Source organism: Sphaerodactylus townsendi, linkage group LG05 (assembly GCF_021028975.2).
Source record: "Sphaerodactylus townsendi isolate TG3544 linkage group LG05, MPM_Stown_v2.3, whole genome shotgun sequence".
In the NCBI taxonomy this organism is placed as follows: Eukaryota; Metazoa; Chordata; class Lepidosauria; order Squamata; family Sphaerodactylidae; genus Sphaerodactylus; species Sphaerodactylus townsendi.
Window position 1 is genome coordinate 132,029,463 of NC_059429.1, and position 131,258 is coordinate 132,160,720.

Here is a 131,258-nt window from a genome sequence, read left to right on the forward strand (position 1 = left end):
GGGTTGGAGCAGCAGTGGTGTAGGAGGTTAAGAGCTCGTGTATCTAATCTGGAGGAACCGGGTTTGATTCCCAGCTCTGCAGCCTGAGCTGTGGAGGCTTATCTGGGGAATTCAGACTAGCCTGTGCACTCCCACACACGCCAGCTGGGTGACCTTGGGCTAGTCACAGCTTCTCGGAGCTCTCTCAGCCCCACCTACCTCACAGGGTGTTTGTGTGAGGGGGGAAGGGCAAGGAGATTGTCAGCCCCTTTGAGTCTCCTGCAGGAGAGAAAGGGGGGGGTATATAAATCCAAACTCTTCTTCTTCTTCTTATTTTGCAGTGGATGCAAAAAGATTGCCTATTCTGGCAGAGAAAATGAGACATCAAGGAAAATGTTTGTCACCTGATTGTCTTGCTGCCCGCTTGTCTTTTTACCAGAGGGTTTTTTGTACCGAATAACCCTCCCTGCATTATAAAGAAGTTTGGCCCGATAGCAGATGGATCATCTCTGTGAAAACAAGTATTTACGCATGGAAAAATCTATGCAGAAGCATATTTTGGCTTAGCTCAAACACAGCACTTGGCTCGGATTAAGATCCTACAAGGCACAGGGAAGCTAGTAGTTTAGTTTGGAGATATAAACCCTGTTACTGGAGGGGGTGCATAGGAGCAAGAGATTGGATATCAAGATTCTGTTTACCTGTTTCTAGCAGGTGTGCCTTTAACGTAAGGTTGCATCTATCCATTGTGGAACATTTCCCTGTCTTGGGATAGGAAATTTTTGGAAATTTGGAAATCTTGGAGGGGGGCTGGGGGTTTTTTTAATGGAGGGTGGGACGCCAGACATTTTGCAAAAAAACAAAATGAAACATATACACCTGTTATGCATCTCAAACCTGTTCTGTGGCTTTGCATCATAACCTGCATCTTTCATAGCTTAGTTAACATTGAAAAAATTGTATGAATTGGCATATTTACAGAGCTTCAAAGCGTGAATGTCTTACAAGCAAAATGGCAAATATATCTAGTGGCCGCGAGAGTGCTGCAAATGATCTGAAACACATTTTTTTCACGCCGTGCATTTAAAATTGCTAAACCTTGGTAAAAGCACTTCCCTCGTCCCAAAGAAAGAATGTTCTGTAACCCGAATAGCCCATCGGAAAAATGGAGAAGAAATTCTACCCTCCCCCCCCTTATTTTCTGCTTTCTCCCCCTGGGTTTCCGCATCTCTAGCAGTAAGGTGGTTATTTGCAGCTGGATCATGTGCTGCACGCAGGACAATCCAGCTGTGAATTATTGCTGCAGCACAACGGGTAGAGTAGCATCCCATGATAGGCGGAGGTAGGCTGAATGAATGGCACAGGTGGCTTGCAGATAATCCTCAAGCAGAGCACAAATCTTGTGTGTCCGATGGACAGATTTGCACAGCAAGAAGTCACTGTTGATCTTAGCTGTTCAGCTATTGCACGGTGACATATGTCAGTGGGCCTAAACCCTTGCATTGCATGAATAGAATCCCACTCTGTGAGGAGTGAAAGCTTGAACGAACGATGCTGGGATGCTAACAGCCCAAGGCAGAAAGTGAACCTGAGATAGATAGATATTTACAAAGAAACAATCCCTTTAGGCATTTGTTTAAACTCACAAGGTCCAGCGTGGTGTAGTGGTTAAGAGCAACGACTCTAATCTGGAGATCTGTGTTTGATTCTCCACTCCCCCGCCTGAGTGGCGGACTCTTATCTGGTGAACTGCGTTTGTCTCCTTGCTCTTGCACTTGAAGCCTGCTGGGTGACCTTCAGTTTAAGGTCACCCAGCAGGCTTCATGTGCAAGAGCAGGGAGACAAATGCAGTTCTCTCAGAACTCTCTCAGCCCCACCTACCTCTCAAGGTGCCTGTTGTGGGGAGGGGAAGGCGATTGTAAGCTGCTTTAAGATTCCTTGGGGTTGAGACAAGCGGTGCATACCCTGAAATTCCTCTTCTTCTTCTTCCTCCACATGAGCAGCTGACTCTAATCTGGAGAACTGAGTTCAGTTCCCCACTCCTCCACATAAGCAGTGGACTCTAATCTGGTGAAACTGGTTTGTTTCCTCGCTCTTCCACATGAAGCCTGCTGGGTGACCTTAGGTTAGTCACAGTTCTTTCCAAACTCTCAGCCCCGCTTACCTCACAAATTATCCTTTGTGAGGAGGGGAAAGGAAGGGGATTTGTAAACTGTTTGGAGACTCCTTAAAGGGTTGAGAAAATGGGGTATAAAAACCAAAAGCAGTATAAAAGCAGTGGCGTAGGAGGTTAAGAGCTCATGTATCTAATCTGGAGGAACCGGGTTTGATTCCCCGCTCTGCCGCCTGAGCTGTGGAGGCTTATCTGGGGAATTCAGATTAGCCTGTGCGCTCCCACACAGGCCAGCTGGGTGACCTTGGGCTAGTCACAGCTTCTCGGAGCTCTCTCAGCCCCACCCACCTCACAGGGTGTTTGTTGTGAGGGGGGGAAGGGCAAGGAGATTGTAAGTCCCTTTGAGTCTCCTGCAGGAGAGAAAGGGGGGATATAAATCCAAACTCCTCCTCCTCCTCCTCCTCCTTCTTCTCCTCCTCCTCCTTCTTCTTCTTCTTCTACTTCTTCTTCTTCTTCTTCTCATTTTACTCTGGGGTTTCTCTCAGGGAATCCTGGGAGTTGTGGGGGTTATCAGGGGCATATGACCTTCCCACAAAGCATCACCTGTACAAAAGCACAGAATTGCCAGAATGCCTCAGAGAGAACTTTACAGGTGAAGCCAACCCCTGGAGTTCGTCCATAGGATACCTGTCTTGGGCCTCAGGCAGTTAGCACGTTCACAAAAAACCGGTACGGATAGAATGCCCCGTAACCTCCACATGATGTACATGGTTTGTGTAGAGTTTCTGTGCACAGTGACAGGTGATGCGTAGACTGGACATCCATTACGTCCATTCAGTTTGTGCGAGTCCGTTGTCTGTGAGTTGGCTTGTATGTTTTTTAAATTTTCCATTGTTAGTGGAAGTGCAAACAATCCAGGTTTGTAAGTAGCCACTCGACTGAGGCCAACAAGAATCCCGTCTGAGCGGTTCTTTTTCTTTCCAGAGAAATGGGTCTGAAACTACAGATCTTTTCCTCTAACAGGGGCACTTTTCTCCAGTGCGAAAACCTTTGCCACATCCTCGCAGTAGAGGAAGGCGCTGCCAGTCGCGGAAACAGATCGAACGTTTCCAGCCCAATGCAGACTGTGGGCAGATGAGCCAGTCACTTTTATGCCTATAGGCAAGGTTAGAGCAGTCGGCATCTATAAGAAGGTTTTGTTATGGGATCATGAGCCAAAGCACAAAAGAAAGTGGTGGGAGGAAGAGAAACACAGAGGGGAGTTATCTGGTTTCATCTGGGTTTTGCAGAAGCATCATAGTTATGCAGGAAATTACCCACAGAGTCCAGTGTTTCTTCTCCCAAGGGGAAATTCTCTCAAGCAGTGGCGTAGGAGGTTAAGAGCTCGTGTATCTAATCTGGAGGAACCGGGTTTGATTCCCAGCTCTGCCGCCTGAGCTGTGGAGGCTTCTCTGGGGAATTCAGATTAGCCTGTGCACTCCCACACACGCCAGCTGGGTGACCTTGGGCTAGTCACAGCTTCTCGGAGCTCTCTCAGCCCCACCCACCTCACAGGGTGTTTGTTGTGAGGGGGGAAGGGCAAGGAGATTGTGAGCCCCTTTGAGTCTCCTGCAGGAGAGAAAGGGGGGATATAAATCCAAAACTCTTCTTCTTCTTCTTCTCCCCCTCATGGAGAAATAGCTTTGTTCTCTCCCTGCTTTAGAAATGGAAGCACATTTTTAATAAGTTGAGAGATACAGGTTTGTTCGAGGGTTTAGCCTTGTGGATAAGCCAGACAATGCCTGGATATCAAGCACAGGCCACCACCAGCTGTTTGTTCGAGGGGTTAGCCTTTTCTGTGTGGATAAGCCAGACAATCCTGGATATCAAGCACAGGCCACAACCAGCTGCTTGTTCAAGGGGTTAGCCTTTTCTATATGGATAAGCCAGACAATGTCTGGATATCAACCACAGACCACCACCAGCTGTGTGTTCAAGGGGTTAGCCTTTTCCGTGTGGATAAGCCAGACAATGCCTGGATATCAAGCACAGGCCACCGCCAGCTATTTGTTCAAGGGGTTAGCCTTTTCTGTGTGGATAAGCCAGACAATGCCTGGATATCAAGCGCAGTCCACCACCAGCTATTTGTTCGAGGGGTTTGCCTTTTTCATGTGGATAAGCCAGACAATGCCTGGATATCAAGCACAGGCCACCACCAGCTGTTTGTTCGAGGGGTTAGCCTTTTCTGTGTGGATAAGCCAGACAGTGCCTGGATATCAAGCATAGGCCACCACCAGCTGTTTGTTCGAGGGGTTAGCCTTTTTCATGTGGATAAGCCAGACAATGCCTGGATATCAAGCACACTCCACCACCAGCTGTTTGTTCGAGGGGTTAGCCTTTTCTGTGTGGATAAGCCAGACAATGCACAGTCCACCACCAGTTGTTTGTTCGAGGGGTTAGCCTTTTCCGTGTGGATAAGCCAGACAATGCCTGGATATCAATCACAGGCCACCATTAGCTGTTTGTTCGAGGGGTTAGCCTTTTCTATGTGGATAAGCCAGACAATGTCTGGATATCAAGCACAGTCCACCACCAGCTGTTTGTTCAAGGGGTTAGCCTTTTCTATGTGGATAAGCCAGACAATGCCTGGATATCAAGCACAGGCCACCACCAGCTGTGTGTTCGAGGGGTTAGCCTTTTCCGTGTGGATAAGCCAGACAATGCCTGAATATCAAGCACAGGCCATCACCAGCTGTTTGTTTAAGGGGTTAGCCTTTTCTATGTGGATAAGCCAGACAATGCCTGAATATCAAGCACAGGCCACCACCAGCTGTTTGTTCGAGGGGTTAGCCTTTTCTGTGTGGATAAGCCACACAATGCCTGGATATCAAGCACAATCCACCACCCGCATGTTTGGCGCTCTGCAGCCACCTGTTCATGTGGTCTTTTTGCATAAGGAAGAGCATGGCCGTGCAAGTGTCGGCTTCATGACGTCACATGCTGAAGAAGCCGCTGTCGGAAAATTTGTCGCCGTTGTCATTGCTGTTTCAAACTGAATGTCAGGCAGTTTGCAGATAGTTGTAAGCCATTTTCAGATCAGCCGTTGTTAAGCTTGGCTGTACCAGCAGCTGCCGAACTGCTTTGATTCTGTGGCTTGCCTCTTTAGCAATGTCGGCATTGGTTTGTTATATTCACTTTGCTTTCAGGAACGGCTTGGACCTGCCCAATGTGTCCGTAACGGTCCCCAAACCATTGTTCGAGGAACAGAGAGCTTCATAGTACCACGTGTTGAAAACGAAAAAGCGGCAGGAAATTCTTCTGAGATTTCCCCCTATTTTTGCTTTCAGTTAAATTTGATTCAAGGATAGATGGCTTGAAATTATTGCACAGAATTGGTATTGTCTGGTTAGGAGAGAAACGGTCAGGTGCAGGGTGCTGTTCTGTAGGCTGTCCCCCAAAATATTTTGGGACAAACTGCACTGCTCTTGCATTGCTCATTGCATCTGGGACTCTTTTGTTTGGAGAGGAGACTTCTGAGGGGGGATATAATTGAAGTCTACAAAATTATGCAGGGGGTAGAAAATGTGGACAGAGAGAAATTTTTCTCTCTTTCTCACAATACTAGAACCAGGGGGCATTCATTGAAAATGCTGGGGGGAAGAATTAGGACTAATAAAAGGAAACACTTCTTCTCGCAACGTGTGATTGGTGTTTGGAATATGCTGCCCCAGGAGGTGGTGATGGCCACTAACCTGGATAGCTTTCAAAGGGGCTTGGACAGATTGATGGAGGAGAAGTCGGTCTATGGCTACCAATCTTGATCCTCCTTGATCTCAGATTGCAAATGCCTTAGCAGACCAGGTGCTCGGGAGCAGCAGCAGCAGCAGCAGGCCACTGCTTTCACCTCCTGCAGGTGAGCTCCCAAAGGCACCTGCTGGGCCACTGCGAGTAGCAGAGTGCTGGACTAGATGGACTCTGGTCTGATCCAGCTGGCTCGTTCTTATGTTCTTATTGAGCGCAGGGGAGCAGATATGAAGCCAGGGCAAACTGGAGCAGCTTTTCCAGATTAATTGAATTGGTGGTCCATACAGAAAGGCTGCATCTACTAGCCAAGGTGGGATGCATGGCAGTATCTGCTCTGCATTTCAAAAGATGAGACTGTCTCTGGATAAGTGCAGTAGCTTCTGGCCCAATTATGAGCAATTTCTCCTACGCATATGTATTAAAGCAAGCGGGACTCGGGTCCTGAGATCCCACTACACAGATGGAAAAGACTTCTACCATTTGTGAGTAGAATTGCTGATTCTCTCTCCGTGTGAGCAGCAGTGGCGTAGGAGGTTAAGAGCTCGTGTATCTAATCTGGAGGAACTGGGTTTGATTCCCAGCTCTGCCGCCTGAGCTGTGGGGGCTGATCTGGGGAATTCAGATCAGCCTGTACGCTCCCACACACGCCAGCTGGGTGACCTTGGGTTAGTCACAGCTTCTCGGAGCTCTCTCAGCCCCACCTACCTCACAGGGTGTTTGTTGTGAGGGGGGAAGGGCAAGGAGATTGTCAGCCCCTTTGAGTCTCCTGCAGGAGAGAAAGGGGGGATATAAATCCAAACTCTTCTCTTCTTCTTCTTCTTCTCTGTGTTATCCAACCAAGAAGCTATTCTTGAGCAACCCCTTACCTCTTGTAGCCATGTTGTGAGGGGCATATACAATCAGCCGCCCCTCCCTACTCTCCCCATTTAAGCAGAAACTCCTTCCACGCAGGGTCTTTGGATCCAAGTCAGTGTCTTCTGCATCTTGTTGACGTCAACAAGTATTGCACAGGAGATGTTTCTAGCGCTGTGTATCCGCTATATTTATCTTTTGACCTTGGGGCCAGTCTCAAGAGTGATCTCCGACCAGAGACAAACAAAAGTTGTTTTTCCAGAAACTTGAAAGTGGCATGATCCACTGAAATCACAGTGGGGGGATTTGAAACCTCACAAGACCCGTTTCATCCCGAATGATAGCCAAGACAAAAGAACAACACAAAACCTTAAAGTCTTTTGAAAACTATTCCCCTTGTTCCACGTTTGCTCCTAGATTTGAGACCAACAAGATGTTTGAGGTATAAGCTTTTGAGAATCTCTAGGGCAGGGGTGTCTGACTCCGGCGCTTCAGATGTTCATGGACTACAACTCCCATCAGCCCCTGCTGGCATCAGCCCTTGATGATGGGAATTGTAGTCCATGAACAACTGAAGCGCCAGAGTTGGACACCTCTGCTCTAGGGCAGTGGTGGCGAACCTTTGGCACTCCAGATGTTATGGACTACAATCCCCATCAGCCCATGCCAGCATGACCAATTGGCCATGCTGGCAGGGGCTGATGGGAATTGTAGTCCATAACATCTGGGGTGCCAAAGGTTTGCCACCACGGCTCTAGGGTATCTAATCTGGAGGAACCGCGTTTGATTCCCAGCTCTGCCGCCTGAGCTGTGGAGGCATATCTGGGGAATTCAGATTAGCCTGTGCACTCCCACACACGCCAGCTGGGTGACCTTGGGCTAGTCACAGCTTCTCGGAGCTCTCTCAGCCCCACCTGCCTCACAGGGTGTTTGTTGTGAGGGGGGAAGGGCAAGGAGATTGTAAGCCCCTTTGAGTCTCCTGCAGGAGAGAAAGGGGGGATATAAATCCAAACTCTTCTACTTCTTCTTCTTCCTAGGGTGTTACTGGACTCAAATGTGCTTGTTCAACTGCAGAGCAACATGGCAACTTTCTGAAACGATCTCCAAATTTGGACACTTTAAACATTCGTTTTAATGTGCTGAACATAGGGCAGTGGTGGCGAACCTATGGCACGGGTGCCAGAGGTGGCACTCAGAGCCCTCCCTGTGGGCACACGCAAACAGAGTGCCCTCCCCACACATATATCTAGACTGGCCTGGGCCACTAGGCTCAATTATTAGCATTAAACCTAAGATCTAGTTTTGGGGAAGCAGAATAAATAACCCTGTTAAGCGCTGTTAAACCCCACTGAATTTCATGCGAAGAACTAAAGCGCGATCCTTTACCTGGGAGTAAGCTCAATCGCTGGCAATGGGGCTTGCTTCTGAGTAAACCCTCCTAGGGTCGTGATTCACCCGTTGGAAGAGTTGCATGGTTGCTTCAAAGCAAAGCCACCGTCTGCCACCAAGCTTACTCCTGAGTAATGCACACCTCTGAGCCAACCATTTTTTCTAACCAAAACCTCAGTAATCAGGTTAAATTGCCATGTTGGCACTTTGCGATAAATAAGTGGGTTTTGGGTTGCAATTTGGGCCCTCGGTCTCGAAAAGGTTCGCCATCACTGGCATAGGGAAATCTCTGAGGAAATGGACCCCCCTCCCCCAGAGATAATAAGGCCAAGTAATTCCACCCATCCCTTCTCAATAAAAAGACTTTAAATTTTAGGAGGAGGGGAAAAAATCTATCTCTTTTTTAAAAAATTAATTAAGCTGCCAGTTCTTTTCACACAACGATTTGGCACCCTTTGCCAATTTATAGTCTGTTCTTCACGCACGGAGGAGCCCATTCAGCAGCACGAAAGAAAAATCCCTCTGGTGAGATGCATTATTAGTGAGATGCAAAGAAGGGTCAAGTTACTTCTTGTCAGGTTGAGTCTCTGGAGATGTCTTGAGCAGCCGCGGCAGCCAACAGATCTTGGCAGCGGAATTAAGAAAACCCACACATTTCTGCTGTGCCACGGAGCTACCCAGGAAGGTCAGTTAAACTCACTCCTGGGGAAAAGAAGAAGAAGAGTGTGGATTTATATTCCCCCTTTCTCTCCTGCAAGAGACTCAAAGGGGCTGACAATCTCCTTGCCCTTCCCCCCTCACAACAAACACCCTGTGAGGTGGGTGGGGCTGAGAGAGCTCCAAGGAACTGTGACTAGCCCAAGGTCACCCAGCTGGCGTGTGTGAGAGTGTATTATATTATTATATTTATTATTTAATTCTATATGCACTTCTTATTAAGAAGAAGGAGGAGGAGGAGGAGTTTGGATTCATATCCCCCTTTCTCTCCTGTAGGAGACTCAAAGGGGCTGACAATCTCCTTGCCCTTCCCCCCTCACAACAAGCACCCTGTGAGGTGGGTGGGGCTGAGAGAGCTCCGAGGAGCTGTGACTAGCCCAAGGTCACCCAGCTGGTGTGTGTGGGAGTGTATTATATTATTATATTTATTATTTAATTCTATATGCACTTCTTATTAAGAAGGAGGAGGAGGAGTTTGGATTCATATCCCCCCTTTCTCTCCTGTAGGAGACTCAAAGGGGCTGACAATCTCCTTGCCCTTCCCCCCTCACAACAAACACCCTGTGAGGTAGGTGGGGCTGAGAGAGCTCCGAGGAGCTGTGACTAGCCCAAGGTCACCCAGCTGGTGTGTGTGGGAGTGTATTATATTATTATATTTATTATTTAATTCTATATGCACTGCTTATTAAGAAGGAGGAGGAGGAGTTTGGATTCATATCCCCCCCTTTCTCTCCTGCAGGAGACTCAAAGGGGCTTACAATCTCCTTGCCCTTCCCCCCTCACAACAAACACCCTGTGAGGTAGGTGGGGCTGAGAGAGCTCCCAGAAGCTGTGACTAGCCCAAGGTCACCCAGCTGGCGTGTGTGGGAGTGTACAGGCTAATCTGAATTCCCCAGATAAGCCTCCACAGCTCAGGCGGCAGAGCTGGGAATCGAACCCAGTTCCTCCAGATTAGATACACGAGCTCTTAACCTCCTACGCCACTGCTGCTCCTAGATCGCGGCAAGGCTGAAAACCTGGCTCTCCTCATCACACAAGGACTTTTGCAGCCTTGGTCCTGGAAGAGCAGTCTAGAAATCACAAGCCTGCCGCTCTCCAAACTTCCAGCTGACCCCGTTTTCTTGGGGTGGTTTGCAAAAGAGAGGTGGTTGTGGAGGTTGAGAAAAGGACCGTTTGGCAATGACCCGGCGGCAAACCTGAATTCACTACAGTGTGTACGCTCTAAAGGGAATCCGAGTCGGGCCTGGCTCTGAAGAAAGTACAGTACACAGATCTGCGAGCACTTTGCGACACCTTTATCGGCGGACATGAAATGTCCACCTGTGTAATGTTGGAAGTGGCATTTAGATGCTACGTTGGCCCGTTCGGTTTCAAAGGCCGATTATGGATCGGGGAGCTTACCTCCTCTCTGCCCCGCTACGGCACCACGGGTACAAGTGCTCTGAGGGCGATTCCGCACATGAGTAAAATAGGTTCGACCCAGTTCCCTGAGAAGGGTACTGACCTAGGTCGAAGCCATTGTTGTTCCCCACTGCAACCAGCTTGAACCCAGCTCGGAGGGCGGGATCATCCTGTGCCTCTTCGCCGCTCCATTCCGATTGGCTACTATTCTACGGCCATGTTCCGTCTATGCCCACACAGGAATGGAGGGACGAAGGTGGCGTTTTTTGATTGGCCAGCTGTACGCATGCCCGAAACCAGCTGTGATTGGCTGAATGGGGGACTCCTGGCACCAGAGATTCCGCACTTTACTGGAATCGAGCTGAGTTCGAGCATGGTTTCCTGGAAAAGTAGTCGTTCCCAACTGGAGTCGGAAATTTGACTGTTACACGGGGCGAAGCTGGTACAAAACCACGTCGATCCCAGTGGTTGTGCAGAGCACTTAGGTCGAACGCAGCTTGAACTTAGGTCGATAACGCAAGTGCGGAATCGACCTGAAGTGCTCTGGCTTTCCACGGCCGTACACCACTTCTGCTCCGCACGCGCAGCAACTCCCTTGTTTGTCGTGCCAGGGTTCAGTTGCTGTGCCGTGTGGCAGAGCCGTAGCAAGGTGGAACTGCACCTAGGGCACATGTGTGCCCTGCGCCCCTGCCACGTCCTTGCCCACCCCCAGAATCCCACGCCCCCGCGCTGGCATGTGTCCAGTGCAAGATGCCCCACCCCTATCCTCTGGGCGCTAAGCCACTTCATGATAGCCTCCTGCGTAATTGACCGGAAGGCAGCCGCATTGTGCTAAGAGGCGCCAGTGGAGTGACTCTACTGCGTAGGTGTCAAACTCACGGCCCTCCAGAAGTTATGGATTACAGTTCCCATCATCTGGCAGGGGATGATGGGAACTGTAGTCCATGATATCTGGAGGGCCGCGAGTTTGACACCTTTGCTCTACTGGATCTAACCCATTATATGGAGATCCACGCAGAGGAAACAAGACAATGCCCTTGCTAACTTCTTTGCCCAGAAGTACAGCAAGACTTGCTTTGAATGGAATAATTCCATCTGAACTACCCTGTTTCCCTGAATATAAGACATCCCCTAAAAATAAGACATAGTAGAGGTTTTGCTGAAGTGCGAAATATAAGGCATCCCCCGAAAGTAAGACATAGCAAAGTTTTTGTTTGGAAGCATGCCTGACGAACAGAACACAGAAAAATAAGACATCCCATGAAAATAAGACATAGCACATCTTTGGGAGCAAAAATATAAGACACTGTCTTATATTCGGGGAAACACGGTACTAAGAGATGCCCTGGATATTTTCCGCTTTGCGGCTCAAAGCCATGAAATATGTTCCATGTCACTTTATATATATTTGCCGTCTGTGGCTTTAACAACTGTTAGAAAAGCAAAACGTGTTGCTCTTGTTTGTCGCACTTTTTAAGGCTTGACGAAGCCGAGGCCGCCCGGGAAATTCTAGCATCGGAGGCGGAAAACTCCAAACGTCCCCACCAGTTTTATGGTGAAAAGGTCACAAAGAAAATAATTGTCAGTTTGCTATCTAGAGTTGGACATTCACAAACAAAAGAACAGAATGAAAGATGGTACACTGTTTTTTTTCTTTTTAAAAAAAATCATGAAGAGAACAGAAGAATGAAAATGGGTTCAAAACAGTAACCATTAGTTCCAAAGACGAAGGCTCATTCTGCACATGCGGAATAATGCACTTTCAAACTGCTTTCAGCATTCTTTGAAGCTGTGCGGAATAGCAACATCTACTTGCAAACCGTTGTGAAAGTGGTTTGAAAACATATTATTTTGCGTGTGCGGAAGGGGACTCAGGGAGAAAAATGCAGCTGTACCTATAATATTATCTAAACACCGATAAAAATACTATCATGGTTATTATTAACAGTGAATGAAATGATAGTAACCATTAAATGATGCTTATTGTGGTAACCTAATAGTAAAATCATAAAATCCTTGTCTGATTAACTGGCAGTGATGTTGCACCAGGCTATAATATACATTCAGGTAATCTAAAACAGGTGAAACAAAACTACAGGATGGTTACAGCAGTGGCGTAGGGGGTTAAGAGCTCGTGTATCTAATCTGGAGGAACCGGGTTTCATTTCCAGCTCTGCCGCCTGACCTGTGGAGGCTTATCTGGGGAATTCAGTTTAGCCTGTGCACTCCCACACACGCCAGCTGGGTGATCTTGGGCTTGTCACAGCTTCTCGGAGCTCTCTCAGCCCCACCTACCTCACAGGGTGTTTGTTGTGAGGGGGGAAGGGCAAGGAGATTGTAAGCTCCTTTGAGTCTCCTGCAGGAGAGAAAGGAGGGAATATAAATCCAAACTCCTCCTCCTCCTCCTCCTCCTCCTCCTCCTCCTCTTCTTCTTCTTCTTCTTCTTCTTCTTCTTCTTCTTCTTCTCCTTCTTCAATAATTAATTTAATTAATTAATAATTAATAATTTCTCTGTTACTGTAAAAAAACTCTTACTGTAAAAAAAAAAGTTCCTAATTTTCAGCTGGTATCTTTCTGTCCATAATTTAAACTCATTATAGCAAGTCCTATCGTCTACTGCCAACAGAAACAACGACTTCTCCTCTAATTGACTGCCTGTCAAATACTTAATACTTTCAAATACTTAATTTTGTTTCTAGAAATCAAAAGCAGGATACTTTCCTTAAACAAGGAACTTTACCATATTTCTAAAACATGTTTTTAAAACAGCCCAACGGGGAGAATGATCCCGTTTTCTACCTTCACTAACCAGCCACACAGGAAACAACAGGACTTTATGATTTTTGGACCTAATGGGATGTCTAACGGAAAAGCGGACCCAATTAGTAACCCCCTCTCGGCACACACAAATAATTAGTAACCCACTCTCGGGAACTGGTGAGAACCTGCTGGGCACATTCAAAGTTTATGTCCAGGAGCTGATAGTTTGGTATCATTTTTCTCACTTCCTTCAAACATCAGACCTCCGATGGCATGTCGTAGTTGCTGTTCCATTGCTTTCCCAGATGATTAGATGATCAAAAACTCCAGGCAGAAAATGTCAGACACTTGTAATATCTGGAATTCTCCTGGTTAGCTGTGCTGAATTTTTGGTGAAGCTTTTCTTTTCTCCTTTCACGCTGGACAAAGGGGAGAGGTCGCGGGGCGGGGGGCAGTTTGCCAGCGCCTTTTCTGGGTGCATTTGCAAGGTTGCCTTTCTCATTTCACGGGTTCCAGGGCTGTGCAATCTTCAGACGTTAATGCTTGACCTGATACTGCACTATTCCTAAATACTCGAGCACTTTGCCTGTCTTACACAGCCAGTGTGATTTCGTAGTTAAAGGGTTAGATTAGGATCCAGGAGACCTGTGTTTAGAGCAGTGGTGGCGAACCTTTGGCACTCCAGATGTTATGGACTACAATTCCCATCGTTTTCTCACTGCTTGGAGACACCATGGTAACTTCTCCTCTCCTGAGACACAAGTGACATCTTGTTGGTTTTCCCTGGGTCCGAAAACCAAGCCAGCGAGGGTTGGCTTTCGCCTTTTCTTCTTTGTGTTCAGGAGACATGCAGATGGGAAACCCTTCCTTGGGTTTTTGCAAGTTGTCCAAGTTTATGGGAATTGTAGTCCATAACATCTGGAGTGCCAAAGGTTCGCCACCACGGGTTTAGAGCCTCCCTTCCTCAAAGTCCTCTGGGGCGTTCAGTTCCTCTCTGCCTGATCTACCATGCAGGGTTGTCGTTAGGAACATATGTTTCATTGACTATAGCAGCCTATTAAATTTGGAAATAACGTAATCATTTAAATACTAATACCCTCATTTATCTAGTTCAGGAGGTTTCTAATCTTTTTGAACCTGTGGGTACCTTTGGAAGTTTGCCACAGCGCGATGGGCGCAGCCACAAAATGCCAATCAAATCTTCAGTGGCCAATCAGAAGCCTTGCTGGGTAAAAGGCACACCTGGTCCCCTCCCTTTCTAAAAGCGCTTTGCAGGAACTAGGAAAGGTATCAGGTGGCGCCATGACACCCACGGGCACCCCGTTGGGGACCCCTGAACTAGCTCACACTATTTTTTTTATGTGTTCACTTCTGTTGATGATTTTTATTATGGAGGAGAGGTCAATCTATGGCTACTAATCTTGATCCTCCTTGATCTGAGATTGCAAATGCCTTAGCAGACCAGGTGCTCGGGAGCAGCAGCAGCAGCAGGAGGCCATTGCTTTCACATCCTGTACTTGAGCTCCCGAAGGCACCTGGTGGGCCACTGCGAGTAGCAGAGTGCTGGACTAGATGGACTCTGGTCTGATCTAGCAGGCTCATTCTTATGTTCTTATTAGGAAAAATTAACACAAAGGAACTCCAGGGTCAGACTTGAGCACAGGTGATTTTCAGTAAGGCCAATATTATAAAACATGAGTTTGGATCCAGAAAAAATAAGGCAATTTCTACCAATCCAGAAAAAATAAGGCAATTTCTACCTGTGGCGTAGGAGGTTAAGAGCCCGTGTATCTAATCTGGAGGAACCGGGTTTGATTCCCAGCTCTGCCACCTGAGCTGTGGAGGCTTATCTGGGGAATTCAGATTAGCCTGTGCACTCCCACACATGCCAGCTGGGGGACCTTGGGCTAGTCACAGCTTCTCGGAGGTCTCTCAGTCCCACCTACCTCACAGGGTGTTTGTTGTGGGGGCGGGGGGGAAGGGCAAGGAGATTGTCAGCCCCTTTGAGTCTCCTGCAGGAGAGAAAGGGGGGGAAAAAATCCAAACTTCTCCTCCTCCTCCTCCTCCTCCAATCCTACCTTTTTGTATGTCATCCTTCAGGGCTCCCGTGTTTCCAGAGCACCCATTTATCGTGATCAGTGGGCAACTATGGAGGGGAGAGGCAGGAAACTTCCATCCTGCCCTTGTAAAATTTAATCTGGAGCTAATCCAGATCCTCAAGCATGGATGATCCTGAAATGTACAGGATCACTTTTGTCAACTTTCCAGGCCTTCGAGAACGTTTAAGCTTTTCCATCAGAATGTGAACATGGTAAACAAATGTGGGCAATTTAATCTCGTACACATGTAATGTCTCGTGTTTCCAATTGTTGTGAGGCTTAAAGGGGAAAGGGGAAACCATGTAAACTGCCTTGAGTTTTTTGGAGGATAGGTGGGACAAAAATGTACTAGACAGCTACTACATAATACCCTACCTCAGAGGGTTGTTGTGAAGTTAAAATAGGAGGGCAGAGACCCATGTGTGCTGCCCGACGCTCCTTGAAGGGAAGGGTGGAGTAAACAACGGGGCAAACAGATGGCGTTTGCTCTTACGGTGACTGCCTTAACTACCCTCATGACAGAAGGCTAAGAGACAATGGCGTCTGTAAAGGAGCCGGCCAGTGCGTTCACTGGCTGCGCCGAGATTTGAATTGGGCACCTGTCTCTCGTCACTCCTTCGCTTAACCACTAGCGCTCTCCTCAGAGGGCATCGTTTTCTCACTGCTTGGAGACACCATGGTAACTTCTCCTCTCCTGAGACACAAGTGACATCTTGTTGGTTTTCCCTGGGTCCGAAAACCAAGCCAGCGAGGGTTGGCTTTCGCCTTTTCTTCTTTGTGTTCAGGAGACATGCAGATGGGAAACCCTTCCTTGGGTTTTTGCAAGTTGTCCTAGGACAGTAAAGCGGAGCCCTTATTTATTTGCAGTTCTGGTCTGAAACTTGGTACCGATTGTCGGTAAGATCGTAGAAGTGTCCCGTTAGGACAGTGGTGGCGAACCTATGGCACGGGTGCCAGAGGTGGCACTCAGAGCCCTCTCTGTGGGCACTCGCAAGCAGAGTGCCCCCCCCCCACATCTAGGCTGGCCTGGGCCACTGGGCTCGATTATTAGCATTATACCTAAGACCTAGTTTTGGGGAAGCTGTGTAGGTAACCCTGCTAAGCGCTGTTAAACCCCACTGATTTTCATGTGAACTAAAGCGCGATCCTTTACCTGGGAGTAAGCTCAGTTGCTGGCAATGGCCCTTGCTTCTGAGTAAACCCTCCTAGGTTGGAAGCGTTGCACAGTTGCTTCAAAGCAACCAACTACCACCGAGCTTACTCCTGAGTAATGCACGCCTCGGAGCCTACCGTTTTTTCTAAACTAAAGCCTCAGTATTCAGGTTAAATTGCCGTGTTGGCACTTGGCGATAAATAAGTGGGTTTTGGGTTGCAATTTGGGCACTCGGTCTCGAAAAGGTTCGCCATCACTGCGTTAGGAGAAGGAAACAAAGGTTGGATGCCGTGGGTAGCAGAATCTCCAAGTGCTGGGCAGAGAACAACACAGCAAAGTAGACACCGCTTTAATTTGTGCCACAGCTAGGTTGGTAGACGTGGAATAAGTTTAGCCCCACAGAAGTCAACTAGTAGAAACTGAATTCAGGGCTCCCATCCTCCAGGTGGGCAAAAAGGAAAAACAAAGATAACCAGCTGGGTATACAAACTGAAATGCACGATGGTTACGAACGTATATACACTTTGCTAGGCAATTCATTCACAGTACAAATGACCACAGTTCCACTCCGTGTACTCAGCAATTGCATCTAGCGTAACAGAACATCCAGCTTGTAAGTTTAGCGACCAATTACAGCCTCTATTCAGCCAGTCACAAACAAATGATGAAACACGTAAGTGCCTGTTTTCCACGTGGAAGAATTCCAAACGCTCCGAAACGGGCTGCCGACCGAACCTCCCATTTCGCGGTCCGCTCGCTTTTTCAGTCTCTTCCACCTGGATGTCGAGAATCGTACAATTCTTCATAAAGAGGGACATCTTGTCAGCCATTAAATTATTTCCGTTTTGTTAGCAATTCCGTTTTGTTGCGGTTGCCGAGTGTACGTGACGGAATTGCGATTGGTTTTCCCGTGACTGAACAGCTGGAGAGTATATATTTTTGGAATGATCGTGCATTTCAGTTTGTACACACAGTTGGTTATCTTTGTTTTTTTATTTTCTTGGAACTGTGTTCCCTTTAGCTTGTCCTCCACGTTAAGGCCTGGAGATCTCTTGGAATGACCACCTCGTGGGAATTCCATTGCGTAAGATAATCCTTTAATGAATGATCATATTTCTCCAAGGCCAAGGACGGAGGGGGGCACTTGGCGAGGAGATCTCAACACCTTATCTGTTGGCGTGTGAAGTCCCACATCGGAGATTCTCTCTTTAGCATCTGTAGACATCCTTCACCCAGCGGGTCACGAATTTCGGGCTGGGTTGTCATCAGCATGTAGAAGACACCCAGCTGTATCTGTTAATGGACAGCTGGCTGGATACCATCCCGGAAAATCTGACTACATGCTTGGAGGCTGTGATAAAAATGGTTAAAACAGAGCCATCTGAAATTGAGCCCATGGAAGATGGAGCACCAGCATAGTATAGTGCAGGGGTGGGCAATTATTTTTTCCATGGGGCCGCATAAGAAACACAAAATATTGTGGAGGGCCGGGCCAAAAGGCAGGGGGGCGAGGCGCTTTTGAAAGCCCCGCAGAAGCCGGCAGCCAAGGCAACCGGCTTCTGTGGGGCTTTCAAAGGTGCCTCGCTCCCCAGCATGGCGGGGGGACCAGTCAGGGTCATCCGGTGGGCCAGATGTGGCCCGCGGGCCGTATAATGCCCAGGTCTGGTATAGTGGCTAAGAGTGGCAGACTCTAACCTGGGGGCTTTCCGCACTGACAGAGTTGTGCTGGTTTCTATCTAGGTTCACCTCAGTGTATCCGCACTGCAACTGAGCTCAACGTTGTTTTGTCTCAGTTCCCCCCCCCCTCAGAACTGCGACATCCCTGTCGCAGTTATGAACTGTGCCTTTCTGCTGGAACAAGGTCGATACCGCTTCGAAGCTTCGAAGTGCGGACGCATCGAAACGACACCTCATCCGTTCAACCAACCAGGAGCCGCTTTTGTGGCATGCGCAGAACGGGAGAGTCGTGGCAGGCATGTAACTGTAAACTGTAAACTGTAAAAACTATAAAAAAAAGAACGCTCCCGTTTCCCATGGTAACACAAGCTCCAATCACGATTGAGGAGCAAAACAGGCACCAAGATGATCCTGCCCACTTAGCTCGGTTCCAGGGGGCCAACTCAGTTGCTGTGCGGACAGCCTGGAATCGCCCCCCCACTGAAGGGAACCGAGTCGACCTTAGCTCCCTTCTGTAGTGCGGAAAGCCCCCTGGAGAACTAGGTTTGATTCCCCACTCCTCTACCTGAGCGTTATCTGGTGAACTGGACTTGTTTTCCCCCTCTTACGTTACTGCTGGGTGACCTGGGGCCAGTCACAGTTCTCTCAGAACTCTCTCATCCTCACGGACCTCACAAGATGTCTGTTGTGGAGAGAGGAAGGGTGGGTTAGCTGCTTTGAGACTCCTTACAGCGTTGCTGCTCAGTCGTAGCCTGGCCTTAGCCAGACTCAAGCCTTTGCCACTTTGAGCTCCATGTGGGGATTGGGGGTGGCCGAGCCCTGCTCTCAAAATAATAAATCGTTGCTCATCTCTACCTCTGCCCCCTAATGATGTGGGACTGTAAAGTTTAAAAACAGCCTTTTGGACTGATCCCAGAAACACAGAGGTAACTGTGGAACGATCATGGAAAAGGAACTAGCGATACTGTCACACCCGTTGGCTCAGCTGACTCCAGGGCCGATTTTTGGGAGCATTCAAGCCAGTTCAAAAGATTCCACTGATTCCAGAAGTAGAAAAAGAAGAAGAGTTATACCCCGCTTTTCTCTCCAGTAAGGAGATTCAAGCTCCTTTCCCTTCATCTCCCCACGACAGACACCTGGTGAGGCAGGTAGGGCTGAGAGAGTTCTGAGAGAACTGTGACTGGCCCAAGGTCACCCAGCAGGAATGTAGGAGTGCGGAAACAAATCTGGTTCACCAGATAAGCCTCTGCCACTCAAGTGGAGGAGTGGGGAATCAAACCCGGTTCTCCAGATTAGAATCCACCTGCTCTTAGCCACTACACCACGCTAGCTCTTCTACTGAAGAAATGTGGGGAGACCCCACTGTCGAGCAAAGAGCCTTGGGGTAAGTACAGCAAGCATTAAGGGCTTAAGTGTTTCCCTTCTCTGCCTCTTAACATATTCAAGTATCTTACACCATTTGGAACAACATTAAGAGTTTAGAACAGTGGTGGCGAACCTATGGCACGGGTGCCAGAGGTGGTACTCAGAGCCCTCTCTGTGGGCATGCACAAACAGAGTCCCCCCTACCCACACACACATCTAGGCTGGCCTGTGCCTCTGGGCTCGATTACTAGCATTAAACCTAAGACCTAGTTTTGGGGAGGCAGTATAGGTAACCCTGTTAAGCAGCAGTGGTGTAGGAGCAGCAGTGGCGTAAGAGGTTAAGAGCTCGTGTATCTAATCTGGAGGAACCGGGTTTGATTCCCAGCTCTGCCGCTTGAGTTGTGGAAGCTTATCTGGGGAATTCAGATTAGCCTGTACACTCCCACACACGCCAGCTGGGTGACCTTGGGCTAGTCACAGCTTCTCGGAGCTCTCTCAGTCCCCCCTACCTCACAGGGTGTTTGTTGTGAGGGGGGAAGGGCAAGGAGATTGTAAACCCCTTTGAGTCTCCTACAGGAGAGAAAGGGGGGATATAAATCCAAACTCCTCCTCCTCCTCTTCTTCTTCTTCTTCTTCTTCTTCTTCTTCTTCTCCTCCTCCTCCTCCTCCTCCTCTTCTTCTTCTTCTTCTTTTTCTTCTTCTTTGCGCTGTTAAACCCCACTGATTTTCATGTGAAGAACTAAGGTGCAATGCTTTACCTGGGAGTAAGCTCGGTTCCTGTCAATGGGGCTTGCTTCTGAGTAAACCCTCCTAGGGTCGTGATTCACCCGTTGGAAGAGTTGCACGGTTGCTTCAAAGCAAAGCCACCGTCTACGACCAAGCTTACTCCCGAGCAACGCACGGCTCAGAGCCAACCGTTTTTTCTAAACTAAAACCTCAGTATTCAGGTTCAATTGCCGTGTTGGCACTTTGCGATGAATAAGTGGGTTTTGGGTTGCAATTTGGGCACTCGGTCTCGAAAAGGTTCGCCATCACCGGTTTAGAACATTAGAATCAGAGGCTGATTCCGCACGGGCCAAAAACAGCAGTGTGAAAACGGTGTAAAACAGTGTAAAAGGATTTATACTGTTTTCACTCCGTTTTCACACTGCTGTTTTTGGCCCATGCGGAATCAGCCAGAGAGAGGTTTCAGCTGACTCATTGCTCCTGCGAGTAAAGGGATCCGGTGTGCCAAGAACTACTTTGAAGCTAGAGAGAAGTAATTTGTGGCTATACGGGCAGGAGTTCAGCCGTCCTTCTTCACGTCTTCATGCAACGTGTGATTGGTGTTTAGAAGATGCTGCCACAGGAGGTGGTGATGGCCACTCACCTGGATAGCTTTAAAAGGGGCTTGGACAGATTTATGGAGGAGAAGTCGATTTATGGCTACCAATCTTGATCCTCCTTGATCTGAGATTGCAAATGCCTTAGCAGACCAGGTGATCGGGAGCAGCAGCAGCCGCAGAAGGCCATTGCTTTCACCTCCTGCACGTGAGCTCCCAAAGGCACCTGGTGGGCCACTGCGAGTAGCAGAGAGCTGGACTAGATGGACTCTGGTCTGATCCAGCTGGCTTGTTCTTATGTTCTTACGTTCTTATCCAGTTCAAGTGAGTCCCGACTAAGCAACATGCATACGGAAAGAGCGGGAAATACGCTAAGAAACTGAAGGGAAGCCGGCCAAGGGCCATCAAGTCCAACTCCCTGCCATGCAATCAATCGCTGCAAATGGTTGCATTGGTTTATAAGCCATAGCAAACGACGCATGCGAGTACCAAAAAAAACGAAAATACAAACAACTAAATCTCAAATGCAAAATCGACACTAAAATCCGCCGCACGGATTATCTTGCCAAATCCCTCAAATGGCTCGGTTTCGTAGGAATCTCCCAAAATGCAGTCTAATAGTAGAAAATGAGGTCGAGAAAGAAAGGTTTGTGTTGATTTGTGGTTTCTGGGCTGTATGGCCGAGTTCTAGCAGCATTCTCTCCTGACGTTTCGCCTGCATCTGTGGCTGGCATCTTCAGAGGATCTGATGTTGGGAAAGCAAGTGGAGTATATATACCTGTTGGAGTGTCCAGGGTGGGTGAAGAAACATAGTCTGTGAGTAACAAAGAAGACAACCAGGTCAATAGTGGAGGGCATCTGAATAGAAGTATGAGTAACAATGAAGTCTATAGCATAGGGAAAGTGTTCTTACCATACATCAAGGATGCTATAGACTTCATTGTTACTCATACTTCTATTCAGATGCCCTCAACTATTGACCTGGTTGTCTTCTTGGTTACTCACAATGTTTCTTCACCCACCCTGGACACTCCAACAGGTATATATACTCCACTTCGTCTGAACATCGGAGAGAATACTGCTAAAACGCCACACAGCTCTAGGCTCCACAGCACCCAAGTGATTCCGGCCGGGAAAGCCTTCGACAATACGTTTGTGTTGATCTTTTCCCATTGGTGGCCCCATTTGGTGAATGAAAGCCCTTTCCCCGTGGCATTCCCATTTTGAAATCCCCCTCTCGAACTCTTTTGGCATCGAGGAAACGGTTGCTTGAATCCCAGCACACGTTATCAGCTACTTTGGGATTCCATTTCCCTGCAGTCTTCGGGTACCTTCGCCCGAATGGTCTTTGGGTCCATTTGCAGCTTGTGCAAACGGTGTGTCTGATTATGCCCCCCAAAAACAATCCTGTGCAAAGCCAGCTTGCCTTTGCCCACTGAACACAACCGGCTTTGGCAGCCTTAAATCTTCAGAGGCTCAAACTATCAGGTGCATTTTTAAAAACCTGGCTTTCTAGTGGCTGGGGTGCTGTGTGGTTTCCGGGCTGTATGGCCGTGTTCTAGCAGCATTCTCTCCTGACGTTTCGCCTGCATCTGTGGCTGGCATCTTCAGAGGATCTGATAGTAGGAATGGAAAGCAAGTGGAGTATATATACTGTGAGGTCAAAAGGTGAGGCCCTCTGAATAGAGTAGCCTGGCATGTGAGTCACAAAGAAGTCTGTAGCCTGGGAGTAACAATGAAGATAGCATTCACCTATTGACCTTGCTATCTTCATTGTTACTCCCAGGCTACAGACCTTTTGACCTCACAGTATATACACTCCACTTGCTTTCCATTCCTACTATCAGATCCTCTGAAGATGCCAGCCACAGATGCAGGCGAAACGTCAGGAGAGAATGCTGCTAGAACACGGCCATACAGCCCGGAAACCACACAGCACCCCAGTGATTCCGGCCGTGAAAGCCTTCGACAATACATTTTCTAGTGGCTGTTTGCATAGTGCACTTAAAAGGGCTATGGAGGGGGAAACAAGAGCCGCGTGCATCAGTCACAATGCACAAGAATGCTCTTGAGTCTCAAAGTAGCGTGCCCGGTTTTAGATGTCAACATCTTTGACGATGCTTTTTAAGTTGAAGACGAGACTGCCGTAAACCTGTGTGTAGAAATGCAGCAACATTTTTATAGTTCAATGCAGGGAACATAATCACGTCGCTACCAAAAGTTCTCCATACTTGGCTTTCTGGAATGAGCATTCAGCACGGCCCTGATTGAGAACCCCGTGTGTATGTGGGGCTCCTCTTCCATTGAGATGAATGGGTAGATAGGAGCAGCAGTGGCATAGTGGTTAAGAGCAGGTGCATTCTAATCTGGAGGAACCAGGTTTGATCCCCTGCTCTGCCGCCTGAGCTGTGGAGGCTTATCTGGGGAATTCAGTTTAGCCTGTACACTCCCACACATGCCAGCTGGGTGACCATGGGCTAGTCACAGTTCTTCTGAGCTCTCTCAGCCCCACCTACCTCACAGGGTGTTTGTTGTGAGGGGGGGAAGGGAAAGGAGATTGTCAGCCCCTTTGAGTCTCCTTACAGGAGAGAAAGGGGGGATATAAATCCAACTCTTCTTCTTCTAGATTTATGGATCAGGGTGTTAGAGGGCTACAGCCCACCAGTCGCTGTGTTCTGATGCAACTCCTGTTCATTTCCATGTGCACAGTCAACGTTTCCTTCACTATAAACTTGCACGCATCTCTGCAAATTCCTTTTTTTGGGGTCCCTTTTTTTTTCTTGTGGGGTGGAGGGGTAACGCTCCGGGGTCATCTCCAAATGTCGTCATTGTTGTTCTTAATTTTGGTGTTCTGTTCATTTGTGTCCCGACGCCAGACATTCATGCATAAGTGTATTTTGGAAGGGGGGGGGAAGAAGATTTTCAATTTTATCACTTGTAACCATATATAAATTATATATAAAATATATTAAAAAGTGTTTATTTGCAACAACAAAAAAAAGCAAACAAAAAATTAAAATGTTTTAACTGTACACTATCTTATAAGCTCCTGATTTGTGACTATCTTGTTCTTTTGGTAATCATTGACAAAATAATTCCTCAGCTTGAGTACTGTAATAATATGAATTTCAAGCGCCACTCAAACCCTTGAAGGGACAAATCTATGTACTGTATGTATTAAAAATGAAACCCCCCACAGCTGTATCAAATAAATGTTTATTGCCTTTTTTCATAATTCATGGTTTGAGTAGCTTTGTTGGCAAAATAAGCATATGCCTGTGTGGTGTAGTGGTTAAGAACAGCCTGTTTTTTTTAAATAATCCCTTATACCAGGGGTCCCCAAACTACGGCCCGGGGGCCAAATGTGGCCCCCTGAAGGCATTTATCCGGCCCGCCAGGCATGGCGGCGATGGCTCCATTCATGTGCAGTGGGGGCTCGAGGGAGAGGAGGAACCGGCCCCAACGGCTGTTGATTGCAGTTACATGATGGCACCCCCAAATCTCCATGCATTTTCTGACCCAGAGTTGGAAACCTTAAACATGGCAACTCCTGCTCCACCCTTCCCTCTCGGCTACTCCATGTGTTGCTCTCAGGCTTTCTGTTCCGCCTCACTCCCATTGGCATCAGCCAGGCTGGTGAATCGCTCGCTGGCTGCTAGGGAGGAAAGAACCCAGGAAGATACCTGATCCTGGGTTAGATGGAATGCTTCATTGGGAAAGTTCTGCTTTTTTTTTTTACAGGGGAAGGTATTCCACAGCCTCCCCAACAATATTTGGAGCCCACCCTGCACTTGACATACTTTGGTCACTGTTCTAAAAATAGACCATGACAAAAAGGTTGAAAGGTGAAATCAAACATTTTACAATCATTTGTGCATAGGAATTTGTTCATAGTTTTTTTTAGTCCGGCCCTCCAACAGTCTGAGGGACAGTGAACTGGCCCCCTGTTTAAAAAGTTTGGGGACCCCTGCCTTATACATTGTAGACATTTTTTTCGGTGTTATGTACCATCTGTACATCATACAGTAATTTTTTTTCAAGTTATAACAACAAGTTGTAAATTTCAGATCTCTTTTCCATAATCTCTCCCATTGTTCCATTTTATGCCTCTCCCCACATTATTAGCCCATTTTACCATCACCGATTTTATTCCCTCTTCTTCAGTGTCCCACTTTAATAACATCTTATAGGCTGTTTCCGCACAGGTGGAATACAGCGCCCCAGGGACGGCAAAAACGCCGTCCCTGGGGAGGCATTCACACAGCAGCACCGTGCTCGTGCCGCCCAAACGGCGTAGAAACACCACTTTTGAACCTCGCTCCACGAGCGAGGTTTTTGGAAAGTGGCGCCTTCCAGCCGCTGCCGTGCGAACTTACCTTCTCCTGCTGGCTTCCGTCTGTTGTGGAGGCCTGGGGACACGCCCCCCTGGCCTCCGTCTCCAGCACCGTTGCTGTGGCCGGGGGGGGCGTTCCCCTGGCCTCCACAATGCGACGGAAGCAAGCAGGAGCAAGTAAGCCAGTTGGGGAAGGCACAGCCTTCCCCCGCGCCCCTATCGGGACCATCTGTGCGAACGGTCCGGGGGGGGGGTGCATCGGCATAATTTATGCCGATGCACCCCTGCTCAGCACCCATGCAGAAAGGGCCATACATTTTAGTAATAAGTTTCTCATCATTTATATGTAGGTTACTTTCAAACTCTGTCCTCTGTGCAACAAAACTTGTATTCTTGTTGTCTGCTTTAATTGTTTCTAGCAATTGATAGTAACGGAACCAATTTTTAACTATATCTTTTAATTCGTCCAGAGGTTCGAGCTCCCATTTCTCGTTCTGGTGCAACAACAATTCTCTGTAAGTCAGCCATTTCTCCTGCATATTCACTTCTTTTCTTGAAAAACTCTTCCATTGGGGACAGCCATAAGGGAGTAACACTTGCAATAAATTGCAATTGTTACTCCCAGGCTACAGACTTCTTTGTGACTCACATACCAAGCTACTCTATTCAGAGGGCCTCACCTTTTGACCTCACAGTATATATACTCCACTTGCTTTCCATTCCTACTATCAGATCCTCTGGAGATGCCAGCCACAGATGCAGGCGAAACGTCAGGAGAGAATGCTGCTAGAACACGGCCATACAGCCCGGAAACCACACAGCACCCAAGTGATTCCGGCCGGGAAAGCCTTCGACAATACTTGCAATAAACCTTTTATATCTCAACCATACCCAGAGCAGATTCCGTCTAACATCACGATTTGAAAATTCTTTGGGAATCTTTGCTTTATCGGCGCACAAATAACCATGCCACCCAAGTCTTCTATCAAACCCCTCCAAGTTCAACAGTCTCACATTTTTCAATATCACCCATTCTCTGATGCTTGCCTTGCAGGTGCGATTTGATTCCAAGTGTAATAAATACAACATAAAACGCATAAAGAACATGTGACCGTGGTCGAATCCCCACTACCGTCTTAGCCAGGTTTCAAAACACAAACTAACCAGGTTTGAGGGACGACCTCCCCATTGCTTGCGTGGCAGATTCCATTTCTGGTGCTCGTTCTCCCCGTTAATCCGTGTTCCAGCAGGACCTGGTTGCAAGTGGCACAGACCCCATTGACACGGTTCAGAGCTGATCCGAGGGGAGAGATGAGGGTTGAAACCCCGACTTGTTTCCTGCCCTAGAGTGTGACGCAGAATTTGGGCAACCAATCAGCACTGCGATGCACGCGCAGCCTTTCCTTGGTTTCATTTCCTCTTTTGCGATCGGACAGCAGAAGGGGATGCAAACATTCAAGAGTCAAACGCGTAACTTTGAATCGTTCATGGTTTACACAGGTAACGATTAACTGTTTGCACAGTTAAACAGTTAAACATTAAACTTTTACACGCTGGTTTTTTTGATCACGCCCCGAACAATGTACGTTTCCGCAGTGGGAAAGGTCCCGCCCCATCAAGGCACGCCAGCCAATCAGGGGAGACCGGCGAAGCGAGCTCGCCTGGTAGTGGGGATTGCTAAGAGTTCTGCAAACGGGTGTGTCTGCTGTGTGCTCGCTGCAGTGGGGAGGGAGAAACTCCGATGAAGAGGACACGGTTTCACAACGAACAGGTTTGGATCTGCATGCAAATTTCAAGTGGGGATTCGACCTGTACCGTTGCAGGCTATTGGTCCATTTTGCTCGGTATTGTCTGCTCTGATTGGTGGCAGCTGGCCAAGCATTCAGGCAGAGAAACCTGAGCAGGAAATGCCCAGAATAGAATTTGGAGCCATCTGTACACCATGCAGGTGCTGTATACCTTCAACTGGGGAGGGGCTGGAGCCCAGTAGTATACCACTGACTTCGCACGCAGAAAGTCCCAAGTTCCATCCCTGGCATCCCCAGTTAAAGGGCCCAGGTGGTAGGTGATGTGAAATACATTTTTCTTCTTGAGACACTGGACAGCCGCTGCCAGTCTCAGTAGACAGCAGAGATCTTGATATACCAGTGATGGCGAACCTATGGCACGGGTGCCAGAGGTGGCACTCGGAGCCCTCTCTGTGGGCACCCACAAACAGAGTTCATCATGTGGAGGGGAAATCGCCCCCCCCACACACACACACACACCTAGGCTGGCCTGGGCCACTGAGTACGACACACACGCACCGTGGTGAGCAGGGAGGACTTGGCTGGCAGGCCTGGTGCCTGTGCTCCAGGTGACTGCTGCCCGAGGGCGGGGGGCACAGAGGAGGCAGAGATGCTAGAGAGGCACAGAGCAGTGTGCGCAGGACTTGCTGGAGGCTAGAGCAGGCTGGCACCTGCTCGAGCGAGTGGGGCGGAGGAAGAGGGAGCCAACCGTTTTTTTCTAAACTAAAACCTCAGCATTCAGGTTAAATTGCCGGGTTGGCACTTTGCAATAAATAAGTGGGTTTGGGGTTGCAATTTGGGCACTCGGTCTCGAAAAGGTTCGCCATCACTGTGATAGACCCAAGGTCTGGTTTGGTTGAAGGCACCTTCATGACCTTTGCTGCTGGAAGAAACCTCGCAAGCCCTGAAGTATTTATCCTTTCTTTTTCTACCCCTGTTTTAACCGGATGCCGAATGGAGCAGAAATTTCGGGCACAGCACTCTGGTTGCAAACTCTGTTTTTAAGTCTCTTTAAAAAAAGAAATGTCTGTGTTTACACGGTGGGTTGGAGAGCAAGAAGCGCTCGAGAGACAAATTGACAAGGCTTTTCCCATCTGCTTCCCGCTGCCAACCCTGACAGCTGTCCAAAAAAGCGCCTGTTGCGGCAAAACCATCGCTGTTCCATTGAGTTAACAGGGCACATCAAGGGATGGACCGGCTGAGCTGAACGGCCGGGCGAGACAGCCAAAGGCACGCAGCTCAGGGGAATGCTTTGAAAAGGAAGGGGGTTGTGCCCTCGGGGAGATGTCGTCCTGCTGCTCGCAATGGAGAGAGGCGTGGACGTGGAGAATGAACATGTTCCTTTCCTTGCCAAGTGGCTGTTTGTTTGTTGCGGATGCCGCTGGGATACGGGCCAACCTGGCAACGGCTCCGGAGATCCTTTCAGTCACAGAGGAAAGCACCAACAGAGGCGCCGGGAGAACTAGAGACAACAATGGGTTTTCTGAGGCCTCTCGGGCTTAACGCATGGAGACCCTCTTTGGGAAAGGAGAGAAAAGCAGGAACGGGGTTGGGAAATAAGTCTCCCAAAACCCGTGATAAAAATAGCCATGTTAAGCACGTACAGTCTCTGGCATGTCCAGAACATTGCATGTGCATTATATCAGTTGTCATAGTTAAAAGGAAAAGCTTAGCCTTTATATATATCTATATCTATATATCTATATCTATCTAGATATAGATATAGAGAGATAGAGATAGAGAGAGAGAGAGAGAGAGAGAGAGATAATGTGTGTGTAGTTGGACGGACAGACTGGCAGACAGAAACCTGAGTGGCGGAGGCTTATCTGGTGAACCAGCTGAGTGGCGGAGGCTTATCTGGTGAACCACCTGAGTGGCGGAGGCTTATCTGGTGAACCAGCTGAGTGGCGGAGGCTTATCTGGTGAACCAGCTGAGTGGCGGAGGCTTATCTGGTGAACCACCTGAGTGGCGGAGGCTTATCTGGTGAACCACCTAAGTGGAGGAGGCTTATCTGGTGAACCACCTGAGTGGCGGAGGCTTATCTGGTGAACCAGCTGAGTGGAGGAGGCTTATCTGGTGAACCACCCGAGTGGAGGAGGCTTATCTGGTGAACCACCTGAGTGGAGGAGGCTTATCTGGTGAACCACCTGAGTGGCGGAGGCTTATCTGGTGAACCAGATGTGTTTCCGCACTCTTACATTCCTGCAGGGCAACCTTGGGCTAGCCACAGTTTTCTCTGTACTCTCTCAGCCCCACCTACCTCCCAAGGTGTCTGTTGTGGGGAGAGGAAAGGAAAGTAACTTGTAAGCCACCTTGAGTCTCCTTGCAGGAGAGAAAGGGAGGTATAAATCCAAACTCCTCCTCCTCCTTCTTCTCCATAAAGAAGTACACAGTACAAATTACAACCACCAGAGCAATTCCAGCACGCACTGTGTGTACCGGCATGTACAAACAATAAACTGCAATGCACCTATGTATAAAGTTACTACACCGTCATTGCAAAAACAGCAAAATACAAACATTCACAGGGCGTGTACAAACAGCAACCATACGTTGTACATGTAGAAGCAATTACTTGCAAAGTTACACAGGTCAGAAAACAGGTAAGGCAGAAGGTGTTGTGAGCAGAAGAAAACCAATTGCGCTACTGACTATTCTTCAGACAATTATGCCTGAAGACGAGAATTCGTTGTGTGAATATACAATGAGGTCGAGAAGAACAGTCCGCCTTCAGGAGAGGTCAGCGGAAAACACTGCAAATCCTTTTCACTCTTCACAGCACACTGGGTTTCATCAGGTAAGCGTGGGCCCAGGAAAGTTGTGCAGCTGGGAATGGCATTAAGGGCTTGTGGCTGGGTCAAGGTAAGAAACTATACTGTGTATTTGTAACCTCTATCTGTGGGTTCTGTGGGGCAGAACTTGGAATGAGTTTGCAACAACAAATTAAAAAAAATGGTTTACTTTCTTAACATATAACATCAAACATCAACATTTAACGTCACACTTCAAGGTCCTGTTCAGGTTTCATTTCAAGTCCTTCTAGTTACAGTCTTATGATATTTATTTATTTTATTTATTTATTTCTTAAATTTATATACCGCCCGATCCCCGAAGGGCTCCGGGCGGTGAACAACATTATTTGAACATCAACAGGAGCGGTCATACAAATATAAATACATACGCTCCATCCCATAAAATAGCTTAAAACTCATAAAAACAGCAAATAACCATAATACATATTGCCAAGTCCAATTCTTCCTGCAAGTGGGTTGGCTCCTGAAGACTCCAAGGGCTTGATGAACAGGATTCAACATGATGAAGGTTTCCAGGAGAACTCTCACCCATTACAAACACAAAAACCCTTAACAAGGTGTTAAGGGCTTATACAAATCAAGGTCCGAGTCTGGTAGCCTTGTCTCCTCCAAACCACATGAGCTCTGCAGCCTCCTGCTGCTTTGGGTCTCCACCCCTTTCTGGGTCAACCCATTCTGAGCATGGGGTTACATATTGTCAAAGGCTTTCATGACCGGAATTGCTGTGGTGTTGTGGGGTTTCCAGGTTGTATGGCTGTGTTCCAGTAGCATTTTCTCCTGACGGCATTCCAGGGGCGGGGCATTCCTGGGCGGGGCTGTGGCAAGGAAGCAGCCGCTGCGTCGGTCCTTGGGCGGGAAACGAATGCACGCAGGCGCAGGCTGCCACGCACACCGGGGCACCTCCTGCTAGACTGCTTCAAGTTCTGCGCGCTACTGCCGAGAGGAGGGACGTAACTAAGGCAAAAATCACGTGGCAAAATCACCCATTAGTAACCCCCTTTCGGCACACACAAATAATTAGTAACCTACTCTCGGGAACCTGTGAGAACCTGCTGGATCCCACCTCTGATCCAAACGTCTTTGATTGAGCATGATATGGCTGTTATAGGCGGCAGTAAATTTTGGGAAGATGCCTCAGGCCTTCAAGAAAACCGTAATTCCTTTCTAGCCACCAGATGGAGCTCCTGCTACACACTGTCTCCTCTTATTCTGGGTCCTTTAAGGCAGAACACAATTGAATGAGATTAATTAATTAATTTGTTTGTTTAACTGAATATTCATACTGCCCCTCCCCTAATGGGCTCAAGGCAGTTTCCAACAGGTCCAAAAAGAACTGCAATTCAGGGAACAATAAAATCCAAACTGAAGCCCTCAATACATTAAAAACATCTGCATCAGTCGGTTCTGGTGGGTTTTCCGGGCTGTGTGGCAGTGGTCTGGTGGATCTTGTTCCTAACGTTTTGCCTGCATCTGTGGCTGGCATCTTCCGAGCTGTATCACAGAGAGAACTCTGTTTCACACTTAGATTTGAAACTAAAAAGGCTTGCTTCTGCCTACAACAGCCATATCATGCTCAATCAAAGACGTTTGGATCAGAGGTGGGATCCAGCAGGTTCTCACAGGTTCCCGAGAGTAGGTTACTAATTATTTGTGTGTGCCGAGAGGGGGTTACTAATTGGTGATTTTGCCACGTGATTTTTGCCTTAGTTACGTCCCTCCTCTCAGCAGTAGCACGCAGAAAATGAAGCAGTCTAGCAGGAGGTGCACCGGCGTGCGTGGCAGCCTGCGCCTGCGTGCATTCGTTTCCCGCCCAAGGACCGACGCAGCGGCTGCGTCCTTGCCACAGCCCCGCCCAGATATGCCCCGCCCAGAAATGCCTGGCCACGCCCCCGTTGTGCCCCGCCCAGCCCCATTGGCGCTACGCCACAGTTTGAATCCAACCACCATGGAAACCTGTTACTAAAATTTTTGGATCCCACCGCTGGTTTGGATCCTATTGTATTAAAATACGTGATACCCTTTTTGGGGTGCCCATTGACAGGAGGGACCAAAGTCTTCTGGGAGTGCGGGTATAGAGGGAATCAATGTTGGGAAGCTCCAGCAGAGAAGAGAGACGTTAGGAACAAGATCCACCAGACCACGGCCACACAGCCCGGAAAACCCACCAGAACCAGTTGAATCCGACCATGAAAGCCTTCGACATCTACATCAGTCATTCCTTGGCCGATTATGCACAAGGTGTCTACTGCGCAGTGGGGGTGAATGGCGGTTGCGGCAAGATTTTTTGGTATGGCTCTATTTCCTCAAGCCCTGCTTTCACTTTCTGTACTTTCTTTTTTGTAGTTTCAGGGGATGATGGGAATTGTAGTCCATGAACATCTGGAGAGCTGCAGGTTGCAGACCCCTGGTCTAGATCAAGGGATGTAATTGTACCCCTCTATTCTGCACTGGTTAGACCTCACCTGGAATATTGTGTACAGTTCTGGGCACCGCAATTCAAGAAGGATATTGACAAGCTGGAACGGGTCCAGAGGAGGGCAACCAAAATGGCAAAAGGTCTGGAATCCATGCCCTACGAGGAGAGAATTTGGGGAACTGGGTATGTTTAGTTTGGTGAAGAGAAGGTTCAGAGGTAACATGAAAGCCATGTTTAGATATTTGAAGGGATATCATGTTGGTGGGGGAGCAAGCTTGTTTTCTGCTGCTCCAGAGACTAGGGCCAGGAGTCATGGGTTCAAGGTGAAGGAAAAGAGATTCCACCTTAAATCAGGAAAAACTTTCTGACAGTAAGGACTGCTCAACAGTGGAATTCACTACCTCAGAGGGTGGTGGACTCTCCTTCTTTGGAGGTTTTTAAAAAGAGGCTGGATGGCCATCTGTCAGGAGTGCTTTGATTGTGTGTTCCTGCATTGCAGGGGGTTGGACTGGATGGCCCCTTGGGGTCTCTTCCAACTCTATGATTCTATGAATTCTACGAAAGGGTGGTGGAATTAATCCACATGGCCAAAGCTGCCTCATCCGCTGTCCATCAAAATCAGTATTTCCTACTCAGACCGGCAGCAGCCGTCCCGTGTCTCTGATCATGGACTCTCCCATCTTGTCCAACCTGATTTTTTTTTCTGGAGATGGCCAGAATAGAACCTGAAACGTTTTGCATTCCAAGCAGAGCCTCTACACATTAAAAACGTACAGCCGTCTCTGCCTGCCAGCCCGGTCTGAATTGGGCTGTAAAATCCCTCCACCTTGAGACTCTTTAGTTTGGAGAGGAGACAACTGAGGGGGGATATGATTGAAGTCTATAAAATTATGCATGGGGTAGAAAATGTGGACAGAGAAAATTTTTTCTTTCTTTCTCACAATACTAGAACCAGGGGACATCCATTGAAAATGCTGGGGGGAAGAATTAGGACTAATAAAAGGTTTGGTGTTTGGAATCTGCTGCCACAGGAGGTGGTAATGGCCACTAACCTGGATAGCTTTAAAAAGGGCTTGGACAGATTGATGGAGGAGAAGTCGATCTATGGCTCCCAATCTTGATCCTCCTTGATCTGAGGTTGCAAATGCCTTAGCAGACCAGGTGCTCGGGAGCAGCAGCAGCAGCAGAAGGCCATTGCTTTCACATCCTGCAGGTGAGCTCCCAAAGGCACCTGGTGGGCCACTGCGAGTAGCAGAGTGCTGGACTAGATGGACTCTGGTCTGATCCAGCAGGATCATTCTTATGTTCTTATGTTCACCTTGTGCGGCTGCAGCTGGGACTGCAGCTGTTGTGTGCACGTCCACAATTCACTTTTTACAAAAAAAACAGACCCCCGGGCACTTGGCGACTGTATTTGCCCTGCGGAAACAGCCGTTTTTGCAGGCCTCCCCGCTGTACAGCCAGCTTGGTCCACCGTTCCCAGTAAAACCACAGAGCACCAGTGAGTTCCCAGCCAGGGGCACACAGCTCTGAATTCCACAACATACTTCATCTGAGAAATATTGCCAAGGGAGAAGCGCCCGACTGTAAACGGCAGGACTGATCCATGGCGAAGCTCTGGGAGCGTTTCCAGACTGTAACGTTGAAATGAACCTTCTGTTTCTCCCCCTGATTTTGGCAGGAAGTTTCTTTAACCCCTTCTGCGACCACGGCCGTTGGAGGGTCTCCACCCAGCTGTTTGGGAGTGCCAGGAAGATGTCGGGGAGCAGGTGGAGCTCTTGATTTCGACGCCAGTGTTTGTGTCCTCTGCAAAGGAACGGATAAGGTTGCAGTTTGGAGTTGGAGAGCGCGGGCGTGGAAGCCCAGAGCTCTCTTGTGCCCCCGTGAGCTCGAGAGGATGTTGTTCTTTTTATAGGCACGTCTTGTCATGCTTTGCACACTTGGCTGAACGACGGCATAACTCGGAGCAGAAGACCAAGGTTTTTTAGCCGTTGGACTTTGGAAACCTGAGTAGCCAGTTTGCTTTAGACATGTTAACAATTTGTGGAGGAATTTATGGGATGCGCGAGCGCCAGGGTTTGGCTCCAAGCAGAGTTATTTCCATCCTACCCCTTTCCCCTCCCTTTTCAGTCAGGGCAAACAGTCACACAGATCTCCTGGCTGAGGGTCGGGGGATGGGGGGGTGGGTGGACCAGAGAAGGCCTTGAGCCAGAGGTGGGATCCAGCAGGTTCTCACAGGTTCCCGAGAGTAGGTTACTAATAATCTGTGTGTGCCGAGAGGGGGTTACTGATTGGTGATTTTGCCACGTGACTTTTGCCTTAGTTACGCCCCTCCTCTCAGCAGTAGCGCGCAGAACTTGAAGCAGTCTAGCGGGAGGTGCACCGGCGTGCGTGGCAGCCTGTGCCTCCGTGCATTCGTTTCCTGCCCAAGGACCTGCGCAGTGGCTGCGTCCTTGCCACAGCCCCACCCAGGAATGCCCGGCCATGCCCCCGCTGTGCCCTGCCCAGTCCCATTGGTGCTACACCACAGTTTGAATCCCACCACCATGGGAACTTGTTACTAAAATTTTTGGATCCCACCACTGCCTTGAGCTTGACGTTTTATGAGTCATCCACTAGCAGAGAGACCAGAACTGTGGCCTATTCCAGCCTGTCAGTTCTCCAAAGCCCCAAAGGCGTTTGTGGAGGTGGTAACAAAGCATTTGCTTGTGACTGGCTGCATTGTGGATGCACGTTTCCAGAAAAGCTGTCTTTTGGAGAAGCGTCTGCCATTGCTGACCACACTGCAACTGAACAGTTAGGCCCCTTTCCGCACATACAGAATAACGCGCTTTCAATCCACTTTCACGATAGTTGGCAAGTGGATTCTGCTCTTCCGCACAGTAAAATCCAGCTGCAAAGTGCATTGAAAGTGGATTGAAAGCGTATTATTCTGCAGGTGCGGAAGGGGCCCTTAGAGTGCTCACCACCCTGTCAGAAGAAACTTGTGCAATCCCTATAAAGAGTCAACCTCTATATTGTGAGCACCCTTCTGCCATCCCCCCTGCAAGGTAGGCCTCCTTGGCCCATAGGGACTCGGCTACCCTTTTGGCTCTGGCTTCTGTTCATCCTGAATCCCTGCAGGATCCCAGCCTCAGTAGCCAAAACTGCCTAGATAATCCCTGTTTGGGGTTTGGCTCTGCTTGGGTGTAACAAGTGTACTTCTTGGTCAACTCCATGTACCTTTCAGGTCCATGATTCATTCAACACCACATATTATTGCTGCTGCTGTGTTTTATGGTTATAAATGTGTAAATTGTTTTAAATTGCCTTTGTTTTTATGTGTACAATGTCGTTTTTAGCCTGCTGTGTTTAATGTTATTATGTATTGTTGTTGCAGGCCTGCTGTACACCGCCCAGAGCCCTTCGGGGATGGGCGGTTTAACATCTAATATATAAATAAATATAAAATAAATAAACGACAGGCTCAGGATTTCATCAATCAGAAGTCTTTATTGGAACGAACAATCACAGATACACCTCTGAAAATGCCGGCCACAGATGCAGGACGAAACGTTAGGAGCAAAATCCACCAGACCACGGCCACACAGCCCGGAAAACCCACCCGAAACAGTACCTGGTCTTCCTCCGACCTCTGGCTCTCAGCCTGCCTGATCTCCCCACCTGTGCGTTGACCTTCCCTGTGCTTGCTGCCTGCCCCTGGGGTGCCGAACACATCTGAGCTTGCTGCCTGCCCTGACTCTGGACGGGCTGCCAGCCTTTATTTCCGTCTCGCCCGGCCACACTCTAGCTCAGTGACGGTGAACCTTTTCGAGACCGAGTGCCCAAACTGCAACCCAAACCCCACTTATTTTTCGCAAAGTGCCAACCCGGCAATTGAACCTGAATGCTGAGGTTTTGGTTTAGAAAAAACCCGGTTGGCTCCCTGTTCCTCCGCCCCACCCGCTCGAGCAGGGGCCAGCCTGCTCTAGCCTCCAGCAAGTCCTGTGAGCACCACTCTGTGCCTCTCTAACATCTCTGCCTCCTCTGCGCCCCCCCCCCCTCGGGCAGCAGCCACCCGGAGCACAGGCACCAGGCCCGCCAGCTGAGTCCTCTCTGCTCACGGCGGTGCGCGCACGTCGTTCTCAGTGGCCCAGGCCAGCCCAGATGTTTGTGTGGGGGGTGATTTTCCACTCCCCACATGATGAACTCTGTGTGTGCGTGCCCACAGAGGGGGCTCCAAGTGCCACCTCTGGCACCCGTGCCATAGGTTCGCCATCACTAGCTCCTGTTTCCTGCAGCACCGTTGGGTGAGTGTCAGGCCTAGTTCCCACTGGGCCTGGCACTTCGTGTCTAAAGGCCCCACCTGGACTCATAATCAGTCGTCTGGAGCCTGGGTGGTTTTTCTGTTGCTTGCTTCATAACTGGTGCATCAGGCAAACCTTCCCCCCTAGCAGTGGCGTAGGAGGTTAAGAGCTCGTGTATCTAATCTGGAGGAACCGGGTTTGATTCCCAGTTCTGCCACCTGAGCTGTGGAGGCTTATCTGGGGAATTCAGATTAGCCTGTGCACTCCCACACACGCCAGCTGGGTGACCTTGGGCTAGTCACAGCTTCTCGGAGCTCTCTCAGCCCCACCTACCTCACAGGGTGTTTGTTGTGAGGGGGGAAGGGCAAGGAGATTGTAAGCCCCTTTGAGTCTCCTGCAGGAGAGAAAAGGGAAATAGAAATCCAAACTCTTCTTCTCTTATCTCCGACTTCCTGGAGGAAGGCTTGAAATTCCACAACAATGTTGTTTTCTCACTGTCTTTCTTATGCGGATTATTTTGGGAATGGATGAGAGCAGGGACTGGCCAAAGGAGCAATGTTTTAAGAGATATATTGAGGGCAGAGGACAGAGCGCCAACTCTGGCTTTCTGAACTCTGGGTCTGGCACAGTTCAACGCAGCTCTTGAAATATTCCCGAGTCTTAACTATTGACTCGAGTAACAAACCCTAGCAATGAGAGACAGCCAAGGAAGTCCAGAGTCGTGACCTGGAGGGACACGATGGCAAACCACCATCTGCCTTTGTTACCGCTGCTGCTTGGGTAACATTAAGTGATTTCAGCTCAGGCAACGTAGTGAGGCGCAGGAACCCAGTGTTCTTCAAAAGTAAAGTATTTTATTCGGAAGTGATTGCTACTGCTCGGGCAGGGGAATCGCGCTCTCGTAGCCAAGCGCTAGAACTTTTATACATATACATCAAAAGGGGCAAGGGGGCAGGTAAGAAGGCAGGTAAGGGGGCAGGTCCCTTACCGTGCAACAATGCAGAAACATCAACACATAAAAGAAAAGATACAATTACAACTTTGTGAATGGGACCATGAAATCTCGCTGTCGAAACGTCTTTCCCTTGAGACTTCCCCTACGCTAGTGCTGAAATGGAGAGCGGGAGAGAGTCCATTCATAAAACTGAGTGGGCTTGTTTAACGCACCCAGGAATCTGGTTATCAGATGGGCTGCTTCCTTGAGTTATGACCTGAGGCTCCCGCGCCTCAGTCCCGCAACAAAAGAAAGTTCAAATGGTCCAATGGTGATCTTGGCACGTCATTCAACAGCTGGGATATACTGGGGTGCCGTTATCAGATTCAATTTGTAAATCGAAAGGGGCCTTTGTTTCCGCTAAAGAGATCTACCGGGTGTTGGCCCAAACTGAATTCCAAGGCTAGCTTTCTTGACTCTTAATATCAGCTGTTACAAGCTGTTGCTTTTACCCATAGGTACAAATATTTAAAATAACATTTCCAAACTTAAACATTAGAGGAAAACTTAAAGAACCTCCAATACAGTACAAGCACATATATAAGCAAGAGTATCCTAACAGTAACAAAACCTTAAATTAACTAAAGTATAATCCTAAACATTGGGCAACTAATAAATTCAACATTGAGGGGGCTTACATTAAACCTTAAAAGGGACAAAGGCAAGAAGGAAACCATGTGAAATATCAGCACGTTTGTATATACACGTTCTTTCCAGGCCTTATGGAGGCTTTTGGACAACACTGGTCTCTTTGCTCTGATCCTTAGCCAGTGTAGTTCGGTGGCAGGCTCAGGAAAATATTTATCCTATTTTCCTGGTGGTAACAAGGGGAAGAAAATAAAACCTCTTGCGACTGTCGTGTTTGCCCGGGAGTGCCTTCCACCTGGGTGAATCTGGTACGCTGAGCTACAAGTACATCAACATATCAATGTATCGTTCCCAAGGAGACTCGTGATTGACAATAGAATGAGATGGCCGGTCACTCTTTCAAAAATCTTCGTTTTGTGGGGTCGGCACCCCTTCATCAGTTTTCGAGTTTCAACACTGTGCGTGTTGCTTTTGGAGAAACGTGTTTAGCTGTTTAACGTGTGCAAAGACTCCAACGGGCTAAGCTGTGCTCAGACGGTTCTCTAGCTAGCTGCACAAGAGTAGACGACTTTGGTACACCCAACTTCATAGGGTGTTGTACTGATGTTAGATATTAAACATTGCACGTCTGAATTTCCTTTCAGTTTGGAACCAGTGGTTGCGGAAGAAGAAGGTGAGTTTGGATTTGGATGATCCAGGCCAGCTCAATCTTGACAAATATCAGAAGCTCAGTGGGATCAGTACTTGGGGAGGGGGCAGTCCAGGGGACCCCAGGTTCACTGCAGAAAGACAGGCATGCCAAAACACCGCTGCCTCTTTCCTTGAAAGCTCTTCGGGGTTGCTCTAAATTGGCTGTGGTTTGTCAGCGCTTTCCATCACCCCAGTCAAACGCTGCTGTGAGATTCTCGAATGTGACATGAGGCAAGGAGGAAGATGTCACAGCGATCGCATACTTAATCGGATTTGACTATTCTCCGGGGACGCCGGGCAGATGGAGGCTCTTCCCACCAGGTTTCGCTTAGCTCCCACTGCCTTGCGGAGCGTCCAATCCAGCGCTCGCAAATGCGGCCCGTTCTCTCGGGGGACACGTTTCTCTTTCTCGCCTCTTCTTCCGCCCACTTCAGCGGGTTCTGAGTTCCAGCGGCAGAGGCTCGGGTCTTCATATTTCTCTATTGGGGCTCAGGTGCGTCAAATAGAGTTTGCAACACATCCTCGAGACAGATTGGTCCACGAGAACTAGCGGCAAGGTGGGATTCCTCTTCGCCAGACAAACCCAGTTTAAGCAAGACGGAACCATCTTGGCCTGCGTCCCTTCAGTTTCTTAGCGTATCTCCTGCAGCAGTGGCGTAGGAGGTTAACAGCTCGTGTATCTAATCTGGAGGAACCGGGTTTGATTCCCAGCTCTGCCGCCTGAGCTGTGGAGGCTTATCTGGGGAATTCAGATTAGCCTGTGCACTCCCACACACGCCAGCTGGGTGACCTTGGGCTAGTCACAGCTTCTCGGAGCTCTCTCAGCCCCACCTACCTCACAGGGTGTTTGTTGTGATGGGGGGGGGAAGGGCAAGGAGATTGTCAGCCCCTTTTAGTCTCCTGCAGGAGAGAAAGCGGGGATATAAATCCAAACTCTTCTTCTTCTTCTTCTTCTTCTTCTTCTTCTTCTTCTTCTTCTTCTTCTTCTTCTTTCCCTATGCATGTTGCTTAGCTGGGACTCACTCGAACCGGACGGCTGAACTCCTGCCCGTGTAGCCACAAATTACTTCTCTCTAGCTCCAAAGCAGTTCTTGGCACACCGGGTCTCATTACCCACAGGAGCACTGAGTCAGCTGAAACCTCTCTTTCATTCTGATATTCTGAACTCTTAATGTTGTTATATAAAGTCGTGGTGCGACCGCACTTGGGAGTCCTGTGTTCAGTTCTGGTCACCACATCTCAAAAAGGATATTGAAGAGATAGAAAAAGTGCAGAGAAGGGCAACGAGGATGATTGAAGGATTGGAGCACCTTCCTTATGAGGAGAGGCTGCAGCGTTTGGGACTCTTTAGTTTGGAGAGGAGGCGTCTGAGGGGGGAGATGATTGAAGTCTATAAAATTATGCATGGGGTAGAAAATGTTGACAGAGAGAAGTTTTTATCTCTTTCTCACAATACTAGAACCAGGGGGCATCCATTGAAAATGCTGGGGGGAAGAATTAGGACTAATAAAAGGAAACACTTCTTCACGCAACGTGTGATTGGTGTTTGGAATATGCTGCCACAGGAGGTGGTGATGGCCACTCACCTGGATAGCTTTAAAAAGGGCTTGGACAGATTTATGGAGGAGATCTAATTTATGGAGGAGATCCAATCTTGATCCTCATTGCAAATGCCTTAGCAGACCAGGTGCTCGGCAGCAGCAGCAGCAGAAGGCCATTGCTTTCACATCCTGCACATGAGCTCCCAAAGGCACCTGGTGGGCCACTGCGAGTAGCAGAGAGCTGGACTAGATGGACTCTGGTCTGATCCAGCTGGTTTGTTCTTATGTTCTTAACAAGAGCCACCAGACCACGGCCACACAGCCCGGAAAACCCACCACAACCAGTTGAATCCGGCCGTGAAAGCCTTCGACAACACCTGTTCGTTCCTTCCCAGCCAGGAAAGAGTGCTGAGCCTGGCGCTGCACGCCCACAGCGTCCCTTCACTCAGGACTGGAAGAGATTTCCCTCTTTTTTTGGCCACCAGCCCAGATCTCTCTCTCTCTCTCTCTGCATGCGGTCCGTCTGCAATGCCCAAGAGCTCACAATTTGCACTGTTTTGCAATGAAGGGCGGGGGGAGCCAAAGGGCATCTTTTCCCGAAGGAACATGGCCGGCCGCCGCCCGTTGCAAGAACCCAAAACCTTTCAGTTTCCTTTCCCCTGCTCCTCCTGCCCAGCCTTCCCCAGAAACTACAACTCCCAGCATGCGCAGCGCGGCAGCGCTTCCGAGGGCTTGTAGTCCGCTCGCGCGCCCAGGGGCCATTGGCGGGCGGGCCCGTGGCCTCCTCGGCGAACTACATTTCCCAGGAAGCCTCGGGGCGCGGCCGGGGCTTCTCCGGCTGCTTCGCTCCCTCTGCTGAACAGCTGATGGAGCGGCGGACAATGGCTGCAGCCGCCGATGCGGGGCGTGGGGTGAAGGAGGGCGATCTGGGGGACGACAGGTAACACTCCGGCCACCGCCCGGCTGGGGGGCGACGGGGAGACTCCTGGGGGCCACGCGGGGCTTTGTCGCGGCTCGCTGGGTAGGGGAAGGCGGGGGGAGGCAGTTGACTAGCAACGCTCGGGGCGATCAACAGGCTCGCACGGGGCTGCTCTTTGCAACGAGCCCCATGCCTCGAAGAGCTCCCCCCGAAGCGCAGGCTCAGTATTTAGAATTCAGGGGTAGACTGCTCCTGAGCGTGGAGGTTCCATTTAGCCACAACGGCTTGTCGTTCCTCGGCATTTAGCATGCAGGGATAGATTGCTCCTAAGCATGGAGGTTCCATTTAGCCGTCACGGCTTTTTATTCCTCAACACTCAGCATTTGGCAGTAAATTGCTCCCGAGCATGGACGTTCCTTTCAGGTAACAGCTTTTGTTCCTCAACGTTTGGCGTTTGGAGGTAGATTGCTCCTGAGCATGGAGGTTCCATTTGACTTGTTCTTTAGCATTTGGCATTCAGGGGTAGATTGCTCCTGAGCGTGGAGGTTTCATTTAGCCACCATGTCTCGCTGTTCCTCAAGGTTTAGCATTCAAGGGTAGATTGCTCCTGAGCAAGGAGGTTCTGTTTAGCTGTCATAGCATTTGATGCCGCGTGTTCAAGTTGTCTAGAGGTCCTTTTCAGAGGAGAACAATGATCTTAAGATTGTGGCTGTCGCTCTTACATCAGTGACCGTGGATTCCTGGCATAAAGCGCCATGATGGCTTTTGCTCCCTTGGGAGAAGTCTTGTTTGTTTCTTTAATGTACTACTGAAAATTAATATTAATGTATTAAATGGATCACATTGATTTTATATTCCAGCAGCATGGCAGCCCAGCCTAGCCTCATCTTGCTGGATCTCAGAAGCTAAGTAGTTAGTACTTGGATGGAATCCGTCCAAATAATTATTGCTATTATTATTGTTATTGCAAAGTTGTAATAACCCAGCCTGGGTAGTCCAGATCTTGGAAGCTAAGCAGGGTCAGCCCACGTTAGTACTTGGGTGGGAAACCACCAAGGAAGTCCAGGGTCATGATGCAGAGGCAGGCAATGGCAAACCACATAAGAACATAAGAAAAAGCCAGCTGGATCAGAGCAGAGTCCATCTAGTCCAGCACTCTGCTACTCGCAGTGGCCCACAAGGAGCCTTTGGGAGCTCACATGCGGGATGGGAAAGCAATGGCCTGCTGCTGCTGCTGCTGCTCCCGAGCACCTGGTCTGCTAAGGCATTTGCAATCTGAGATCAAGGAGGATCAAGATTGGGAGCCATAAATCGACTTCTCCTCCATAAATCTGCCCAAGCCCTTTTTAAAGCTATCCAGGTGAGTGGCCGTCACCACCTCCTGTGGCAGCATATTCCAAACACCAATCACACGTTGCGTGAAAAAGTGTTTCCTTTTATTAGTCCTAATTCTTCCCCCCAGCATTTTCAATGAACGCCCCCTGGTTCTAGTATTGTGAGAAAGAGAGAAAAATTTCTCTCTGTCAACATTTTCTACCCCATGCATAACTTTATAGACCACCTTCTTCTCTCCTATCTGGAGTGCCCTAAATTATGACTTAGTTGTGACTTAATGGTGGATTATTATTGTTGCTGTTTTTATTATTCTTTCCCAAAACAAACCCAAAGCTGTCAATCTGTAGAAATCAGGTTGTGTCTCCGGGGAGTTTCTCCTGGCCAGCACCAGTCATTAGAAGCATAGCCACAGAGGCCAATAAAAAAGTTGGCAACCCCCATGTGATTCTTGTCAAAGGATGATGCATTATATGAAGGCTTAGGTCATTTTTCCCTGATTTAATCAGGTAACCCCAAAATCTGATCGTGGGGAACTGGAGAAAAACTAGAGATGTGTCTCGGTAGGTTTGTTTTGGGTAGGAGAGTCTGCCCCGGTCCGTTTGGGTTAAGGGTCTCTTGATCTTATGAACAGGGCTCTGGGTTGGTTTGGAGAGCCAGTGTGGACTGTATTCTGGAGAGAACTGGGTTTGATTCCCCACTCCTCCACAAGAGTGGCGGACTCTTATCTGGTTTGTTTCCTTGCTCCTACACATGAAGCCTGCTGGGTGACCTTGGGCTAGTCACAGTTCTCTCGGAACTCTCTCAGCCCCACCTGCCTCGCAAGGTGTCTCTTGTGGGGAGGAGAAGGGAAGGAGCTTGTAAGCCGCTTTGAGTCTCCTTACCATTGAGAAAAGTGGGGTATAAATCCAAAGTTGTTATCTTTTTTTTACTTACGCCGGCATTTGATGGTCATTTGAGCGAGGGCAGGCAGGGGGACAGATTTTGGGGGGTGCTTTTTATAACCTTTTAAGTCTCTGTGAGGCTCTTCATCTCTTGGAGGAGCAGCAGCGGCGTAGGAGGTTAAGAGCTCGTGTATGTAATCTGGAGGAACCGGGTTTGATTCCCAGCTCTGCCGCCTGAGCTGTGGAGGCTTCTCTGGGGAATTCAGATTAGCCTGTGCACTCCCACACACGCCAACTGGGTGACCTTGGGCTAGTCACAGCTTCTCGGAGCTCTCTCAGCTCCACCTACCTCACAGGGTGTTTGTTGTGAGGGGGGAAGGGCAAGGAGATTGTCAGCCCCCTTGAGTCTCCTGCAGGAGAGAAAGGGGGGATATAAATCCAAACTCTTCTTCTTCTTCTTGGCTGAGGTACTGTAGTGTCATGGAATGGTCATAAATATTCCAACAGCTGAGGAGGAAGTGTTGAAAATGAAAACACTGGACGATCCGTGCAGCTGCTGTAATAATGGGGAAGATGGATCTGGTGAGGGAGAAAACCTCTCTTACGTAGGCCAGTAAGATGAGGAGGTCTTTGCCGAAGGAATGCAGAGCATCTGGGAAGCCAGAACCGTGCGCCCCGTGGTTGTATATTGCTTGTTCTTACTACGAATAAACAGTTGAAATAGGATGGGCCAGAAATCTGCATAAGCAAATTGGACTTCTCTGCAGGATTTCCCCAACGGACCTCTCATGTTTCTCTTTCAACGGCCATGATCTCATCTGCATTTATGCTCTTCTTTTTGTGTGCTCAATATGAGTTCAGTCAAAACCTTTATTGGCTCAAATCGCCTCTGCATAATGCATGGATCGGTCTGCCTCGGCCACAAGTCAACTGGCGGAACGGCCATCTCTGTTGTTCAAAAAACATCAGCCCACGTCTATCGAGCTAGCACAAAGTCAGCTTTTCATTTTCGCCGTAACACACAGCCGGGGTTAGTCTTTGGGGAGGTATAAAACCTGCCGGGACTTGATGTTTCTACCCTGTTGCATGCGTACCTGTAAAATCCCTTTTGAATGCTGCGTGCGAAGGGTTGCATGACCCCTCGTGGATTTCCCTAAATTCACCCTAAAGATATCTTGTCCTGAAACCCAAGAGCTCTGCCCGTTCCTCTTGTCCCCATGGAGGAACAAATGCATTGCTTTGTTTCCTCCCCTCTCCCACAAAACAGCATTTCCCATCCCAAACACACGCCCCCCCAATTGTAATTTGCCCCAAAGGAAGAAAGACAAATGACCAAATCCCCAGCATTTCCAGAGAGCCAGCATGGTATAGTGTTGTGGTGGCGAACCTTTGGCACTCCAGATGTTATGGACTACAATTTCCATCAGCCCCTGCTGTCTCCATTGCTGGCAGGGGAGGCTGATGAGAGAGTAACAATCCCTGTATCTGGAAGATATAAGTGCTCCTCCTACTCATGCGAATACAAGTGCAAGGGTCTGCAACCTGCAGCTCTCCAGATATTCATGGACTATAATTCCCATCAGCCCCTGCCAGCATGGCCAATTGGGTTGATGGGATTTGTAGTCCATGAACATGTATGGTCGTGTTCAGTGGTGGGATCCAAAAATTTTAGTAACAGGTTCCCATGGTGGTGGGATTCAAACTGGCGTAGCGCCAATGGGGCTGGGCGGGAGACATTCGAGGCGGGGGGGGCGGCATTCGGCGAGGGCATTCCTGGAAGCGAGGGGGCTGTGGCAAGGACGCAGCCGCTGCGCCGGTCCTTGGGTGGGAAACGAATGCGCGCAGGCTGCCACACACGCCGGTGCACCTCCTGCTAGACTGCTTCAAGTTCTGCACGCTACTGCTGAGAGGAGGGGCGTAACTAAGGCAAAAATCACGTGGCAAAATCACCAATTAGTAACCCCCTCTCGGCACACACGAATAATGAGTAACCTACTCTCGGGAACCTGTGAGAACCTGCTGGATCCCACCTCTGGTCGTGTTCCAGTAGCTTTTTCTCCTGACGTTTCGCCTGCATCTGTGGCTGGCCACGGATGCAGGCGAAACGTCAGGAGAAAATGCTACTGGAACACGGCCATACAACCTGGAAAACCCACAACACCCTATTACTCACCTTGATAAACCAACACTCAGGTTCAGTATAATAAACTTTATGTGTTTATTGAGACTTGTGGGAGGGGGGGGGTTGATTAGTTTTGAAGAGCTGCCCTGGTGTGTAACAAAGAGGAAAGGAAACGGAAGGATTTTGTCCAGAACAGGTTAAATGAGTGATTCTTTCCTCCGTCCCACCCCCACCAGAATGTTAATCTCCAAAGTGGATCAAGTTCCAGGCACGCGGAAAACAGTTCAGAAGAGAGCCAATTATTTTCCTGTGTTTCCAGCCCGACCTTTCATTCGGAGGAGTCCAGAGCAGTTGTCTTAGCCTCACAACGACCCTGCGAAGTGGGCAGGGTGGTATATATTACAAAGCGCCCAAAGAAGAACCGAATGTGCTAAGGAGTGCAGTGTGTGTGTGTGTGTGTGTGTGTGTAATCTGTGGCGTTAATGAGCCTGCATTCCAGGCAAAGGTCCAAATCCCAGCTGCCCCCCCTCCCCGGGGACATTCATCCCCCCCCCAACCCCCCACCTTAGCAACAATGCATTGCAGTTTGAACGGTGGGAAAAGTTGTACAGCAACAGGAGCATTTCCCGTACTCAGAGGCCGTACTCCGATTCTGTGTAGTAAACAGCCTATTGATGATGGGATGGGAGAAGTTTCTTTTTTAAAAATTTTAAATTGTATAGAATATATATGTAGCAGCTACTTGCTGGGTGACCTTAGATCAGTGGCCTACCTCACAGGTATTGTCGAAGGCTTTCACGGCCAGATTCAGCTGGCTGTGGTGGGTTTTCCGGGCTGTGTGGCCGTGGTCTGGTAGATCTTGTCCCTAACGTTTGGCCTGCATCTGTGGCTGGCGTCTTCAGAGGTGTATCGCATACACCTCAGAAGACGCCAGCCACAGATGCAGGCCAAACGTTAGGGACAAGATCTACCAGACCACGGCCACACAGCCCGGAAAACCCACAACCAGCTACCTCGCAGGGTTGTTGTGAAGATAAGGTGGGTCAAAGGCAACAGGCAGTTTGGGTAGCAAAGAGCACTTCCTTCTCGCCCTCTGGAGAACTGAGTGGTGCACTCTCTTCCCCCAAAACTACGGAGGGGCTGTAGATACTTTAAATGGTGAATTTTTGCTGAGATGATAATCCCGTATCTGGATGTAGGAATGCACATGATTTGGATCCCCTTCCAAATAAAGTCTGGTTGCCAATCTCCAGGTAGGGCCTAGATATCTCCCAGAATGACAACTGGTCTCCATAAAGACATGGTTTCCATAATGGAAATGGCCATTTTGGATCGTGGGACTCTGTGGCATTACCTCCCCAGGTTCCGAACCCTAAATCTACAGGAATCTCACAAACCGGAGTTGCCAATTTGCCAACCCTAAAACAAAGAAACTCCACGCATGTAGACATTTGGACCTCAGGGCAAAATCTTGCACACTAGCTTTCTCCCTGATTTTGTGCTGTTGTGTTTTTTTTTTGGTACAGGAGAAAGATTGGGTTTTGTGTGCCCTGAACTTGTCTTCTGGGGGTTCAGCCCAGACATTTAATGAGAACTAGCCACCTCTCTAGACCAGTGATGGCAGACCTTTTCGAGACAGAGTGCCCAAATTGCAACCCCAAACCCACTTATTTATCACAAAGTGCCAACACGGCAATTTAACCTGAATACTGAGGTTTTAGTTTAGAAAGAACGGTTGGCTCCAAGGCGTGCGTTACTCAGGAGTAAGCTTGGTGGTAGTCGGTGGCTTTGCTTTGGAGCAACCGTGCAACTCTTCCAACGGGTGAATCACGATCCTAGGAGGGTTTACTCAGAAGCAAGCCCCATTGCCAGCAACCGAGCTTACTCCCAGGTAAAGGATCGCGCTTTAGTTCTTCGCATGAAAATCAGTGGGGGTTAACAGCGCTTAACAGGGTATTTATTCTGCTTCCCCAAAACTAGATCTTAGGTTTAATGCTAATAATCGAGCCCAGTGGCCCAGGCCAGCCTAGATGTGGCGGGTGGGGGAGCACTCTGTTTGCGAGTGCCCACAGAGAGGGCTCTGAGTGCCACCTCTGGCACCCGTGCCATAGGTTCGCCACCACTGCTCTAGACCAGGGGTAGGGAACCTGCGGCTCTCCAGATGTTCAGGAACTACAATTCCCATCAGCCCCAGTCAGCATGGCCACATGGCCATGCTGGCAGGGGCTGATGGGAATTGTAGTTCCTGAACATCTGGAGAGCCGCAGGTTCCCTACCCCTGCTCTAGACCATAAGCCTTCAAAATTACAGCCTCGGTTTGTTTTCAAAAGCCGGCCCTCCTTTTCTCCCATTCTAGCCGGACAGCTAGCTTGTTCGTTTCTCCCTTATCAGGGCTGGCGTTTCCTTCTTATCAGGCTACTGTGAGTCTGCATTTTTTGTACAGGAACCGAAAGTAAGCGGGTTTTTTGCTGCAGAAAAGGCCTGTGGTGTTTATTTGCAATTTCGGACGGCTGCCGGGGGGGGGTTTTGGCCACAAGAGGGCAGCGGAACCATCCTGTTGTGCTGAAGGAAAGAAGCGAGGGACGGTCATAAACTCTATACAGGGGAAGATAGAGACGGAGGGACCGTGAAAATGTTGCAGCCTTCCTGTTGAATCTGGCAAAACAGTTTTGTCCAGCGGGACTCCAGAAAAGTGACTGTGGAGTCTGTCATTCTATAAGTGTCAGGACTGTTGGGCTAAGAAAGGCGGGGCCAGACCCAAGATCCCCCTGCAAGCTTTGTGGCAGGGCGGGGATTCGAACTCGAGTCTCTCGAATCCCAGTCCAGCCCTCTCGCAACTCGATGCCGATTCTCAACCATTTGCGTTGAGATTTCTTCGGTGGTGGCTACAATAGGATTCTTGTAGTGGCTTGTAGTGGCTACCATAGGATTATTGTAGTAGTTGTAGTGGCTACAATAGGATTATTGTAGTGGCTACAATAGGATTATTGTAGTGGCTACAATAGGATCTGGGAGACCCAGTTTTCAGTCCCGACTCTCGCTGTGGAAACTTGCTGCATGACCATGGGCCGGTTGTAGACTCTTAGTCTAGCCTACCTCAAAGGGTTGGTGTGAGGGTAAAATGGAGGAGAGGATAATTACGGTAGCCACTTTGAGGACAAAAGCAGGGTATAAACGAAGCAAATAATTAAAACAACAGGCTGTCTCCTTTCTGTTTTTCAGTGACTTCGTCATGTTGGGTTTCTGTTTTGTTTCATTGGATAGTTTTGCTTTTCTGCTTTTTACTGTTATACTCTGTCTCATAGAACAGTCGGTTGAGGTGCAGCGGTCAAGAAAATTGTATGCTTCCACAATAGAATCTAGTCCCGAACAAATATGAGAATTATTCTTTTTTTACGGACTTCCTTTGTCAAAAACCATTATTTTTGGGCATTACTGAACATAGCGCTTTTATACTGAATCTTTTATAGTTCATTGAATGACTTGTTATCAAACTTTCAAGCGGGCAAGGACGCAAGCGGAGCATTCTACAACAAAGGAGGGCTGGCATGTTGAGTTCTGTGGCGGAGGGATATGCAGTCTGCTAACATCTTTTTGCGAGAGAGAATACAGTGTCCCTTTTCAAATTCTGTCAAATTCTATCTCATAGGCTCATTCCGCACATGCAGAATAATGCACTTTCAAACTGCTTTCGGTGCTCGTTGAAGCTGTGCGGAATAGCAAGATCCACTTGCAAACAGTTGCAAAAGTGGTTTGAAAACGCATCATTTTGCGTGTGCGGAAGGGGCTATACGGAGCTAGGGAAAAACTGTCACTGAGTGGTTTGTGTTGTGTACTCTTTTAGATGCAATTTGTACAATATATTACAAGGATTCTATTCTGCATTGGTTAGTCCTCACCTGAAATATTGTGTCCAGTTCTGGGCACCACAATTCAAGAAGGGCATTGACAAGCTGGAACAGATCCATAGGAGGGCAACCAAAATGCTCAAAGGTCTGGAATCCATGCCCTATAAAGAGAGACTTACGGAGCTGGGTATGTTCAGTTTGGCACAGAGAAGGTTAAGGGGCGATATGATAGCCCTGTTTAGATATTTGAAGGGATGTCGTGTTGGCGAGGGAGCAAGCTTGTTTTCTGTGGCTCCAGAGACTAGGACCAGGAGTCATGGGTTCAAGGTGAAGGAAAAGAGATTCCACCTAAACATCAGGAAAAACTTCCTGACCGTCAGGGCTGATTGAAAGTGGAATGCACTACCTCGGAGTGTGGTGGAGTCTTCTCCTTTGGAGGTTTTTAAAGAGAGGTTGGATGGCCATCTGTCAGGATTGTGTATTCCTGCATTGCAGCCAGAGGTGGGATCCAGCAGGTTTTCACAGGTTCCCGAGAGTAGGTTACTAATTATTTGTGTGTGCCGAGAGGGGGTTACTAATGGGTGATTTTGCCACGTGATTTTTGCCTTAGTTACGCCCCTCCTCTCAGCAGTAGCGCGCAGAACTTGAAGCAGTCTAGCAGGAGGTGCCCAGGCGTGCGTGGCAGCCTGCGCCTGCGTGCATTCGTTTCCTGCCCAAGGACCGGCGCAGCGGCTGCGTCCTTGCCACAGCCCCGTCCAGGAATGCCCCGCCCCCGGAATGCCCGGCCACGCCCCCATTGTGCCCCGCCCAGCCCCATTGGCGCTACGCCACAGTTTGAATCCCACCACCATGGGAACCTGTTACTAAAATTTTTGGATCCCACCACTGATTGCAGGGGGTTGGACTTGATGGCCTTTCTGTTCTCTTCCAACTCTATGATTCTAAGGCATGTCATAGAGAAAAGACCTAGGAGCTACTCCTGGCTTCGAGGGAGGGCTCAACCCAATGTCCACCCGGCTGATTTCTCAAACCTCGGCTGTGTATCAGCGATCCAATAACTTTTCAGTCTTGCTTGCCACGAGCATCTGCTCGTTGGCCCTCGTCCAGTCCAACACCCATTGCCAAATATCTGCCGTCTCATCCAATTCCACTGGAAAGGAGAAATAGGATTGGGTGCTAAGCAGCGTGCTGGCAACGCTTTGCTTCAAATCTTTTGGTGACCTCGGTCTCCGGAGCAAGATGCCCACGGTAGTTGTCGATTACGGGGAACAAAAGAGAACCTACTACACCGAAACAAAGGCGGGAATACAAGAATGCAGACTATATTGTGTCTCATGTGAAACACAAAACACTAATATGTATACCACCACCACCCCCCAAAAAAGTGCATGAAGTAGTGAAGTAGTTTAACACACCACACACAGAAAATTCCATATTACAACAATAAGGAACAGAATCACAGGTAGGCGAACTGGTTATAAGTCCCAAAGGATTCCGTGTGATAGCAAAGTACTGTCCCATAGAACAGGATCCCTCTGACTTTATTCATTGTTGTATGGAATTTTCTGTAGTTGATGTGTGACTAATTCACTTGTTCGTGCCCTTTTTGGGGACGTGTGTGTCATGCACGTTTGTGTTTTGCGTTTCGCATTAAGCGCCCCTCTTATGTTTCCGTAATCTTCAGATTATTCAAGATCATATGGAAACCCTGCCGTGCTGTTTTTATAAGGCGCTGTCTCTTTCTCCCCCTCCCTTTCTCTCTTTGGGTCTTCTGGGTATCCAGTGTTTGCATCAGAGTTTGTTTTCCATAACAAGCTTGGGTCATAAGATTGTATAACTTACCTCCAGAGGCCAACATGCCATGGACTTGCTGAGTAGGTAGAAGCACGGAGCGAGTTGGAGAAGGAAACTATTCTTAGTTGGCTCGGGGGGGGGGGGGGGGGCCGAAGTCTCTTGGCTTCAGAGTGTTGTGGGTTTTCCGAGTTGTATGGCCATGTTCCAGTAGTGTTTTCCCCTTTCAGGAGAAAACCCACAACACTCTAGTGGTTCCGGCCGTGAAGGCCTTCGACAATCTCCTGGCTTTCCTGGAACAGACTCCTGCAAGGAGGAGGAGGAGGAGGAGGAGGAGGAGGAGTTTGGATTTATATCTCTCCTTTCTCTCCTGCAGGAGACTCAAAGGGGCTGACAATCTCCTTGCCCTTCCCCCCTCCCAACAAACACCCTGTGTGGTGGGTGGGGCTGAGAGAGCTCCGAGAAGCTGTGACTAGCCCAAGGTCACCCAGCTGGCGTGTGTGGGAGTGCCCAGGCCAACCTGAATTCCCCAGAGAAGCCTCCAGGCAACAGAGAAGGGAATCAAACCCGGTTTCTCCAGATTAGAATGCACCTGCTCTTAACCTCCTACGCCACTGCTGCAAGCCCTCAGCGTCTCCTGCTCATGACCTCTTGCTTGGCAGCGGGAGATGTAGCGTCTCCTGCTCATGACCTCTTGCTTGGCAGCGGGAGAATCTCAGGTTAGGGCAGTGGTTCTCAACTTTCCTAATGCTGCGACCGTTTAATACAGTTCCTCATGTTGTGGTGACCCCCAACCCTAACATTTATCCATTTTACAGATGAAGAACACTGATGCAGAGTGTCTTAGGCAACCCCTGTGAAAGTGTTCGTTCGACCCCCCCAAAGGGGTCGCGACCCACAGGTTGAGAACCGCTGGGTTAGTGGGATCACAGGGAGACCTAGGGCCGTGGTGGCGAGCCTTTGGCACTCCAGATGTTATGGACTACAATTCCCATCAGCCCCTGCCAGCCCGCCCAATTGGCCATGCTGGCAGGGACTGATGGGAATTGTAGTCCATAACATCTGGAGTGCCAAAGGTTCGCCACCATTGACCTAGGGCCACCCACCACAGTGACTGCGAGTGAAACATGTCCCCCTTGGTGCTACGCCACTGTCGGAAAGCCAGTTCTGGCGATCCTGGTTTTTAATCATATTTATTCTCTTTCGACTCCTTGGCAATCCCCCCTCCCATCTTCCTAAAGAATGTGGGAAAACTGATGTGTGAAAGGCTTTGTTTTGGGGAAGGAGCGTCCCAAGGCCAAAGTGATAGCCTCCTACTGGGCTGCGCTCACGGCCTCCATCCCTCCCTCCTCCATTCCGGAGCCCCACCAGGGACAGCCTAGTTATCTTTAAAAAGAGCTTGGACAGATTTATGGAGGAGAAGTCGATCTATGGCTCCCAATCTTGATCCTCCTTGATCTCAGTTTGCAAATGCCTTAGCAGACCAGGTGCTCAGGAGCAGAGCAGCAGAAGGCCATTGCTTTCACATCCTGCATGTGAGCTCCCAAAGGCACCTGGTGGGACACTGCGAGTAGCAGAGTGCTGGACTAGATGGACTCTGGTCTGATCCAACAGGCTAGTTCTTATGTTCTTATGTTCTTATCTATATTGCAAAGTGCATAGAAAACAGAAGAAGAGGAAGAGGAAGAAGAGGAGGAGGAGGAGTTTGGATTTATATCCCCCCTTTCTCTCCTGAAAGGAGACTCGAGGTGGTTTACAATTTCCTTGCCCTTCCCCGCCCCCACAGCAAACACCCTGTGAGGTGGGTGGGGCCGAGAGAGCTCCGAAGAACTGTGACCAGCCCAAGGTCACCCAGCTGGCGTGTGTTGGAGTGCCCAAGCTAATCTGGTTCACCAGATAAGCCTCCACAGCTCAAGTGGCAGAGCGGGGAATCAAACCCGGTTCCTCCAGATTAGAATGCACCTGTTCTTAACCACTACGCCACTGCTGCTCTCATTAGAGACCCAGTAACACCCCCTTCATCCCAGATGTGTCCCTCGGCATCTTTTTGTCTGTGGGCAGGAGGGGTCAGGCGCCACTCCTGACTCTGGGCAGGCCTGTGGCTTAACTGGGGGAGCATCTACTTTGCATGCCAAAGGGTCATAGGTTCGATTCCCGCCTCTTCTGTTTCTCCTTACCAATAGGAGGACTTTTAGGGGTGGCTTTGCATAGCTGGGGAGGGGGGTGCCCATTGGCAGGGCGGAGAATGCCCTGAGCGCCCGTTCTTGTTTCTCCAGCAAACCCAGGACCCCTCCTGAATGTCAGAGGCAGCTGAGGGTGGCCTCTTGCCAGCCGGAGGGACCGCTCCGAGCCGGCTCCTCGCTTTCCAAAGTCGGTGCTATTAATATCAGGTAATGAACATAATCTCCGGGTTAAGCTCCCCTCTTAAGCGTGTTGACTACTCTGGCGTTTTGCGGTCGCTTCTCTTTTTCCCCCCCTTTCCCTCGGCCATCGCGCGGCACGCCAACCTTTCGGGCTCTCCGAAGCCCCTGTTGCGCCCCTGGTTGTCCCCGAGAGCCCCGCAAATAACGGGGACAACTCACCTCGGGTGTTTGCATGGAAGCTATAGTGGGACCCCCTCAGGCAAAGTTGACACACATGAGATAAATTTGCCCTGAGCAAAGCCCGCCTGAAGTCTTTCCAGTTACGTGCCAGCCCCTTCTTCAACTGGGTGGGGGAGATGAACAGATCCCCCCTCTGTTTGGGGGTCCGGATCTCCGGTTGTTGGAGCCTCGGCGCTGAAGGCAGGTGAGTTTTTGCCAGCGGCTTTTCTTTCCTCTTTTTTCTTCTTTCTGAATGTGAATTCGGGCCTCCTCTGTCTACCCCAGCCCCCCAGATGGGTGAAGGTTTCAAAAGCGGTGAGAGTAGCAATTGCCCGCTTTCGTGGCGTGGGTGAAGAGAGTTTACTTTGGGGATCAGGCTGGGTCGTGCCAGGCCAGAGGGCAGGATCCTGCATTAACCGAGAGACACTGCATCCTCTAAATGTGTGGGTTTTGCCAACATGGGGGCAGGGGGAGTGCATGGGGGTGCAGAGACAGGAGAGGAATTGGTGCAGCCCCGGATACTCTTCCAGTGTCCTCCTGTCTCATAGATTTTAGCTGAGTCGGTCCCTTTCGTGACTTGTTCGGTGTTTGCCTACAAGAATGCAACTTGTCCAGCGATGGTGGAAAATACCACCAAGTCACACCCAGCTTTTGAAGACCTGGTAGGGCATTCAAGGCAAGAGGTGGTGAACAGCAGTGGCGTAATGTCCACTGGGCAATGTGGGCAGCTGCCCAGGGCCCAGGAATTTTCCGGGGCATGCTCCTGCGTTTTTATTTTTTGGGTGTTGTTTCACATTTCGGGGGCTGCCTCTTTGAGGGTCCATACCTTTGGAGCCCCTGAACCAAACTTTGCCAGACTTGGAGGGTGTCATCAGGACAGTCTCCTGAAGATCCCCGGAAAGCTTCGTGACAGTGCCTTCAGAAATGTGCACCCCACAGGCTGCGTCAGAAATTCCCCATTGACATCAATGGAAAAAAATCAATGCAGAAGTAAGATTCTCGGGCAAATTTCTGGGGGTGCCTGTCAGTGGTGCAATTGTTAAGCTATCAGCACCAAAATTTCAGGGGATCTTCAGGAGACTGTCCTGATGACAGGTTTGGTGCAGTTTGGTTCTGGGGGGGGCAAAGTTATGGATCCTCAAAGGTGCAGCCCCCATCTCCTTAGGTCCCATTGGAAACAATGGGGGATAGGAGCTACCCCTTTGGGGATCCATAACTTTGGACCCCCTGAACCAAACTGCACCAAACTTGGGAGGTATCATCAGGATAGTCTCCTGATTATATTCCTAAACTTTGGTGCGGATATCTCTAAAAATGCGCTCCCTGCAGGCCAAAACGCAAAAACACAAAAAATAAAAACGCATCCAAGAATCTCAGATATTACCGCAAGTTCAGATTGCACAGAGTTCGGAGGGGCACGCTCAGGCCCTTGGCCCTCCAAGTGCCTCCAAATCAGCTCATCTCGGCCCGATCTGTGGATCGGACTAAGGCGAACTGCCAAACCTTGCTGCTTGAGTGGCAGAGGCTTATCTGATAAACCAGATGTGTTTCCGCACTCCAATATTCTGGATGGGTGACCTTGGGTTAGTCACAGTTCTCTCTGAACTCTCTCAGCCCCACCTACTTCACAAGGTGTCTGTTGTGGGGAGAGGAAAGGAAAGGAGCTTGTAAGCCACCTTGAGTCTCCTTACAGGAGATACAGGTGGGGTAGAAATCCTAACTCCTCCTCCTCCTCCTCCTCCTCCTCCTCCTCCTTCTTCAGTTCCAATTGTTTTTTTGCAATCTATTTTCCCTGTTCCTTCGCCTTCCCCAGTTCTGGTGCTTGTCTCATGCCAAGGAGAGTATGTCTCAATGGTCAGAGCACTATTTGCTGTCCCTGGCGTCCCCTCATGAAAATCACCTGCTGTATCTTGGATTATTAGCCAGGTGTGGGTCTTACAACGAGGGATAAATGATGCAGTTTGTTCTGAAGCCGGTTTATCAAGAATTCATTGCTGGGGCTTCCTAACTATAGTAGCATAAATAGATGGAGTTTTAAGAAGCTTGGACAGTTTAACATTTTTTTCATTTTCATTTTAACCTTTAATGGCATATAAGACAGTTTAACATGTATTCTCAACTGCTTTACATCATACCAGCAGGTTCTCACAGGTTCCCGAGAGTAGGTTACTAATTATTTGTGTGTGCCGAGAGGGGGTTACTAATGGATGATTTTGCCACGTGATTTTTGCCTTAGTTACGCCCCTCCTCTCAGCAGTAGCGCGCAGAACTTGAAGCAGTCTAGCAGGAGGTGCACCGGCGTGCGTGGCAGCCTGCGCCTGCGTGCATTCGTTTCCCGCCCAAGGACCAGCGCAGCGGCTGCGTCCTTGCCACAGCCCCGCCCAGGAATGCCTGGCCACGCCCCGTCATGCCCCGCCCAGCCCCATTGGCGCTACGCCACAGTTTGAATCCCACCACCAGGGGAACCTGTTACTAAAATTTTTGGATCCCACCACTGCATACACATGTAGACCAGTATTATATTGCTGAGAAGCGAAGGGCCAAGGAAGAAGGAGAGTCGCATACTGAACACTGCCCAATGAATGTAGGGCTGGTGTGAGATTCGAACGCAGGACTGCTTGGCTGATAGCTTGCACTCTGCCCTGTGTTCTCTATCGATGTATGCAGCCTCTGGAACATGCAGGAAATAAATCTCATATGGTTAGGAGAAGCCAATAAAAAGTCTGCATGTTTACACTACAGACGAATAAATTATGACTTTGCATGCAAGGGAATCTGGGATTTGTATGCAAGGGAATCTGGGAATTGTAGTTCAGAGCTGGGAACCTCTTACTGAACATCTACAGGAAGAATCTCTGCAGGGGGAAGCCACAACCATTAAATCAGTTTGTTGTTGGTATAATTTTGCAGTAGAACCATGACATTCTTGCTCTTATTTTTTAAATATACCAGAGCAGGGGTCTGCAACTTGCGGCTCTCCAATTGGCCATGCTGGCAGGGGCTGATGGGGATTGTAGTCCACGAACATCTGGAGAGCCGCAGGTTGCAGGCTCCTGTACCAGAGGTTCTTGGGATATTCATGGCCGGTGCCTGATAGCAGCATGCACATGTGTGAACTGGGAGCGTGGAAACCACAGACTTTGTTTCGGCGCCTGCGCAAGAATGCTTGGTGCAGTGGTTAAGAGCAGGTGGATCCTAATCTAAAGAACCGGGTTTGATTCCCCACTCCTCCACCTGAGTGACAGAGACTTACCTGGTGCACCAGATGTGTTTCTGCACTCCTCCATTCCTGCTGGGTGACCTTGGGACAGTCACAGTTCTCTCAGAACTCTCTCGGCCCCACCTGCCCCACAAGGTGTGGGGAGAGGGAGGAAAAGGAGCTTGTAAGCTGCGGGAGAGAAAAGTGAGGTATAAATCTAAACTCCTCCTCCTCTTCCTCCTCCTCCTCCTCCTACATTTCACCCTGCTGGAAAATTATACAGCTTCTGTGCCAGCACACAATTCTCTTGTATGTACTGTAGTGAGATCTTAAATGCAGAACTAGCTAAACAACAGCTTTGTAGCCCTTCAAATATGGGTTCCTGTGAGGGGCCCCGGCATTTGTTTTGGACTCCCTTGAAGACTTGAGTTTTCAGGGTAGCAGATGCAGACCGTAACCATGTTTATTTGTGGCTGTTTCTCATGCCAGTGTTTGTTTGTTTGTTTGTTTGTTTTGGGGGGGGGGTAGCCAACAGAAGAACCCCTGCCCGAGGACGGTCCCAGGTACAGATTCCGGTATCTGCAGTTAAAAAGAACCAAAGTAATTACACCAATGCGTACCTATAATCGCTAAATGAGTAATATATCAACCAACAATAAATTGGGATACAATTCTATCTTGGTTCTCTCGGTAACAACTCAAAATATTATTAATATCGCTCAACAGGAAAGCATGTAGGCTGTTTGGCTATAAAATCTCCAGATTTGGTTTTTATTTCAGTGATTCTTTTGCAAGCCGTTATAATTCACGTGAGGTTTTTTCTTTCTCCTCTAGGCGTAAATCCATAGATATAGATTTGTAGTCTGTAGAGATTGGCAAAAGGATCCATTATGCCTCTCATAATGGATCCTGATGCCAATGTCTACAGTTAAAGGACTATATTAAGAAGGGCCTTTTGGAGTGAAAATTGGGCAATATTAACTTGAAGAAAATAGGCTTACTCCTAGAGGAGAAAGAAAAACAAGTAATCTCCCATTTTCTCCACTGCAGTGAATAGTAACCCTTCTCAGGTTAGGTCAGTTTGATTTAATGGTCAATTCCTCCCCATCTCCCAGGGAACCTTGAGAAGTAAACCGTGGGACCTCGGTTTTCGTCGTCCTCACTTTTCGTTTGTTTCGGTTTTCGTTGATTGCCTGGGCGAAAAAGTTGACTCGGTTTTTCATCGATCGCCTCGGTTTTCGTCGATTTCCGTCACCTGCTGTCACTCAAAACCACATCAATAGAGAGAGACCCAGAAGTGCAAGATAGGTGGCCCTGTGGCAGTGATGGATCCAGGTCTGAGAATCACTGATTTTGCACGACGAAGTAATTTCCCTGTATTTGTGCATTGACCAGTTTCATCTTGCATTGCCTGACCATTAGCACTTGACCGCCACCCAGATCAGATCATTCATTTCAGACAGGGATGAACTTTTTGACTGCAAAGTCAGCTCTCTGCTACTATTTCCTTTTCAACCAAAAGAACTAAGTGGAACTGTAACTTCATCCGCCAGGGGCTGGGCGGTCTTCGTTTTAGAATCCTCTGCCTGGTCCTAGTGCCTGCCTAACTAGAACTACAAGCCATAAGAACATAAGAACATAATAACAAGCCAGCTGGATCAGACCAGAGTCCATCTAGTCCAGCTCTCTGCTACTCGCAGTGGCCCACCAGGTGCCTTTGGGAGCTCACAGGCAGGAGGTGAAAGCAATGGCCTTCTGCTGCTGCTGCTGCTCCTGAGCACCTGGTCTGCTAAGGCATTTGCAATCTCAGATCAAAGAGGATCAAGATTGGTAGCCATAAATCGACTTCTCCTCCATAAATCTGTCCAAGCCCCTTTGAAAGCTATCCAGGTTAGTAGCCATCACCACCTCCTGTGACAGCATATTCCAAACACCAATCACACCAAAGCCACGGGCCTTCTTTTTGTGAATTACGATCACTACCTATGGCGAGGCCCCCTCCTGCTATGAATTATAGCAGGGTTCCCTCATAATTTGGGGCCTGTGGCATTCTGACATATGGTGCACTCTAGAGCAGAGTTACTCCAGTCTAAGCTCATTCAAGTCAGTGGGTTTAGACTGGAGTAATTCTGTTCTGGATTGCACTGGTAATGTGGTGGCTACCCCAAAAAAAATGGCTGCCGCAGCTTATCTTCAGACACACAGTGAAGACCTTTGGGGTGCAGACGCTGCTGCCGAAGCAAAGTTTAAGAAAAAATCCATATAAACCAGGGATGGCGAACCTTTTCGAGACCGAGTGCCCAAACTGCAACCCAAAACCCACATAGTTATCGGAAAGTGCCGACGCGGCAATTTAACCTGAATAATGAGGTTTTAGTACAGAAAAAACGGTTGGCTCCGAGGTGCACGTTACTCAGGAGTAAGCTTGGTGAAGCAACCATGCAACGCTTCGAATGGGTGAATCGCGACCCTAGGAGGGTTTACTCAGAAGCAAGCCCCATTGCCAGCAACCAAGTTTACTTCCAGGTAAAGGATCTATGCCCAGGCCAGCCTAGATGTGTGTGTGGGGGGGTGATTTTCCACCCCCCACATGATGAATTCTGGGCGCGTGAGCCCACAGAGAGGGTTCTGAGCAGCAGTGGCGTAGTGGCTAAGAGCAGGTGCACTCTGATCTGGGGGAACCGGGTTTGATTCCCTGCTCTACCGTCTGAGCTGTGGAGGCTTATCTGGGGAATTCAGATTAGCCTGTGCACTCCCACACATGCCAGCTGGGTGACCTTGGGCTAGTCACAGCTTCTCGGAGCTCTCTCAGCCCCACCCACCTCACAGGGTGTTTGTTGTGAGGGGGAAAGGGAAGGAGATTGTAAGCCCCTTTGAGTCTCCTTACAGGAGAGAAAGGGGGGATATAAATACAAACTCTTCTTCTGAGTACCACCTCTGACACCCGTGCCATAGGTTCGCCACCACTGGTATAGACAACCCAATCTCTGTTGGCCAATCAGAAGTCTTGCTGGGCAAAAGTCTTACATTGCCCCCCCCCCCCATTACTTCGGGAAAAAATCGCTTGGCGGACACCACGTTGGGGAACCCTGACTTTTAGCCTGAATATGATCAGTGTCAACTTAAAAAGAAGAGAAATGGAGGAGGAGTTTGGATTTATATCTCCTTTTCTCTCTTGTAAGGAGACTCAAAGCGACTTACAATCTCCTTTCCCTTCCCTCCCCCCTCCCCCACAATAACCACCCTGTGAGGTGGGTGGGGCTGAGAGAGCTCCGAAGAGATCTCACTAGCCCAAGATCACCCAGCTGGCATGTGTTGGAGTGCACAACCTAATCTGGTTCCCCCGGATAAGTCTCCGCAGCTCAAGTGGCAGAGCGGGGGATCAAACCCAGTTCTCCAGATTAGAGTGCACCTTGTTACCCAGCTTGACAGTTGTGGACTTATTTTTAGGGAATCTCCACCAGCTGCTAAGAGTGTAACAGCGCACAAACATCTTTAAAGTAGCGATGCGGGAAATAATTCGGCTTGGCAATGTGAGAGGCAGGCTGGGAGGGGATCTTTTTAGACTATGTGTACCGGAAACGGCTTGAAACGTATCTGCAGAGATTAAGGCAGGGGATGAAGGCCATGGTAACAACCTGCTCTTAACTACTACACCACGCTGGCTCTCTAAAGCAAAAAACTAAGTTTGCAAAGCTGTGCAGAAATGACCCTGACCGGCTTGGGTGGTGTTTGAAATGGACACATTTGGGGGTCTGGGAGCATTGGCTGGTCTGCAGACAACTAGTTCTGCTAACCATTCCGGAAACGAAGCATGTGGGTTTTTTCCTCAGCTGCCTTCTATATCTCTGTGTGTTTGGGTGGGGGATGGGGTTGGTAAGCTCTGCTGTGCCCCCCTGGTGAGATGATCCCTTTAATTTCCGTGGGCAGAGTGCCCATCGAAGCTGCAGCTTGGCTTCCGAAGCAGGTTTGGAAAGGTCACAGGCCGCCCTCTCTTTCGGCCATCTGTGTGACTTCCTTGGGTTTCGAGCGCTTGGCAGGGCCGTGCCCCCATTAAACGTCCAAGGGCCCTCCCCCCCAGATGGGCTCTCTTTCCCATTTGGAGCAGGTTGTCAAGGCCTGGAGTTGACCGAGCACAGAGTGAATTAATCCTTAGCGATTGGAGTGTTGTGGGTTTTCTGGGTTGCATGGCCGTGTTCCAGTAACATTCTCTCCTGACGTTTTGCCTGCATCCGTGGCTGGCATCTTCAGAGGCTCTGATGGTAGTAAAGCAAGTGGAGTATATATCCCTGTGGAATGTCCAGGGTGGGAGAAAGAACCATTTGCGTTGGTTAACAAGTGTAAAGGGTGCGGTTAGCAAGTGTGATTTGCATATGTTGAGTGGAATCCTCCCATCACTAAACGATCACTAGTGATTGTTTCAGAGGGTATGCTGGGGATCATTAGGAAAGGAATTGAGAATAAAACTGCAAGGATTGTCATGCCCTTATATAAAGCCGTGGTGCGACCGCACTTGGAGTCCTGTGTCCAGTTCTGGTCGCCACATCTCAAAAAGGATATCGAGGAGATAGAAAAAGTGCAGAGAAGGGCAACGAGGATGATTGAGGGACTGGAGCACCTTCCCTATGAGGAGAGGCTGTGGCGTTTGGGACTTAATTTGGAGAGGAGGCGGCTCAGGGGGGATATGATGGAAGTCTATAAAATTATGCATGGGATAGAAAATGTTGACAGGAAGAAATTTTTCTCTCTTTCTCACAATACTAGAACCAGGGGGCATTCACTGAAAATGCTGGGGGGAAGAATTAGGACTAATAAAAAGAAACACTTCTTCATGCAACGTGTGATTGGTGTTTGGAATATGCTGCCACAGGAGGTGGTGATGGCCACTAACCTGGATAGCTTTAAAAGGGGCTTGGACAGATTTATGGAGGAGAAGTCGATTTATGGCTACCAATCTTGATCCTCTTTGATCTGAGATTGCAAGTGCCTTAACAGACCAGGTGCTCAGGAGCAACAGCCGCAGAAGGCCATTGCTTTGACATCCTGCATGTGAGCTCCCAAAGGCACCTGGTGGGCCACTGTGAGTAGCAGAGAGCTGGACTAGATAGACTCTGGTCTGATCCAGCTGGCTTGTTCTTATGTTCTTATGTTCTTAGGGTATCAATGTTAAGTAAGAGCCAGAGTTGGACACCCTGATACAAACCTCTCAACATGCTATAAAACTCTCAACCTGCTCACAAAAAAACTACAATTCCCAAGATTCTTTGAAAAAGACAGCAACATCAGCAAATGTGCCCACACTTGCAAGCATCAATTCCACACATTCCCTCCTGGGAACGGAGACCACCCTCCGATCCTGAAAGGGGGCCGCTGTTTCTTCGCAAATCCTGAGCAGGGAAATTGGATTCACAATACAAGAAGAATGAGTACGGCGTGGTATAATCACCCCAAACAGGAAACCCACAGTGCCCTAGCCGCCAATTATTAACACAAGTCAACCTAGAATACAACTTTAATAAAGTGTAAAGGTGCAAGTAAGTGCAACAGCTGTACTTCCTATATTAAAGTACAACAAAGAACCAACCATGATGGTACCGATATTAATAAACTTGTCGTAGAAACACAACCGGGAGGGTAATAAATGCACACGTCGTGTGTTTGAAGCACCAAATGCAGACTGTCCCTCTTGTTAGAAAATATTTTCTCAGACAGGCACTGGAACTCAAATCAGACGATCGTCAGTAGTAGTATTCCAAAAAAACCCCTGCGTGTTAACTGTCAATCCTTCAAGCAAACTTTGCAGATGTCCGTTGGTCGGTTTCACATTCTGCTGTAGCGCTTTCTTGGTGAAATTGACACAAATACACTGAATATCCTAGCCCCGTGGTGGCGAACCTTTGGCACTCCAGATGTTATGGACTACAATTCCCATCAGCCCCTGCCAACATGGCCAATTGTAGGGGCTGATGGGAATTGTAGTCTGTAACATCTGGAGTGCCAAAGGTTCGCCACCATGGACCTAGCCTATAATTGTCGAAGGGATGGAATGTCCGACAACGAACTCTCCACCAATCGGCAACGGACTCTCCACCAATCGGACTCACTTTGTGAGTCCTGCTCGCCCATTGGTGGGCAATATTCCATTCACCACCACCACCACCCCCGCCACAGGCTCAGGACCTGATAAGTGGGAAGCATTGTGTCGGGAATAACAGGATGGGGGGCTGGTATGGCCTCAGTAAAGCCCATTGCTGGGGGAAATGCTTGCTCACCCCCTTCCTCCTTTTGGTAGGGCCCATTGCCTCTTCCCCTTCAATGGGCTTTGCTGCTAGTTTAGAATAAAGAAGAAGAAGAGTTTGGATTTATATCCCCCCTTTCTCTCCTGCAGGAGACTCAAAGGGGCTTACAAACTCCTTTCCCTTCCCCCCTCATAACAAACACCCTGTGAGGTGGGTGGGGCTGAGAGAGCTCCGAGAAGCTGTGACTAGCCCAAGGTCACCCAGCTGGCGTGTGTGGGAGCGTACAGGCTAATCTGAATTCCCCAGATAAGCCTCCACAGCTCAGGCGGCAGAGCTGGGAATCAAACCCGGTTCCTCCAGATTAGATACACGAGCTCTTAACCTCCTACGCCACTGCTGCTCCCTCCCCAAACCCCGCCTTATATTTGAAGGGCTACAAAGCTGTTGTTTAGCTAGTTCTGCATTTAAGATCTCACTACAGTACATACAAGAGAATTGTGTGCCGGCACAGAGGCTGTATAATTTTCCAGCCGGGTAAAAAGTAGAAGGAGGAGGAGGAGGAAGAGGAGGAGTTTAGATTTATACCTCACTTTTCTCTCCCGCAGCTTACAAGCTCCTTTTCCTTCCTCTCCCCACACCTTGTGGGGCAGGTGGGGCTGAGAGAGTTCTGAGAGAACTGTGACTGGCCCAAGATCACCCAGCAGGAATGTAGGAGTGCAGAAACACATCTGGTGCACCAGATAAGTCTCTGCCACTCAGGCGGCAGAGCTGGGAATCAAACCCGGTTCCTCCAGATTAGATACACGAGCTCTTAACCTCCTACGCCACTGCACAGGACGCAACCCACAATAAGTAGCTTTTTCAGGAAAACCTTCCTCGGTGTTCACACCTGTTCGGCCAGATTAGCTGCCGGACAAAACTGTAGAATGGCCCTCTGCCATTGCGGCCCTGGTTCACACTTGGGACAGGAGACTGCCGAGGAAGGCAGGTTGCCGCGCAGAGGAAATCATCAGCTGCTAACCTCTGTTTATCTCACCTGACCGGGACGCTATCAGATCTCAGAAGCTAAGCGGAGTCGGCCTGGTTTGGTATTTGCAAGGGAGACCGTCAACAAAGTCCGGAGTTGCTACGCAGAGGCAGGGAAATGGCAAACCACCTCTGAACGTGCCTTGCCTTGAAAACCCCTACAGGGGTCTCCGTTAGTTAGTTGCGAGCTAGCAACCCTTTACAGAGGCACAGCTCTGTTTGCATGGTGATCACAAACACATCTGCAAACCGGGAGGCAGCGTGTCCCGAAACTGGGAAATAAGAGGAAGGGGGGGGGGGTTGGGGTGGCCTTGCGGAGGCCGGCTATAAATAAGCTGATCTGTCCCATCCTTGGCACGCAGGCCTGGAGCCCTGCCGGGCAGCTTATGTCGCTGGCCAGAGGCCCTCGGGCGGTGCTGTGTTTCTACCACGTGGTTGCCAAACATGAAAAGGCCTCTTTGCGGGGGCTTATCTCCTCTATTCCCTGCACTGCGCTGGGAGCGATGGCAGAGAGGCTGCTTAGCTGACCTTCGCTGAAACGCTGGAGATGTATAAATATCCAGCTTCCTTTGCGATGGTTGGGGAGGGGCACCGTAGCCCGTGTTGCCCAAACTGCTGCTAGCATTCAGATTGCGAATCTTTAAATGCCTGCAAGCGGATATGCAGGGTGTATATAAATATCTGTTTGCCGGCCACGTGGTTTCCTTTGCAGGTTTCTGTGGTGTTGCCCCGTGGGGCAGGAGTCTCACAATACTAGAACCGGGGGGCATTCACTGAAAATGCTGGGGGGGAAGAATTAGGACTAATAAAAGGAAACACTTCTTCACGCAACGTGTGATTGGGGTTTGGAATATGCTGCCACAGGAGGTGGTGATGGCCACTAACCTGGATAGCTTTAAAAAGGGCTTGGACAGATTTATGGAGGAGAAGTCGATCTATGGCTACCCATCTTGATCCTCCTTGATCTGAGATTGCAAATGCCTTAGCAGACCAGGTGCTCGGGAGCAGCAGCAGCAGAAGGCCATTGCTTTCACCTCCTGCACGTGAGCTCCCAAAGGCACCTGGTGGGCCACTGCGAGTAGCAGAGCGCTGGACTAGATGGACTCTGGTCTGATCCAGCAGGCTAGTTCGTAATGTTCTTATGAGGGCTATTGATGCCCAGTCTGGTTTCTCCAGGCCTGTGGTTTGTTCACTTTGAATCCACTTTACCAGCTTCTGTGGGTATCAAAGGATTCTTAATCCTCAAGTAAAAAACCAGGGCATGAAAACAGCACGCCTGGCAAAACAACTTTATTTATATAGAGGAGGAGGAGGAGGAGGAGGAGGAGGAGATTGAATTTATACTCCATCTTTCTCTCCTGTAAGAAGACTCAAAGGGGCTGACAAACTCCTTTCCCTCCTCCCTCACAACAAACACCCTGTGAGGTGGGTGGGGCCGAGAGAGCTCCCAAGAACTGTGACTCGCCCAAGGTCACCCAGCTGGCGTTTGTTGCAGTGCACTAGCTAATCCGGTTCACCAGATAAGCCTCCACAGCTCAAGTGGCAGAGCGGGGAACCAAACCCGGTTCTCCGGATTAGAGTGCACCTGCTTTTAACCGCAGCGCCACTCTGGCTCTCTGTAGGCATATAGGCATATGTAAGATGGCTGGACCATCCAGTCTCAGGAGCTAAGCAGGGTCTGCCACGCTTTGTGCTTGGATGGGCCTCCGCTTGGCATGCAGAAGGTCCCAGGTTCAATGCCTGGCATCTCCCGTTAAAAAAAAAAGACCAGGCGGTTAATGATATGATAAATCCTCTGCCTGAGGTTTTGAAGAGCGGCTGCCAGGCTGAGTTGACAAGACTCGAAGGGCCAGTGGTCTGATCTAAGGGACCTTGAGAGCCAGCGTGGTGTAGAGGTTAAGAGCAGGTGGGTTCTAATCTGGAACATAAGAACATAAGAACAAGCCAGCTGGATCAGACCAGAGTCCACCTAGTCCAGCTCTCTTCTACTCGCAGTGGCCCACCAGGTGCCTTTGGGAGCTCACGTGCAGGATGGGAAAGCAATGGCCTTCTGCTGCTGCTGCTCCTGAGCACCTGGTCTGTTAAGGCATTTGCAAGCTCAGATCGAGGAGGATCAAGATTGGGAGCCATAGATTGACTTCTCCTCCATAAATCTGTCCAAGCCCTTTTTAAAGCTATCCAGGTGAGTGGCCATCACCACCTCCTGTGGCAGCATATTCCAAACACCAATCACACGTTGCGTGAAGAATTGTTTCCTTTTATTAGTCCTAATTCTTCCCCCCAGCATTTTCAATGAATGCCCCCTGGTTCTAGCATTGTGAGAAAGAGAGAGAAATTTCTCTCTGTCAACATTTTCTATCCCATGCATAATTTTTTAGACTTCAATCATAATTTTATAGACTTCAATCTCCTCTCCAAGAGTCCAACCGGGTTTGATTCCCCACTCTTCCACTTGATTGGCAGAGGCTTATCGGGTGAACCAGATGTCTTTCCACACTCCTACATTCTCGCTGGGTGGCCTTGGGCTAGTCACAGTTCTCTCTGACCTCTCTCAGCCCCACCCACCTCACTGGGTGTTTGGTGGGAGAGGGGGAGAAGGGAAAAGAGCTTGTAAGCCCCTTTGAGTCTCCTTACAGGAGAGAAAGGTGGGGTATAAATCCAAACTCCTCCTCCTCTTCTTCTTCTTCATTGGAGAGGGACTGGGCCTCAGAAAATCTCAGGGTCAGTCAGCCCCGGCGATCAATGGGATGGTGGACATCCCAGCCCGATTTCTCTCACATACCCTGATGTAGTAATCACTGAGCAAAGTTACGCCTCTTCTCACTCTCGTGGTATCGCTACCCGTACTTTAATTTCTATGGATCTGTCAGTAGCCTTTTAGTGTTTACGCAACAATGTTTTATGTATTATGCTTATAGTGTATTTGTTTGTTTGTTTTTACTCGGGTCAATAATTAATTAGTAAATGAATTAATAAGTGGGAGGGGGGGAATTATTCAATCCTTGGCATCTAGGCAGCAGGTGATGGAACAGACTTGTGGCCCAAGACCCTGGAGAGGTGCTGCCCACAAACAGGGGTGTACTCAGTGGTGGGATCCAAAATTTTTAGTAACGGGTTCCCTCGCCAGCCCCCCCTCAGCAAAGGAGGCAGAGGCGTACCTAGGCAAACCTGAGCCCTGGGCAAAACCTGAGTTGAATGCCCCCCCCCATGGGCAGCCACCCCACCACAACCCCCCAATTTTTTTTGCACCAGGTCATTTCTAAATCATCATCACATTCTAGACAATGCCCCAACTCACAAATCTGAACACAGCAATGGTGAAACACACAGGTTCTTTGATAGAGACTGGTGAGATAAAAGGTACGAAAGGCTGAGAATCCATGAATTGCAGTACCTGAAAGGGATTAACCCAGTTCAGGGAGTGACATTATCAGTCGCAATTGCTAGATGGGACCTTCACGTTCGAAGGCAGGATGCCTCTCGGGGAGGCGAGGGCGTGGAGGCGGAAAAGCGGACCCAATTAGTAACCCCCTCTCGGCACACACAAATAATTAGTAACCCCCTCTCAGGAACTGGTGAGAACCTGCTGGATCCCACCTCTGGGTGTACTGCCTACGGCCATGGTGGCGAACCTTTGGCACTCCAGATGTTATGGACTCCAATTCCCATCAGCCCCTGCCAGCATGGCCAATTGGCCATGCTGGAAGGGGCTGATGGGAATTGTAGTCCATGGCATCTGGAGTGCCACAGGTTCGCCACCACTGGCCTATGGGGACATGGGGTAACCCCTGTCACCGAGTGCACATTGCCCTGGACACCGGCGGCAGCTCCGAGCGGTAGACCTGGACACCGGTTTGGGTTCCAAGCGGTAGACCTGGGCTCTGGGCGGTAGATCTGGGCACCTGTTGCGGATGGGTGTGTGTGTGTCAGATTTTTGTCTCTGGGCTCCATTTATCCTAGATACACCTCCGCCCACAGAACACTGAACTTGCGGGACTGAGAGTCTGATTTGGCATAAGACAGCACCGCGTGTTCACGCCGCGTTCTCCCTCTTCTCGCCTTTTAGCAACAGCGGCGCAGAATCCTTGGACAGGCTGCTGCCTCCGGTGGGCGCCATCCGGCCCTCCCGGAAACGGACCACCAGCCAGTGCAAATCGGAGCCCCCCCTGCTGCGGACCAGCAAAAGGACGATCTACACCGCTGGCCGGCCGCCTTGGTACAATGAGCACGGCACACAGTCGAAGGAGGCGTTCGTCATCGGTGAGAGAGCCAGGTGCCGAGGGCGCCATTTTGAATATTAATAGGGCTATATGTGCGTGTGTGTGTGTGTATCTCTGTACCTATGTGTGTGTATATTTGTGTGTGTGTGTGTATGTCTGTATGTATGTGTGGGTGTGTATGTATCTCTATATATGTGTGTGTGTATGTGTGTGTGTATATGTGTATATATATCTGTGTATATATATACATGTATGCATGTGTATATATCTCTCTGTGTGTGTATTTATGTATATGTGTGTGTGTGTCTGTCTATCTCTATAGAGATAAAGATATAAGATAGGTAGGTAGGTAGGTGGGTAGGTGATAGATGATAGTTAGTTAGTTAGTTGGTTGGTTGGTTGGTTGGTTGGTTGGTTGGTTGGTTGGTTGGTTGGTTGGTTGGTTGGTTGGTTGGTTGGTTGGTTGGTTGGTTGGTTGGTTGGTTAGTTAGTTAGTTAGTTAGTTAGTTAGTTAGTTAGTTAGTTAGTTAGTTAGTTAGTTAGTTAGTTAGTTAGTTAGTTAGTTAGTTAGTTAGTGGTGATGGCCACTAACCTGGATAGCTTTAAAAAAGGCTTGAACAGATGTATGGAGGAGAAGTCGATCTATGGCTACCGATCTTGATCCTCCTTGATCTCAGATTGCAAATGCCTTAGCAGACCAGGTGCTCGGGAGCAGCAGCAGCAGAAGGCCCTTGCTTTCACACCCTGCACGTGAGTTCCCAAAGGCACCTGGTGGGCCACTGCGAGTAGCAGAGAGCTGGACTAGATGGACTCTGGTCTGATCCAGCTGGCTCGTTCTTATGTTCTTATAGAAGCAGGTAGGTCTGGAACTTCTGGAAGCAAACTTCTGAGTTGTTACGAATTTATCGCAGCCAGTATTCAAATTGCTCTCCGCTGGATTCCTAGCTGCCCCTGTTTCCCATTCTTCTGAACTTCCTTCCTCGTGTCTTTTCAGGTCTCGGAGGTGGAAGTGCCTCTGGGAAGACCACGGTGGCCAGAATGATCATAGAGGCTCTGGACGTCCCCTGGGTGGTTCTCCTTTCGATGGACTCTTTCTACAAAGTAAGCGAAAGAGACGGGGCTGGGAACTGCCGCCCAGGATCCTGTTCTTAGAGATACTTAGAGATACCATCTCTTCCCCAGACTAAACAGACCCAGCTCCCTGACGTAAACAATACTGGCAGACCAGCGTTCTGATTCGGTATAAGGCAGCGCCTCGTGTCTTCCTGTGTCTCTGTCTCTTTCAGGTGCTCACGAAGGAGCAGCAGGATCAGGCCGCCAGCAACGACTACAACTTTGACCACCCGGACGCCTTCGATTTCGACCTGATCATCTCCACCCTGAAGAAACTCAAGCAGGGCAAAAGCGTCAAGATCCCCATCTACGACTTCACCACGCACAGTCGCAAGAAGGAATGGGTGAGCTGGCTGCTGCGACCTGTTTACGGAGCCCCGCCTGTAAGGGGGCTTCCCCTTTCTTTTGGAGAATCGGGAAGTGCTATTTATTTACTTATTTGTTTGTCTGTTTGCATTTATTCGCTGTCCTTTGCTGCAGTCGCTGGGCGAGTTACAATAAAAAATGGTACAATAAAAGCCTTCGGCAGCAGCTGTTTTGTGGCGGCCATTTTGGTCCTGCGGCCACTATGCCGCGTCAGAATTCCAAAATGTGCCCATAGGCCCAAAAAGGCTGGGGACCCCTGACAATCAATCTAATAAGCAATGTAATAGGATTGGAAATGTAGAAAACTGAAAGGGGAGCTGTCATCTAAACAAAGTGTATGTACGGTGGATTTGGAGAACAGTGCAGGCCAGGATAGTACAGAATGTAGCATTTGTATGTGTGATATGTGTATCACATGTGAGTGTGTGTGTAAACACATAAAAATGTGTACATGTATTTAACAGAAATGTTCAGGAGAGGATTTTCATAAAGGCTGAAGAACTGTAGTATAATGAAACAACTCAGGAGGACTTTTTAATATGGAAACGGCAGTGTAGTTTATGGCAGTGTGGTATATAGGTTAGAGTGCCAGATTAGGAATGGGAGAACCAGCTTCGAATCTCTGCTCCGCCATGGAAGCTTGCTGGAGAATTGGGTTTGATTCCCCACTCCTCCACATAAGCAGCAGACTCTAATCCGGATAAGCGAGTTTGATTCTGGGCCGGTCCCAGTTCTCTCAGAACTCTCTCAGCCCCACCTGCCTCACAAGGGGTCTGTCGTGGGGAGAGGAAGGGAAGGAGTTTGTAATCCACTTTGAGGATCCTTAAAAGAGAGAAAGGTGGGGTCTAAATCCAAACTCTTCTTCTTTCTACCTCGCAAGGTTGTTGTGAGGGGGGAAAATGGATCAGCAGGAGAGGGGTGTGAGCCGCTTTGATTCCCCGTTGTGCAGAAAGGCAGCTTATAAATATCATTAATTGAATAAATGTTGTCACGTTGGATTTACGGCATTGTCTTCTACCTTTATAATCTGTTTTACCTTTATAATTCGTTTTCTCCGTTTTCTCCATTCCTGCACGCCATTGACTTGGACTGGGGTTTTTTTGTATTCTCTAGTTCTGTAATCCCAGTCTGGTTGCACCATTTATTGGATGTCTTATGATGACTGAATTGTTTCCTGTATTTTTAAAATCCATCTGGAGTCTCAGTGGGAAAGGCAAATAAATGAAGCAAATGCGTAAATAAATAAAAAGCGCTTGGTAGTTACGAGATCTGGAATGAAACAGGCTTTTGGGGTGCTCAGATTCATTTTGGCTTTACAGATCTCTTTCCAAGAAACTTCCTCTTCCGTTCTGTCACCTGGTCACAATGAGCAAGCATCAATTCAACCATTTTTACTTGTGTCCCTGCCCCATTCCACTCCACTCCATTCCGTCCTTTCTTTTTTCTTTAGCAGCAGTGGCGTAGGAGGTTAAGCAGTGGCGTAGGAGGTTAAGAGCTCGTGTATCTAATCTGGAGGAACCGGGTTTGATTCCCAGCTCTGCCGCCTGAGCTGTGGAGGCTTATCTGGGGAATTCAGATTAGCCTGGGCACTCCCACACACGCCAGCTGGGTGACCTTGGGCTAGTCACAGTTTCTCTGAGCTCTCTCAGCCCCGCCCACCTCACAGGGTGTTTGTTGTGAAGGGGGAAGGGAAAGGAGATTATAAGCCCCTTTCTCCTGCAGGAGAGAAAGGGGGGATATAAATCCAAACTCTTCTTCTTCTTCTTTAAGATATTTTAACTTCCTTCTCCAACGCTGTGTCCTTTTCTTTCTTCCTCCTCTTGAATTATTTTTCCTCTTGCTTCCAGAAAACCCTTTATGGAGCCAACGTAATCATCTTCGAAGGCATCATGGCGTTTTCGGATAAGGACCTTTTGAAGGTAAGAGGGGATTTCTGTCCTTACTGGAGCAACGCAGTGTAGAATTCCATCAAAGGTGCATCCCGGCTTCAGAGCCGAGGGGCACAAGCGCATTTTTTGAAGCGTAGACTTGTTTGCCTAACATACCAATGAATTCTGCGCCTCCTGAAAACTCACACGTTTATTGTGTTGAGGGTCATGATCCAGCAAAGCTCTCTGTAGTCTGCCCTCTGAAAACCCTATTAATTTTTCTACTTTCTGGGTGCAGCTGGGCTTCTTGGTGAGGGATGTGACAGAATTGTGTGAATGAGCCTTTTTTGTTATGAAAATTAGTCCTGCCAAAACCTGAGAAGTGAATGAAGCCACCACCGAAGAAAGCTGGAAGGGAGAAAGTTGATTAGTCTGAAACGTGGTGTTGGAGGCGTTTGGCAGGTACTGTGGGCCGTCAGAAAAGAGTTCTTCGGATCTCTCTCAGTCTCACACCACAGCGACCCTTTAGCAGAGGAAGGTGTTTGGGGGGGGGGGGAAGGAGATTGTAAGCCCCTTTGGGTCTCCTTACAGGAGAGAAAAAGTGGGTATTAATCCAAACTACTACTACTCCTCTTCCTCTCTTTTTCTACTACCTTCAACTTTTCCTATCATTATTGAAGGCTTTGGAAGAGTCTAAGAAAATCTGCCAAGGTTCGAGTGCTAGAGCACAATAATATTATAACGATCCATTGTCATGATCAGCTCGTTCCTCTGGATTCTCAACTTTCTTTTTTTTTTAAATGCCTCTTACCCTTTTTGGTGCAGAGATATAAAGGGAAAGGTGAAGGCTGCTTGTTGCTCCAGATTGTTTGTAAAGGAATGGGCAGGGGAAGCCGCAGGGTGACTAGAGTGATGTGGAAAAAGTACCGCACGATCAGTTATGTGGATGCTCTGTTGTCTCTGCAAATGCCTAAGAACATAAGAACGAGCCTGCTGGATCAGACCAGAGTCCATCTAGTCCAGCTCTCTGCTACTCGCAGTGGCCCACCAGGTGCCTTTGGGAGCTCACATGCAGGAGGTGAAAGCAACGGCCTTCTGCGGCTGCTGCTGCTCCTGAGCACTTGGTCTGCTAAGGCATTTGCAATCTGAGATCAAGGAGGATCAAGATTGTGAGCCATAGATCGACTTCTCCTCCATCAATCTGTCCAAGCCCTTTTTAAAGCTATCCAGGTTAGTGGCCATCACCACCTCCTGTGGCAGCATATTCCAAACACCAATCACACGTTGCGTGAAGAAGTGTTTCCTTTGATTAGTCCTAATTCTTCCCCCCAGCATTTTCAATGAATGCCCACTGGTTCTAGTATTGTGAGAAAGAGAGAGGAATTTCTCTCTGTCAACATCTTCTACCCCATGAATAATTTTATAGACTTCAATCATATCCCCCCTCAGATGTCACTTGTCCAAACTAAAGAGTCCCAAACGCTGCAGCCTCTCCTCATAAGGAAGGTGCTCCAATCCTTCAATCATCCTCGTTGCCCTTCTCTGCACTTTTTCTATCTCTTTGATATCCTTTTTGAGATGCGGCGACCAGAACTGAACACAGTACTCCAAGTGCGGTCGCACCACGGCTTTATATAAGGGCATGACAATCCTTGCAGTTGTATTATCCCCTCCCAAAAAGTGGGACCCATTTCAGAAAGTTTGTGAGCCTGCCTCATTACCGTGTAGATTTCAAAGAGCACAAGAGAACTGGCCTGGGTCACTATTCCCCGGTTCAGGCGGGGCGAGTATAATGGCCGTTTGTTCTGGGACATGGATTCCCCCACCCTGACCGTGTCCCAAGCATTTAGGACTCCACATCCTCCCTTTTCGTTTCTTTGCTTGCCGCAGCAAGGAAGGCACACGTCAGGCAAAACACTGAAATGTGGACCATGAGCGGCTGTTGGCAAAAGAGGTTGGAGAAACAATACTTTGCTTGTGCAGAACTGATCTTCCTTTGCTGCAAACCAGTCTCTGAACAGTGCGCTGGCAGGTCAGTTCAGAGCTGCAAGAAGGGCAGGCGCGTATGTGGGGCCAGGTTTTCCCAGGCAAAGCTTTTTTTGGCTTTGGGTCCCAAATGTTAACTTGTCGGCTGGAACAAGAGTGCCCTCGAGTGGCTACGGAAGGAATTTTCATCAGAAAATTGGACAAGGCCTTTACTTTCCTAGATATCCCCAGCGAGCAGAGGGTGGGGGGCAGATCCGTACACCTTTACTCACATGTCTACCCTTTCATGTACAATTTTGGGCAGTTTAATTTTGGAGGGATGTAGAAAATGGGGTACATTGATGAGCGGGGCAAACTCTCGTGTCCCCCCCTTTAAGTTTCTCCCCCTCCAATCCCTTCCCCCCCCCCCACACACACACAAAGGAATAAATCCTAAGAAGAATATGCATGAAGGCAGAAATATTATAATAATAATGGTGGTTGATCTAGGCACAAGTTTCTATAAATGGTTGCCAAACGGTTTCTGCAAAAACTTACCGTTATCCCTTCCACATCACGGGGGTTAGTGGCAAGGCGCCCCCTGTAGTCTGGAAATCTGCATAAAAGTTTTCGGCCCTCCCTTCGTACCAGAGAGGAAGTCTGATTTTTTTTTTTGTCTTTTATTTTAATGTTTAAAAAGGAATTGCACATATTTACGGTATTAAAAGATAAAATATTTTTTTATATTATATAATACTATACATATATTTTGTGCATTTCTGAGTTTCCAAACATTTACTCGGTCGTCTGCTGGTCTTCTTGTGTCGTCTGCGGCTTCCACAAAACTCGCCCCCCCCAAATCCCATTTAATTTCTTAGCTGACCAGCAATATATCAAAACCGCGTTGTAGAAAGTTGCGATGTGGAAGGGATAACTGTATATTCAAGATTTACAAGTATATCTTGTATATTCAAGGGATAACTGTATATTCAAGATAGAAGAAGAAGGAGTTTGGATTTATATCCCCCCCTTTCTCTCCTGCAGGAGACTCAAAGGGGCTGACAATCTCCTTGCCCTTCCCCCCTCACAACAAACACCCTGTGAGGTGGGTGGGGCTGAGAGAGCTCCCAGAAGCTGTGACTAGCCCAAGGTCACCCAGCTGGCGTGTGTGGGAGTGCACAGGCTAATCTGAATTCCCCAGATCAGCCTCCACAGCTCAGGCAGCAGAGCGGAGAATCGAACCCGGTTCCTCCAGATTAGATACACGAGCACTTAACCTCCTACACACACTTTGATTACATGTTCCAGTGCTTTGATTGTGTGTTCCTGCATGGCAGGGGGGTTGGACTTGATGACCCTTGCAGTCTCTTCCAACTCAATGATTCTATACTGGACACCACAGCGACCCTTTAGCAGAGGAAGGACTAAAGCGTATAACTGTTGCCTTTGTCAACTCTCCAGACATGTCCTTTAAACATATGCTTTGGACACGCCTGGTCATTTGGTTTTTCTGGAAATATGTTATTACTTATATCCATCTAGGAGCAGCAGTGGCGTAGGAGGTTAAGAGCTCGTGTATCTAATCTGGAGGAACTGGGTTTGATTCCCTGCTCTGCCGCTTGACCTGTGGAGGCTTATCTGGGGAATTCAGATTAGCCTGTGCACTCCCACACACGCCAGCTGGGTGACCTTGGGCTAGTCACAGCTTCTCGGAGCTCTCTCAGCCCCACCTACCTCATAGGGTGTTTGTTGTGAGGGGGGAAGGGCAAGGAGATTGTAAGCCCCTTTGAGTCTCCTACAGGAGAGAAAGGGGGGATATAAATCCTAACTCTTCATTTTGTATTCGAATGTTCATTGATTTATGAGGGCGTCTAAGACTCGTATTGCAACACTGGAGAGAAAAAAGCCCACCTCTGGTTAATCAATATTGGTGGAAGTGTGAAGCTTCAAAAAAGAAATGGGACACTGGAAGACGTGTTCTGTTTTTCCATGTCGCGTCGCAGCTCCTCGACATGAAGATATTCGTCGACACCGACTCTGACATCCGCCTGGTTCGGCGCCTCCGGAGGGACATCAGCGAGCGCGGCCGGGAGATCGACGGCGTCATCAAGCAGTACAACAAGTTTGTCAAGCCGGCCTTCGACCAGTACATCCAACCCACCATGCGTCTGGCCGACATAGTTGTTCCGCGAGGTGAGTGTCGGGTCCCGGATCCATCCTGTTGGATGGCAGCCTGCTTGGGTGGAGCTCCTTCTCTGGCAGGTGGCTTACCGGGAGTGCCGCTCACACAGCTCTTAAAGATGTAGGAATCGCTTGCTGGATTGGACCAGTTGATCATCTCTAGCTTATCACATCGGGAGATGTACCGCCTTTGTAAATGTAGGGACGTTTAGCTGATGTTTAGCTGCTAGCTAGCCAATATAGCCAAAATAGGATGATTGAGGGATTGGAGCACCTTCCTTATGAGGAGAGGCTGCAGTGTTTGGGACTCTTTAGTTTGGAGAGGAGACGTGTGAGGGGGGATATGATTGAAGTCTATAAAATTATGCATGGGGTAGAAAATGTTGACAGAGAGAAATTTTTCTCTTTCTCACAATGCTAGAACCAGGGGGCATCCATTGAAAATGCTGGGGGGAAGAATTAGGACTAATAAAAGGAAACACTTCTTCACGCAACATGTGATTGGTGTTTGGAATATGCTGCCACAGGAGGTGGTGATGGCCACTCACCTGGATAGCTTTCAAAGGGGCTTGGACAGATTGATGGAGGAGAAGTCGATCTATGGCTACCAATCTCGATCCTCCTTGATCTGAGATTGCAAATGCCTTAACAGTCCAGGTGCTCGGGAGCAACAGCCGCAGAAGGCCATTGCGTTCACATCCTGCATGTGAGCTCCCAAAGGCACCTGGTGGGCCACTGCGAGTAGCAGAGTGCTGGACTAGAGGGACTCTGGTCTGATCCAGCTGGCTTGTTCTTATGTTCTTAACCCCCCCCCCCAACTGCAGCATCATCCATTCTTATTCGTACACGCAGAAGTCATCAGGTTGGTTCGCAAGCTCAGTGTACTGAGAGAACCATTTATCATCAATTAAGGTAAAAACGCAGCGTGTCACCGCAGTGTAGAGGATCGGCATTTTTCCCCGCATAAGTACCAGTTCAGGGTCTGTAGGCAAGGAATGGAATTCGGCGTATTGTTTTTGTACATAAATGTATTTATGAGCACAGTTTTCGTACAGCGTCATATTTGTTTGAATGCTTTTTGAATTATTAAAGGCGTATAAAAATAACAATCCCAAAAGGGCACGCAGAGGCGGCGAGGTAAGCCACATTAATCTCGGCAGCAGGCATAAAAGAAGAGCCAACATCGTGAATCGGTGTAAGTTTTGCCGATCCCCACAGAGATTCTTGTAGAGCGATGAGGAAGCATCAAAAGAAATAGAGTCAAGCAAACCGCGGGTGAGCGTTCCGGGGAGGGGGGCATCACGCCTGCAGTTTATGCTGAATGCTAGCAGTGGCGTAGGAGATTAAGAGCTCGTGTCTCTAATCTGGAGGAACCGGGTTTGATTCCCAGCTCTGCCACCTGAGCTGTGGAGGCTTATCTGGGGGATTCAGATTAGCCTGTGCACTCCCACACACGCCAGCTGGGTGACCTTGGGCTAGTCACGGCTTCTGGGAGCTCTCTCAGCCCCACCTACCTCACAGGGTGTTTGTTGTGAGGGGGGAAGGGCAAGGAGAACGTAAGCCCCTTTGAGTCTCCTGCAGGAGAGAAAGGGGGGATATAAATCCAAACTCCTCTTCTTCTTCTTCTTCTTCTTCTTCTTCTTCTTCTTCTTCTTCTTCTTCTTCTTCCTCTTCCTCTTCCTCTTCCTCTTCCTCTTCCTCTTCTTCTTTTCTTCTTCTTCTTCTTCCTCTTCTTCTTTTCCTCTTCTTCTTTTCTTCTTCTTCTTCTTCTTCCTCTTCCTCTTCCTCTTCCTCTTCTTCTTCTTCTTCTTCTTCTTCTTCTTCTTCTTCTTCTTCTTCTTCTTCTTCTTCTTCTTCTTCTTCTTCTTCTTCTTCTTCTTCTTCTTCTTCTTCACCACATGCAGGGGGTCTCCATCCAGGCTGTCTTGTCAGGGGGTTTTCTGCCCCAAGAAAATTAAACAAGGTGAAAGTAGCCCAAAACTTCCTTGAAATGCCTTTTGTGCCGTTCATAAATGGAAGCAGCATCAAAAGAAAAAGGCTACCATCTCAATGCTTGTCAGACGCGGGGAGTTTCCTTACCAGCTAAGGAACAGTGGCCTTTTAGAAACCAGTGACATTTTTGTGGTATGAACTTCCAAACGTCAGAGCACTTGCAGAATTATTTATGCCTAATAAAGGTTTACTGTACTGTACTGTACTGTACATCAGAGCTCCCGTGGGTTAGGTGTTTACCAACAACCCTACTGACTGTTTGTGGGGCCCTTAAGTGGTTTGATACTGCAAGCGTGTTAGGCAGGGAACAAACCAGATAAACAAGGGAAGCTTCCGAATTCCTCTTGCTGTCTATTCCTGGGAAGTAGAAAGTCCATAATATATTGGGAGTTTTCAGCCTTCTCCTGTAGCAGACAGAAGAGAAAGCAGAAGGCAAAGCTGACAGCCCTGGGAGTGGCTATGGCATAGAGCATAGGTGTCAAACACGCGGCCCTCCAGATGTTATGGACTACAGTTCCCAACATCCCCTGCCAGCATCATGCTGGAGGGGCGTGAGTAACACACGCCTCGGAGCCACCCGTTTTTTCTAAACGAAAACCTCAGTATTCAGGTTAAATTGCCGTGTTGGCACTTTGCGATAAATAAGTGGGTTTTGGGTTGCAATTTGGGCACTCGGTCTCGAAAAGGTTCACCATCACTGCTATAGGCCGTATGCCTCTGTCGGCTATGCACGGGGTAGGATCCGGCTGATTAATCCCGCGGGCAGCAGTGCTTTCCTCTGGTGCAAGGGGCCACTGCTAGTGAAATAAACCCACAGGATCCAGCCCCAGATCTACATATGAAATATATGTATTTCAACAAAAAACCAGCAACCAAATTCTTACCAGCAAACCATAGAGATGGGCCAAACAACTCTAGAAACCTTGGCATGGATAAGGGCCATAAAATATTGGCTGCGTATACATTTTCTAGTGGGATCCAATAGCTATATTCCCTCTCTGTTATCAGATCACTTTATTTCAGAATGGTATACTTTGATCTTTAGAAAGGTTGAAGCTATTGGTTTCCCCTTGGAACCACTCCTTATGCTTCAGTTAAAGGTGGGAAGCCTTCAGACCCTCAGGTTAAGCGGAATAGGCTCTTGGATCTTGATTTTCATAATTTGACTCGTACTGCCAAGACAACCTGTTCTCCGACTACATTATTAATCCCATGCGAGCGTGGAGTTATGGCAGCATATCTTCGTCTGCTGATTAATCCCACCCAGAAGAGAGCCTTGGCTACTGCAAGATGTAATGTGCTGCCATCAGCTCTGCTGGAGGGAAGATTTAAGAATATGGAACGTTCTAAAAGAGTTTGTTCATGTGATAGGACTACGGTTGAAACACTTGATCATTCTTTGTTTCTATGCCCTAAATACAATAAGATACGCATGAAATGCATGAATTCCATTTTCTTGCAATGTTCTCAGTGGCATGAGTGTTATAAGATACCCAGTCTCCTGAACAGCTCTGATGTGCTCTTTTGTGAAACCAGCAAACCAATGATCCGTTCATGTGCTCTCTCTTGTTCTCCCCTCCGCTGTAGGCAGTGGAAATACAGTCGCCATTGACTTGATTGTCCAGCATGTGCACAGCCAGCTAGAAGAGGTAAGGAAACCATCGGGGCAGGGCAGGAGGGCTGAATTGCGATAGGTTGTCTGTTTTGGTTTCTAGAGGGGCGCTGAGATGCCCAAAACCCCTTTGCTTCCTTCCAGAGAAAGCAACTCTTGTTCCATCCATTGCCCTCTTGTGGGAAGGAAGCCACGGTATGGCTTGTGTCTTCTAGTGGTCTCACCTGGCATAGCGCCTGGGAGAACCAGGTTCGAATTTCCACTCTGCCCTGAAGCTTGTTGGGAGACCTTGGGTCAGTCCCGCACTCTCGGCCCAGCCTACCTTGCAGGATTGTGGTGAGGACAAAGTGAAAGAAAAGAAAATGGCATAAACTGGTTTGGGGCCCCCTTGGAAAGAAAGGTAGAGGATGAAGTAAATAAGTAAATAAATGGAACAGGGATCATCGGCCAGGGGTCTTCAAACGATGGCCCCCCAGATGTTCATGAACTACAATTCCCATCAGCCCTGCCACTTGGCCATGCTGGCAGGGGCTGATGGGAATTGTAGTCCATGAACATCTGGAGGGCCATAGTTTGAAGACCCCTGATCTAGGCAGATGGGGAGTCCAATGAAAAATATTCCAGCCAGGTTATTTTACATCCTTTCTGCAATTTGTGTGGTCCGTTAGCAGCGATCTGGGTTCGAGTCCCTGTTTGGCCTCGAAGCTCGCAAGGTGACCATTGTCCACTCCCAGCTTCCAAACCTAGCCTACCTTGTAGGGCTGTTGGGGAAGCTCAGAGAACTCTGAGACAAACGCGGATGTCGTGAAACGGACGTCCTTCTGCTTTGGTTCCTTTTGCGGAAGAGGAGGGAAAGCTCCTAGCTTGGAGCTACGTTCCTAAAAAGCTTGCCCCTGTGTTATTTATTTACTTATCCCAGCATTTATTTACTTACTTATTCCAGCATTCCAGCTGTATCATGATGGCAAGAGGGGGAGGGGGAGGGGGAAGGGGAAGGGGAAGGGGAAGGGAAGCAGCTCTGGTGCCAGTATGACCCCCACTTCACACACACACACGCACACACCTCTGTGGGTTCTGACGAAACGATTGCCTTCCATGATATGGGCACTCCGTGCAGGTAATGCACCTACCACGTAAGTTCTGCAGAACAATGCAGTTTAGTACTGCTGCCCGTACGCAATTCTGCTTCTGCAGTTCTGTGGTTCAGAGGTGCACTTTTGAGAGGGGCGTGTTGTCAGGAGCCGGTAATGTAACAGCTGCCTGGCAGAGACTCCTGAACCAGCTGATACTGCAGGTTCATCTGATGGCTTGTTAAATGGTTAAATAGTCACGTGCTCCATGAATACATCAGTCATTGGTTATGGAACTGTATAAGCGTAGTAGATATCAATGGTCTGATGTTCTTTGCTGAGGACAGGCCCCAAGCCGGAAGCTCTGTCACTATAGTCCCGTGGTGGCGAACCTTTGGCACTCCAGATGTTATGGACTACAATTCCCATCAGCCCCTGCCAGCATGGCAAATTGGCCATGCTGGCATCCCCCCCCCCCCCCACCCCCCCCCCCCCCCACCCCCCCCCCCCCCCACCCCCCCCCCCCCCCACCCCCCCCCCCCCCCACCCCCCCCCCCCCCCACCCCCCCCCCCCCCCACCCCCCCCCCCCCCCACCCCCCCCCCCCCCCACCCCCCCCCCCCCCCACCCCCCCCCCCCCCCACCCCCCCCCCCCCCCACCCCCCCCCCCCCCCACCCCCCCCCCCCCCCACCCCCCCCCCCCCCCACCCCCCCCCCCCCCCACCCCCCCCCCCCCCCACCCCCCCCCCCCCCCACCCCCCCCCCCCCCCACCCCCCCCCCCCCCCACCCCCCCCCCCCCCCACCCCCCCCCCCCCCCACCCCCCCCCCCCCCCACCCCCCCCCCCCCCCACCCCCCCCCCCCCCCACCCCCCCCCCCCCCCACCCCCCCCCCCCCCCACCCCCCCCCCCCCCCACCCCCCCCCCCCCCCACCCCCCCCCCCCCCCACCCCCCCCCCCCCCCACCCCCCCCCCCCCCCACCCCCCCCCCCCCCCACCCCCCCCCCCCCCCACCCCCCCCCCCCCCCACCCCCCCCCCCCCCCACCCCCCCCCCCCCCCACCCCCCCCCCCCCCCACCCCCCCCCCCCCCCACCCCCCCCCCCCCCCACCCCCCCCCCCCCCCACCCCCCCCCCCCCCCACCCCCCCCCCCCCCCACCCCCCCCCCCCCCCACCCCCCCCCCCCCCCACCCCCCCCCCCCCCCACCCCCCCCCCCCCCCACCCCCCCCCCCCCCCACCCCCCCCCCCCCCCACCCCCCCCCCCCCCCACCCCCCCCCCCCCCCACCCCCCCCCCCCCCCACCCCCCCCCCCCCCCACCCCCCCCCCCCCCCACCCCCCCCCCCCCCCACCCCCCCCCCCCCCCACCCCCCCCCCCCCCCACCCCCCCCCCCCCCCACCCCCCCCCCCCCCCACCCCCCCCCCCCCCCACCCCCCCCCCCCCCCACCCCCCCCCCCCCCCACCCCCCCCCCCCCCCACCCCCCCCCCCCCCCACCCCCCCCCCCCCCCACCCCCCCCCCCCCCCACCCCCCCCCCCCCCCACCCCCCCCCCCCCCCACCCCCCCCCCCCCCCACCCCCCCCCCCCCCCACCCCCCCCCCCCCCCACCCCCCCCCCCCCCCACCCCCCCCCCCCCCCACCCCCCCCCCCCCCCACCCCCCCCCCCCCCCACCCCCCCCCCCCCCCACCCCCCCCCCCCCCCACCCCCCCCCCCCCCCACCCCCCCCCCCCCCCACCCCCCCCCCCCCCCACCCCCCCCCCCCCCCACCCCCCCCCCCCCCCACCCCCCCCCCCCCCCACCCCCCCCCCCCCCCACCCCCCCCCCCCCCCACCCCCCCCCCCCCCCACCCCCCCCCCCCCCCACCCCCCCCCCCCCCCACCCCCCCCCCCCCCCACCCCCCCCCCCCCCCACCCCCCCCCCCCCCCACCCCCCCCCCCCCCCACCCCCCCCCCCCCCCACCCCCCCCCCCCCCCACCCCCCCCCCCCCCCACCCCCCCCCCCCCCCACCCCCCCCCCCCCCCACCCCCCCCCCCCCCCACCCCCCCCCCCCCCCACCCCCCCCCCCCCCCACCCCCCCCCCCCCCCACCCCCCCCCCCCCCCACCCCCCCCCCCCCCCACCCCCCCCCCCCCCCACCCCCCCCCCCCCCCACCCCCCCCCCCCCCCACCCCCCCCCCCCCCCACCCCCCCCCCCCCCCACCCCCCCCCCCCCCCACCCCCCCCCCCCCCCACCCCCCCCCCCCCCCACCCCCCCCCCCCCCCACCCCCCCCCCCCCCCACCCCCCCCCCCCCCCACCCCCCCCCCCCCCCACCCCCCCCCCCCCCCACCCCCCCCCCCCCCCACCCCCCCCCCCCCCCACCCCCCCCCCCCCCCACCCCCCCCCCCCCCCACCCCCCCCCCCCCCCACCCCCCCCCCCCCCCACCCCCCCCCCCCCCCACCCCCCCCCCCCCCCACCCCCCCCCCCCCCCACCCCCCCCCCCCCCCACCCCCCCCCCCCCCCACCCCCCCCCCCCCCCACCCCCCCCCCCCCCCACCCCCCCCCCCCCCCACCCCCCCCCCCCCCCACCCCCCCCCCCCCCCACCCCCCCCCCCCCCCACCCCCCCCCCCCCCCACCCCCCCCCCCCCCCACCCCCCCCCCCCCCCACCCCCCCCCCCCCCCACCCCCCCCCCCCCCCACCCCCCCCCCCCCCCACCCCCCCCCCCCCCCACCCCCCCCCCCCCCCACCCCCCCCCCCCCCCACCCCCCCCCCCCCCCACCCCCCCCCCCCCCCACCCCCCCCCCCCCCCACCCCCCCCCCCCCCCACCCCCCCCCCCCCCCACCCCCCCCCCCCCCCACCCCCCCCCCCCCCCACCCCCCCCCCCCCCCACCCCCCCCCCCCCCCACCCCCCCCCCCCCCCACCCCCCCCCCCCCCCACCCCCCCCCCCCCCCACCCCCCCCCCCCCCCACCCCCCCCCCCCCCCACCCCCCCCCCCCCCCACCCCCCCCCCCCCCCACCCCCCCCCCCCCCCACCCCCCCCCCCCCCCACCCCCCCCCCCCCCCACCCCCCCCCCCCCCCACCCCCCCCCCCCCCCACCCCCCCCCCCCCCCACCCCCCCCCCCCCCCACCCCCCCCCCCCCCCACCCCCCCCCCCCCCCACCCCCCCCCCCCCCCACCCCCCCCCCCCCCCACCCCCCCCCCCCCCCACCCCCCCCCCCCCCCACCCCCCCCCCCCCCCACCCCCCCCCCCCCCCACCCCCCCCCCCCCCCACCCCCCCCCCCCCCCACCCCCCCCCCCCCCCACCCCCCCCCCCCCCCACCCCCCCCCCCCCCCACCCCCCCCCCCCCCCACCCCCCCCCCCCCCCACCCCCCCCCCCCCCCACCCCCCCCCCCCCCCACCCCCCCCCCCCCCCACCCCCCCCCCCCCCCACCCCCCCCCCCCCCCACCCCCCCCCCCCCCCACCCCCCCCCCCCCCCACCCCCCCCCCCCCCCACCCCCCCCCCCCCCCACCCCCCCCCCCCCCCACCCCCCCCCCCCCCCACCCCCCCCCCCCCCCACCCCCCCCCCCCCCCACCCCCCCCCCCCCCCACCCCCCCCCCCCCCCACCCCCCCCCCCCCCCACCCCCCCCCCCCCCCACCCCCCCCCCCCCCCACCCCCCCCCCCCCCCACCCCCCCCCCCCCCCACCCCCCCCCCCCCCCACCCCCCCCCCCCCCCACCCCCCCCCCCCCCCACCCCCCCCCCCCCCCACCCCCCCCCCCCCCCACCCCCCCCCCCCCCCACCCCCCCCCCCCCCCACCCCCCCCCCCCCCCACCCCCCCCCCCCCCCACCCCCCCCCCCCCCCACCCCCCCCCCCCCCCACCCCCCCCCCCCCCCACCCCCCCCCCCCCCCACCCCCCCCCCCCCCCACCCCCCCCCCCCCCCACCCCCCCCCCCCCCCACCCCCCCCCCCCCCCACCCCCCCCCCCCCCCACCCCCCCCCCCCCCCACCCCCCCCCCCCCCCACCCCCCCCCCCCCCCACCCCCCCCCCCCCCCACCCCCCCCCCCCCCCACCCCCCCCCCCCCCCACCCCCCCCCCCCCCCACCCCCCCCCCCCCCCACCCCCCCCCCCCCCCACCCCCCCCCCCCCCCACCCCCCCCCCCCCCCACCCCCCCCCCCCCCCACCCCCCCCCCCCCCCACCCCCCCCCCCCCCCACCCCCCCCCCCCCCCACCCCCCCCCCCCCCCACCCCCCCCCCCCCCCACCCCCCCCCCCCCCCACCCCCCCCCCCCCCCACCCCCCCCCCCCCCCACCCCCCCCCCCCCCCACCCCCCCCCCCCCCCACCCCCCCCCCCCCCCACCCCCCCCCCCCCCCACCCCCCCCCCCCCCCACCCCCCCCCCCCCCCACCCCCCCCCCCCCCCACCCCCCCCCCCCCCCACCCCCCCCCCCCCCCACCCCCCCCCCCCCCCACCCCCCCCCCCCCCCACCCCCCCCCCCCCCCACCCCCCCCCCCCCCCACCCCCCCCCCCCCCCACCCCCCCCCCCCCCCACCCCCCCCCCCCCCCACCCCCCCCCCCCCCCACCCCCCCCCCCCCCCACCCCCCCCCCCCCCCACCCCCCCCCCCCCCCACCCCCCCCCCCCCCCACCCCCCCCCCCCCCCACCCCCCCCCCCCCCCACCCCCCCCCCCCCCCACCCCCCCCCCCCCCCACCCCCCCCCCCCCCCACCCCCCCCCCCCCCCACCCCCCCCCCCCCCCACCCCCCCCCCCCCCCACCCCCCCCCCCCCCCACCCCCCCCCCCCCCCACCCCCCCCCCCCCCCACCCCCCCCCCCCCCCACCCCCCCCCCCCCCCACCCCCCCCCCCCCCCACCCCCCCCCCCCCCCACCCCCCCCCCCCCCCACCCCCCCCCCCCCCCACCCCCCCCCCCCCCCACCCCCCCCCCCCCCCACCCCCCCCCCCCCCCACCCCCCCCCCCCCCCACCCCCCCCCCCCCCCACCCCCCCCCCCCCCCACCCCCCCCCCCCCCCACCCCCCCCCCCCCCCACCCCCCCCCCCCCCCACCCCCCCCCCCCCCCACCCCCCCCCCCCCCCACCCCCCCCCCCCCCCACCCCCCCCCCCCCCCACCCCCCCCCCCCCCCACCCCCCCCCCCCCCCACCCCCCCCCCCCCCCACCCCCCCCCCCCCCCACCCCCCCCCCCCCCCACCCCCCCCCCCCCCCACCCCCCCCCCCCCCCACCCCCCCCCCCCCCCACCCCCCCCCCCCCCCACCCCCCCCCCCCCCCACCCCCCCCCCCCCCCACCCCCCCCCCCCCCCACCCCCCCCCCCCCCCACCCCCCCCCCCCCCCACCCCCCCCCCCCCCCACCCCCCCCCCCCCCCACCCCCCCCCCCCCCCACCCCCCCCCCCCCCCACCCCCCCCCCCCCCCACCCCCCCCCCCCCCCACCCCCCCCCCCCCCCACCCCCCCCCCCCCCCACCCCCCCCCCCCCCCACCCCCCCCCCCCCCCACCCCCCCCCCCCCCCACCCCCCCCCCCCCCCACCCCCCCCCCCCCCCACCCCCCCCCCCCCCCACCCCCCCCCCCCCCCACCCCCCCCCCCCCCCACCCCCCCCCCCCCCCACCCCCCCCCCCCCCCACCCCCCCCCCCCCCCACCCCCCCCCCCCCCCACCCCCCCCCCCCCCCACCCCCCCCCCCCCCCACCCCCCCCCCCCCCCACCCCCCCCCCCCCCCACCCCCCCCCCCCCCCACCCCCCCCCCCCCCCACCCCCCCCCCCCCCCACCCCCCCCCCCCCCCACCCCCCCCCCCCCCCACCCCCCCCCCCCCCCACCCCCCCCCCCCCCCACCCCCCCCCCCCCCCACCCCCCCCCCCCCCCACCCCCCCCCCCCCCCACCCCCCCCCCCCCCCACCCCCCCCCCCCCCCACCCCCCCCCCCCCCCACCCCCCCCCCCCCCCACCCCCCCCCCCCCCCACCCCCCCCCCCCCCCACCCCCCCCCCCCCCCACCCCCCCCCCCCCCCACCCCCCCCCCCCCCCACCCCCCCCCCCCCCCACCCCCCCCCCCCCCCACCCCCCCCCCCCCCCACCCCCCCCCCCCCCCACCCCCCCCCCCCCCCACCCCCCCCCCCCCCCACCCCCCCCCCCCCCCACCCCCCCCCCCCCCCACCCCCCCCCCCCCCCACCCCCCCCCCCCCCCACCCCCCCCCCCCCCCACCCCCCCCCCCCCCCACCCCCCCCCCCCCCCACCCCCCCCCCCCCCCACCCCCCCCCCCCCCCACCCCCCCCCCCCCCCACCCCCCCCCCCCCCCACCCCCCCCCCCCCCCACCCCCCCCCCCCCCCACCCCCCCCCCCCCCCACCCCCCCCCCCCCCCACCCCCCCCCCCCCCCACCCCCCCCCCCCCCCACCCCCCCCCCCCCCCACCCCCCCCCCCCCCCACCCCCCCCCCCCCCCACCCCCCCCCCCCCCCACCCCCCCCCCCCCCCACCCCCCCCCCCCCCCACCCCCCCCCCCCCCCACCCCCCCCCCCCCCCACCCCCCCCCCCCCCCACCCCCCCCCCCCCCCACCCCCCCCCCCCCCCACCCCCCCCCCCCCCCACCCCCCCCCCCCCCCACCCCCCCCCCCCCCCACCCCCCCCCCCCCCCACCCCCCCCCCCCCCCACCCCCCCCCCCCCCCACCCCCCCCCCCCCCCACCCCCCCCCCCCCCCACCCCCCCCCCCCCCCACCCCCCCCCCCCCCCACCCCCCCCCCCCCCCACCCCCCCCCCCCCCCACCCCCCCCCCCCCCCACCCCCCCCCCCCCCCACCCCCCCCCCCCCCCACCCCCCCCCCCCCCCACCCCCCCCCCCCCCCACCCCCCCCCCCCCCCACCCCCCCCCCCCCCCACCCCCCCCCCCCCCCACCCCCCCCCCCCCCCACCCCCCCCCCCCCCCACCCCCCCCCCCCCCCACCCCCCCCCCCCCCCACCCCCCCCCCCCCCCACCCCCCCCCCCCCCCACCCCCCCCCCCCCCCACCCCCCCCCCCCCCCACCCCCCCCCCCCCCCACCCCCCCCCCCCCCCACCCCCCCCCCCCCCCACCCCCCCCCCCCCCCACCCCCCCCCCCCCCCACCCCCCCCCCCCCCCACCCCCCCCCCCCCCCACCCCCCCCCCCCCCCACCCCCCCCCCCCCCCACCCCCCCCCCCCCCCACCCCCCCCCCCCCCCACCCCCCCCCCCCCCCACCCCCCCCCCCCCCCACCCCCCCCCCCCCCCACCCCCCCCCCCCCCCACCCCCCCCCCCCCCCACCCCCCCCCCCCCCCACCCCCCCCCCCCCCCACCCCCCCCCCCCCCCACCCCCCCCCCCCCCCACCCCCCCCCCCCCCCACCCCCCCCCCCCCCCACCCCCCCCCCCCCCCACCCCCCCCCCCCCCCACCCCCCCCCCCCCCCACCCCCCCCCCCCCCCACCCCCCCCCCCCCCCACCCCCCCCCCCCCCCACCCCCCCCCCCCCCCACCCCCCCCCCCCCCCACCCCCCCCCCCCCCCACCCCCCCCCCCCCCCACCCCCCCCCCCCCCCACCCCCCCCCCCCCCCACCCCCCCCCCCCCCCACCCCCCCCCCCCCCCACCCCCCCCCCCCCCCACCCCCCCCCCCCCCCACCCCCCCCCCCCCCCACCCCCCCCCCCCCCCACCCCCCCCCCCCCCCACCCCCCCCCCCCCCCACCCCCCCCCCCCCCCACCCCCCCCCCCCCCCACCCCCCCCCCCCCCCACCCCCCCCCCCCCCCACCCCCCCCCCCCCCCACCCCCCCCCCCCCCCACCCCCCCCCCCCCCCACCCCCCCCCCCCCCCACCCCCCCCCCCCCCCACCCCCCCCCCCCCCCACCCCCCCCCCCCCCCACCCCCCCCCCCCCCCACCCCCCCCCCCCCCCACCCCCCCCCCCCCCCACCCCCCCCCCCCCCCACCCCCCCCCCCCCCCACCCCCCCCCCCCCCCACCCCCCCCCCCCCCCACCCCCCCCCCCCCCCACCCCCCCCCCCCCCCACCCCCCCCCCCCCCCACCCCCCCCCCCCCCCACCCCCCCCCCCCCCCACCCCCCCCCCCCCCCACCCCCCCCCCCCCCCACCCCCCCCCCCCCCCACCCCCCCCCCCCCCCACCCCCCCCCCCCCCCACCCCCCCCCCCCCCCACCCCCCCCCCCCCCCACCCCCCCCCCCCCCCACCCCCCCCCCCCCCCACCCCCCCCCCCCCCCACCCCCCCCCCCCCCCACCCCCCCCCCCCCCCACCCCCCCCCCCCCCCACCCCCCCCCCCCCCCACCCCCCCCCCCCCCCACCCCCCCCCCCCCCCACCCCCCCCCCCCCCCACCCCCCCCCCCCCCCACCCCCCCCCCCCCCCACCCCCCCCCCCCCCCACCCCCCCCCCCCCCCACCCCCCCCCCCCCCCACCCCCCCCCCCCCCCACCCCCCCCCCCCCCCACCCCCCCCCCCCCCCACCCCCCCCCCCCCCCACCCCCCCCCCCCCCCACCCCCCCCCCCCCCCACCCCCCCCCCCCCCCACCCCCCCCCCCCCCCACCCCCCCCCCCCCCCACCCCCCCCCCCCCCCACCCCCCCCCCCCCCCACCCCCCCCCCCCCCCACCCCCCCCCCCCCCCACCCCCCCCCCCCCCCACCCCCCCCCCCCCCCACCCCCCCCCCCCCCCACCCCCCCCCCCCCCCACCCCCCCCCCCCCCCACCCCCCCCCCCCCCCACCCCCCCCCCCCCCCACCCCCCCCCCCCCCCACCCCCCCCCCCCCCCACCCCCCCCCCCCCCCACCCCCCCCCCCCCCCACCCCCCCCCCCCCCCACCCCCCCCCCCCCCCACCCCCCCCCCCCCCCACCCCCCCCCCCCCCCACCCCCCCCCCCCCCCACCCCCCCCCCCCCCCACCCCCCCCCCCCCCCACCCCCCCCCCCCCCCACCCCCCCCCCCCCCCACCCCCCCCCCCCCCCACCCCCCCCCCCCCCCACCCCCCCCCCCCCCCACCCCCCCCCCCCCCCACCCCCCCCCCCCCCCACCCCCCCCCCCCCCCACCCCCCCCCCCCCCCACCCCCCCCCCCCCCCACCCCCCCCCCCCCCCACCCCCCCCCCCCCCCACCCCCCCCCCCCCCCACCCCCCCCCCCCCCCACCCCCCCCCCCCCCCACCCCCCCCCCCCCCCACCCCCCCCCCCCCCCACCCCCCCCCCCCCCCACCCCCCCCCCCCCCCACCCCCCCCCCCCCCCACCCCCCCCCCCCCCCACCCCCCCCCCCCCCCACCCCCCCCCCCCCCCACCCCCCCCCCCCCCCACCCCCCCCCCCCCCCACCCCCCCCCCCCCCCACCCCCCCCCCCCCCCACCCCCCCCCCCCCCCACCCCCCCCCCCCCCCACCCCCCCCCCCCCCCACCCCCCCCCCCCCCCACCCCCCCCCCCCCCCACCCCCCCCCCCCCCCACCCCCCCCCCCCCCCACCCCCCCCCCCCCCCACCCCCCCCCCCCCCCACCCCCCCCCCCCCCCACCCCCCCCCCCCCCCACCCCCCCCCCCCCCCACCCCCCCCCCCCCCCACCCCCCCCCCCCCCCACCCCCCCCCCCCCCCACCCCCCCCCCCCCCCACCCCCCCCCCCCCCCACCCCCCCCCCCCCCCACCCCCCCCCCCCCCCACCCCCCCCCCCCCCCACCCCCCCCCCCCCCCACCCCCCCCCCCCCCCACCCCCCCCCCCCCCCACCCCCCCCCCCCCCCACCCCCCCCCCCCCCCACCCCCCCCCCCCCCCACCCCCCCCCCCCCCCACCCCCCCCCCCCCCCACCCCCCCCCCCCCCCACCCCCCCCCCCCCCCACCCCCCCCCCCCCCCACCCCCCCCCCCCCCCACCCCCCCCCCCCCCCACCCCCCCCCCCCCCCACCCCCCCCCCCCCCCACCCCCCCCCCCCCCCACCCCCCCCCCCCCCCACCCCCCCCCCCCCCCACCCCCCCCCCCCCCCACCCCCCCCCCCCCCCACCCCCCCCCCCCCCCACCCCCCCCCCCCCCCACCCCCCCCCCCCCCCACCCCCCCCCCCCCCCACCCCCCCCCCCCCCCACCCCCCCCCCCCCCCACCCCCCCCCCCCCCCACCCCCCCCCCCCCCCACCCCCCCCCCCCCCCACCCCCCCCCCCCCCCACCCCCCCCCCCCCCCACCCCCCCCCCCCCCCACCCCCCCCCCCCCCCACCCCCCCCCCCCCCCACCCCCCCCCCCCCCCACCCCCCCCCCCCCCCACCCCCCCCCCCCCCCACCCCCCCCCCCCCCCACCCCCCCCCCCCCCCACCCCCCCCCCCCCCCACCCCCCCCCCCCCCCACCCCCCCCCCCCCCCACCCCCCCCCCCCCCCACCCCCCCCCCCCCCCACCCCCCCCCCCCCCCACCCCCCCCCCCCCCCACCCCCCCCCCCCCCCACCCCCCCCCCCCCCCACCCCCCCCCCCCCCCACCCCCCCCCCCCCCCACCCCCCCCCCCCCCCACCCCCCCCCCCCCCCACCCCCCCCCCCCCCCACCCCCCCCCCCCCCCACCCCCCCCCCCCCCCACCCCCCCCCCCCCCCACCCCCCCCCCCCCCCACCCCCCCCCCCCCCCACCCCCCCCCCCCCCCACCCCCCCCCCCCCCCACCCCCCCCCCCCCCCACCCCCCCCCCCCCCCACCCCCCCCCCCCCCCACCCCCCCCCCCCCCCACCCCCCCCCCCCCCCACCCCCCCCCCCCCCCACCCCCCCCCCCCCCCACCCCCCCCCCCCCCCACCCCCCCCCCCCCCCACCCCCCCCCCCCCCCACCCCCCCCCCCCCCCACCCCCCCCCCCCCCCACCCCCCCCCCCCCCCACCCCCCCCCCCCCCCACCCCCCCCCCCCCCCACCCCCCCCCCCCCCCACCCCCCCCCCCCCCCACCCCCCCCCCCCCCCACCCCCCCCCCCCCCCACCCCCCCCCCCCCCCACCCCCCCCCCCCCCCACCCCCCCCCCCCCCCACCCCCCCCCCCCCCCACCCCCCCCCCCCCCCACCCCCCCCCCCCCCCACCCCCCCCCCCCCCCACCCCCCCCCCCCCCCACCCCCCCCCCCCCCCACCCCCCCCCCCCCCCACCCCCCCCCCCCCCCACCCCCCCCCCCCCCCACCCCCCCCCCCCCCCACCCCCCCCCCCCCCCACCCCCCCCCCCCCCCACCCCCCCCCCCCCCCACCCCCCCCCCCCCCCACCCCCCCCCCCCCCCACCCCCCCCCCCCCCCACCCCCCCCCCCCCCCACCCCCCCCCCCCCCCACCCCCCCCCCCCCCCACCCCCCCCCCCCCCCACCCCCCCCCCCCCCCACCCCCCCCCCCCCCCACCCCCCCCCCCCCCCACCCCCCCCCCCCCCCACCCCCCCCCCCCCCCACCCCCCCCCCCCCCCACCCCCCCCCCCCCCCACCCCCCCCCCCCCCCACCCCCCCCCCCCCCCACCCCCCCCCCCCCCCACCCCCCCCCCCCCCCACCCCCCCCCCCCCCCACCCCCCCCCCCCCCCACCCCCCCCCCCCCCCACCCCCCCCCCCCCCCACCCCCCCCCCCCCCCACCCCCCCCCCCCCCCACCCCCCCCCCCCCCCACCCCCCCCCCCCCCCACCCCCCCCCCCCCCCACCCCCCCCCCCCCCCACCCCCCCCCCCCCCCACCCCCCCCCCCCCCCACCCCCCCCCCCCCCCACCCCCCCCCCCCCCCACCCCCCCCCCCCCCCACCCCCCCCCCCCCCCACCCCCCCCCCCCCCCACCCCCCCCCCCCCCCACCCCCCCCCCCCCCCACCCCCCCCCCCCCCCACCCCCCCCCCCCCCCACCCCCCCCCCCCCCCACCCCCCCCCCCCCCCACCCCCCCCCCCCCCCACCCCCCCCCCCCCCCACCCCCCCCCCCCCCCACCCCCCCCCCCCCCCACCCCCCCCCCCCCCCACCCCCCCCCCCCCCCACCCCCCCCCCCCCCCACCCCCCCCCCCCCCCACCCCCCCCCCCCCCCACCCCCCCCCCCCCCCACCCCCCCCCCCCCCCACCCCCCCCCCCCCCCACCCCCCCCCCCCCCCACCCCCCCCCCCCCCCACCCCCCCCCCCCCCCACCCCCCCCCCCCCCCACCCCCCCCCCCCCCCACCCCCCCCCCCCCCCACCCCCCCCCCCCCCCACCCCCCCCCCCCCCCACCCCCCCCCCCCCCCACCCCCCCCCCCCCCCACCCCCCCCCCCCCCCACCCCCCCCCCCCCCCACCCCCCCCCCCCCCCACCCCCCCCCCCCCCCACCCCCCCCCCCCCCCACCCCCCCCCCCCCCCACCCCCCCCCCCCCCCACCCCCCCCCCCCCCCACCCCCCCCCCCCCCCACCCCCCCCCCCCCCCACCCCCCCCCCCCCCCACCCCCCCCCCCCCCCACCCCCCCCCCCCCCCACCCCCCCCCCCCCCCACCCCCCCCCCCCCCCACCCCCCCCCCCCCCCACCCCCCCCCCCCCCCACCCCCCCCCCCCCCCACCCCCCCCCCCCCCCACCCCCCCCCCCCCCCACCCCCCCCCCCCCCCACCCCCCCCCCCCCCCACCCCCCCCCCCCCCCACCCCCCCCCCCCCCCACCCCCCCCCCCCCCCACCCCCCCCCCCCCCCACCCCCCCCCCCCCCCACCCCCCCCCCCCCCCACCCCCCCCCCCCCCCACCCCCCCCCCCCCCCACCCCCCCCCCCCCCCACCCCCCCCCCCCCCCACCCCCCCCCCCCCCCACCCCCCCCCCCCCCCACCCCCCCCCCCCCCCACCCCCCCCCCCCCCCACCCCCCCCCCCCCCCACCCCCCCCCCCCCCCACCCCCCCCCCCCCCCACCCCCCCCCCCCCCCACCCCCCCCCCCCCCCACCCCCCCCCCCCCCCACCCCCCCCCCCCCCCACCCCCCCCCCCCCCCACCCCCCCCCCCCCCCACCCCCCCCCCCCCCCACCCCCCCCCCCCCCCACCCCCCCCCCCCCCCACCCCCCCCCCCCCCCACCCCCCCCCCCCCCCACCCCCCCCCCCCCCCACCCCCCCCCCCCCCCACCCCCCCCCCCCCCCACCCCCCCCCCCCCCCACCCCCCCCCCCCCCCACCCCCCCCCCCCCCCACCCCCCCCCCCCCCCACCCCCCCCCCCCCCCACCCCCCCCCCCCCCCACCCCCCCCCCCCCCCACCCCCCCCCCCCCCCACCCCCCCCCCCCCCCACCCCCCCCCCCCCCCACCCCCCCCCCCCCCCACCCCCCCCCCCCCCCACCCCCCCCCCCCCCCACCCCCCCCCCCCCCCACCCCCCCCCCCCCCCACCCCCCCCCCCCCCCACCCCCCCCCCCCCCCACCCCCCCCCCCCCCCACCCCCCCCCCCCCCCACCCCCCCCCCCCCCCACCCCCCCCCCCCCCCACCCCCCCCCCCCCCCACCCCCCCCCCCCCCCACCCCCCCCCCCCCCCACCCCCCCCCCCCCCCACCCCCCCCCCCCCCCACCCCCCCCCCCCCCCACCCCCCCCCCCCCCCACCCCCCCCCCCCCCCACCCCCCCCCCCCCCCACCCCCCCCCCCCCCCACCCCCCCCCCCCCCCACCCCCCCCCCCCCCCACCCCCCCCCCCCCCCACCCCCCCCCCCCCCCACCCCCCCCCCCCCCCACCCCCCCCCCCCCCCACCCCCCCCCCCCCCCACCCCCCCCCCCCCCCACCCCCCCCCCCCCCCACCCCCCCCCCCCCCCACCCCCCCCCCCCCCCACCCCCCCCCCCCCCCACCCCCCCCCCCCCCCACCCCCCCCCCCCCCCACCCCCCCCCCCCCCCACCCCCCCCCCCCCCCACCCCCCCCCCCCCCCACCCCCCCCCCCCCCCACCCCCCCCCCCCCCCACCCCCCCCCCCCCCCACCCCCCCCCCCCCCCACCCCCCCCCCCCCCCACCCCCCCCCCCCCCCACCCCCCCCCCCCCCCACCCCCCCCCCCCCCCACCCCCCCCCCCCCCCACCCCCCCCCCCCCCCACCCCCCCCCCCCCCCACCCCCCCCCCCCCCCACCCCCCCCCCCCCCCACCCCCCCCCCCCCCCACCCCCCCCCCCCCCCACCCCCCCCCCCCCCCACCCCCCCCCCCCCCCACCCCCCCCCCCCCCCACCCCCCCCCCCCCCCACCCCCCCCCCCCCCCACCCCCCCCCCCCCCCACCCCCCCCCCCCCCCACCCCCCCCCCCCCCCACCCCCCCCCCCCCCCACCCCCCCCCCCCCCCACCCCCCCCCCCCCCCACCCCCCCCCCCCCCCACCCCCCCCCCCCCCCACCCCCCCCCCCCCCCACCCCCCCCCCCCCCCACCCCCCCCCCCCCCCACCCCCCCCCCCCCCCACCCCCCCCCCCCCCCACCCCCCCCCCCCCCCACCCCCCCCCCCCCCCACCCCCCCCCCCCCCCACCCCCCCCCCCCCCCACCCCCCCCCCCCCCCACCCCCCCCCCCCCCCACCCCCCCCCCCCCCCACCCCCCCCCCCCCCCACCCCCCCCCCCCCCCACCCCCCCCCCCCCCCACCCCCCCCCCCCCCCACCCCCCCCCCCCCCCACCCCCCCCCCCCCCCACCCCCCCCCCCCCCCACCCCCCCCCCCCCCCACCCCCCCCCCCCCCCACCCCCCCCCCCCCCCACCCCCCCCCCCCCCCACCCCCCCCCCCCCCCACCCCCCCCCCCCCCCACCCCCCCCCCCCCCCACCCCCCCCCCCCCCCACCCCCCCCCCCCCCCACCCCCCCCCCCCCCCACCCCCCCCCCCCCCCACCCCCCCCCCCCCCCACCCCCCCCCCCCCCCACCCCCCCCCCCCCCCACCCCCCCCCCCCCCCACCCCCCCCCCCCCCCACCCCCCCCCCCCCCCACCCCCCCCCCCCCCCACCCCCCCCCCCCCCCACCCCCCCCCCCCCCCACCCCCCCCCCCCCCCACCCCCCCCCCCCCCCACCCCCCCCCCCCCCCACCCCCCCCCCCCCCCACCCCCCCCCCCCCCCACCCCCCCCCCCCCCCACCCCCCCCCCCCCCCACCCCCCCCCCCCCCCACCCCCCCCCCCCCCCACCCCCCCCCCCCCCCACCCCCCCCCCCCCCCACCCCCCCCCCCCCCCACCCCCCCCCCCCCCCACCCCCCCCCCCCCCCACCCCCCCCCCCCCCCACCCCCCCCCCCCCCCACCCCCCCCCCCCCCCACCCCCCCCCCCCCCCACCCCCCCCCCCCCCCACCCCCCCCCCCCCCCACCCCCCCCCCCCCCCACCCCCCCCCCCCCCCACCCCCCCCCCCCCCCACCCCCCCCCCCCCCCACCCCCCCCCCCCCCCACCCCCCCCCCCCCCCACCCCCCCCCCCCCCCACCCCCCCCCCCCCCCACCCCCCCCCCCCCCCACCCCCCCCCCCCCCCACCCCCCCCCCCCCCCACCCCCCCCCCCCCCCACCCCCCCCCCCCCCCACCCCCCCCCCCCCCCACCCCCCCCCCCCCCCACCCCCCCCCCCCCCCACCCCCCCCCCCCCCCACCCCCCCCCCCCCCCACCCCCCCCCGTGTGTGGGAGTGCACAGGCTAATCTGAATTCCCCCGATAAGCCTCCACAGCTCAGGCGGCAGAGCTGGGAATCAAACCTGGTTCCTCCAGATCAGAGTGCACCTGCTCTCTCCAGGAACGTCCCAATCCAGATTTGGCGACCCTGTGCCCGTCTAACATTTTAAATATCACAAAAGGGTTGTGTGGTTAGTTCGGACGAGAAATCTACCCCCCTCCCCTGGGGATCGCGGGTTTCTTTTCCTCGGATGGGGTGGGGAAATGGGGGGGAGGGGTCCCGATGACCGCTTAACCTGTCGTCGATCTTTCTGTTTTCCCAGGGCTGCCCTGGCATCTGCCCACCAATGCCACCCTCTCCCCAAGACCCTCAGTGTGCTGAAGAACACCCCACAGGTCAGGGGCATGCATACGATCATCAGGTGAGCTCGACACCCCGTGGTCCTGTCAGGGGAGGCCGGCGGCTGACGTGGTTCTTCCCGAATCCACCTTTCCCCTCTTTTCAGCTTTCCTCCGTGCCTTTTCTCTCCAGGGCTTGCAGTTCGAAAAATGATTATTTTATTAAAAATAGGTTAAGAGAGAGGAAGTGTAGCAAAATGGCTGAGAGGTCAGAACAGGAGGCCTCTGGCCAGATCTCCCCCATCCACCAAAATGTCTCTCTCAGCGTCTATCTAGAAGAAGAGGAGGAGGAGGAGGAGGAGTTTGGATTTATATCCCCCTTTCTCTCCAGCTGGAGACTCAAAGGGGCTGACAATCTCCTTGCCCTTCCCCCCTCACAACAAACACCCTGTGAGGCGGGTGGGGCTGAGAGAGCTCCGAGAAGCTGTGACTAGCCCAAGGTCACCCAGCTGGCATGTGTGGGAGTATACAGGCTAATCTGAATTCCCCAGATAAGCCTCCACAGCTCAGGCGGCAGAGCGGGGAATCAAACCCGGTTCCTCCAGATTAGATACACGAGCTCTTAGCCTCCTACGCCGCTGCTGCTCCTTTAAGAGCTGCTGTTTACCCTTGGAAAAATGTCCGGCCCATTTGCATCTCTTTCCTCCCCTCTTTATTCCCCTCTAGGAATAAGGAGACCATCTTCGTGACGAAGTTTCTCCATTCTATTCCAGTCCGCCTTGATGCGTAAGTCTTTCTGATTGAGCCCACGCTGCTCTGTCGTTTCTGCCATTCCAGGTCAGTAATTTGAAGCAGAGCGGGTTTGAGATGAAGGGGACGCTGTTTCGCAAGTGCCTTGAATCACTGTTGAAGAGCCCGCTCTGTTTCTTGGTTGACGGGACAGCATTAATAGCTGTAAACAGCCCCTCAAAGTTCGCCTCCGCCGCGTATTCATGAAAAGTGAGGGGGTTTGCTCACCCATCATTGTCTTTTGAACTGGTGTCTTCTAAAGGATAACAAAATGTTTCTCCTCAGCTCCTGTCCCGAGGAGGAGGAGGAGGAGGAGGAGCCGATTCTTCCGATGAGGAGGAGGAGGAGGAGGAGATGCTCAATCTGTCCCCTTCCTGCAGTGGTGGGATCCAAGAACTGCAGGAACAGGTTCCCATGCTGGTGGGATCCCACAACCACCATAGCGCCAATGGGACTGGGTGGGGCACAACGGGGGCATGGCCGGGCATTCTGGGGGCGGGGCATTCCTGGGCGGGGCTGTGGCAAGGACGCAGCTGCTGCGCCAGTCCTTGGGTGGGGAATGAATGCACGCAGACGCAGGCTGCCACGCACGCCGGTGCACCTCCTGCTAGTCTGCTTCTGCTCCCAGGCGCCACTGCTGGAGAGGACGGGATGTGAATCCAGCAAAACCCATAAGGCAAAGGAACCAACCAGTAACCCCCAGGCACACACAAATAATTAGTAACCTACTCTCGGGAAATTGTGAGAACCTGCTGGATCCCACCTCTGCCCACCTTTCTCTCATGTAAGGAGACTCAAGGTGGCTTACAAGCTCCTTTCCTTTCCTCTCCCCACAACAGACACCTTGTGAGGCAGGTGGGGCTGAGAGAGTTCCGAAGAACTATGACTGGCCCAAGGTCACCCAGCAGGAATGTAGGAGTGAGGAAACACATCTGGTTCACCAGATAAGCCTCTGCCACTCAGTTGGAAGAGTGGGGAATCAAACCCGGTTCTCCAGATTAGAATCCACTTCTCTTAACCACTACACCACGCTGGCTCTCAGACAATGCATACAGGGCAAGAGCCTTAAAAATCCACAATACCAAGTTTATGTGGTGTTTCTATTCAATCCTAGCTGTTCCGTGATATGTCTTCCACCTGTTTTATCCACTTGCGGACACCTAAATCTGTGAATCAGGGTCACATCAATAGGCTTCTTCAACTTTGGGGGACTCCCCTGGTTTTCAGAAAAATCTGGAATGTTAAAAATGCACTGGGGTTTAAACTCTCCCCAAATTTGTTTAAAGTGTGCATGCGCAGACAACGCGCTTTCTGGTTGAACTGAGGACAGGTGCCATAGAGAGTCATTCCGCCCGAACCGCCTTAACATGGTGGGGGCCAGTCTTCGGGGATTCTGTTCTTCCATTGTCGCCCCAGGTTCCTGGCGGGAGGGGTGGCTTGGGGGTAGGCTTGGCAGTTGTGGGGGGGGGGGACGGAGATGGGAGTCTCCCCCCATGGGCCTCACGGGCTTTCTCTATTCGGTTATTTTAATCCAGGAATCCGTTTCACTGTTCGCAACGTCAGAACCGATTTGAGAAACCCAAGAACATAAGAACAAGCTAGCTTTCGCACCAGATTGGTATTCATTCTAGTTCAGTCCTTCGTTACTCGTTGTGGCCAACCAGGTGCCTTTGGGAGCTCACATGCAGGATGAGAAAGCAATGGGTTTCTGTTGCTGTTGCTGTTCATAACGGTCCCGTTATTAAAATGCAACGGTAATTCTGTGATCAAGCGAGGATCAAGATTGGGAGCCATAAAGAAACTTCTCCTCCATCCTGTCCAAGCCCCTTTTAATGCTCATCCAGGTGAGTGGTCCATCACCCTCTTTTGTGGCAGTATATGCCCACAACACCAATCACACGTTGCGTGAAGAAGTGTTTCCTTTTATTAGTCCTAATTCTTTCCCCCGGCATTTTCAATGTACAGAGATGCCAGGATTGAGACAAAAGAGAGAAAAATTTCTCTCGTTCAACATTTCTTTTACCCACGTTAGCCAATTTCTTATAGACTTCAAACCCATCCCCCCTCAGACGTCTCCTCTCCAAATCCAGTAGAGTCTCTAAACGCTGCAGGTCTCTCATATATAAGGCGATAGTTCTTCAGTCCCCAGTCCTTCAACCTCGTTGCCCTTCTCTGCATTTTTTCTATCTCTTCAATATCCTTTTTGAGATGTGGCGACCATCTGTATTACCAACTGTATTACCAGCAGGATTTATGCTCCTTTCTGATAAGATAAAAATGGCTAAGCTTCTAAATAACTCTAATGTTGAAATCTCTGAAGCTGTGGCTATATTTTTACTCTGTGTACTGCAAGTTGCGCAATAGTGATCTTCTTATTGTATTTGGAATTCTTGACACACACCAGTTTTATGCCTATGTTTTGGATTTGGTTATTTTATCATTTTCTCTTCAATTTTCATTGATTTCCTGTGTTCACTCCCTAGGGAGCCCTGATTGGGTGGAAAGGCAGCATAAAGTGTTTTAAAGATTGATAAAAAATAAGTAATTCCCAAGTGGGGAGAATGTGTTGCCGTTATTTCAAATCATATCGCCTAAAAGAACCTTCCAGCAGAAATCAACAAACACCCTTTGTCTGCGTCCTCCCAAACATTCCTGATTAATATCAACAGCACCGTGAAGAAATTAATTTTTCAAAATGGGGAAAAAATCAGCACCCCATTTATTTTACATAATTTATTTGGCACCTTCCGGTTAAGGGGAAGTGCAAAGAGCTCTGGGGAGAAATAAAAGAGGAAGAAAAGTTTGGAATTATATCCCCCCTTTCTCTCCTGTAAGGAGCTTACAATTTCCTTTCTCTCCCGCCCTTAACAACAAACACCCTGTGAGGTGGGTGGGGCTGAGAGAGCTCCGAAGAACTGTGACTCGCCCAAGGTCACCCAGCTGCAGAGGTGGGATCCAGCAGGTTCTCACAGGTTCCCGAGAGTAGGTTACTAATTATTTGTGTGTGCCGATGGGGGGGTTACTAGTTGGTGATTTTGTCACGTGATTTTTGCCTTAGTGACGCCCCTCCTCTCAGCAGGAGCGCGCAGAACTTGAAGCAGTCTAGCAGGAGGTGCACTGGCGTGCGTGGCAGCCTGCGCCTGCGTGCATTCGTTTCCCGCCCAAGGACCGGCGCAGCAGCTGTGTCCTTGCCACGTTCCCGCCCAGGAATGCATTCCTGAATGTCCGGCCACGCCTTTGAAACAATGTGTTCTCGCTTCTAGCCTCTATTGGCGCTTACGCCACAGTTCCAGAATCCCACCACCGCGGTAAACCCCAGCTGCCATTGTATTTGATCCCACTACTGTCCTAGTTCGGTAGCCACCTGTAGTTAAGGTATTGCACAAGCTTACCTGTTCCGCCAAATAAGTCCCCAAAGTTCTTCCGTCGGCAGAGCGCGGGAATCGGGCAACCCGCGTTTTCTCCAGATTAGAAATGCGTAATTCCAGCTCCTAACCACTACAACACGTCTGGCTCCGTTTGCTTAAGATGATTCTTTTTTGTGGTTTTCCTCTCCAGCCAGCTGCAACCGGTTCCAGCTGAAAGGACTCTTAACGCTGTCACTCCATGCCTACGAAGGGCGTCCGCATAGCGGTTAGCGGTACGTCTCCCGTCATACATGTTCTTCCGAGTCGTAAAGCCAGGCCAAAACCATATGCACAATTCTGTTCTTTTTCAGTTCTGCTATTCGCCTCCCTCGTCCCACCCATGGTGTCCCAACTTTGCAACGCTCCTCTTCCAAAGTGTTTAGGTCAGACTTCCGGGTATTATAATGCTCAGGCCACATCACTCCGCCCGCCACCGATGACCTTGACTGGCCCCCCTCAGCTTAGTTAGAGCGCCGGTAGGGCGCCTTTGAAGTCTCCGCAGGAAGCCGGGTTGCCTTGGCTTCCGGCTTCTGCAGGGCTTCTCAGAAGCGCCTCGCCCACCCCCCCCCCACCCTCACCTTGCTGGGGAGTTCGAGGCGCCTTTGTATGCCCCGCAGAAGCCGGTTGCCTTGGCCGTCGGTATCCCCTGCGGCCGTTTCAAAAGCGCTTTGCCCCCCTGCCCTGCTTTGGAGCTAGGCGCCTTTGAAAGCCCCCGCAGAAGCCGGGTTGCCTTGGTTGTCGGCTTCTGCGGGGCTTTCAAAAGCGCCTCGCCCACACCCCCCCCCCACACCCCTTCACCTTGTTCGTTGTAGCCGAGGCGCCTTTGGCGCCCCTTCGCAGTCGGTTGCTCTTGGCTTTCGACTTCTGGCGCGGGCGTTTTCGCCTTGCCCCCCTGCCTTGCTGGGGAGCGAGGCGCCTTTGAAAGCCCCGCAGAAGCCGGTTGCCTTGGCTGCCGGCTTCTGCGGGGCTTTCAAAAGCGCCAGTCGATGAAAAAAGTAGGTCAAGGGACTTAAGTCTCCCCACTTGCTTGATTGTCACAGTGGACAACGATGCAGGTAGGTTAAGCCTGTGATTTTTTGTGCCAAATAGTGTTGTGTGCAGAACTGTTGCCACTGATTCCAAGTTGATCTGTGCACCTGTCTGTCACTTATCAGCCCCTATTATGCCGAATTGAGTTCAGCCTTTTGGCCCGGCCCTTCACAGTATTTTCTGTTTCTTATGCGGCCCCATGGAAAAAATAATTGCCCACCCCTGGGTTAGATGGCATTTGCAAAGCAGATGGGGATTATGGCTGCAAATCACATGCGTCTATCTTGGGGATGGACCGTCTTTCTTTTAAGGAAAGACAGAAGAGGCTGTGACTTCCCAGTTTGGAAAAGAGATGACTGAGATCATTCCCCAAAACGCTAGAACTTATGGGTGTCAGACGAAGCAGCTCATGGAATCATAGAGTTGGAAGAGACCCCCAGGGCCACCCAGTCCAACCCCCTGCCATGCAGGAACACACAATCCAAGCACTCCTGACAGAGGGCCATCCAGCCTCTGTTTAAAACCTCCAAAGAAGGAGACTCCACCGCACTCCAAGGCAGTGAATTCTACTGTTGAACAGCCCTGACTGTCAGGAAGTTCTTCCTGATGTTTAAGTGGAATCTCTTTTCCTGCACCTTGAACCCATAACTCTTGGTCCTAGTCTCTGGAGCCCCAAAAAACAGGCTATTTAAAGTAGAGAAAAAGAGGAAGAGGAAGAGTTTGGATTTATATCCCCCTGCAGGAGACTCAAAGGGGCTCACAATCTCCTTGCCCTTCCCCCCTCACAACAAAATAATTCTTGCCGAGGCTTCGTAGAAAGTTGAGAGAGCTCCTGCAAGTTGCCAACCTAGTCCTGTCACCAGGAAGAGGCTATATGCGTGTGTGGGCACAATACAGGGCATCCCGAATTCCCCAGATGTGGCACAGCTCAGAGCAGCCAAGTTTAGCAAACCCGGTTCCTCCAGATTAGATACACGAGCTCTTAACCTCCTAACAAGCTCATAGAATCTGCTAGCGGACAAAAATGTTTGACCCCTTGATGTGTGCTCAGACCTAGGGCGGTCATTTGTAAGGACTTCCAGGGGGGAAAATGCCCTCCTGTTGACACTTCTTTTCCACATTACAAAACCAAGGCCCACCTGGTTACCTTGTAACAGTCTTTGCTCACCTCAGGCGACCAGACCGATTGAAGGTTTGCACGCCCTGTTTTAAGGCTTAAGTTAAGAATGATGGAATTCTAAAGGACACCAATTCCAAAGGACACCAATTTTGTCCCCCGCTGCACTGAGAATCTTTAATGCAAAGATAATTCCTCAGCTATTATATGGAGTCCCAATATGGATCACCCAAATTAAATAATCTTTCGAGTCGGGGCAGGCACACTTTTTGCGAAGAATTCTGGGGTCGCCGAGATGTGTCTCACATGACACCCTACGTAGAGAAACTGGACAAAATAGTATGGAACTGATGGCATGGATGAGAGCATTTAAGTACTGGACCCAAATTCATTTTGAGTCCAGACCCAATAGCTTTATACGTCAACTCTTATCAGAATCTACGTCTGTGAAATGGTTGGCAGACATAGATAAGAAACTCAGCAACATGGGTTTAACAGCTGATCAGTTCCAAACTATGTCTGCCACCAGAATTCATAACGAAATTAAATCTGTTTTAGTAGAACGAGAGAAACTGGAAATGTTGCCGGGGGGGGGGGGGGGGTGCTCTCCACAGTCCTTGGGAATTGTCCGGTCAGATTACTGTGCTAACTATTTGTACATTCTGTGCAATCCCAAACAACGCAGAGCATACACTTTGGCTCGTTTTAAGGCTCTGCCTAATGCTATGACTCTTGGCAGGTATAATAACACTCCATACGAGAACAGGTTATGTCAATGTAATATGGCCGCTGTTGAGACTGTTCAACATGTACTCTTGGAATGCCCTACATATGAATCGTTACGTTCTATGTACATTGATAGAGAGCTCAAACGCTGTCAGGCTACCATCTGTTATGAACTCTCTACTCAACGGTTCCTGTGATTTTGTATGTGAGAATGTCGCGAGTTTTTTGAGGCACTATTTGGTCAGGCGCAATCATTGCCTACAAAGTAGTAATGGCTAATTTATTTTTGTGTGTGTGGTTTACAAGGCCTGGTTGCGAATGTTTAATGTAGATTTTAATTTATTTTAACGTTTTAATGTTTTAGTCAATGGACAAATGCCCTTTTTACTAATTCTGTAATTTATAATGCCAATAAAGGCTTTGGAATTGGAAGAATGATGGAATTTATTTTATTTATTTATTTATTATTATATTTGTAGACCGCCCCATCCCCTAAGGGCTCTGGGAGCAGAACGTTGGAGGAATCCAGATGTTGGCTCTCAGTCGCATTTTTTTTCTTTTCCAGATTTTGGTGTCCATTCCTTGCGGGCCGGCGTAAACTGTCGGGAGTTCCTGCGAAGCCGCTTCCGGTAAGGATCGCCCGTAGACGGGTTTAACCACAACCATCTGTCAAACTCAACCGCCTGTCGGAGAGCCAGAGGTACAAAGCGCGGTCTTTTAAGGTCGGGGCTTCGGATTTTTCCCCATTCCAGCTCTACTGCTGAGATCCTTAATAGAAGCACAAAGAGAGAGGGATATATCACCGTGTGGAGAAAGGGCTAACTGTGTTAACTATTCTATAGTAGGAATCAATCAATCAACAGATGCAACGTTGAGGCTAACGCACAATCAGAAACGCGTTGCACCCACCGCTTTGTATGTGCTCAGAATTGTGTATCAAACAATAAAGTGCATCTATACAACAGAACAAGTGCAACAATGACAATATACAACAACACTCTATATGCTCAATTAGATCTGATAGTACTGCATGTGGATGCTGATACTCTCGCAGCTGAGACTTGTTACAGTTACAGCTAAAAGCTCTGTCCTCGAAGATATTGAGCATATAGAGTGTTGGTGTATATTATCATTGTTGCACTTGTTCTGTTGTATATATGCAGTCTTGTTCTGTTGTATATATGAAGTCTATACAATTATGCATGGGGTAGAAAATGTTGACAGAGAGAAGCAACCTCTCTTTTCTCGCTCGTCTCGCTTTCTAGAAATCCAGGGGGCACACATTGAAAATGCTGGGGGGAAGAATTAGGACTAATAAAAGGAAACACTTCTTCACGCAACGTGTGATTGGTGTTTGGAATATGCTGCCACAGGAGGTGGTGATGGCCACTAACCTGGATAGCTTTAAAAGGGGCTTGGACAGCACGATTCCTATGGAGGAGAAGTCGATCTACATGGCTACCCATCTTGATCCTCCTTTGATCTGATGATCGTAGTGCCTTAGCAGACCAGGAAATACCGGAGTTCGCCAACAGTTCGTTCCGCCATTGCTTTCACCTCCTGTACGTGAGCTCCCAAAGGCAGCTGGTGGGCCACTGCGAGTAGCAGAGAGCTGGACTAGATGGACTCTGGTCTGATCCAGCTGGCTTGTTCTTATGTTCTTCTGCACTTTATTGTTTGATACACAATTTTGAGCACAAAAAGCGGTGGATGGAACGCGTTTCTGATTGTGTATTATTCTATAGTAGGAGCCTGAAGTAGGATCGTAGACTGGAAGAGGCCCCCAAGGGCCAGGGAAGCTTGTTGAGAGAGGGGCATGGCGGGGGCGAGCCCGGGTGGAGAGCAATGGCGGGCGACTGCAGTGGCAGGGCCGCAGGCCTTCCTCGCAGAGACAGCACCAGTCAAATCAGTTTATTTATTTATAGTATTTATTTACTCCTTTTTCTCCGGAGCATATCAGAACCCCTGTGACGGTGGTCATCACCCTTTCTCCCAGTGGCAATGAGTTCCACCAGTTAACTTAAATGCTAAGGATGAGTAGCTGAGCAGGACCCATGCCGTTCCGCCAACCCTCTCCTCTCTCTCACCCAGCTGCACTACCTGAGGCTCCCAAAGGACATCAGCGAAGATCACGTGATCCTGATGGACTGCACGGTCTCCACGGGGGCAGCGGCCATGATGGCTGTGAGGGTCTTGCTGGTAAGGAGCCGGCAGGCCTGGGGGGGGGGGGGGGGGCTAACTCTTTTACAGGAACCAAAAGACTTGCTGAGAGCATTTCTGAGCCGGGAAGAGGAATCGAACTGGCAGGTTCCTTCCCTTAAACCGAACCACGTGGGTAGCATGGATCAGCTCCCTACCTGTCAAAGAATCATAGAGTTGGAAGAGATCCCAAGGGCTATCAAGTCCAACTCCCTGCCATGCAGGCACACATAATCAAAGCACTCCCGACAGATGGCCATCCAGATTCTGTTTAAAAACCTCCAAAGAAGGTGACTCCACCACTCTCTACATAAGAACATAAGAACAAGCCAGCTGGATCAGACCAGAGTCCATCTAGTCCAGCTCTCTGCTACTCGCAGTGGCCCACCAGATGCCTTTTGGTATTTCACATGCCGGAAATGCAGAAAGGGCCTTCGGCTGCTGCTGCAAGCTGCTGCTGCTGCTGCAACCCGGAAACGTCCTTGGCTCCGTTAAGGCATTTGCTGTTTTACCAGATCATGGCGGAGGATCCGTCTGGTAGCTCACAGATCGACTTCTTCTCCATAAATCCGTTCAAACCCTTTTTCCCCATTCAGGTTCGGTGCTGTTCACCAATTTCCTGTGGCCGCATATTCCAGACACCAGTCACACCTTGCGTGAAGAAGTGTTTCCTTTTATTAGTCCTAATTCTTCCCCCCAGACCTTCCGTTCCATGAATTCCCTCCTGGTTCTTCTAGCACCCGAGATGAAAGATGAGAAAAAATTTTATGTTCGTCATCATTTTCTACTCCATGCATAATTTTTATAGATCCCAACTCATATCCCCCCTCAGACGCCTCCACTCCCAACCAAAGAGTTCCAAACGCCTTCGCAGCCTCTCCTCATAAGGAAGGTGCTCCAGTCCCTTAATCATCCCCGTTGCCCTTCTCGATATCCTTTTTGAGATGTGGCGACCAGAACTGAACACAGTACTCCAAGTGTGGTCGCACCACGGCTTTATATAAGGGCATGACAATCCTTGCAGTTTTATTATCAACTCCTTTCCTAATGATTCCCAGCATAGAGTTTGCCTTTTTCACAGCTGCCATGCATTGAGTTGACATTCCCATGGAACTATGTTTGTCTGCCTGCTGCAGCTAATGACATTGTGAGCCAAAGGCACGTTCAACACAGACCGCGGTGTGCTTAATATCTTTTCCTTCCTCTTAGGACCATGATGTCCCAGAGGACAAAATCTTCCTTCTGTCCCTCCTGATGGCCGAGATGGGTGTCCACTCTGTGGCTTATGCTTTCCCTCAGGTGAAGATCATTACGACAGCGGTGGACAAGAAAGTGAACGACCTCTTCCGTATCATCCCTGGCATCGGTAAGGAGAAAGGATCAGGCGTTCTCCCTGAGCGGCACATCTCTGAACTGAGAAATCATGGGCTTGCGTCAGCTCCTGGCACCTCCAGAAGGCTAAAAGCTCCATGACCACTTCTTCCAACCAATGTCTTAATTTATTGTCAAAGGCTTTCATGGCCGGAATCACTGGGGTGCTGTGTGGTTTCCGGGCTGTATGGCCGTGTTCTAGCAGCATTCTCTCCTGACGTTTCGCCTGCATCTGTGGCTGGCATCTGTGGCTGGTATCTTCAGAGGATCTCTCTGGAGTGTCTTAATTGCTGTTTTTATGTTTTGTACATGTTTTAATTCTGTTTTTGTTCCATCTCAAACAAAATGGCCTCAACTACATGGGCGTGATTTTACCAGTCTTTAAACGTATGTTTTAAACTTATTCAGCTGCCTTTGCGACCTCTTTGTAAAGGCAGAATGGCAGAATACTCATTTTGTAAATAATAATAAATAATACCACTGGCCCATTTTGCTCAATATTGTCCACTCTAAGTGCCAGCATCTCTCCAGAGTCCTGAGCAGAGAAGGGCCTACTCCTGCATTTATAACCTGCAGCATTACACACAGTCTTTGCAAGCAGCCCTGCAAGGCCGCTATTGGCTCCATTACTTTTTTAAAAAATCGCATTACTTACATGCTACATGCCAGTTTTGCAGTGGAGGCCATAGCGGCTCCATGGGATGTTTTGCTGATGTTAAAACAGCAGGGCAAGTGGGAGGGTTACGGGCCCAGCGTTCTGTGCCCATAAAGAGAAGGCAGTCATTGTGCATCTGGGAGGCACAAAACTCCCATTGTGCATGTAATCCAATGTCCTTGTGTAGTTCCCCATCAGAGGAGGGGCTGTGGCTCAGTGAAAGAGCCTCTGATGGCATGCGGAAGGTCCAAGGTTCAATCCCCGGCATCTCCAATTTAAAGGACCAGGCAGTAGATGATATGAAAAGCCCCTGGAGAGCCCTGGCTCTGTGGCAGAGCACCTGCTTGGCATGAAGAAGGCCCCGTGTTCAATTCCCAGCACCTCCAGTGAAAATAATTAGCAGATGATGTGAAAGTCTTCTGCCGGATGCCAGTGGTGGGATCCAAAAATTTTAGTAACAGGTTCCCATGGTGGTGGGATTCAAACAGTGGCATAGTGCCAATGGGGCTGGGCGGGGCACGACAGGGGCGTGGCCGGGCATTCCGGGGGCGGGGCATTGATAATTTCTCTGTTACTGTAAAAAACTCTTACTGTAAAAAAAAAGTTCCTAATCTACCAACCTATTCGTCCTTTCTGTCCATAATTTCTAAACTCATTATAGCAAGCTCTATCGCCAGTCAGTTAACAGAAACAAGTCCCATTCTCCTCTAATTGACTGTTCTTCTTGTTCCATCTGATCCGCCTGGAATATTTCCAAATACTTAATTTTTGTTTCTAGAAATCAAAAGAAGGATGCTTTTCTTAAACATGCGGAACTTTACCATATTTCATATTCCATGTTTTTAAAACAGCCCAACAGGGAGAATTATCCCGTTTTCTACCTTTTGTGAGCAATCCAGCCACATAGGAAGTTCCCAACACGATCCTATGATTCAGCAACCTTAACGGAGTTTCTCCGGAATCAAATGGGACCCAATTAGTAACCCCTTCTCGGCACACAGTTTAATTAGTGACTAACTCTCCGTCCCAGAGAACCTGCTGGATCCCACCTCTGCCCGATGCCCTGGAGAGCAGTGGCCTGTGAGAGTAGACAACACTGACTTTGTTGGAGCATGGGTCCGACTCAGCAGAAGGCATCTTCCTGGGTCGCCATCTGAGGGCAACATGTAGATGGACACCCATGAGATCCATTAACAGGAGACTAAACTCAGAACCTCTCTCATGCCCGACGGGACCAGTTTGGATCTGTTTGCGGAAAGAGCCGACACAGCTCTGGTGAAGAACCAGGCTTCTAATGCATCCAAAGGGTGATCACTACTGCACAGAGAATTATCGGCTGCCCTCTAAATGAACTCTCAATTCCCAAAGTCGTTAAAGAAAGCCCAAAATATTCTGAGGGACCCGTCTCATCCAGCACACTCTCTTTTTGAACTGTTACCATCCGGCAGGCAATACAGGTCTATCAAAACTAGGTCAAAGAGGCTTAGAGACAGCTTCTACTCTAGAGCTGTGGTTATGCTGAACTCCGCGGCTTCGTGTTGATGTGTTTGGGGCTGTGTAGGGAAGCGGCAGCCGAAGCTGAGGATGGGGTATGCAGCCTGAAACCAGCCGTGCTTTCAATCGAGGAATGCTGCTGTCAATTTCGTTGTGCGTGCACAATGACAATAAAAACGCTTATGCTTGTGTCTTTGCTGCCCCTCTAGGAAACTTTGGAGACCGCTACTTTGGCACTGATGCTCCTCCAGACTGGAGTGACGAGGAAGACATCCTGGATGCTTAGCCGCCTCCCCTTTCGTCAAGGAACCACTGTGAAGGAACAGACGCTCCTGCTCCTGACCCCTCCCCCTGACAGCTCCCGAGCATTGACAAAGAGCCCCCAGCCCCACCCGCAGTAGAATCTTTGTTCTCCGATGCACTTGAGGCCTAAGATGTATTTTGTAAGAGAGAGACAGAGAGAGAATTTGGATCATCTTTGTATGTGCACAAAGGGTTTCTGAGTCTAGAGCAAATTTATTTTAATGTAAAAGTTTTAATATAACTTATTTTATTAAAAAAAGTAATTAAGTTTCAGCTAAGTTTGAAGTGTGGGATGTTGTGTGTCTGTCATTCTGACCCCAAAGTTCTGCCTGCCTTGGTTGGCATATCAGCTGAAGTTACGTCTGCCTTTCTTCTAGCTTTAGAACATAGGTGTCAAACTCGCGGCCCTCCAGATGTTATGAACTACAGTTCCCATCATCCCCTGCCAGCATGATGCTGGCAGAGGATGATGGGATCTGTAGTCCATAACATCTGGAGGGCCGCAAGTTTGACATCTGTGTTTTAGAAGAAGAGTTTGGACATCTATCCCCCTTTCTCTCCTATAAGGAGACTCAAAGAGGCTGACAATCTCCTGAAGGTTTGGGGGTGGAGCCTGGAGAGGACGAGATTTGGGGAGGACAGGGACCACCCTCCAAAGCAGACATTTTTTCCAGGGGATCTCTTTTGCCTGGGGAACAGTTTGTGATCCCAACAGATCTCCACCCCTCCCTACAGACTGGCAACCCCATAATAAGATTGCCAGTGTGGCGTAGTGGTTGAGAGCAGGTGCACTCTAATCTGGAGAAACGGGTTTGATCCTCCGCTCTGCCACTTGAACTGTTTAGGCTAATCTGGTGAACCAGATTAGCTTGTGCACTCCCAACACATGCCAGCTGGGTGACCTTGGGCTAGTCATAGTTCTTTGGAGCTCTCTCAGCCCCACCGACCTCACAGGGTGTTTGTTGTGAAGTGAGAGGGAGGGAAAGGAGATTGTAAGCCCCTTTGAGTCTCCTTACAGGAGAGAAAGGGAGAATATAAATCCAAACTACTCATCCTGTCCTCCTCCACCACCACCTCCTCCTCCTCCTCCTCCTTCTCCTCCTCCTCCTCCTTCTTCTCCTTCTCCTCCTCCTCCTTCTTCTCCTCCTCCTCCTCCTCCTTCTCCTCCTCCTCCTCCTTCTTCTCCTCCTCCTCCTCCTTCTCCTCCTCCTTCTTCTCCTCCTCCTCCTCCTCCTTCTCCTTCTTCTCCTCCTCCTCCTTCTTCTCCTCCTCCTCCTCCTTCTTCTCCTCCTCCTTCTCCTCCTCCTTCTCCTCCTCCTTCTCCTCCTCCTTCTCCTCCTCCTCCTCCTCCTTCTTCTTCTCCTCCTCCTTCTTCTTCTCCTCCTCCTCCTTCTTCTCCTTCTCCTTCTTCTCCTCCTCCTCCTTCTTCTCCTTCTCCTCCTCCTTCTTCTCCTCCTTCTTCTCCTCCTCCTCCTTCTCCTTCTTCTTCTCCTCCTCCTCCTTCTCCTCCTCCTCCTCCTCCTTCTTCTTCTTCTCCTCATCCTTCTTCTCCTCCCTCTTCTCCTTCTCCCTCTTCTCCTTCTTCTCCTCCTCCTCCTCCTCCTTCTTCTCCTTCTCCTCCTCCTCTTCCTCCTTCTTCTCCTCCAAAAGGATAGCTGAGGATTTTGTATACCTATTGTGTATTGCACAAATTTGCTCCAGGTTGCACGTCCCTCCGCCCCTCCTTGTTACCTTTCACCCTTGACATTTAGAACACACCTGTGGCTGTCGCTTCGAAAGAGCTGCGTGGGTGGATCGCTAACCCGCTCGCCGGCCAAATGAGAGGAACGCACCTTAGGGTGACACTGCCCTCCCCACCCCCCAACCAGCGGCTAGAAAAACTGGTGTCTTGGTGGTGAGATTAGCTCCTAACCAGAGATAATCATCTTTAGACCCAATCAGCACACTTCTTGTATATTTAGCTCAAGAGAGAAAGAGAGAGAGAGAGAGAATGGTTATTGAGCAAATGCTTTTGAAGCGATACAATTAAGTAACTGACAGAAGTCTATTGTGTAGAGTCTTAGTCTGTGCATGCCGGTCCTGATCCGGACGGATTTATTTAGAAGAGAAGAAGAAGAAAAGTTTGGATTTATATCCCCCCTTTCTCTCCTGCAGGAGACTCAAAGGGGCTGACAATCTCCTTGCCCTTCCCCCCTCACAACAAACACCCTGTGAGGTGGGTGGGGCTGAGAGAGCTCCGAGAAGCGGTGACTAGCCCAAGGTCACCCAGCTGGCGTGTGTGGGAGTGCACAAGCTAATCTGAATTCCCCAGAGAAGCCTCCACAGCTCAGGCGGCAGAGCGGGGAATCAAACCCGGTTCCTCCAGATTAGATACACGAGCTCTTAACCTCCTACGCCACTGCTGCCTGCATTTGACTAATTTAGGACTTGTTGATTAGCAGTTCCAATTGAGATTCTAAATTGAGGTGAAGGAGAAGAAGAGGAGGAGGAGAGTTTGCATTTATACCCAATCTTTCTCTCCTGTAAGGAGACTCAAGGTGGCTCACAAGCTCCTTTCCCTAACTCTGCCCACAACAGAAACCTTGTGAGGCAGGTGGGGCTGAGAGAGTTCTGAAGAAACTGTGACTAGCCCAAAGTCACTCAGCAGGGATGTAGGAGCGCGGAAACACATCTGGTTCACCAGATAAGTCAGTGCCACTCAGGTGGAGGAGTGGGGAATCAAACCCGGTTCTCCAGACTAGAATCCACCTGCTCTTAACCACTACACCACACTGGCTTTAGAAGAAGAGAAGAGGAAGAGTTTGGATTTATATCCCCCCTTTCTCTCCTGCAGGAGACTCAAAGGGGCTGACGATCTCCTTGCCCTTCCCCCCTCACAACAAACACCCTGTGAGGTAGGTGGGGCTGAGTGAGCTCCGAGAAGCTGTGACTAGCCCAAGGTCCCCCAGCTGGCATGTGCGGGAGTGTACAGGCTAATCTGAATTCCCCAGATAAACCTCCACAGCTCAGGTGGTAGAGCTGGGAATCAAACCCGGTTCCTTCAGATTAGGTACACGAGCTCTTAACCCCCTACGCCACTGCTGTCTTTTTCCCCTGGCTGGCCCAATTTCAACAAATTTCAGTAGCCAAGCAGGGTCACCCCAGGTTACTATTTCGATGGGAGAAGTTCAGGGTCAATACACAGAGGCAAGCAACGGCCGACCATCTCCGGCTCTCTACCCTGACCTGGCTTGCCCCGGCTAGCCCAATCTTGTCATGTCTTGAAAGTGAAGCCCAGTTGGGCCTGGTTTGTACTTGGATAGGAGACCACCCACGAAGTCCAGGTTTGCTATGCCGAGGCAGGCAACGGCAAACCACCTCTGATCGTCTGCGCTGACCTGACTCGCCAACTCTGGGTTGGGAGATCCTGGGTGATTGGGTCAGAGGTGGGATCCAGCCGGTTCCCACCAGTTCCCGAGAGTGGGTTACTAATTATCTGGGTGTGCCGAGGGGGGGTTACTAATTGGGTCCGCTTTTCCATGCCTCCCCGAGAGGCATCCTGCCTTTGAACGCGAAGGTTCCATATAGCAATTGCGACTAATAATGTAACTCCCTGAACTGGGTTAATCCCTTCCAGGTACTGCCATTCATGGATTCTCAGCCTTTCGTACCTTTTATCTCACCAGTCTCCATCAAAGAACCTGTGTGTTTCACCATTGCTGTGCTCAGATTTGTGAGTTGGGGCATTTTCTATAATGGGATGATGATTTAGAAATGACCTGATGCAAAAAAAAATTGGGGGGGTCGTGGTGGGGTGGCTGCCCATGGGGGGGGCATCCAACTCAGGTTTTGCCCAGGGCTCAGGTTTGCCTAGGTACGCCCCTGCCCCCTTTGCTGAGGGGCGGCTGGCGAGGGAACCTGTTACTAAAAATATTGGATCCCACCACTGGATTGGGTGGAGCTTAGGGAAGGGGGCTGGGTAAGGATGGAGCCTCAGAGGTGTATAATACCAAAGAGTTCTTCCTTTACAGCCATTTTCTCCGCCAGAAATTATCTCTGCAGTCTGGAGACTGAGCTGTAATTCTTTCCCGGCTGCATTAGAAGGCTGGCACCTGTGATATTCACACAGGGACATAAGAACGAGCCTGCTGGATCAGACCAGAGTCCATCTAGTCCAGCCCTCTGCTACTCGCAGTGGCCCACCAGGGGCCTTTGGGAGCTCACATGCAGGATGTGAAAGCAAAGGGCCTTCTGCTGCTGCTGCTGCTCATAGGCACCTGGTCTGCTAAGGCATTTGCAATCTACAGAGATCAAAAGGGAGGGATCAAGATTAGAGAGCCATAAGATCGACTTCTCCTCCATAAATCATAATGTCCAAGCCCTTTTAAAGCTATCCAGGTTGAAATTAGCCATCCCCACCTCCTGTGGCAGCATATTCCAAACACCAATCACACGTTGCGTGAAGAAGTGTTTCCTTTTATTAGTCCTAATTCTTCCCCCTAGCAGTTTCAATGAATGCCCCCTGGTTCTAGTATTGTGAGAAAGAGAGAAAAATTTCTCTCTGTCAACATTTTCTACCCCATGCATAATTTTATAGACTTCAATCATTATCCCCCCTCAGACGTCTCCTCAGCAAACGAGAGAGTCACAAATGCTGCAGCCTCTCCTCCTCATAAGGAAGGTGCTCCAGTCCCTCCACCATCATCACAGATTTGCCCTTCTCTGCACTTTTTCTATCTCCTCAATATCCTTTTTGAGATGTGGCGACCAGAACTGGACACAGGACTCCAAGTGCGGTCGCACCACGGCATTATATAAGGGCATGACAATCCTTGCAGTTTTATTATCAACTCCTTTCCTAATAATCCCCAGCATAGAGTTTGCCTTTTTCACAGCTGCCATGCATTGAGTTGACATTCCCATGGACAAGTGACGACCTGCAACATTCACAGGAGGGACTGCCGATTCCCTCTTTCCTGCTCAGTGGAAAGTTGCAGACTCCCACAAGGGGTGTGTGTGTGTGTAAATCATCTGATTCCTTCTTTGCTATTCAATGGGGGGGGGGGCGGTAGACTTACACAAGAGTGGGGAATCATCCAATCCCCTCCTTACTGCTCAGTGGAGGGGGGGCAGCAGACATCAGTGGCGTAGGAGGTTAAGAGCTCGTGTATCTAATCTGGAGGAACTGGGTTTGATTCCCCGCTCTGCCGCCTGAGCTGTGGAGGCTTCTCTGGGGAATTCAGATTAGCCTGTTCACTCCCACACACGCCAGCTGGGTGACCTTGGGCTAGTCACAGCTTCTCGGAGCTCTCTCAGCCCCACCCACCTCACAGGGTGTTTGTTGTGAGGGGGGGAAGGGCAAGGAAATTGTCAGCCCCTTTGAGTCTCCTGCAGGGGAGAAAGCGGGGATATAAATCCAAATTCCTCCTCCTCCTCCTCCTCTTCTTCTTCTTCTTCATCAGCAGGAGGGAGGACTCACCAGCCAGCAGGAGCGTACCGCCCAAGGGGACATATAGGGTCAAATGTCCCCGGAGCTGTGGCCATTTATTCACTTGGGGGGGGCGAAATTGCCCCCATATCCCTCCTCTTTCCCCCTGGGTTCACACACAAGGCTTCAAAACCTGGTGCAAAAAAAAACATTGTTCGGTCATGGTCGGGGAGGGTGGCCGCCCATAAGGGTGGGGGGGACCCAGATTTTGCACCAGGCTATATTTTCCTTAGATACGCCTCTACCCGCCAGGCCAGGGAAGATCTCTATGGTGGTGGCCGACAAGGGAAGAGAATTGCAGACAATGCTATTTTTCAAAAAAATGAGGGGATTTACCCACCCACCCCACCCCTCAATAATCCTTTTTCTTTTGCTTTTCAGATTTTTCTGCAGACCTAGATCATTTTCCAGGTCTGCAGAACCGTCTGATTGGGCTCAGGGTGTCCCCAATCTGTGGATTGGACATCCGCAGGATGAGAGGCATGCTTGGGAATTAGGCATATAGATCAAAGTGTCCCCCCCCCCCCCAATTCCCAGGAATGTCCCATCCTGGAGTTGGCAGTCCCGGGGGAAAAGGGCTCTTGGGTTGTCACCGCCCACGGCCGTAAAGCAACCCGGCCCTTGCTCCTTGATTTCATCCAAAGCCTCCCCAGCTGCTGCTATCTCTGCTCTCTGCAGGCAGATTTCCTGCACGGCCAACGCCAGGAAGAAATCTAGCCACAAGGGCTGCAAGCCGAGGCTCGAAAGAGGGCCTCTGAGAGCCTAAAAATAGGGCTGGCTGAGCCGCAGGACTCAAAACCGAGAACAATATCTCTTTGACCATCTCTGTTGTTTCATAGAGGTGAAGGTTGGAGTTTTTACAGTTGGGCAGAGGATATTTTTGGCTCTCCCCAGAAAATGGCTCTTTCCTGAAGCGGAACAACCAGCTCCAAAGGTCACACTCCGGTTAGGGCTGCCGGGAGAACTCCCGGAATAGCGACTGATCTCCGCGTTACAGAGATGATGAAGAAGAAGAGTTGGATTTATATCCCCCCTTACCCTCCTGTAGGACTCAAAGGGGCTTACAAGCTCCTTTTCCTTCCCGCCACCCCCCCCCCCCACAAACACCCTGTGAGCTGGGTGGGGCTGAGAGAGCTCCAAAGAACTGTGACTAGCCCAAGGTCACCCAACTGTAAGGTGACCAGATGGTCACCTTTGTGAACCGGGATGGGGGGTAGGCAGCCCTGCGGGCGCCCATACGCACGCAGCCGCAGGAGCGCACTGCCTTCTGGGGCGCTGCCGTTAGATGCGGGGACATTTGGATATAATCTTCAGAGATGGTTAGCTTAGGCTGACCGGGCGTCCCGCTTTTGGCCGGGTAGTCCCGCCACTGCACACAATTTGTCCCACGTCCACGGCGGGGTTGGATTCGCATTGTCCCGATTTTGGGGAGGCTGCCGCACTGCCTTCACAGGGTGCAAGGCGATGCGGGAGTCTCCCGATATCTGTGACGCGGCCCCGCAGAACCGCGGCCTTCTGGGGCGGCTGCTGTTTTACACCCTGCGGCAGAGCGGGGAAACAGCAAGCCCCAAAAGGTTGATCTCCCTCTGCTGACTAACGTCTGTGAAGAGCACTACACTGCCTTGCGCCCCAGAGAGCGATGCGGTAGTTTCCCCAAAATCAGGACAATTTAAATCACCCGTCAGACGGCCAGGGACAAATTGTTTGAAGGCGGAGACTGTCTCGCCATATTACGTCTGAAGTCAGCCTGCCCAACTGGCATGGGTTGGAGTGCACAAGCTAATCTGGCTCACCAGATAAGCCTCCACAGCTCCACAGATCAGTTCCCCGTTCCCATAGAGAAGGCGCTCCGACCTCTGCGTAGTTTTGGTTGCCCTTTGGTCTGTCTTTTCTTTCCAGCATTTCGTACGGAGATTCAGTGACTGAAGCTGAACACAGTACTCCAAAGACCGCTGTGCCGTTGGTGAACCTAAATGGGTGTTACAGTTGCTGACCCCCGAGAGATCTCCCAGAACCACGACTGGTTTCCAGACAACAGAGAAAAGCACCCCTATTTAATGTATTGTCGAAGGCTTTCACGGCCGGAATCACTGGGGTGTTGTGGGGTTTCTGGGCTGTAGGCCGTGTTCCAGTAGCATTTTCCCCTGACGTTTCGCCTGCCTCTGTGAAACGGCATCTTTGAAAGATCACCTGAAGATGCCAACCACAGAAACAGGCCGAAACGTCAGGAGCATGCTACTGCAGGCTATGACCATGCAGCCCAGAAACCCCACAATGCCCCACCCCTATTTACTTTACTAATTGAATTTCTATCCTGCCCTACCCCAGTCAAAGGCCGCGCTCAGGGATGCTTTCACATATTCAATATACATAATTAATATTTAGTAAGAACATAAGAACATAAGAACGAGCCTGCTGGATCAGACCAGAGTCCATCTAGTCCAGCTCTCTGCTCCTCGCAGTGGCCCACCGGGTGCCTTTGGGAGCTCACCTGCAGGAGGTGAAAGCAAGGGCCTTCTGCTGTTGCTGCTCCTGAGCACCTGGTCTGCTAAGGCATTTAGAAGAAGCAAGCCTTTATTGGCATAGACAACAGTACAACAGTAATAAAAACGGATTAAAAAGCATATACAATACAGGTCGAAGGAAATCTACTGGCGTTTAGTAATTTCCAGGAGAAAGTCTGCCACTATCATACAGAGAGAAGGATCAGGGTTGTCCAACAAGTAGTGTAATCTAATTAAATGCGAAGGGAGATGGGGTAAATGTAAAAAAAAAGGGGTAAAGATTCACATACTTGGATCTGATTTCACGCTTGAATCTGAGACAGTGTAGTAGTGAGTGGGCCAGAGATTTAACTGAATTACGTAGTTACATGGGCACAATCTTTTAGCCTTTTCTTGCTTATTAAATCTGCCATGCAACAAGGCAGAAGGCATAACATTAAACCTGGCGAGCATTATGGCTCTCCTTTGAACGGGGTTTATTGCTAAGGCATTTGCAATCTGAGATCAAGGAGGATCAAGATTGGTAGCCAGAGATCGACTTCTCCTCCATAAATCTGTCCAAGCTCCCTTTAAAGCTATCCAGGTGAGTGGCCATCACCCCCTCCTGTGGCAGCATATTCCAAACACAGATCACACGTTGCGTGAGGAAGTGTTTCCTTTTATTTGTCCTAATTCTTCCCCCCAGCATTTTCAATGGATTCCCCCTGGTTCTAGTTGGTTCTAGTTGGTTAGTATTCATAATCCATCGATAACATAGTTAACATATATTATAATAAGTCATTTAAAACAATTAAATCACTCGACAAGTAGTTAACATTTCCAGTATAGACACAGACTGGCACCATTTCGCACTCTGATTTCACTTCAACTTTATTTCCAATGAGGATAGTAAATATACTTCTTCCAGGCTGTAGTAAAGAGATCAGGAGCAGGCCAGTAAGAGGAGGAGGAGGAGGAGAGGAAGAAGAGTTGGTTTTTATACCCTGGAATCTCAAAGGAGGCTACAATTACCTTCCTTTCCCCTCCCCGCAACACCTGATGAGGTTGGTGGGGCTGAAAGAGTTCTGAGAGAACTGTGACTGGCCCAAGGTCACCCAGCAGGCTTCCTGTGTAGGGGTGGAGAAACAAATCCAGTTCACCAAATAGGAGTCTGCTGCTCACGTGGAGGAGTGAGGAATCAAACCTGATTCTCCAGATTAGAGTCTACCGCTCGTGTGGAGGAGTAGAGACTCAAACTTGGTTTTCCAGAGTCCGCTGCTGCTCTTAACCACTTCACTACTCAGGCTAAACAGCTTTTTAAAAAACCCCAGCTACATAACTTTTAAAAATAGCTTAAACAAGTCTCTACCTTAAGATACAGTTTGGTTACCAGCTTCTCCGCTAGTGGCGTAGGAGGTTAAGAGCTCGTGTATCTAATCTGGAGGAACCGGGTTTGATTCCCAGCTCTGCCGCCTGAGCTGTGGAGGCTTATCTGGGGAATTCAGATTAGCCTGTACACTCCCACACACGCCAGCTGGGTGACCTTGGGCAGTGGAGCAGCTCATATTGCCTCTTCTGCTCAGTTGACAATCCTGGGGGGAAAGTTCAGACTTGGAGCAAGGATCGATGGCTCTTAAAGAACATATTTTAAGAGCAAATAGAGTTATTCTAAGCTATGAAAAGTGTAAACGCACAAAGTACTCTCCTTCCCCAGTTTTGAAAATGCAAACAATTCGTTTAAAGTTTCATTCATTCATTCATTCCATGTCTATCCCACTCTTTACTTTAAAAAGATCTACACTTTAAAACCCTAGAATCTTCAAAACAATGATACAAAAGAAATAAAGTTGCTGCTGCAGGAGGTGGTGATGGCCACTAACCTGGATAGCTTTAAAAAGGGCTTGGACAGATTGATGGAGGAGAAGTCGATCTATGGCTCCCAATCTTGATCCTCCTTGATCTCAGATTGCAAATGCCTTAGCAGGCCAGGTGCTCAGGAGCAGCAGCAGCAGAAGGCCATTGCTTTCACCTCCTACATGTGAGCTCCCAAAGGCACCTGGTGGGCCACTGTGAGTAGCAGAGTGCTGGATTAGATGGACTCTGGTCTGATCCAGCAGACTCGTTCTTATGACAGAATTGATGAAACCTTCAAAAACCTAATTTCTTTTTTTTTTAAGGTTTGGGGGAGATTGTTAATTTTAACCCTTTTCAAAAGCCCTCTCAGGAAAGAACTGTTTTAACCTGTCTCCAGTTTGTCAACTGACCAGACCAGAATGGGTCTTATCTTGTGTTCTTCGACAGTCTTTAGAAGAAATCAGAACGAACATTTTCACAGTGTGGCTGGAAGATCATGCAAAGATCAAGTAGCTTCTTCTATCATGATAAACTCATTAGCTGACCCAGTGGTGGGATCCAAAATTTTTAGTAACAGGTTCCCATGGTGGTGGGATTCAAACTGTGGCGTAGCGCCAATGGGGCTGGGCGGGGCACGACGGGGGCGTGGCCGGGCATTGCGGGGGTGGGACATTCCTGGGCGGGGCTGTGGCAAGGACGCAGCCGCTGCGCCGGTCCTTTGGCGGGAAACAAATGCACGCAGGCGCAGGCTGCCACGTGCACCGGTGTACCTCCTGCTAGACTGCTTCCAGTTCTGCGCACTACTGCTGAGAGGAGGGGCGTAACTAAGGCAAAACGTGGCAAAATCACCCATTAGTAACCCCCTCTCGGCACACACAAATAATTAGTAACCTACTCTCGGGAACCGGTGAGAACCTGCTGGATCCCACCTCTGAGCTGACCCAAGAAAAGCTGAATAGTATAGAAATTATGAAGCACTACACATAAGCTGTTGATATTATTTATGTTGAGAAAAGTATAGTCTTGTCAACTTGTCAGAAGATTCAGAGCAGGAAAAGACAAAAAAATCTCCCAGTTCTAGGCCGATTATATACTGCTGCTCTCCGTCTTGCAGGAAGGGAACATTTCTTTCGGGGCAGAGATTTCTGTACTTTGCTGTCTGTGTTACAGTTCCACAAATCCCGAAAACCCCACAGTTAAGGAGAGTAGGGAAACCCCAATGTTTCCCCATGCTTCGGAGTTTCTGCTCCTTCCAGACTCTCCCCCCACCCACCCACATTTCTGGGACATCTACAGCCGGCTTTTGCAAAAAGCACGAAAATATCGATATAACAGAGAAATATCGATAGAGCGCACAAATATTGATATCAAAATTTTAAGGGCTTCGAACACAAAGGTGGCAATCTTGCGACGACACAGGGAGCATCCCCGAAGTGGAGGCAGGCGAACCGTGCTGCGGGTCTCCTCGCATGAAAATAGAGAAATGTGCAGAGACCCCGCAGGGCTAATTGGCTGTTGACAAGGGCAACCACTTCATAAGTCCAGTTAGCTGCTGGTCGGAATAATCTCTTGACATTCAAAGGGATATGAATATGGAAACCTCCTAGAATTACACCCGATTTCCAGACCCTGAAGATGCCAGCCACAGATGCAGGCGAAACTTCAGGAGAAAATGCTACTGGAACACGGCCATACAGCACGGAAACCCCACAAAAGATTTCCAGACTACATAGAGGAAAGCAATGCTTCAGAGGGTTGGCTCCAGAGATGGGATCCAGCAGGTGCTCACAGGTTCCCCGAGAGCAGGTTACTAATTATTTGTGTGTGCCAAGAGGGGGTTACTAATTGGTGATTTTGCCACGTGATTTTTGCCTTAGTTACGCCCCTCCTCTCAGCAGTAGCGCGCAGAACTTGAAGCAGTCTAGCAGGAGGTGCACTGGCATGCGTGGCAGCCTGCGCCTGCGTGCATTCGTTTCCCGCCCAAGGACCGGCGCAGTGGCTGCATCCTTGCCACAGCCCTGCCTAGGAATGCCCCGCCCCCGGAATGCCCGGCCATGCACCCGTTGTGCCCCGTCCAGCCCCATTGGCGCTACGCCACAGCTTGAATCCCACCACCATGGGAACCTGTTACTAAAAGTTTTGGATCCCACCACTGGTTGGCTCTACATGGCATTATACCCCTTGGTGGTGTAGCACCAAGAGGGTGTGGGGGGTGATGCACCAGGCGCACGCTGGCGTGGGGGAGTGGTGGGGGTGTGGCATGGCAGGGGCGTAGGGCGCACGCTTGCCCCAGGCGCCATTCCACCTTGCTCCCGCCCTGATACCCCTCGAGTTCCCTTCCCAAACCCCACTTTCCTTACGCTCCACCTCTGAAATCTCAATCAATTTCCAAGCCAGAGTTGGAAATCCTAGACTCTTTGCTTATCATCAACGACTCGTTCCAAATGAAGGCAACTCCTTCTTGGTAGCGTTCCTATTACGACAGCTTTCTGCTCGGCCTTATCTATCATATGTCGCGTGTTTGCCTTTCTTTTCTGTCAAACGAACACTGGAGGAACCGGGTTTGATTCCCCGCTCTGCCGCCTGAGCTGTGGAGGCTTATCTGGGGAATTCAGATCCGCCTGTGCACTCCCACACACGCCAGCTGGGTGACCTTGGGCTGGTCACAGCTTCTCGGAGCTCTCTCAGCCCCACCCACCTCACAGGGTGTTTGTTGTGAGGGGGGAAGGGCAAGGAGATGGTCAGCCCCTTTGAGTCTCCTGCAGGAGAGAAAGGGGGGATATCAATCCAAACTCTTCTTCTTCTTTTTTCATTAATATTACGTTTTAAGAAAAGGAGAATAGTCCCTGGTGTAGAACGAATGAGCTGGCATTGCCAGAGATGAATAGGTGCCCCCATGAGCAATTGGTTTGGGGCCCGAAAATACAAGGGTGGGTGTTTTCCCCAAAACAGCCTCCCTCTTTGGGGAAGGCTGAACTTCTTCCAGCCGTGCAAGGCCTAAAAGCATCGTTCGCAAAACGGAACAAAAAAGTGTGCAGACGATAACCCCGAGCTTATGGAGCAACCGCTGTGAAAGAGAGAGGGACGAAAGAGAGAGAAACCCCCTTTTAAAAGTAAAAGGCCTTTTGGCTGCCTGACTTTGTCCTGGAGCGTCATGGAAATGTCACCACGGCCGTTTGTGCGAGCAAACAGGAAACCCGTTGTTCTCGGTGTGGCAATTTGCTAGAGCCGCTCTGAGCTTCTGAGGGCCCATAAAAACAGGTGAATGGGCTCCAGATGAGAAGCGAGGAGGAAACCGGATCGGACGGAGGTGACCGTCGGGGACCTCTTCGGAGAGCTGGCCAGGTGAGTAGCGCCAAGTTTTGATTTCAACTGTCCTTGCTGGAGTTTTTCCGCGTGTCCTCCTGCATGCCCTATGATTATATTCATTATAGACAGTTTCCCCCATAAAAGGAGAGAACTGGAGGACAGACCCAAGATGGACCTAGAAGAGAAGAAGAAGAAGAGTTTGGATTTATATGCCCCCTTTCTCTCCTGCAGGAGACTCAAAGGGGCTGACAATCTCCTTGCCCTTCCCCCCTCACAACAAACACCCTGTGAGGTAGGTGGGGCCGAGAGAGCTCCGAGAAGCTGTGACTAGCCCAAGGTCACCCAGCTGGCGTGTGTGGGAGTGCACAGGCTAATCTGAATTCCCCAGAGAAGCCTCCACAGCTCAGGCGGCAGAGCTGGGAATCAAAACCGGTTCCTCCAGATTAGATACACGAATTCTTAACCTCCTACGCCACTGCTGCTCCTAGCCCACTATCCTGTTTCTAACAGAGCTTATGCTCATTTTAAAAAAAAATTATATCCCGCTTTTCTGTCGGTGGGGAGGATCCAAAGCAGCGTTCCACACCGTACCCCCTACCTCAACTTAGTCCTTGCAACAACAACCTTGTGAGGTAGGTTAGGCTGAGAGATTGTGACAGGTAGGCTTCGGTGGTTGAGCGCAGGATTTTGGTAGGCTTCGGTGGTTGAGCGCAGGATTAGAACTCAGGTCCTAGCCCAACGCTCTAATCGTTACACCTCGCCAGCTCAGGAGCCGTCAGATTCCTCCAGGAACCCACAACCAAGGCAACAGGGCTTCCCTGTGGTTTCCACTGTATTCAATGGTATACTGCCAATAGACATGGAGGTTCTATTAAGCCACTGTGCCCAACTGTCATTCATAGACGTCTCTATTTAATATATATTTTATCCTGCCCATCTGCCAAACAGCTCAGAGTAATGTCTGGTTCTCCCTGTGGAGGCTTATCTGGGGAATTCAGATTAGCCTGTACACGCCCACACATGCCAGCTGGGTGACCTTGGGCTAGTCACAGCTTCTCGGAGCACTCTCAGCCCCACCCACCTCACAGGGTGTTTGTTGTGAGGGGGGAAGGGCAAGGAGATTGTAAGTCCCTTTGAGTCTCCTGCAGGAGAGAAAGGGGGGATATAAATCCAAACTCTTCTTCTTCTTCAAATTTTATTTTCACAACAACCCTGTGAGGTTCGGGAGGCTGAGACTGGCTTAAGGTTGTCCAGCAAGTGGGGATTTGAACCTGGATCCCACAAATCCTAGTCGGGCATTCCCGCCACTTAGCATGCCCAGTATCCCAGCTCTCTGCTAGAGGCATTTGGGGTACCAAATAAGTAGATAACACGGTAACCTAGAACAGTGGTGGAGAACCTATGGCACTCCAGATGTTCATGGACTACCATTACCATCGGCCCCTGCCAGCATGGCCAATTGGCTGATGGGAATTGTAGTCCATGGTATCCCTAAGGAGAATACAGAGTCTCACCAGGACTCAGGACCGACCAATTTTTTTCCACTGATGGAAAGTGGAACACAATGACTTTGCTTCCACCTTCCACTGCTACATTCCGCCCTCTTCAATGGCTCTCCGAGAAACAAGGGACCCCCCCCCTGAATAGTATGGGGGTCAGTCTGCAGAGTGAAAGTGGGGTCCGCAAAACTCTCTTCCCACTTCTATCAGTGAAAATCATCCACCCGGTCCAGTTTAAGAAAATCAGTACAAATCACTGAAAGAGGGGAGAGAGGAATCAATTCCCAAATTAGTTCAGAGGCAGGAAAATTGCAGGGGGCGGGGGGAGCGTGGTTTAGTGGTCAACAGCAGCAGCTCTAATCTGGAGAGCCAAGTTTGCTTCCCCACTCCTGCACATGAAGCCTGCTGGGGGACTTCGGGCCCATCTCAGTTCTCTCTGAACTCTCTCAGCCCCACAAGGTGCCTGTTGTGTGAAGGAAGGCGGGAAGGGAAGGTACTGGTAGACTGCTTTGTGACTCCTTAAAGCAGTAGCGGAGAACCTTTGGCACTCCAGATGTTATGGACTACAATTCCCATCAGCCCCTGCTGGCCATGCTACAAGGGTCAGTGGTATCAGTCACAGACCAGGAAAGGGATTTGGGCGTATTAGTTGATAGTTCCATGGGAATGTCAACTCAATGCATGGCAGCTGCGAAAAAGGCAAACTCTATGCTGGGGATCATTAGGAAAGGAGTTGAGAATAAAACTGCAAGGATTGTCATGCCCTTATATAAAGCAGTGGTGCGACCGCACTTGGAGTCCTGTGTCCAGTTCTGGTCGCCGCATCTCAAAAAGGATATTGAAGAGATAGAAAAAGTGCAGAGAAGGGCAACGAGGATGATTGAGGGACTGGAGCACCTTCCTTATGAGGAGAGGCTGCAGCGTTTGGGACTCTTTAGTTTGGAGAGGAGACGTCTGAGGGATAGGATTGAAGTCTATAAAATTATGCATGGGGTAAAAAATGTTGAAAGGGAGAATTTTTTTCTCTCTTTCTCACAATACTAGAACCAGGGGTCATTCATTGAAAATGCTGGGGGGGGGAAGAATTAGGACTAATAAAAGGAAACACTTCTTCACGCAACGTGTGATTGGTGTTTGGAATATGCTGCCACAGGAGGTGGTGATGGCCACTAACCTGGATAGCTTTAAAAAGGGGCTTGGACAGATTTATGGAGGAGAAGTCAATCTATGGTTACCAATCTTGATCCTCCTTGATCTCAGATTGCAAATGCCTGAGCAGACCAGGTGCTCAGGAGCAGCAGCAGCAGAAGGCCATTGCTTTCACCTCCTGCACGTGAGCTCCCAAAGGCACCTGATGGGCCCCTGCGAGTAGCAGAGAGCTGGACTAGATGGACTCTGGTCTGATCCAGCTGGCTTGTTCTTATGTTCTTAATTCCCATCAGCCCCTGCTGGCCATGCTGGCATGGGCTGATGGGAATTGTAGTCCATAACATCTGGAGTGCCAAAGGTTCGCCACCATGGCCTTAAAGGTAGAGAAAAGTGGAGCATAAAAACCAACTCTTCTTCTTCTATTCGTCAAAACTAAGCAACGTGGAGCATCTTTTTCGCCATGCTGCTACAAGTTGGAATTGCTCAATGGATCCTGCATGTTCAGTGGCAGTATGCCTGGGATTATTAGCGACGGGGGGAAAGCACCAGGGAAGGGCTGTGTAGTTAGTGTCAGACCACAATCTGGGATGCCCAGGAACACAAGACCCTATTAAAGATGGGACTGTAACAGCATGAGTCTTGCATGCATAGACACAGAACTGGGTGTGCACAGGAGCCCACACGCATTTATGAAAACTATCACATCAAGGCTATAGCTCGCTACGTGACCTGGGCCAAGCCCTATCTCTCTCGGGCCTAACCCATCTTAGAAGGTTGCCAGAAAGTTAAAACAAGGAAAGAAGAATGCCCTGTATCACCATTAGTTCTTTGGAGAAAGTGTGGGATTTGGAGAAAATGTGCTAGACAGATAGACAGATAATTGAGACAGATAATTGGCAGGACGTTATTGGATTTTGTGGACTTCAGTTTATTTAGAATCGTAGAATTGTAGAGCTGGAAGAGATCCCAAGGGCCATCCAGTCCAACCCCCTGCCATGCAGGAACACACAATCCAAGCACTCCTGACAGATGGCAGTACAGCCTCTGTTTAAAAAACCTCCAAAGAAGGAGACTCCACCACACTTCGAGGCAGTGAATTCCACTGTTGGAACAGCCCTGACAGTCAGAAAGTTCTTCATAACGTTTAGGTGGAATCTCGTTTTCTTCATCTTGAATCCATTGCTCTGCGTCCTGGTTTCTGGAGCAGCAGAAAACAAGCTCGCTTCCTCTTCGACATGACATCCCGTCAAATATTTCAACATGGCTATCATGTCACCCCTTAACCTTCTCTCCTCCAGTCAAAAACATACCTAGCTCCTCATAAGACCTGGAATCTAGACCTTTTATCATTTTGATTGCCCTCCTTTGGAGCCGTAACGTTCCAGCTTGTCAGTTCTGCAAGGCAGTTGTTACATCCTTATGTTTTAACTGGTTGGCTCTCTGAGAACTGCTTAACACGCGGAAATTTCGCGGTTGAAGGTTTTTCCATTCGCTTCGTTCTCATTCTGGGAAAAGCTCTCAGCCCTTTACGCTACTAAGCGGCAGGCCACCGCTAAAGGCTGGGCTAGTAAAATGAAGGTTTCACTCCTTACAATCAAGCTGGAATCAATTAGAAGTATTATTATTATTATTATTATTTATTGGGTTTATAAACGCTAACGCCCAGCCCTCGAAGGTTTTGCTCAGGGCTGATGGACAACCTATAAGTAGAGCACAATATCAAGATTAAAATACAATAAATATAGATTAAAAAAGCGGCTCTAGTAAAAGAAATAAACCCTACCCCATTTAAAAAAATGCAGCATAAATTAACTCCAGGATGAAGCCTGCTATCGAATTCCCACTCAAACGCCAGAGGGGAAGGTGCTGGCAGGATCTCCCATGATGTTATAAAGGGAGAAAGGAAAAGAAGGAGAGGGGGCCCCTATCGACGGCTGAAGTCTCTCTAAAGGCCAGGGTGGAACAAAGCTCCAGTCTTACAGGCCCTCGGGTGAACTCTCAACAATGAATCCCGCAGGGCCCGGACGAACGAGTTTAGGTAGGAAGAAGCGTTCCACCAGGCCAGGGAAACAGAAGCTGTAAAGGCCCTGGCCCGGGTGGAGGCCAGCCGTATCATTGAGGGGCCAGGGATCACCAGTAGATTGGCCTCTGCTGAGCTCAGAGACTGATTTGGGACATATGGGGTAAGACGGTCCCGCAGTTTTGGAAGAACACAAGATCTGTTGTAATATAAGGGCAGGCTCTTAGAGGTAGTTGAGCAAACCCTTTTTAAATCCAATTCTTTGATTTATTTATTTATTTATTTATTTATTTATTTATTTATTTATTTATTTATTTATTTATTTATTTATTTGAACTTTTATGCCGCCCCATTCCGAAGGGGCTCTGGGCGGTGTACGACATTAAAAACACAGTTAAAATAAAACTAGTTAAAACAATTAAAGCAGCAATAATAAAAGGAGGCGTCCAGCGAACCCCATTTTGTTTTTATAAAATCTTCCCCGGGAGGGAGAGACTGCGAGTCCCATTAGCTGGAGAAAGGCCCAGATGTCAGGAGCCAACAGGGAGGGGGGGGCACCTTCAGCGGCTGGTCCCTCCAAAGGCCCGGCGGAACAACTCCGTCTTACAGGCCCTGCGGAAGTCACCGAGATCCCGCAGGGCCCGGACAGCTGGAGGAAGAGTGTTCCACCAGTCCGGGGCCAGAGCCGCCTGTCCCAGCCGAAGCCGGGTTTCTTTGCTCTGTGGCCCACTTTGGTTCTAGTTTCAAACAAATGCCATATTTCCACCTTACTGTCCCCATTTTGAGATCCTTTATAGGTGTTGGAAGCTGAGTAGCAGCACTTAAGTAGCACTTAAGGGATCTTGAAAGTTAAGTAGGCAAAGCATTCCCTGATGCCTCTCTGCATGCCAGGGGAAAGCTTCTAAATTTCTTTTGGGTCAGGTTGTTCCAGAAGATGCCAGACGGGCTAGCAAAAAGAGCTGGCCACTCAACTCTGTAAACATTTTATTCATTTGAAATACCGGTATGTATAACTTCTCACGCCTGGATGAAAAGCAGTGAAAGCCCTCTCCGAAACATAAAATACAACAATACAAACACAAGGAAAGAACATTAGAATTCCAATGGAACATCCAAACAGCCTAAAACTGTTATTTGAAGCTGTCTACGATCTAGGTTTTTATATCTTTAGCCAGGATTTTAATTAATATCTTTTAATGTATCGTTCTTATTTATTTTTGTTTTTTAAGCTGCCGCGGGTGTAACCTCAGCTTGTGGGTTCTGTGGGGCAGTACTTGGAATGAGTTTGCAAAGGAGCAAATTTAAACAACAAAATGGTTTACTTTTCTTTACAATTAATGCTTTTAAAACATCAACATTTAACGTTACAATTCAAGGTCCTGTTCAGGTTGCATTTCAAGTCCTTCTATTTACAGTCTACTGATATTGCCAAGTCCAAATTCTTCTTTGCAAGTTGGCTGGCTCCTGAAGACTCCAAGGGCTTGATGAACAGGTTGCAACATGATGAAGGTTTCCAGGAGAACTCTCACCCATTACAACCACAAAAGAAAACCCTGAAACAATAAACTCCAACATTTACAACATAGCAAAAACAACAACTACCTTCCCAGTAGTTCCCAACAATATTGCAATTACCTTAACAAGGTGTTAAGGGCTTATAGAAATCAAGGTCCGAGTCTGGTACCCTTGTCTTCTGCAAAGAGCTCTTTCAGCCTTTCTGCTGCTCTGAGTCTCCACCCCTTACTGGGTCAACCCATTCTGGGCCAACCCATTCTGGGCATGGGGGTTACACGGGCAGGTTCCCAGACAGGCAACATAAAGACATTCTAAATAAATTATTTTAAAAATTGGATCAGCTTCAAATGTAAAATAATTGTCCATAACAAAACCATCGGCTGGTGAAATGGAAGATGGGGGAATATGTAATTTATAGGGAATGGTACAACAGAAGATTTCTTATTATGATGCTGTGATGAGAAAGAGGATTCCACGGGAAAAGGTCAAATAAAAAGGCCCTGCTTGCAAAGTGTTTGTTTGCTTTCTTGTTTGTTTGTAGAAGGATATAGACTAGAGCAAAGCTTTTTTAAAATAATTTTTATGGTATCATTTGAATATCTCATTTTATATTAATACTCTTCTTCATTCTTTTTCAAACAATACATTTCCCCTTTTCCCCCTCCCCCCTTTATTTTCTTCATAGTTTATCAAACAGCAGTAAGTTCATTCTTTGTAATCTCTTCTCCCATATCTCCTCATTGACTCCAGCTTCTTTCATCCAGTCCGCATATATAGTCCATATCTTCAAAATTTCGCTCTGTTTATCTTGCCACAGTTTATTCTTTGTTATTATTTTGAAAATGTCCAGTGTCACTTGTTCCCAGATATATTCCAACCATTTCTGGATTGTCCACTTTTTCTTTTCTTTCCAGTCTAAAGCTATTGTTGCATGTGCTGCTTTGATCATTATTTTATACATGTAGCTATATTTTTTTATCTACCCTTCTATCCTCCATTACACCCATGAACATTAAATCATTATTTGTCCCAATATTAATCTTCACCAGTTTCTCGATATATAACATTACGGTTGTCCAAAAATTTTTCACTTCTATACATTCCGTCCACATATGACTATAATATGCCTCTTGATCGCCGCAGTGCCAGCATTTAGGACTCCTTTAATCATATATGCTAGTTGTTTTGGTGTTCTATACCATTTCAATATCACTTTTCTTTCCAACTCCATATATTCCTCAATCTTTATATTTTTCCAACTGTCTATTAAATTTTCAGTTTTCCCAGTGTCTAGAAAAAGACTAGAGCAAAGCTTGAAATGGAATGTAAAGGCAGTATGCATTAATATAAGCAGCAATACAAATAAATCTTTATATAAATCTAGCTACATAAATTCAACTGCAGTGCACTAATTTAAAGCCAGCAATAAAAACTCAAGGGAAAAAACAACCCATAAAGAATAATTGGTGCAGGGTGAATGATTCAGTAAATGCCTCAAAAAAAAGAAATACATTTTTTCCTTGAATGCCTAAAAGCATGTTTTGAATCATGGCAAGGGAATTCCAAAGTCTTTGCACTGTGGTTGAAAAAAGCCCCCTTTCTGGCGCTCACCCTCCTTAACGGACAATGAGTAACTATCTACAACTTAATTGACAGAGAAAGGCAATTTCACTGTGGCTGGATTAAATCACGGCTCTGTTCCCCACCTTTGGAAAGTATCTTACACTAACTTTCTGTCAAGCCACAAGTCTCTAAATTCTGTTACGAAAACACGATCAATGCATGAGAAAGAACTTAACATAAGAACTAGCCTGCTGGATCAGACCAGAATCCATCTAGTCCAGCATTCTGCTACTCACAGTGGCCCACCAGGTGCCTTTGGGAGCTCACATGCAGGATGGGGAAAGGCAAAGGGCCTTCCTGCTGTCTTTCCACTGCTCCTGAGCACCCTGGTCTGCTAAAGGCATTTGCAATCTGGAGATCAAGGAGGGATCAAGATTGAGTAGCCATAGATCGACTTCTCCTCCATAAGAAATCTGTCCAAGCCCTCTTTAAAGCTATCCAGGTTAGTGGCCATCACCACCTCCTGTGGCAGCATATTCCAAACACCAATCACACGTTGCGTGAAAAAGTGTTTCCTTTTATTAGTCCTAATTCTTCCCCCCAGCATTTTCAATGAACGCCCCCTGGTTCTAGTATTGTGAGAAAGAGAGAAAAATTTCTCTCTGTCAACATTTTCTACCCCATGCATAACTTTATAGACCACCTTCTTCTCTCCTATCTGGAGTGCCCTAAATTATGACTTAGTTGTGACTTAATGGTGGATTATTATTGTTGCTGTTTTTATTATTCTTTCCCAAAACAAACACGTTGTGTGAAAAAGTGTTTCCTTTTATTAGTCCTAATTCTTCCCCCCAGCATTTTCAATGAACGCCCCCTGGTTCTAGTATTGTGAAAAAGAGAGAAATATTTCTCTGTCAACATTTTCTACCCCATGCATAATTTTATAGACTTCAATCATATCCCCCCTCAGACGTCTCCTCTCCAAATGAAAGAGTCCCAAACGCTGCAGCCTCTCCTCATAAGGAAGGTGCTCCAGTCCCTCAATCATCCTCGTTGCCCTTCTCTGCACTTTTTCTATCTCTTCGATATCCTTTTTGAGATGTGGCGACCAGAACTGAAC

General features: G+C 53.9%; 2 protein-coding genes across 2 annotated transcripts in view; both read left to right on the forward strand.

Moving 5' to 3' along the window:
* The window catches only part of ZNF512B (zinc finger protein 512B), a 59,511-nt gene extending 59,406 nt beyond the window's left edge, over positions 1 to 105 (forward strand). Inside the window, 1 exon segment of the mRNA XM_048498178.1 lies at positions 1 to 105. This exon segment is cut by the window's left edge and continues 754 nt beyond it. The gene's annotated coding sequence lies outside the window, so the exon portion shown is untranslated.
* Positions 106 to 40,925: 40,820 nt separating this feature from the next.
* Positions 40,926 to 109,552, forward strand: UCKL1 (uridine-cytidine kinase 1 like 1). Its single transcript, XM_048497928.1, has 15 exons — positions 40,926 to 40,999; positions 53,232 to 53,345; positions 68,068 to 68,261; positions 69,216 to 69,322; positions 69,508 to 69,678; positions 71,548 to 71,619; positions 75,537 to 75,726; positions 79,294 to 79,355; positions 96,151 to 96,272; positions 96,916 to 96,975; positions 102,732 to 102,870; positions 103,904 to 103,957; positions 105,349 to 105,456; positions 106,666 to 106,822; positions 109,186 to 109,552. Exons 1-15 carry the CDS (start codon positions 40,926 to 40,928, stop codon positions 109,260 to 109,262), a joined length of 1,701 nt encoding a protein of 566 aa, XP_048353885.1. The 3' UTR covers positions 109,263 to 109,552.
* Positions 109,553 to 131,258: the final 21,706 nt, after the last annotated feature.

What these genes read in the sequence shown, in the direction of transcription:
- UCKL1 (XM_048497928.1), top strand. Translation starts at nt 40,926, where the DNA reads ATGGAGCGGCGGACAATGGCTGCAGCCGCCGATGCGGGGCGTGGGGTG. An exon ending in GTCGGTGCTATTAATATCAG is followed by an intron (nt 53,346 to 68,067) that starts GTAATGAACATA and finishes CTCGCCTTTTAG; the next exon opens with CAACAGCGGCGCAGAATCCT. An exon ending in TAGAGAAACTGGACAAAATA is followed by an intron (nt 102,871 to 103,903) that starts GTATGGAACTGA and finishes GATCGCCCGTAG; the next exon opens with ACGGGTTTAACCACAACCAT.